The sequence below is a fragment of the Xiphophorus couchianus genome, chromosome 1 (genome assembly GCF_001444195.1).
Source record: "Xiphophorus couchianus chromosome 1, X_couchianus-1.0, whole genome shotgun sequence".
Taxonomy (NCBI): domain Eukaryota; kingdom Metazoa; phylum Chordata; class Actinopteri; order Cyprinodontiformes; family Poeciliidae; genus Xiphophorus; species Xiphophorus couchianus.
The window spans coordinates 18,223,046-18,360,607 of NC_040228.1; the positions used below are offsets into that span (position 1 = coordinate 18,223,046).

General features: G+C 36.5%; 1 protein-coding gene across 1 annotated transcript; it reads right to left on the bottom strand.

Moving 5' to 3' along the window:
• Positions 1 to 32,031: 32,031 nt before the first annotated feature.
• On the bottom strand, positions 32,032 to 93,043 carry opn7b (opsin 7, group member b). Its single transcript, XM_028024781.1, has 7 exons — positions 92,665 to 93,043; positions 60,210 to 60,381; positions 48,996 to 49,083; positions 48,739 to 48,901; positions 46,440 to 46,567; positions 39,271 to 39,605; positions 32,032 to 39,168 (listed from the first exon to the last, which is right to left on the bottom strand). Exons 2-7 carry the CDS (start codon positions 60,234 to 60,236, stop codon positions 38,668 to 38,670), a joined length of 1,242 nt encoding a protein of 413 aa, XP_027880582.1. The 5' UTR covers positions 60,237 to 60,381; positions 92,665 to 93,043; the 3' UTR covers positions 32,032 to 38,667.
• Between the last annotated feature and the right edge of the window lie 44,519 nt (positions 93,044 to 137,562).

Sequence of the window (137,562 nt, forward strand, 5' to 3'; positions counted from 1 at the left end):
AATGATGAATAAATCATTATTTATTCATCATTTGTGATCAATATGTTACATTTTCTGTAACATATTCAGAAAATGTTACAATTATTGAACTGCAGTGTTAAGTTAAAGTTAAGTCTTCAGTCTGGAAAACTTAAAATGATCCAAAACATGCAAATAACTGCTTTCCTATCATAGCATAAAATATGGAAGATGAAGTCTGAAGCCTTTCAAATAGGGTATCACTGGAAAGCTCAGGATGCCATGTTCACTGTAAATTCATGGCTAGATAGTAAATTGGTTATTGATCTACCTTTTACCCCAGCACCTTTTGCTGCAAGGTGTTTGGGCTGTTCACTGCTCAATCATCCTTCACTGTTTAATTTTCCAAACTTGACCACCAGATGGCGATAGACAACAAACAAGACTTTTGTTTTGTGGAATATAAATATATTTTGTGGAGTAGATATAGCCTTTATTGTCCCACAGGGGAGAAATTCAGGTTTAACAGCAGCACTAAGACATACAGGTTCGCACAAAAGATCAAAAGTAATTTAAAAAAAAACAACATATGTATAGATGAAAGAATTACCAGAAATAGAAATATCCTTCTCATGATCCAAGAGATGTGAAACTAAGTATAATGCTTTTGTCTTAAATGTAAATAATGTGCATGTGTATTAAACATTAAAAAGACAGACTGTTTACAATACATATGAGTGCAGTACAGACCTGCAATAACAGTAATAATGTTATTTAAAAATGAGTAAAACAGACTGAATGATTGCCCAACTGCCAGTAATGGGTGTAGAATCTGACTGCTGCTGGAAGGAAGGATCTCCTGTAATTCTCCTTTGTGCATTTAGGATAATTTTATCTGCCACTGAGGGAGCTCTCCCGTTCAGCAGTAGCTTCAAGCATGGAGTTGAAGACATTGTTCATCATGGATGTGATTTTACCCAGAGTCCTTCTGTCTCCCACTACCTGCACTGGGTCGAGGGGGCAACCTAGCTGGCCTTCTTGAGTTGCTTATTTAACCACTTCCTCTCAGCTGTAGATAAGTTGTGGCTCCAACATACTGCACAATAGAGTTAATGAAGGACTTCAGGACTGCCCCCCTGTACTTCTGTGAAAATGCTGTATTTAGAAGATAATGCATCTTATTAATGCAGATAAGTGTTTGAATGTTAAAGAGGACTGATATTCATAATTTATTATCATATATACCCCAGATAACATTGTCAAACAAACAAACAAATGTTCATCAGAATCAACAGAGAACTTGTTGTCTACTACAGTTTGGGAACTTTTACTTTCCTGTTCTACAGTGCAGTGTTTTTTTTTTTTTTCTTATGGATTACTAAAGTTAAAAAAACGACATTATTTGCAACCTGGATCAGATAAAATCTTTTTCATATTTGCATTGCATAACATATCTTATTCTGTGCTTATGTGGGATATTTTTATTGACTTTAACAGAGACATTTTAGAATTTATTCATCCTTTGGATTGTCTTGCAGATGGCTCAGGGAGATTTAGCAAATAAAAACCGGAGTACGGAATGTGCCGCCAACCATAATAACACAACAAACAAATCATAATGCACCTGCTTCCAGCAACTGCTTTGAATAGCAGTAAGGGTTTTCACCAATAGGGTAACAGCAGCGATGGATGTTATTGAGATCTCTGTAGGAACTGAAATGCTGAAGTAGCATGAGGAGTGTCCTTGCATCATCCTTTCCTCTGGGACATGTCAGAAGTGTGCTGAGTAACAGCGTTTACATGCCTTGAGGGAGTCAGAGACATACTGAGAAGAGAACATTACAGAGCAGCAAGACAAAAAGATAGAGACTGAAGGCACACATTTTAGCTTTTAAAAGTATAAGGATAAATTGAGAACACAGTATAAGAACATGTTATTTTCAACAAAGATATACAATTTTATTGTATTTTGCCCTTAAGTAAAAGTGAAAAAGTGTTATTTTGCAATTCTCTAAGTTAATACACTGGCTTGTGAAGCCAGTATCATGATTTTACCCATAAGGACTTGGAAAAAGATTTTAGCCATTCTTATTTAAAAGTCATTTTAAGGAGTCTTATGACAGTTATCTTAAAATACACACATCTTTTCTTGTAGCCGGTTCACTACAGTTTCTTGCAAAAATACCAATACCATTTAAAAAATTTCACAGTTTGACATATTCCAGCTACAAACTTTAATATATTTTCTTGGAATTTTATCTGATCAGTCAACACAAAGCAGTACATAATTGTGAAGAAGAAAAAAATATGAAATTGAGAAATTATGTCAAAGAAGTGTGTCGTTAATTAATAATCAACCCCATTTTCTTGAAGATCCCTAAACACAATCTATTTTGCTGCTGTAGTTATCAGAGGATGACTTGTGGAATATTTTAGAGTGTGAATACTTTTGTACTTCATAGGTGATAATATCACTTGTCTGTCTGAGTAGAATGTATATAAACCAGATGTACCCACCTGTGGCATTTCCTTTCTTTCTTTCTGTTTCTCTTTCTTTTTTTCTTCCATCCATCCATCCATCCATCCACTAGTTAATTAATGAATTAATTAATTAATTCCATCCATCCATCCATTTTCCGTTCACCCTTGTCCCTAATGGGGTCGGGAGGGTTGCTGGTGCCTATCTCCGGCGGCCTACGAGCGAGAGGCAGGGTTACACCCTGGACAGGTTGTCAGTCTATTGCAACACAGAGACAAAGAGGACACACATTCATGCACACCCACACCTATGGAGAGATTAGAGAGAACCCACACATGCGCACATGCATGAAAATTCTGTGCAAAAAGAACCAAGGCCAGAACTTGAACCCAGGACTTTCTTGCTGCAAAAAGACACTACTATATTACTGTGGCACTTATTAGAATGAATCCAGTGAAACCAGTTCACTAACCATACCTGTAACAATTTATTTGACTTTTTTTTCCCTCCAAGCTATTGTCGTCGAAGCTGGAAAGCATAAAAAATATTAATCATAAAACTTAAATGCTTTCCAAATGTGTCCTTGCCTCTATTTCATGCATACTAAAGGCTAATATCTGCTCTTGTACTCGCTCATCAAGGCTTGAAAGGTATTTTTCTTTCTGTCCTTCAAGGTCTGTTTGTTATATTTTGTCAGATGAAAATATTTTTTCAAGTAAGTCATGCAATGTGTTGCTGAACATAAAGCTTTTTGATCCAAGGATGACCAATAATTTAATCTCAGCTCTGAAAAGTTGTTCTGGTTTGGATATTTAACATACACTGCTCAAAAAAATAAAGGGAACACTTAACAGGTGTTTAACACTTAAAGTGTTCCCTTTATTCTTTTGAGCAGTATATTTTCCATCAGGTTTCTGGGTGGAAAATATGATCTGATCCTAGCACCTGAAATCTCTACGTTGACTGCAGGTTTTAGGGTTCCACGCCAACAGCACTAAACAAACAACCCCTACAATTTATGGCCGTTCCCCTTCTCCCAGTGCAGCAAGGAACCCTTTTGTAATTGTTCTGTTTTTCAATCTTCTTCTACTCTGCAAGCTGTGGGCAAATAATCAGAAAATGCTGGGAAATGTGAATATAACAGTCTAGGAAATTGAAAAATGAGGCAGCTGAAAAATCAAATACCTCAATTAACCAAGAGACAAAATTATGATCTACAATGCGTTTTGGTTTACAAAAAATCACAAAGTGGTCCTCGACCATATGTCATAGGCTCCACCCACGTCCGCTTTGCCAAAATATTTGCTATGTAACCAAAAAGGCCAAGCCTGTTTTCTATACTCTATCATCTCCTACATTTAAAGCTTGATTACTATAAACCACATTCTATTCATATATACACGGAACAAAATTATTTAAGGAAAAAATTTGACATTTTTTAAAATTGTAGAAGCTACATGAGCACAATTTCTTTTAAAACTAGCACAAAAGTTTATTGATTATCGTACATCCCTACTTTATACCACGATTTCCTGAAGAAAATCCAGTCTCAGTAAGAAGTATGAACTCCTGTAGTATGTATTTAATTTACAAAATTACAGAAGTGGATCATAAATGTAGTGAAAAGAACTGAGATCTTCAGCTTCATCATATCTAATTTCCCACAGGCTAATTTAGAAATATTTTGCTCTTAACACCAACAAGATAAAATTCTCTTGCATCTGTAATTGTGATTTATTTTTTTGCATCTTATTACATTATAAAAATTTTGTAAGAGCATTTAGAATAAACTGGGAACTTACTGTAGCTGACAAGTCATCTAGTAGGTAGAATGGAGGGTTGTTTCATTTTCATCAAAAATGCTTTTCCAGCTTCTTAGTAGCAGGTATATTTTTCAAGGTTGGACTGGAGTCAGTTGAAAGCATTTCTGTTTACTGATATTCTTTCAAAATAAAGGAAAGGCAATTTGTAAAAAAGAAAAAATATAACATGAAAAATAAAAACTTGGAAGTGTTGAAAAATGTCACTACAATTTCCTTTGGTCCCAGTTTTGTGGATTTGGTCCTTTTTTTTTTTTTATCACCAAGGACTTCCTAAAGTTATATAAAAAAGAAAATTCAGTCAAAGCTTTTGACATTTCCACAAGTTCAGAGTATAGAGGTTTTTATTTTCAGGTGCTTAACTTAAGGTCCAATGTAAAAGTCACATTCTTTGTGAAATTGTTTTATAAGTATACCGTTATATAGTTATGATGTTTTTATATATTGGAACATAATTTGGAAAAAATCACCATCTTTTTTCTGATATAACGCAGAGGTTTGATCAATTAACTTTTGTGCTCAGGTTTAAAACAAATCAAAACAAAAAAAAAGTAAGAAATAACAATAAAAAGCAGACTTCTATTCAAGCTGATATTCCTAAAACCAAAATGCCAAAGCAGAAAGAATGATGGTGTTGTGCTCAGTCATGCTTCAGATTCAGACCTCATCTTGATTAAAATGCTGCTGCAGGACTTTGGGTGGGTTCTGCATAAACAGATGCCACACCTCAATGAATTACAGCAGTGGAAATATGGGCGAGGAAAAGTACCTCTGCAATGTGACAGAGTAATTTCAGGAGATGTGTACTTGAATTTATTCCATCAGTGTTATGGAAAGGACTTTTTCACAGTGTTTCTACATTTTTTGTATAATTGTTTGTCCTTTGTTCTCATCCTTTCTGCGTGGAAATTGAATGCTCTGCCTGTTTATGATGGTTTTTCTTTTGAATAATGTGTTTTTTCTCCTCCTGGCCAAACTCCTGAATGCTAAATTGGCTAGTGTGCAAGTGTGTACTATGAATAATCGTTTGTCCCGTATATATATATTTTTTATTTGGTCTGTGCTGGACTGGTGACCTGTCCAAGATGTTTCCAGCCTCGCTCATACTGACTGCCAGAGATTTAGCACCAGCTCTCCTGCAACCCTGAACAGGATGAAGTCGTTACAGGAAATGGATGGATGTAGGACTTGATAAGGACCAAGGATCTTATTAAGAAAAAAGTCTTTGAAATAAATAGTTAGGACTGACTTTTTTTTACCATGACTTTAAAAACTCAATTACCTTAAAGCCAAATCCACTATTAGAAAATGTAATTTTTTTTGTAATATATTGTTACAACTAAAATTGCAACAGATCATTATTTTTACAATCCCAGTTATAAGAAAACCTTTAAACAGGCACACAAAACAATTGCAAACATTTAAATATAGCTGAACATGTCAAATTTATATTCAGTGTTACTGTCCAGTTCTGCCCAAATTAATTTTAGTTCAAGCTCTTTAATTCCAATAAAATCCAGTTAATTCAAACCCAGTTAGATATAATCCAATTTATTCTACATTACGAAACAATATTCAAATTCAGTTTCTCACTTAATGCCAGTTGATAAAAAAGTTATCTGTCTTAGAAAGTCTAATCAGTTGAATACAGTTGTTGACTTTGCAGCAATCCTTCATCCAAAGCAAACACATGGTGACTGTGGAGGGGAATGACCCCCTTTAACCTGGAAGAAACCGCTTGTTGAACCTGACTGAGTATTAGCAGCCATCTATTTACCTTGACTGGAGACTGGAGGGACAGAAAGGAGAGACCACAGAAGCACTAGTCTAGGAAAACGTTTTATTTGAAATAACCGAAAGACATGAGCAAAATTAATTGTAGTCTGATTATGTCATGTAGAGAAACACAGTTAAGCAACAGCCCAGACCAGGATAACTCTCTATGGCAGAGAGAGAGAAAAAAAACATTAACTAAGAGTAAATTGTGGTAATAGTTTTCTCAGTGGCATTGGTACAGAAAGCAATACAACTAACCACAGAAATATTAAGCTAAGACTATTTTATACAGAAAAGAAAAAAGTATTTTTAATATAGATTATATATATACATAAAAACATTTTATCAAAGATATAAAAAGAACCTATATATTTTATCATATATTTTGATATTTTATCAAAGATATAAAAATAACCTATATATGCCTATATATATATATATATATATATATATATATATATATATATATATATATAGAGGTTCTTTTTATATCTTTTTATATCTTTGATAAAATGTTTTTATATCAACAAAAGTTATAGATCTGTATAGAAACCACAACTAGATATTGCAGCTTGTGAGGATGAACAAGTTCTGCAACACTGACAAAAGTGTATAAATTAGTTACCCAGGGAACAGTGAAGAAACATGGGATGCAGGAAGGAAAGAAAGCAACAACTATTGCACTGCCGATAACATCCTGCCAAGCTGCTTCACATGTTGCTACAGTAACCGCTGCTTAAATAACTCACAGGAAAACTCTGTTTTCTGACTCGAGACTTAGCGAGTCATTGAAGAAGGAGTCATTGGGGTCTCACTTCCCCACTTTTGAAGAAATGTTTTTAGAAGAAAGCCCTTTGTGTTGCGAGACATCATTCTCCTGCTTCCATATGGACTTCTTAATCTCCTGCCAGCTTTAAGATGATGTTGCTCCAGTGAATCAAGAACAGCCAGAATGTGCTGTTCTCATTCAGCTGGCAGTAAGTTAACCTCTTAGTAACATGTATGCATTTGTTCTCTTTTGTGTCCTCATTTGGAAAAGTAACTGTTTAATTTGAATATGTGAAACCAAATACAGAGCTGTAATATGAAGTATTTTCAAGGAAACATAAATTTTGAAAACATACATTTTTTATGTAAAGTGCTATCCAGTTTTTTAAAATGCATCTGGTTTATAGAAGCAAAACGTAATTGTGCAAAATATACAGAAAAAGTAGAAAAGTTGAAACGTTTCTATGATTTAATAGAAGAAAAGAAAGACGTGTTCTTTTTAAGGTGAACATCTGTGCAGTTTGTCGATGCTTCATTTTCTGGAATAAGGATTGTACTTCTCTGACCCTGAAAGATGTTTGTCACGTCTTGTTACAGATATTGTGATTCTTAACCCACCAAAAAGAGACTTTGTCATTGGACTGTTGTGAAGTTAATAAAGTGCAATACTTAAATTTGAAGGTTCTTTAATTTGCTTACAAAGAAAGTTTTCACTTAATGGACTACAGTTGGATAACTGCATCATTACTGGACTCTTAGTAAACAGATTGAATTATTTAGGTGTTCTTTCTGTGCTTCTTTAAAGGAATGATTCAGTAAGTTGCTCAATAAAAACACATTACAATAAAAACTTCTTTACTCTTACCCAAAAATCTGCAATTCATATCCATAATTTAAAGGGACAGTATTATATTTTCCAGGCAGATAGTGCCATTTTGTAGCACAATTAAGTAACTACGTTACCTTCAGCTGTTACAAAAATGCTCTCTATGTAAAATATCACATAAAAGACATTTAACTTTGTAATTTAAAGCCTTGAAATGGGGCCTCTGTCTTTTTAAAATCTCCTGTTCTTTCTGAAACTCCGCTTACGGGAAGTAATCTCAACAGTGCTCCACTATTAACCCTTTAAAAACTTTTTTTTTTTCTGTCTTACCAGCATTGCAGATATTTGCTAATTGCTGCTGGCTAGTCTGAAGGAGCTGAGTGAGGGAGTGGCGTGGGAGGGGCGGTCTGTGAGGTGAAAGCGCTGTAATTGTATCACCAATGATTTAATGAAAAAATACGTCACCTCCCTAATTGGTTATTAATTTTACCATCTGCCTATTTTCCTTCGTGGCTCCCCCACTGGTTATTTCTTCTTGGACTGCTTTCACAAGTCTGCCAATGCAAACGGCAGCATTTCCCCCTCGCACATGGCCTGCCAAGGTCAACTGAATCATCACTTCATGCAGCCTCGACATTCCCTTTTCTCTTCCCTCCCTGATAAATCAAATGAGTCAACTCACTCTCAGCAGCAATCATGGACAGGATTTAGTAAATATGTTCCAATAATTCAGTGCATTAATTAATATTTATTGTGCATATTTTTTTCTTAGCATTTCATAGGTCAACAAAATCAGTGGGGTCAGTAAACTAATAAGAGTAAAAAAAAGAACTATATTTTTATGCAGTGAATCATATTCTAGATTTGAGAAGCATTGTTTTGGTGTTCTTGCAAGAAGAGACATTATGGAAATCTATTGCAAGTCAGCAATTTAGAAACATTGCTAAAATCAACCACAGTAGCCAAATTGTTACATCGAAACAATCACTGTGTTAATTTTTTGACAGGTGTTATTTTATACACACTTCATGAAGTGAGAAACAGTACGCTTGTAGTTTTTGACATGGATTTTCTTTATTTTCAGCGTCGCTGGCAGCTGTTCAAAATGTAGGGTTGCAATTTTTATTTATTTTGATTAACTATTTTTTTTTAAATAACTTTTTTTCAGATATGCATCATCGGGTTATTTAAAAATGTTTTATCTAAAATGACTAAAAGTGTGTGACATACAGTACATGGAATATGAATCCTGACATTTGTATCTGGGATCCCGTAGGTCACTGGTGCTCATCTGGCCAGACACATGGAAGATTAATAAGCCAAGTGTGGGAGATTTAATCAAACAATCTATTTGAAGCTGCCATTACATTTTCTCTTATCTTGCCATGGATGTCAACTCATCTAAAAACGTGGGTACAAAATCCTCGGCGGCCTGGTATGGATGGGCATGACAGTTCTTACGCCACAGTATCAGATATATAAAAAGGTGATGGCGGAATATGGTTTTCTTAGAGCTGTGTACCTTTATTTCCAATTGGCAAGGAAGGCAGGTACACAATCATGTGATATGTGATTTGAGGTGAAAAGAATACTATGTGCTTCTGTAGTGATGAGATACAGTGCCTATAAAATGTATTCACCTCATTGGATGTTTTACACTTTTTATTGCTGTTGCAAATCAATCATGATCAGCAAAATCATCATGAAAACTGATCTAAACAAATTAATGACGATCAAATAAAAATATTTAGCTGAAATAAGTGACTTTAAGGCATTAATAAGCTGACTCTAGGTTCTCATTTTTTGGGACAGGCCAAACTTAACACTTCTTTTTCTCTATGACTAAATAAAGAAAAATTCAACCTGAAAACCATGACTGATCTGCACTCAAGATGAGCTCTGTAGTGGTGTTAAAATCTCTACAACTCATTAAAGCCTGTGGAGTTTTAAGACTAGGAGATTTAGTGTAAAGACACTCGTTAGATCTCTGTAGTTCCAATACTCTTGGCTTCACCAATTTAGTCTTACCCTCCGCTGTGCTCTCGGGTTTGACTGTCTGGTTCATTTTCATATTTTACACACTGCCAACTTCTCTTTTACCACAGGAGGCTTGTGATTACATTCCATTTCATCCTGAGCAGTTCCACCAATCTGTAACCCAGCAGGTGTAGACGGGTTACTTGGATGATGAACATTGGTTGGATCTGAACTACTCAATGGGTTTATAGTGTTGGCACATTCTCAAAACACCCGCACCACTGCAAGTTCTTATTCCAAGCTTCCGAGCATACACAGGAGTAAATGCTGCATCTTCTTTGTTTGGTCAGTCCATTTGATCTCATATAGTCACTTACATCTATACAGTTTGGTTCTCCAGCAGTGATGTAACCCAATATCTGCTTGGCTCAATGTGTCCTTTCCATGCGTCAGTATCAGGGCGGCTCTGAAACACAACACCTTGTTTTCTTAAAGAAATATTATAACTTGCTGATTGTGACCTTGTCCTTTAAATTTTACTCACTTGACCCAAATGACTTAGATGTTGTTCATCACAGGCAGACATAATAAGTATTGAAGACGCATCTGTATGACTGTGCATGAAGGTAAGTGAGCTTCAGAAAACAGTGGGTGTATTACCTTGAACACACTGATATGTATAGTGTTATTCAATGTTTATACAATGTGTAGTACATCAACATTAAGGTTGACCCTTTTATGAAATCTGTGTAGTGGTTCATTCTCTGACTTAAGTTGCACTTGACTGTGACATGTTTAATTTTATAAGCATGTCACATGTCTAAATATTTAGGCCAAATGTTTAGGCCTAAAACTCTAAAACATTTGGACTCTTTTTATATTTTCTGCCATTTATTTTTATTTTTTTTTATTACAATTTTCTTTGGCACTAGTGGCCTTCATGTGACAGTAGTCTGAAAGGAAAAAAGCAAAGAAAGCAAGGATAGGAGTTGAACTCGGGCCTACCGCGTCTGGGTCTAAAACCATGATTTAATATTTCCTTTTTTTTGACAAGTTTGAGTTTATAGTTAATTCTTGCAATCTGCCTGGTTTGTTTTTCTCAGTGGATTCCTTGTTTTTTCCATGTCCCATATTTACAATGATTTTCAGTGTCATCTTGTGAAATCTTGATCAGTTAGCTTGGTACTAGGTTGCACACGCTAACATGGGATCAAAATTTGTCAAATTAGTGACAGGCAGCCACATATTGGATCACTGCATAACTCATAAATAAAGTCCAGCTTGAGGACTTCTCTGCATATGTTCCCCTTCAATATTTTCCTTTTGCTGTCAAATAAGAAACACTTGTGCATTAAAATCATTTGAAAAAATGCATTGCACTGCAAATATGTGTGTTTTTCTCATGCATCCAGATTTATATCACACATTGTAACCTATATTTGCAATATGAAGACCATTGAAGAATAGTAATTTAGCTACACAATTGCATTTAATGAGGTTAGCTGTCTCGAATGTGTAAAGTTCATAACTATTATTATTATTTTGAGGGGTTTGAAAATACTTATTTTATGTGTCCTAATAACTGCCGCAGGAAAGAAAGTTAAGTTAAAATTCCTCTTATCCGCTGCTAATCCTTGGCATCAGAACTTAGCTGCAGTGCACAGTTTTGTGGATGATGACACAATTACTTCTCTTCATCTCATTTCAAGAAGTGAGCTTCGTTCAAGACATTCCATTGCTTGCTCAAGTCCTCAGATGAACCTCTGTAGGCCATAACAACCATAATGTAAATAATTTGGCTGTTTTACCTTGAAATCCTGTTTATAAATGGTTTTACAATCTCTTTCTTTGACTAATTTTCAAATACACACTTATTCAAGACGAGAAAAAGAGAGAAACAAAATCCTCATAAGCTCTCAGAGCTAGTTGACCTAGTTTTTTATGTATTTTTTGGACTCCCTGCTACCTCCCCACCCCATGGAGGAAAATAAAAAGAGACAAAGTGTTGTTGACAGGAGGATTTAAAGAGGAGAAATCATCCAGGGTGTGATTTTATGTGCTAAATATTAGAGAAGCCACAGCCGGCTGTGTAACTGTGACTGCTTATTTAGAAAGAATGCTGGGCCTTAAAACTAAAGCATGCTTGCTATCATCCTGTCCTGAGACTCCACATTAAACCAGTCAGTGCACTGGACATGAGCACCTTATGCGAAGCTGCTAGTACTGTAATGTACAGAAAAAATACCTAAAGAAATGCACCTATCCAGCATGATAATAAAAATAGAATAGTCAAACATTCATTTATACATAAAATTACAGAAGTGAAGAAAGCATTTAATTTTAACTCAGATTTAAAGTTTTGTTCCTGACATATGTCCTTTTTTGACTTATTTACAGCAGAGTTTTCCAGTCAGGTTTTAAGCAATCGTATTTGCCAAAATGTCAAATGACGCCTGAAATGTCAACTTTTTTATAGACTAAAACCTGGATTCAAGAAAACAGGAGATAATCCTTGTTATATAAATGATATTTGACTGAAGCTTTGTTGTTTTCAGCCAAGGTAACACAGGGTGAGTCTGTTTGTCTCACATTCTTCAAATATGGGCATTCTGACAAGCCTCTGTTTCCCTGTGCTTCTTTTTTGGCAATAAAAAGAAGGTAGTTTTATGGTTGAATATATTTCTTTTTTTTTTTTTTTTGAGTATAATATTCTGACTGGATGCTGCACACCAGCTCCCAGTCGAAGGCTGACGACCTGGACTCTCTACTGGAGAAACTGCGTGTGTATGAGAAGAACATTGATGAATAAATCTCTTTCCCACTTGTAAGCATTTTTACCCCTCATTTAATACACTTTAAATGGGAATTCATATTTTAGAGCCACAAAACCTAAAAATCTTGAAATTGTGAAGCTTCCATAAATTACAATACATACTTTAGAACATACTTTTCTGATACAAAATGGGCCTTTGGAGTCAAGCTCTATAAAACAGGAAAGCATTATCATACAGTATGTAAAAAATGAAGTAGCATGTATTAAGGCTTAGTCTTAAAGAACGTTGCTCACTAAACTGTAAAAATAATACATTTTCTTAAAAAAATAAGACCATTTAAAAATCTGTTTGACAGATATATGGTGGCTTACCGAAGACACTAAAAATGGGCATAATGAGTACCTGCTTGGAAAACCTTTTGCCTAAGTTTATTTAACAAATGGATTATTGAATTTAATGGAAGGACAACCCAGAGTTGACAACACAGTTTATGATTTCTTTGACAGATAGCAGTCAACAGCATTGGTGAACATATGGAAAAATGTAAAAGCAAATATTTATATTATGCGGAGACTCTCTGAATCTGGCCACATACCGTTGGCATTTCCTTTTTCTTTTGTTCTCAATCCAGCGTGGACTTTGTTCCCATACGTTATGATCTACTTATAAATGTTTATGAAAATGCTATAAATACAACAAGAAAAAATTTGTAAGTGAACCAAGTAGAGCCTATCATGCATGTGTTCTCTACCTCACCACAAAAGGTCAAGCCAATTACTTTCAGCTAAATTTAAAAATGGAAATAATGAAACACGAATTTTATTTAACATAAAAAGCGACGTTGCATAAAAATGTACTTAATAACAACATTTACAATGCAAAAGTCCTGTTCTTTTTGCTTACTTCAGAGGACTGTTGAATAACAAGCAGCTCCCACTCCGCTATTTTGCCTTTGGTTTGCATTCAGCAGGTTTCTTTGTTCACTGCTAATTGCTTTCCACAGTGTCATTTTCCAGGAGAAATCTATAAACAACATAACATTTCAACACTTTTCAAAAACTAATTTATTTTGTCATCATCAATCTACAGTACTTGTCTGTTTAATAAGGGAATTCGATTCATCATCCTTTACACATGCAGCACCAAAAAGATTCCTGTTCACCTTCTGATGCTTACCGAAGGATGGAATAGATCTTTTGTAGCTACTGATTACATTCAGTGGATACAGTAAAGGGAAAATTAAATCAATTAGAGTAACTTTACTGGTACAATGGAAACATTAATTTTAGTTCGTCAAAGTGTGTGGTAATGTAGGTTCTAGGAGTTGGTTGTGCAAACTCTTTAAAATGTTTATCAGGACTTTTCAAATCAGCACAGGGTCATGGCACTTCTCTTTCATACTTTCATGAAGTGATCAATAGAAGAGATCAGTTTTTGATCAATTAATGTCCCAACTATGTGAGTGAATGTAAAGGGTAATTTATTTTATATTTAGACGTTCATTATGTAAGTTTTTCTGAGATGGTGATGTGTGTCAGATTGAGCCTTTGTGAATACACAAGTGTGAAGAAAAATCCTGATTAGTTAAAGAAGAGTCAAGTGTGTAAAGAATAAACACTGGAGTGACTTTTATGAAATTTTGTGTATATATTTATATCCAACACCGACACAGAGTAGGGTTTTAGATTTACTGATAGGTAAAGAGCTAAAGAGAGACATTTGCAGATGAGAATGAAGTGATGGGAAATAAAAAGATTGATGAAATTCAGCGGTGCAGTGGAGAGAAAATGGAACTTGAGGAGTACTCAGGGAAATGAGGCAGATGAGAGAGAAGGCGAGCTGGAAGGAGATGACGATCAGTGAGAGCAGTCAGCAGAAGAGCTTAAAGGAATGAGGAATCTGCTGATATGAAATGATGACGGACAGATGTGTTGACAGAGAGAGAGAGAGAGAGAGAGAGAAAGAGAGAGACACGAGATAACAGTGGAAATGCCTGAAGTAAGAAGAGCAAGAGATTGAGGGGCAGGAAGAGAAGCGTGGTGGAAAGATGGAGGTTCAAAACTGGTGGCTAATTCTTGGTGCATGAAACTATTATTCTGTATAACAAATGATAGCCCAGATCTATTCTCTAGACAAAACAGAGATGGTAATTCCTGTTGTGCTCCCTATTTATGCAAGCTATAATTTAGGCAATCCTGCTTAAGGGAATATACAGCAAACATGACTGAGTGTTAATAGCTTCACCGCACACGCACAAAAAAACCTTTCTGACAATTATCTTTCAGCAGCTATAGCTTTACCAAAAAAGTTAATAAAAGACATAATTTTTTTGGGTGATTTTTTATTTTTTTTACTTTTTTAAAAATGTGATATTAGTTCAAAATGAAAGGTTTAAACTGCAAGTATTTTTGCTAATGTTTACACTTATTATAGTGGAAAGAATATCATGAAAAACATGCAGTAGATTTTATATAGATTCTAGATAATGATATATTGAATTTGCACATTTTTTCAATACTTTAGCAATTGGATTATTTAAGACCTGAGTGGCATTTGATTGAGAGACAGGATAATTATTTAGGATTTATTTCTTCATTATTGCAGTGACTTTTCCTTCAGGTTATTAGAGAAAAAACTCATCACCTATTAAAGGCTGACAGCAATTCTGTTTGTTTATTTTCTGTCTCGAGTTTAACCAGTTTAACCTGAAAGCAATGTGTTTCAGTTGACTGCTCTAACAAGCTATTTTAACTCTGTGGTCATTACTTCCTTGGTTTGACAGATTTTTAATTTTTTTTAAATATGTATTTCTAGACTTTATTTTGATACAAACTTACATCAGAAATCCCTAAATTTGCACATTTAGGGATTTCTAACTGAGTAGTGTATTCACTACAATACTGAGTAGTGTAGTGAATACACTACTCAGTATTCATACATCTGTATAACGAAGGCCTCTTTGGGTTTGTAAGAGGATATTAGTAAACAAAGTGCCTCATGAATACAAAGCAACACAGCAGACAGGTCAGGGATGAAGTTTTGGAGCAGGGTTAGATTATTTCCTTATGTGCTGTCACAAATGTATAATGAACTGATTAGCAATTTATATTGCATGAGTTTACCACACCGATAAATGCTATAAAATGTCCTAGACAGAAAGAACTCTGTTCAAGTTCTTCCAGCCTTGAGTAAAAGAACACATTTCTCTGTTCTTGTGGGGATATGAATGCAGACTGTATGTTGCTGTTGCTACACATGTTGTCTTCAAAACAACTTTTTCTAAGACCTGCAAAGTTTTGACCTCTGATTTTAGTTGACACATAATTTTTTCAATTTTCTTTTACTTTTATATTTTCTCCAACAAAAAAAGTTCAGGGAAGGTTACGTGAAGTGCATGATAATAAGAGCTAATTAAACAGATCAGTAACCATTCTTTCGCCTTGTTATTGTGGGCAAAATGAAGATGCAGGAGTTTCATTAATTCAGCTTTAAACAATTGCTAACTTCTATACAAAGTCACATTGGTGCTGGAACACAACTGCTTAATCCCTTAAAATTGCTGCTATCCTTTATATGTGTGAATACATTATAGCAGGGGCGTCAAACTCATTTTCATTTTGGGCTTTATCAAAAATTTGAATGTTCTTAAAGGGCCAGTTGTGCCAGAATATATTGATAAAATCAGTAAATAGCTGTTTCCTCTGGATTATGAGATTGTTTTAGTGTTCTTTTTGCAATCAAAATTGCAGATTTTGTGACACCACTCTAGAAATGTTTGTAAGGAATTTTAAGATATTCACGCTAATGTACGATGTTAAATGTGACTTTTTATTCTATCAATTACGGACTATAAAATCAAGTAAGGCTGAGGCAGCAGTCACTTATACTCAATGTTTTTGACCAATTTGCAGTAAAATCAGAAGAAAATATTGAGATTTTTTGATTTTGTATGAATTTTGCATATTTGTGAAAAACTGGAAGGGTTTATTGATGTAATTTGGAGTCCAGAGGGCCACATAAAAAGCTGTGGTGGGCCAGATTTAGTCCCCTGGTCTTGAGTTTGACACCTGTGCATTATAGGAATGTGTTAAAATGGTCAGCAACAATGACTGAAGTGAAAATAAATGGGTAAAGGAGCAAAGAAAAACTTTGAAAGACTTTCAGAAAACCTTAAGAACTGCAATGGAATAAAAGGCAGAACTGAAATTGCAAAGTCACTTTATAGGAAAGAAAGGGAAGTAAAATGTGTGTTAAGACCTTCCCTATATGGTGGGTAAGAAATAGATGAAAGGCAAAAAGTGAACTATTTTCTTGAATTATTAAGCTATTCTTTGAAATATCTTTTACTGTGTCATTAAACGAATTTCACTTAATCATAAACCTTTTTTAAAAATCAAATTATCTAGACATCATGCTGAGAGAAGGCTCTGCAATGCATTGCAAAGAGGCATGTACTGAATTCTAAGCTTAGTAATTGCAATACATTTTTTGTTTCAAATCAGAACCTTTTTTTATTTCCAGTCTTCATCTAATACCTTAGATCTGTTCACAGTAAAATATATTTCTTCCCTCTATCTATATATTCTTAATAGTTTTCAAAAACTGTTTAGGAGAGAGGGGAAGAATAATATTAAATAGTTTATGGGTGTTTTGATGCCATCCAATTTTGCAACACTGAACACAAACTAATGCCCTAGCTGTTGAACAGCCCGACAACTGCCTGAGAAAACAAAAAGAGCAAATATATCTTCTCAGCATGTATTCATAGAAGAATATAGTTTTTATTCAGCCCAATCTGTCATCATGCCATCTTTTTTCTCTCCAGCAGATTTTGTGAAGTGAATGGATGAACCTAAGAGTAACAGTCTGAGAGGAGCTGCTTTAAGTTAATACCCTTACTGACACCTTGTGACTACTAATGAACGTCATGATGTAACACTCAGAGTGACAGACAAGTATTTCCTCGCTGGAATGGTGGAAGCTCTACTTGGTGTCATTATCGTCTCTTCAGTAGCTGCTGTTGCATGACTGCTGTTAGTTCCCAGCAGGACAATTCAGGTCAGTCAGGTTTACAGATAATTTAAAGGCATTACTCAGTGTAAATGTCTGCATTCACTACTTTGCAAAGGACAGAGAATTACTTTACTTTGGAAGTTTCTATTTTTATTCTCTGTGAAAGTTCGGGGTGTGATTTTGCATGCCAATTGGCTTGGATGCTTGTTTGTTTCTTTGATATTTTACTAATCAAAAAAACATCAAGTCATACTGCTACCATTGTCTATAAAATAAATATTAATTTTATCAATAAATACTCTTCCGGAAGGATTGCAGAAAATGAAAAAATAAACTTAGTAAGCACAGAAATAAAAACAATGTCAACACATTAATAATTTATTGACCTTCTTGCTTTGTCATGCATACATTATGTTTGGGCTGACACAAATTCACTCACCTCGACATGCTGGATGCTAGGAGGAGCTACAGTTTCCACAGTTCAACCCACTGTCTGATATACAGAGGACCCTAACTATTCACGGTTCAGAATTCTCTCATTCATCTTTTTGCTGATTTTCCTTTGGAACATGATTCCAAATTATTTGTGGAAAATTAACCTGTTCATATATATATATATTTTGTAAAGTACATATACAAATTTGAAAGAAAATGCAACTCAGCAAGCTAAAATACCTAGCCGCAAAGCTACTTGACAGGTGTTTGGCATGAATTAACCTTACCCACAAGACTGGAAATAAGAAAGACTGTAAATAATAGCTGTAAATAATAGCCACAACCCCTGAGTTAGGTGATAACTATAAAACAACCCTGCAATGTGAATCACAGCATAGAAGTGATGCAAAATTTTGTCTAAATTTCCTTGCATTAAACAAATAAGTTTGATATGTTTAACTTTCCTCTGTTTTCCCTACTTTCAATCATAGAGGTCCTGTTTTCCCCTTAACATGTCAGTCATGTCTTGTGTCTGCCTGAGTAGCTCAGTCAGATGTAATGATGGATGTTGGCATCTGGAAGTTAGGCAATACTAAGATAAGCTTTATCTTGATAAGTGAGTAAAGAGATTAGGGGCAGGAATCCCTTCACCGTGAAGCTGTAGATCTGAGTCTGGGAGATTAGCTACAGTCTGTCTGACAGACAGATGGAAATCCTATCATATCAATGTTGCATAATAATGACAGGAGAGTTTTCCAAGTCTACATGAAGGCTGAAAATGCTTTTCCTTTGATAATTTTCAGTCTAATTTTAGTATAAATAACAGTTTCTCCTTATTGTGCTCCTACACCTAATTTGTTGTCAGGAAAAGTGCTTGGACAGCATCTCTGGAAAGAGGCCTGTGCTGAATACTAAAGTTCACTAATTGGGTATTTCTTGCTGGATTGCACAATATTATTTGAGCTTGAGTCTAAATGTTCAGGTTTATAGACAGGTAATGACTTTTTAAAAATCTATTTTGCAGTTCAAACTGAAAGTAAAAAAAAAAAAAAAAGAAAAAAAAAAAAATATATATATATATATATACACAGTATATATATATATATTTAAAAAGAATAAGCAATAAGCACCTAAAGGTCTGAGGCACCCCACTTCTCTCTCTTCAGCCTCATCTGAATTTCTTTGCTACACATCTCACAAAATGAGATGTAATAGATTTCATTGCACTGATTATGATCTTTTTTAAACTTTTAACATTGTGAAATACCCCAGTTTGTAAAGGTTTCAAACCACTCCTAATGGTCAAATGCATTAGATTTGTTTTTAAGTTGTCTTGATCAATCGTTCTCCTGGCTTCTTGTAGGATTGTCTAAAATTTCTGTTTAGTTGCTCTTTCACTTTTCTTCAGTGTATAGATTTATCATTTTAAGATAAATGATTTATTGTTTGTAATTTTATTAAGCTAATTCGCTCTGTGTGAATTGTTGAGGCAGAAATAGTGTTGGCCATAATGTTGTGGTGGTGCACCATAAACAAAAATTAAGAATAAGTTAAGTTGGTTTTATACTTTCCCCTTCATAAATAGATGCAGGGACACATTTTCAGACATAATTCTGATGGAAAAGCTCCATGCTAGTCACTGGCCTGACCTTCAAAAATGAATTCAATGTTTTTATCAAGGACATTTTGATGCCTGGATCAGAAGAGGGATTAATTAAACTGTCAATAAATAGAAAATGATTAATGTTGTGGTGCACTTAAACTTAAATCAGTTTAAGTGCAGTGATTTAGCTGTATATAGGAAACCTTCAACCACTTCATTCTTGAAGAGTGTGTCCAGCTTTTCTTTTGTCTAGGTTTTCCACTGAACCTAAGGCAGGATAGGCAAGTCAAATTATCTGTATAAAATAAATAAGGCTTGATCATAATAGAAAAATCAAGAAATTTAAAGCAAGGATTTGCAATGTAACTAATAGTGTTTTATATAAATCCTATGGCAATTTACACATGCGAGCAAAAGTAGATCAAAACTAGCTAGCATCCTAAAATTGATTTAAGATCATTGCACTGTTTGAAGTTGTAGATATAGAATGGAGGGTGGATAAAAATGATCAAAAAGAGTCAAATGATGCTGTGCAAATAACAGAAGGGAAAGAGGGCTCTATGTTAATACGGGGACATTCACAAAATTCATGCTCAGCAGCTGACACCAAAAATATAGTGAAAGAGAAAATACCCTTCTTGCTTACAAACTCTAGAAGACAAACTCCTATTGATTTCATAAGCTTGCATTAATTTGAAAGAATCATTGTCATTTTGCTGTGAGATACTAGCCAAATGAATGTGCAACTATTTTAATTTTTCAATCTGTAGTCAGGGCTCTTCTTATAAAAATCCTCTTTCAGCTGTGACGTAAGTAAGGAAAAGTGGTGATAAAGAGATTAGCAGGCAGCTCATCTATCTTCATGTCTTTAATGAAGAGGACTCTCCCACCCTCACCAGAACAAATCTTCTACACTGATATGTTAACCTATTGTGGTCATATTTATACTCTTATTAACTATGAAATGTCATTTATTTTAGTAATTAAATGCACAAAGAGAAACTCACATTTTAAAGGCTGTCTACATAAAGCATGATACCATTAAAAACAGAAACATAGTTGATCCTCACAGTATTCTACTGAGATTGTTTTGATCATTCTCTGAGCTTCAATACATTGAAAGTTTTGAAATACACCAAATATATCTGCCCTCAAATTCACAAGTCATGTTATTCACAAGAAATATTTTATATTCATTGTAAAGTATTTAGTATCTGCATATATATTTATTCTGTATGCAATATTTAAACTTTCAGACTCTTGTTTTACAAAACTTGCTTATAATATTTTTGGATTGTATTTTTATTTCTGTTTGGCCAATATTTGTCTTCATGTTAAGTATATTTTTATGATCTCAGACAGTTGCTATTCAGTTGCCCTGTTTGAGTCTCATTCACTAATTGTACAACTTCACTCTTCAGCTCCCTCCGCACATTTAATCCGGGATTTTCAGTTGCCCTTTGTCAGATACTCGTCTGTGTTTTTGTCTGCACCCCCCATGTTGGTGCTTTATAGTCCTCCATTGTTCTCGTGTTTGTTCAAGTTCCATTTACTTCTAAAAATAGTTTCATCTTCCTCATTGTTCACCTGCTCATGTGTCTCTGGACTCTGTCTGAAATTTAATAGCTATATAGCAATACTGACTCCTAATGTCCTAAGGAAGCGTACATGTAAAAAAAAAGACACTGCAATTACCAATTACTTCTGTTGTATCAGGCAAGTTATATATGTGTAAGATAATTTTTTATTTTAGCCATTAACCTTCTGTCCATAGTGAAGTTGGTATGCCTAGAAAACCAAAATCAAACCAAACTGCAGATCTGTACTGCAAATGGAAATGAGGCATTTTTTTGTCCAGTAGAGGAGAGATGATCTGTCCAACATGTAATGACTGCTGGAGATAGGCATCAGCCACATTTGTTCCCAGTTTTTGGGCCATATTTTCCATTGTAAAACAAGGTGCAAATAAATGCAATCCTTTTGATTGCTTAGCTTAATTTTTAAGTGAAAACCTGCAGGATGGGCAACTTTATGGAATTAATGTCTTGGGAAACATACGTGCACCCTCTGTGAAAATTTTGTATGCAATGCAGGACAGCTAAAAGGCATTACATAAACTACATAAACTGTTCCTTTGAAAACATAACCTTTGAATTCCCATAATCTAACAGTACATAGCACTTTTCATCAAACATGTGGTTTTATGAAAAATATTCTAAAGTTGGTTTGACTGTGAAATTGCTGTTCCAAAGGAAGACTTAGCTGTTTTCTGAAAAAGAAAGAAGAAATGTCGGATGAAGTTAGCTGCCGCCTTTCCAGCCCTGCTGCTCTCACACAGGAAGAACTAATGGAGAGATGGATGCTGCTGACATTGCCTGATATATAAGCATGTCAGTGTCACATCACAGGAGACACCACAGTCTCCCCAAGCTCGCTTCAGGCATGTCTCCAGCAACAGCTGCCAAACATGTACATCAGTTTAAAAAATATTTGTTGTTTTTGTCCACACTTTGTTAGCCAGTGTAGAGTGGGCGACCCTTGTTTCCCTTGTGATTACAATCTCTATCACAATATTATTTTCTCTGAGATACATCCAAATAAGGGCATCAAGAAAGACTTTTGGCTTCCTATGGTCATTAAGAGCTGTAAATACTACCCAAGATGAAGAAAATAAACTTCAATAAGTGTTTTTTTTTTCTTGGAGAGCCCCAAGTGCTGATTAAAACATATAAAATCTTTCAAGTAGTTCCTGTCCCTGAAAGACAGCAATTTCAGCAGAGTGAGGCATAAACCCTCTGTACACTTTGTTTTCATGCATTTATCTTCACTAGGCTCAGATAAATGCTAACTGCTCATTTGGAAAACACCACTATGGCAACAGTAAATTACATTTGAGCAGTATAAAACAGTTTCTTGTTTCATATCCTGGCACGCACAAAAGTTTTGTTCTGTCAGTTTAGCTCAACTGCATTTACTCAAGTACTTAAAGCAGCTGCTGATGGAAAACTGATAGCTGGGAGTCATCTGATTTCTGTGAGTGTCTGGCAACTAAAGTGGACACATTCCCTATCCATGAGTTGGCTTTTCGGCTATCCACTGGCACTTGTTTGATCTGTACGTTAAAACTGACCAACTTCTATTTAAGGAATAACAAACCTAACCCTAACCCAAATAACAAGCAGGTCTTTTTTCCATTGTGTGGTTATAAGTGGTGCAAACACTTGGCAGCTAAGCTTAGCCTAAGTAAACGTAAGAAACTCATAAAAATATTTATAAGAACTTTGGGGATTTTGTTTACTAAAGTTAATTATCAGATGGAAAACTAACATTTAAAAGCTGTGTTCAAGTGAAGCTTAAGAGAAAGGGGGATTACTCGTGATAGCTTAGTCATGAATGTGAGATTTTAAAACCTGTTAAGAGATCAACCATCTAAAGCATTGGTGATTAAAAGGATTATCATTTTGCAATAACAAATTATACTAATTAGAAATATACATAACAAAAGCCATTTAGGAGGATTTTCAGCAGCAGAGGATAAACAAAAGATTATTGCACTAAAAGCAATAACCTTGAATCAATTCTTGAAAGAAATAAACAAAAAACACGAGGTTAATGAAAAAACGTAATTTATGAGAACAACTATTTACAAGTGTGTGTGTGTGTGTGTTTATGCAGGCATGTGGAAGGTGTTGTTTATTTTTGAGACAAAGAAGAAAAACAGAAGGCATCAGGTGCTGACCTGTGGAGGTGGTGATGAGGCTGTGTAGGTGTAAAAGCGAGGAGACAGGTTTTCTGTTTGTTTTGTTTTTTTGACTAGGTGGCAACTTTCAAGTCATTTTGTTTGAGTTTGTTTCAGATTTAGTTTAACACCACAGCTGAATTGCCTGAGTACAAATAAATGGTGTACTTTAGAAAAATAAGGAGTTGATGCAGAGAAATGAAAAGTTAGTTTTAGGTGAAAATAAACCTTTTTTATTATTATTTTATTTGGAAAAGTCAATTATCGTCTTGTTGATCCTCTCAAACACATCAAGAAGATCAACAAAATCATCAGAAAGGCCAGGTGTGTCATAGGAGAGGAACTGGACTCTCTAGTTGGAGAAGAGATTCAATTAATTTCAATCTTTATTAAAGATGCAGTAACCTGGTCAATAGTAGAGATAAAAGAATTACCAAAATGAGGACAATGTTAAAGAATATTCTTCACTACCTTGCCATTATATGATGGACAGGTGTGGGAGCTCATTGAGCAGCAGACTGACTGCCACAACGTTGGAAATCATTCCTGTTAATCACTGTAAAACAACTTTCCACGCTAATGAATTACTTTAACTTGAAAATCCATTTTTAAAGAAATCTTCAATCTTTTTCTGGTTGTCAGGTGTTTTGATTTTGTAATTTTGAGAATTTCCCCATAAGGATTTATGTAATGTCACTGAATAAGAATCTAACATTGCAGAATACCAACCCTCAAGCATTGACCTTTGACACCTCTGTAGAGCCTTGAATTTTCCAAAGTGAATATTTCAGACATGCTTTTATATGTAAAGTGCAACAAAAACAGTTTATGTTTTTGTTAAAATGTATGGCATATTGGCGTATCATGCTTTGACATACATTTCTGTCCTTTCCAGTCAGAAGAGACATGTTGGTAAATTTAAATGGCTGAGTGAAGATAGATTTCAGATAGATTCTGAGCAGAGGATGAAATCAAGAGAAATGTTTGGATCAAAAGCAATTTGTTCTACCTCTACAGAATATGTAAGAAAAGAAGTTCATCTCTGGCAATTTGATCAAGCTATATGCAATGCACATTTAATAATTCAAACACATGAACTACATTGTGCCTATAATAGGTTAAGATTGTGAATTAGTTGGCTTAAAATAAAGCCAGATTTATATGAAAATTTAGCTTTGTTGATATGCTTTAGACAATAGTATTACAATTTAATTTTATTTAAAACTTTATATGAAATGACAAATCACCTACAGTGACACTGAACCAGGGTAGAACTTAGTACATTTGGTTAGAGTAAATTTAGATTTTCTTATGGTGACTTCCATTTACTTAATTTCGGTAGCTCAGTTAATGATCACCTTGTTAGGTTTGTTTGGTCAAATCCTTATTTTCTATATTTTTTAATCATAATTTCTAATGCTCTTCTGTGTGACAAACTTAAACTTCCCCATAACTTGAGTGCAGATTGTCATGTCTTCACAGTATGCCTTTTCTTTCTCATTTATCTCCCTTCACCTACTTGCTTAATTGTTCCACCCTGCCTCCATGCTCTTTTGGTTTCTATTGATCAATGTCAGATACCCAATTGCAGTGAGGTGTGACAATGCTCTCAATTTTCATTATCTACCTGTCTTCAGCATGCTTGTTCTTGTATGTGTGCCCTCCATTCACCAGAGAGTGTGACAGTCTTGTGTACATATTCAGGAAACCTAAAAAGATACAATAAAGGTACTGAAACAAAACCAAATGTGTAATAGTCTCAGTGGACCAAACAACAGCATGAAAAACTGTTTTCCACTGCCCTTTTCAGCAGCTCACACCATCTGAGAGGGCAAACTCAATTATTCAAAAAAATATATAAAGTCATGTCATTCTGTATGAACTGCATAATTTTCTTTGCAGCTGCAAAGTAGTTTGTCACTTGAAACAAAATGTTCTCATTTCAGTTGACTCCAGGAACAGAGTGTAGCCATTTTTATTTCTAACAGCCCTCAGGGAGACATCCACTGCAATTAATTTCTACAGTGCATAGAATATTTTACATTTATGTAAAGCTTCCATCAGTTTATACAACTTTTCACACCAGGACATCAAATTCTAAAGTATTTCAGGAATGTCTTATTTTGTTGCGCCTACAGAAATCTTTGATATTGTTCAACATCAGCATTGTCACAGTGTTCTCATAAAAATATCTTCAGCCAATATTTCTTGTCATTGCAGTCAGGTCCATGTATTCTTTGTAGATGTTGATTTTGCAGTGTCATTACGTAAACTATGTTTGACCTTTGCCGGTTATTACCTTATTTTAACCGCTAAGCTCCTACAGGAAAAATTACATTCACAATTTATTTTCTCTCTGTACAACATATTTAACTCTTGATTAAAATATGCTTAACAGTTCTTTTTCTAAACTTGTGTCATGTTTTCCTGAAATGGCATTTGCTGATAATTTGACTAATTAATCTTAACCTCTGTGCTGAGCTCATTTCACTCATTTATTAATACACAACTCTGGTCTGAGTGAATTCTCAGTTCTGATTGGCTGCCGGGTGCTCTATTAATTCCTAGTAAAGTGCACCAACCGACTAGCTTAAATTAAAATGTCTGTTCACCATTTAAATGAATATGTTGGCTCAGTCTACATATAAAAGCCTGGGATGGTAATTTGGATGGAGGAAAAGCATTGATCTATGTTTTCCAGTGCTATTCCATTTTAACACTTAAATATTTAGATTTATTTCTATTGCTTCAAAGAGCAATGGTCCTATGTATTTAGATTATTGCATCTAAATAAACCTCATTCTCATTGCATTTAGGTAGTTTCAGCAGAAAAGTTCATGAATAAATAACTAACTTTAAATGTCACCTGAAGGCCTTTTCAATAGCTTTGGTCAAGAAAGTTAAGTGGTTGGTTCAGTAGATCAAAGATAGTTTTTTTTCCTTGTGCATTTCACACATAAGAATAGGTATGTTAGGATTATTTACAAATAATTTAATTATGTGATATGCATGTGAGGTTTCATTTGAACTACTGAAGTGTACAGGTTTAGGGAGAAGAGTAAGGAGAAATACATGGATGTAAAGAAACTGAGTAATTGCTGGATTCAGTAGAAAAAACCCCTCAACATTATAAAGTGAAGTGACAAGATAAAAACAAAAAATATTTCATCAATGACATAGCCATACATAGTTCCCAGCAAAGAAGTCTGTACCTTCATCAGTCATTTTTCCAAGCTCTCTCTTTCAGTCCTCTGGTGATTTACGTCACAGATTTATGTCCACTCAAAAAGAGTTACACAAGTAAACATTCAGACATTTGTTTGAGTTCATGAGTCTCTGTTTTGAGATGCCTCAAGGGTTTAATCCAGTTAAATGTGCACTTCTTAGATTATTAAATCCACCATGAGGAATGTCAGCTGAGAGTACAAGGTCAGCAAAATGTAAAAACCAGTCACAGAAGAGCTACATTTCTGCCCAAAGGAATGGATCACTTTCTAAATTTAGGATTTTTCAGTGTCCCAGTATAGCTCTTACAAAAAGCCGTGTGTCAGTAGGAAATGAAAACCTGCAGAGGCAGAAGGTTAATCATTTGATTAAAAACATGAAGTGGTTTGTATGCAAAGTATTTTATTTTAAAAAATCTGCCAAGTAATTTCTTACTTGGCCACACGAAAACAAGCTTCCTTTCCCCTGGCATTTATGTATTCTTCACTTTACAGAAAAAATAATGTCAACATACAGTATATGATAGTATTACAATTTGAAAAATGTATTAAACTTAACTTCTTTTTAAACCAAGTGCTGAAAAAAATGCTCATTATATGATAACAATGTCATTGCACCATTTCATTTAATAAACAAACCAATTATCAATGAAATTGTATTAATAATTTTAGTGTTTATAGCAGAACTATACAAGTGAATGCATTTGCTAAATGCATTTATTTCACTCAGTAGCTATCTCAACAGGACTTGGAAAATAACCTAAACCAACAAAACCAGTGGCAGGTAGAAGTCTTTTACTGACTTGTTTTTATAAGAAAGTAATATTTTGTTGACTTGGTTTTATAAGAAAGTAATATTTTGTTAGGTGTTTGTGGCAAAACCTGCTAGATCCTTCCTGATTATTTTCTCACAACAAGTTGAATCCACCAGGCCCCTGAGCTTCAACCAGGAGATGAAGCAGGGTATTTGTTTCTGACAGAAATACCCCTGGACAGACTGTGCTGGTAACCCATTCATTCATTTACTTTTTTTTTCTTTTTTCTTTTTTGGAGAAAGTAACCAGAAAATGCAAAATTAAAAGGGTTGTTCCACTATATAAAAAATTGACAAAAACAACAACTAAGAGAACAAAAGATAATTCACGTAAGGACTTAAGAAAACAACAATAAGAAAGTTTGTATTACACAAATACACTGCAGTTGTGTGACACTAGAAATAATACCTCAGAGGTGAAGGTTGAATAATAAATCCACAGTGAACAGGAAAACCTTCAGTAATTGCTTTGTTTGATGATTAACCAGTGAGTTACAAGGTGCTGAGCGAGTAATGATGGAAAAATATGTTCCCGACTAACAGTGCCAGCTCTCCCAGCAGCTGATTTTCATAAACTCATAATACAATACAGGTGTAGTGAAGATACACATATCTCAGAGTGAACTTCAGGCTACTAATCTCTCTGTAGATCACTCTTTTGTTTTTTTATTTAGGTAATTGACAATAGATACAATTCTGTTTTTAGTGCTTCTTATCTCTTGTCAGGTTTTACACTTTTATTCAAAGTTTTTGATTCTTAGATTCTTGCGGCAGGTTATAATAAACTTGATCTGCAATGCACCAACTGATAATTTGACGACAGCCAGATTATGACACTGTGCTGCAGTCAGTTCACTTACACACATTACCATCCATCCCACCCAGGTGCAGACCTGGCAGAGTGAAAATATTTTGGCAGATGGTGTTCAGCAGGGACATCTTGTTAAGGTGAAGCAGGCAGATCTCACCCATCTGTCTGCATATGGTGCAACTTGCCCAGTTACATCCAAATCTGGAGGATTAATGCAGTAGGCCAGGTATGCAAGGACAAAATAGGAAGAGGAAGTACAGTACATAGAGCAGTATCCAATCACTAAAAAAAAACTTTGCTAAAAAGTGTGCGAATGAGTTTACTGTTGTGGGAAGGTCAGAGATGTTACTAAACTGAAGATTAAAGATTAACTTTAAAACAGAATATCTTTTTTTCATGCATATTGAATTAAAGCCTGTTACGTAATGTTGGTGGTTTCAGTTGATTTCTCAGTCAGTCTTTGACTCGTATACGTTCAAAGCATGACTAAGTTCTGGGAAATTTTGATTCAGATGTCTGTGCTGTCCAGAACACCTTGCTGAGGCTCGAGGTTCTGACAACTGTTCAAGCCTGTGAAGCTCAGGAAAAAAGGGAGTAAGCTAAATAAAATTTTCAGCAAGAAAAAAATAAACAATCTGAAGGCTGCAGGAGGCTTGCCAACTTGCAGGATTTAGTGTGAGACACTTGCTTTCAAGCTTGCTTCCTTGCATTCGCATTGTTCAAACTAATCTCGCAGCAGTTGAAGAAAACTTCAAAGACCCTCTGTTGAGAAATAAAAAGCGAGGAAAAAGGTTATCTCAAGGGTGCACAATGAGACACTAAATTAAGATTTTGTTTTCCTTTGAGATGGGCGTCCTGAAAAATAGATAAAATGTGTCACACCTACAACGAAAGTTGTTTTAATACAGAGAATTTGTCCTACTGAAATTACAGCATCTGCAGTCCCTATAACAGGAGTCTTCAAATCTACGTAGTTATTGAGGTTTTTCGTTTTTTTTTTTTATTTTAACATGTTTTACATAATTTCTAGTTAATTGTGTTCAAACGTTTTTGGGAGGTAAAGTACAAATTAGAACTTCTTGTGGGATTAGTAAAATAATGTTCACATTATACAATTCTTTGGGACATAAAAACGGGCAGTGATTTAAAAAATAAATCACCTTGCAAAATTGAGACCACACAGATCTCTGTCACTCTATGGATTCAGCTGACAAAGGCAATCAGAAAAACAACAAATATTGGGCATTGAGTTTAGTCAGGTACTCCAATACCGATAATTTAAAAATGTCTCTGTTGGGATCATGATCAGTTGAACTATTTAATCTAGCAGGTTAACAGCTAACCTTTATGGAAGATGCCCCCCTCCTACCTTACCCACACCAAAATTCTGATTAATATTTTTCAAGTCAAGCAGAGAACATAATTATAAAATCAGCTTCTAATCTGCATACTGTTAAAATGATGATGTTCAGCTTTTAGTGCACATCCAGTGAAACACAAATGAGTGGAAAACAATTTTTCAGGTGATATTGATATAAACCTCCCACTGAATTATGCTGATTATCAAATCAAATTTAAGCAACAAAGGTGTGCAGCTGCCCATAATTATTATAGTCAAACATAAAATATCTGATCACCCAAGATCTTCTCTTCAGCATCATTACTTACAACTGAGGCCTTTTCTTAGTAAAAGAAGGAATTTGCATAAATTAATTTCCCAATTGTCTTTATTTAACATTTTTATTCTAATCAAGAACAAACGATTTGCCCTTGGATGGATATATTTTACACTTTTCATACAATCGTTTATATTTATTTCAACAAAAAATAGGTGTAAACATTTTCACAGTGCATTTGTAACTCCACTGACAACAATCATAATAATTTATTAAATGCAAAGTGATCATTTTAAACTCTATATAGATAAATATTGTTTTTATATAAACAGACATAAATGCACAACGTGTCACATTCACCCTTGATTGTGTCTTTGAAATTGGGGAAGAAGGTCTGCATAACATCTGATGTGTTATTTTGTCGTAATACATGTGCAAAGCTAAAATCTCCCAACAGCAAATTGTTTCTCATCCAATTGTTCTGTTTTCCCAAATGTGACTTTCTATTTTCATGTTTCTGCTTTCGTTCGGTAGTTATTCTTTTTCAAAAACAGCAATCATCTCGGATTTGTCACAAGTCTAAAGAGGTGCTTAGAGTACATACACATTGAAAAATAGACAACTCTTTAGTTTTTCAAAATATGCTGATTCAGAATCTCACAGTCAGAAAGGAACTAGGGGAATCGGGTTTATCACGATCTCATACTCGCATCTTTCCAGACAAGACTCAACGTTAAGAAAAACATGCTTAACAAAAGTATTGATTTGATGCCTTGAGGGGAACTGCTGAAAACAGCTGAATTCATAATGCAGGGAGTAATGACTGCTGCACAGAGCCTGAGGCTCTCCATGAACACTGCTATATCAGCACTCTGATTTTGCTGTAATTAGGCTTCTGTGCAGTAAACAGCTCATCCATGCAAGTGTAAAGAAATGTTTGCACTTTTGCTACCTGGATTTCCTAACAATGAAAGCTCTTTGAATTCAAATTCAGCTACAGATAATGTATGTTTCAAACTACGTACCTACAGTCAAGAAAAATCTCCCATTGTTATTCAGTGGCACAGAGACATACAGTATTTCTCATATAAATATTGTCACTCTAATGGACTTAGTGCAAAGAATATTGTGGAACACTGCTTTCCAAATGTCTTCAAACATCCCTTTCAGATTTTGTCATGCTACAACTAAAACCTTAATGTATTTTTGCAGAGGATTTTAGGTCTTTGACCCGCACAAAATAAAAATTTCCAAATAAAAACGGTAAAAGTTGTGGCATGCATTAATGTTCAGCACTCTGCATTCTGATACCTCTACAAATATGCAATGCAATCAAAATGCTTTCAAAAGCTATGTCATTAATAAAACAAATATTTTTCTTAAATGCTTTATTAAATATTTATGGCTTTTCTGTGAAGGCTTCGCAGTAAAGGTGTGCGAAGCTGCATATTTTGGTGTCAAGCTGATACCAAGTAAATACAGGGCCTGTATCACAGACAGCACTACTGATACCAATATATTTTATCGTTTAATTTTGTTACATCATCAAGCATCTCATCATTAGATGTTTTTGTGGTTTTTCCTTTGAATTATTTTGTTAAAACCTAGGCACTAATTTTAACAAAGTTGATTAAAAATATGTTTAAAACATATCAACACAATAAGCAGAAATAGAAAAACAGCGCGGAACAGGTGTTTTTTTTTCTAAATAAAGTGCAAAAAAATTATAATTTGAGAACAAATCAAATGTTTTTTTGGGGAAATTTTTTCTTGGTAAAGCTTAGAAACTAAAATACAAAAATAAAATACATTTCAAGGGGGAATCTGAAACTAAAGTATCAATTTTACCTCACAAGTATTGATCTGAAGCTGATACCAACTTTTTTATCGATATTATGGATTGATCCGCCCACCTCTACCTCACAGTTTTATTTATCAACAAAGGTGAACAAACAACATTATGAAGACCAGTGAACACACCCTATAGTTAACTAAGGAATGAATATCAAACCAATCGAGAACCGGCCCCTTTAAGGGTTTTTAGAGAAGCTGCCAAGAGACCCAATATAAGCAGGGTAGAGGAAGCAGGAAGTATTAGCAATGCATTGCTCCACCATGGCCTTCATGGAAGAGTAGCAAAAAGAAAGATGCTGTTAAAAGAAAGCTCTAAACGTTGTGTGTAAATTGTTTCTCCAAGCCATGTAAAATACAAGCAATTGTGAAGGAGGTACTTTGGTTAGCAGCTTAGTGAGGATGCTTTTCTACAACTGGTACAGGGGAGCTGGTCAAAGTTGGTGTGAAGATGGATGGAGCTAAATACAAGATGGCCCTGGAAAAGAAGATGCTGAAAAGATGGAAAATAACAGCCAGAGCTACAAAGGAAATAATTACACCCAAGCACATTTATGTATATGTTTTAAGGGTTCAAACAAAGTCCAAATCAATTCAGAATCTGTGACAAAACTAAAAACACTCATGGTAGCAAATGATCATCTTTAGATGAGAAAGCTGACAGAGACATTTCTTAAAAGCACAGAGTTGTAATTGATAACATTTTCTAAATACTGTATATTGTGGCACTAGTGGCATTCATTTACAGAGTTACAGGCAAATAATGGGCAGAGAGAGAATGGCAAAGACATGAAGGAAAGCTTCTTTTGTTTTTAATCAAGCCACAGATGGACTGACAGCCTCAGTATTCGAGGGAACTGCTGTACCACAGTGAGGCCCTGTAATGGATATAATTCTAGTAAAAACTCAGTGAGGCGAAATTAAAATGCAAGCCACACATCATCATGTTCCTTTTAATTCAGAATCAGACACTGTTTAGTGTTTGTATGTCACTTAAAATCCCAATAAAAGACAATGACATCTGTAGCATTGCTTGTGTTATTTAGAAGTGTTTCTATCTCAATATAGTACATTTACACTACAACATGTGGGCACCTGATGTGTAACAATGGGTTGGGCATACCAAAAGCTTTGGAACTGACCAATTACGGCATATTTATGTAAGACTTGTCCGACAGAGAGTCTTATACAAATATGCCATTTGGCTCCATTTATGGAGGCATCGTCTTAGCAGTCTCATGGAAATTTTAGACAAGCTTAAGTAAAATAGACCCAGCTGCAGAGAACAAACCTACTAATCCGACAGCTTACACGCACCACAATCTCTTAATGACAGACATTTATGGAAACACTTTGAATGTGACTCTGCTAAAGCTCAAACTACATAAAAATAAATAAAAAACCTTCATCCCCATTTCAAGACACTGGAAGAGACATTTTTCTTCTTATTTATACAATTTGGCTGATATTCATGAATGGTATTTTATCTATAGATGGCATCTTTACAAACACATACTGTATATACACACTTATATTCACACATGCAGCCCTATACAGTATGTACACTATATTATCTTTATGAGTAAAGCCAGTGTACATGACCCAGGAGGGAATGGCTCATGATGCAGAATAAACACAAAGGGAGTTGTAGCATTTAATATTGAAGAAGAAAACAGTAGAAAAGAGACATCAGAAGCAGATTTTCACAGTTGCATTTCCTGGTTTCAGTGTCCATCTTTGCCCACAAAATGTAGGGCCAAACAAACCATCTCAGCTCATGGCTTGAAGCCGAGTCTCTGATATGTATATTCTTCTCATGTTCATCTGCATATTGGTAGAAAAATATGAGCGTTGAAAACAGCATTTTGTCTTTGACGGAGAGTCTGAAAGTGACTGTAACCTTTGGTTGCTGCAGACTTACCTTTAAATGTCTTCATTGATCCTCAAGTCTTAACAATCGTTTCCTTCTTTTGTAATGTCCTAGCAACAAACAAACCACCATCGGTGTGAAAACATCACAGAAGTACAATCATTAAGTTTTTTTTTTTTTTTTTTTCTGGAAATGAATACCATACCAAGCCACGCTTTAATTATTCTTTTTTTATCCACTTTATTCTGAAGGTTACAGAACAAGATAAAGTAATGAGATGCCACCCTGCACATGTAGGAGTTGATCAATATGCAATGTAGTAAAAGTAAAAGCTGTAGATGAATGGACTTTCAGCAGCATCTTTATAAAAGCTTTAGAAAAACTTCACTTTGCAAATGGTGTTTCTTTTTTCTTCTTTTTTAAAAACGTTTTTACGAATACAAGATTTTCACATGAAGCTACACGTGTCAGGTGAAATAAACTCAGGCTACAGACAGCCTGAGGCATCGTTCACTTTATCTCACAGCTCAGTGTTAAAGGATTCACACTCAAGCCCCACAAGTCTCTGCTGTCAGTAGAAAACTCATAGAATAAACTCGTTTGGTTTAAAGACCACAGATGCTCGTTGGCCTTTATTCTTCTGTCACAGTTTCTTTTAACATAGCATTCACAAACTTATGACTAAGTATATTGACTTTAGTTAAGGGGTTAGGAAGCAAAAGCCTGCCTGGGGATATGCCACATTGAGGGTTTGAAGTAGGCATTCATACAAAACACAGTTGTTTCTAATGTAAAGAGTTGCAGAGTGTTGCTCCAAGTCTACTTTTGGATGCAGCAATAATTTATGTTAGGGTAGGTCCATGTTATGCTACTAAAGGTTATGTTTGTGGACATGTTTTACTAAAACCACTACAATCATCAACCGTATTTACTGATAGAAAAAAATCATAGGCTTTACTGTGAATTAGATTCACTGAAAAGTTGTTAAAAATATATAGTCATAAAATATAACAAAAACACTTTCAGCACATCTGTTTATTTTGTTTTAAGACACACTATAACAACTTTTAAAAGTTGTCATAGCAGCATTAGTCTATGTCCTCCACTTTGAAAGTAAAGAGGTAGAAATGAACATTTTGAGTTACCAGAAATTTGTACTTATAGTTACATTTCAGTGTCCAAATAAATGGACAAACACCTACAGAAAGATGAATTTCATGCATTGTTTTTCCCAGTCTCTAATGTTCCTATTGACCATATATCAGTCACAACCCAAGTTACTCAGAAACAAACAAATCAAAAAGTCAAAAAAGTAAGTGGAGTTATATAAAGAATTGGGATTAAACACCTTACTTATTTTGTTATAATTAGAAAAGTGCATCATGATGAGATCTGTTTTTTTATGGTGAAACCAGTAACATGCATTATTGTGATGCAACCGATTTTTCAAAACCAACTGTCTCCAAATCTTTCAGGTTCAGAGAAACGTGTCTAAACTGCTTGATTCAGTTCTTTCACAAGATTTTCAAATTTAATTTAAATGGGGGGTATTATATATTTTTCAGACACGTAGAGCCACTTTATGGCACAATCAGTTACATTCAATTGTTATAAAAATTCTGAATATATTAAAAATAATTTGAGAACAACTTCAGAAATTTGACTTCATGTCAAAGCCGATTCTGACACCTTGAAATTTGCCTCTGTTCCTTTAAGAACCCCCCTTTCAGTACGTCATCCAAAGAAAGCTTCCCCATGCCGTCCATTGATGCTGTTTACAGCCATACTTAAGAACATTGTAGTTTGTGTGATTAGTTCAGCAGACTCACAGTTCCACCAGGTGCTCGCTGTTCACTGCCATCGCTAGTCTGGTGGAGCCGTGGAGCTCAGCTGTGGACTGAAACTCCAGGGTGGAGCTTTGGGGGAAGAACTAAAAGAACAAGCGCATTGCATGAGCAGGCGTTAAGGCTCCGCCAATTGGCTGCCACTCGAGATTCAAGGTTTTCTTAGACATGCATAAATGAGCAACAGTCTGGTTATGTGTTTGATGAGGGAATGACATTGTAACATCATATAAAGCTCTAAACAGTTGATTTTGCATAATACACTCCCTTTAAGCAAGAGATTAACTGGGACATTTTAACAACCTTGATTTTGTTCTCTTAACCCAATTATTGTGTCTTTATGTTTTTGGAATCATTGTCTTATATACATATGTACTTTTTAAAGCCAGATCATTCAATCACATCAAGTGGTAAAATTGAAATAATCCAAGGAAATGATGCTCCCGTCAAGTTTCACCTTTTGTATGGTGTTTTTGGCGTGAGGTGTTATGCGTTTTCTCCTTCCAACATGGTGACAAAAACAATTACATTCAAAGACTTTAATTTTTTTCTCAACCAACAAGGCTAGATTAACCCACTGTTTCACGGGTTGTATAAAAGGTTTAGAGCAAACCCTTAACAGCTTTAAAAAAAAACTTTTTCTTGAGGGGGAGTCTTGTGCAGTAGCTGTGCAAAGAAATCTTTGTGATTTAGTGAATTACTTAAAGAGAAAAACTGTACTTGCTAATTCCAGATCTCTCTGAAGCTCTTCATGATTGCCCTTCAGCACCTGATTATTTTGAACTCTTCTGATTAGTTTGTTGACTTCTTTGTCAGAAATCTAGTGAGGAACACTTGGTTAAGATTGGTTTATGTTGAAGTTTTATTGTTTCCTCTTCAGTGTCATGGACTGTGGTCACTGGCAAATTTCTAAGTTTAATAATACCTCTGTAAGCAATCTTATAGAGCCTTTTGCATGGGTCTTTACCTCGGTAATGAAAATCCTTCTTATACACCATCAACTTGCACTAAACCAGCTGAGTTAATTTGGACTAATAGGAAACGGGATGGCAAATACAAACAGAGCAGTTTTCTTGGATTCTTAGGATTTTTTTCCCACTACCATTTTTCTGTGGGTTGAACATGCTCTCCACTTTATTTCTCAAAAAGTAACTTAGGGATAGGTTTGTTGTATTTTCTATGTATGTGTTGAGTATGTACCCCAGGCTATGTGTAGTCATAGCCTTAGCTAGACAGTAGCCCTTCAATAACAGGCCTCTCGCAAACCCATGGCTAAATGTAAAAACTATAAAAATAAAAATATAAAGCAGCCAGAGGGCGGTGTATTTTTACTGCTGATTTTTTCTTTTTCTTTTTAATTTTATTTTATTGTTGAATTTGTTAGATTTCACCTCTTACTGAGTCATTAGGGAGTTGAGATCATTTCACGAGATTACCTGCAACATGTCACTTGATTGTTATGTCACCTCAAGCAGAATATAAGGTGATCATGTGAAACAGCAAACATCAAATATGAGCTGCTTCTGTTGTCAGGTAATTTGTGAAAACTAGAAAGAGCCGGAGCCTTCCCTGCATAATGAGTAAAGATATCACAGAAGCTACGCCAGTCAACAAAAACACACACTCAAGCAGATCTAATTCATCTTGTACATTGCATGTCTTTTTTGACTTCCGTTGATGACCTTTGCTGCCAGGAGAAAAGAACAAAACTGCCTGTTAGGCAGACAGTGCTCAGCCATGCTCAGTGAGCACTTTTATTCGGATAATGTTGGTATCTGCTGAGTCAGCCTTTTATGTCTCATGTTACCAACTTTTTTTTTAATAGTTGGCAAGAGAAGCAGTGAAGACAATATATCCATATTCATGCACAAGCATAGACGTTTTCTCCTGTTTTGTATTAATTAAATCAACCAGCACCCTCTTGAATGTAATTTTTTTTTTCTCAAGGGGAAAATAACAGAAATATTTTTTTTCTCAAAGTAATTACACATTATGAATGTGGATTTATTATTTTTTTGCTGATCTTGTGAGTGATGAAGACTAAACAGCAAAACCCGTTCTAGCTCAGTTAGAATGGATAAAATTATTTTCATTTGCTAACTGACTAATGGCAGAGTTAATTGGAGGGTTCAATTGTAATTTTATTTTGAGGTAGCATCTCAAACAAACAACTTCATTCACTTCATGAATAAGGACGAATTCAAAAGAAATAACGCAAGTACAATATCAAGAAGAGAATTGTGGATTTTCACAAGCCTGGTTCATCTTAAGTGCAATGTTCAGATGCTTGAATGTGCCTTCTGTTTAGATGTTTAACACACAAGCAGCATGAGGATGTCCAGTCATCTTACGGATTATGAAGAAAACTAGTTTGGATTCCCAGAGTTGAATGAGTCTTATTGTGAAGTGTGCCTCTCAGTTGTAAATTGCTAAATTGTAAATTGTAGTGCTTGTAATCACCATTCTAAAAATATTTTAGGTGTGCTTTTGTTTCTCCTGAACTTGTCTCTATCATGGACCCAGTCTGACCAACAGTTAACCCTATTTTAGTACAAAACTTCTTTTGTCATTTGAATCTCTCTTCTGTCAGTTGGAAAGGTGCTAATATGTAAGAAAAACAAAAAAAACATTTATAAAATCTGCACAAGCCTGTTAGTTTAATTACTTTTGTGATTTTCTTTTTTTTTTTTTTTTTAGAATGAGACAACTAATTGGGTAATCCATTCATTATGCATTTTTCCTGGCTTTGGTGCCAGAAGATCTAATTTTATTTCACAAATTATAATATTTATTTAACTGATGAACCTATTTTTAAAAGGTGAACCTCAAGTTCGGCAAATTGTAGGCAAATTAATTGAGGCCTCTAAAACGTTGTTCTCCCACAGCAATCGGGACACAATATTTACTTACTTTTAGATATGAGCAGCAACCCTGTTGTCCTTCAGTTTGAGGCATGCATTAATAAATACAAATATCTCATAATGTACAGTACTTGTAAAAACACATAAAGGGTTGATTAGGGAGTAGTCAGTTTCAGTATCAGTTCCTCCCTCTAAATCCAGCGTAAATTGATTTTGCATTTTTACTCTTCAGTCTTGTTTCCTAGATGTTGATTGTTCAGAGCAATAAAATAGTTGATGCTTGTAACTTTGACCTGACAAATCATCTGAACTGGTTGGCTTGCTTATTTTACTGTATTTGCATCTAACTGCATGATCAAATCTTGATTTATTTATTTTTTTTATATAATTTATTTGTATTGGCAGTATTAAATATTTGAGGCATAGAACAAGCTTCAAACTCAAGAATAATACTGAATAATAGTCTTTTTCATCAGTAAGTACGTCTTGAGCCTGTGACTATTCCTGAAATTGCAACTAGCCTTTTTCTTTTTAATCCAACGTCTTGCAGTTTTTTGTTGCTGGTTTCTTGTGGCAGCTTTTGTCTTTGAGGCGGCGTTTTTCTCTCTTTAAAGAAAGTCACTCTGCAGCTCATTGGAGAGCTGACTGACAGCGACCTCGGTTTGCACAGATCCTTTCAGTATTCTGGCAGTCTGTTGAGGACTGTAATCTGTGAAATTTTCCTTGGCACCGGAGACTGTTTCAGTGCAAGGACAATGTCTGCAGGTCCGGTGGTTCTCTGGCAGTCCGTTAGACAACCTTGTAGAGTTGCACTCGTCAATGTGATGAGATTGCCTGCAAGTTCCCTTCTGTGCAGAGCTGTGTTGACAAAAACATCTGCAGAATGTGCTTCTGCAGTGAGCTACATCCCGACACAGAGACTTGCGGAAATTGGGCTTGAAGACCAGATAGACAATGGGATTGTAAAGGGTGGAGGACTTGGCAAAAATGGCTGCCAAAGCAAAAGCCATTGGTGGTACATCTGTTGCTTTCCCAAAGGCTGCCCACATGGAAACAACCGCATATGGACTCCAAGCTGTGAGGAAACCAATGCAAACTGCCACGGAAAGCTGAAAAGTAAACATGATGATACTTAAAAGACATTCCTCATGGGAAAAAAAGCTAATTAAGACAAAATAAGTGTTTCTAAAAAAGTAAGCTTATGGAGTTACCTTAACTATAAGTGCGTGTGCATTGGTGATCTTGTTCTGAGGAGACATGTGCTGCTGCACGGCCTGCCGAGAGCCTCGCACTGTCACCAAGATGAAGATGTAGGACAGAAATATAACAGTACAGGGAACAATGTAGCAGAAGAAGAAGAGACAGATGATGTAGCTCATCGCTGCAGAACTGTGGTTGGGAGCGTGCCAGTTGATGCAGCACGCAGTCCCATAAGGTTCAGCCCCATATTCTCCCCAACCTGACAGTGGACCCACGGCAAACACTCCGGCGTAGCACCAGATGCCCGCGACGAGTAGGGAGGCATGGCAGTATGAGAATTTGTTACCTGTAACGGGAGATGGCGGATAAATCAATGGCTATTAAAGACACAAAATGTGGTAAAAGTGTGAAACAGCATTTATTCAAGTGGTAGTTTGATACGGCGAATACATTTTTATTCCAACTAAAGTATATTTTTTTCAATTTTGAAAGGTTTTTCAGCCCACATATGGCATCATATGTGTGGTGAATAATGGTATATACAAATGTGAGTTTACCTAATGTGGGTAGATGTGATTTGAAAATCACTTGAAGGTAAAAAGAACAAGTTTAAAGTACTCTTTAAAATACTCTAGACGTACAAACAATTCACAATAATTACAGCTACATCCAACTGATTGTCTAATATTTGTTTTAGCTGTTCAAAGACCTTAAACTGGGGCTACAAAATGTGGTTTTTGAAGTGATGAAGTTATAAACTTTAAGTGGGTGATTAAAACCAACAATAATCACGGAGTAGTCAAGTTCTTTCAGTGCTTTTCTGATGTAGTTTGTTTGTAATGGTACTGTTTATTCAGCTTGCAAAGCATTCAGTAAAATAGAGAAATTCTAAGTCTGGCAGAACACGAGCCAAACAAAGCAAGATATTTTCAACACAGTTTTTATGAAGGTCTATTTTTTGGTAACATGAAACCACATGCTCAGATTCTGCAGTGTCCACTTTAAGCGTTTGCACCTAATTTTCCTTAATGTTATATGAGAAGTTGTGCAGAATTTTTGCTGCAGCGCTCGTGCCCGAGTTTGAGTAAGAGGCTCTGTAAGAAATACTGCAACAGCCCTCACCGCATTCTGCTATAATTGATTTAGGCAAGGGCTTTTTCAGAGCACATTCAATGAAAAGGAGAACACGGACAGTCTTATCTGGCACCACACAGCCTCTTCAGCAGGAAGTCAACCCCTCTTACTCTTCAAGCTGAGGGTGGGGGAGGCGATTACACCCAGTGGCCCTCGCTGAGCTGTGTGGACTTGTGGAAAGGGTATAGCCTTTACAGATGGATAGCTTTTTATCTGTGGTGGAGCATTACTCCAGAGAACAAAACTCCAACTATCCAAGTGACACATCAAGGCTTAATCTCTTTTCAAACTGAACTGAATACCAGTTCAGAGAAAAATCCACACATTTTTGCTCCAACATTTTCAGCGATGATGTCTCAATCTTTTTTATTCTTCTAATTGCAATATTGAAATGCTAGCAAGTAAAAATTATTAGATAGTGCCAGTAGTCTTTGTTTTCTCAGATTAACATTGCAATAAACATTTAGATATATATTTGGCGAAACATTATATTAGAGAGATGAAAGAAGCTCTTATGACAAACTCAGATAATTATTGGTTTGAAGTTAGAATCATCTGGATTGTCATAGGATGAAAACATATTTGGACTGCATTTGTAACAGTGATGTTTTATTTAGTCCTTTTATTAATTTAGCCATTTTGACAGCCTATGCTGAAAAATGTGAAATGGACACATAAAAATTAGTGGAAGGTTGTAGTTTTTCTTTGTTTTTTTCTGTCTAAAGATCCAGCAGTGCTGTCCTCTTATCTACACATATCAACATATCGACTCCAATATCGGCAAGATGACAAATCAAAATTACTACTACAAAAAAGATAGCAACAAATAAGTACATATAAGTAAAAGAAATTAAAATAATGAAGGAAATCAAATAATAATAGTATCAAAGGAAGAGCAAAATAAAGAAGAAAATGCCCTGTTATGTTCATTCTATTTAAAAGACATCTTCCATGTTTGCGTTAATTAAATAAATACTTGATTTTTTTTTTTTTACATTGAAATGCGCTTAAGAGAAGATATATTTGTTTACTATTATTTTGTGTTAAAGCGTGTGTTTTTGTGGTTTTGTCATGAAGGTCATTTATTTCAATATTACCCTAAATAAGATGTGTTATAAATTTTTAACTAAACATAACTTAGAGGCAGCAGGATGGCACAGGGTTCTTTGGCCTGAAGTCTCATAAAAGTGGAATAATTGGAGCTCATTTGCACTTCAGACACTATTTATAAGGCTCGATGTCTTTTGTGTTTTACACACTTCGTTATAGACCGTGTTTACCTGCAACTAAGCAAGAGGAGCTCTTTGAAAACACAGACTTCAATTATAGTGAGCAAAAGTTAAACCTGATTGAGGGCAGAAAGCATATTTCACTCTATTGTAATTATGTCGAGTTGCAGAAAGACGAGGTGAAATTGAATCTGTTTTGACAACAACAAATTGTTCACAATATGAGATCTAAAAACTTACATTCTGTTGCATCATTGCAGTTAGGTCTGTGTCTCTAGATTTTTGTATCTTCTCAAACCAATGCAGGTTTTTGCTGCAGTAATTATATTTTGTCAAGCGATATCCAGTGTCTGTCAAGCACTGATAATGCAAACTAATAAATTATGTTCAAAATTTCCCTCTTCAGCGAACCCCTGTGGTGCAAACAGACTGGCATAAATGTGTGAGGAATATGAACAGAAACATCTCTATCTCAGTTAGTTATAATGTTTTGGGTGGAGGGCCAGTATCATAAAACCACTGAAATACAGACATGTGCTTAGATTGCTTTGATCCAATTTAGCTTTCTGGGATATCAAAAATATTAGCCTAATCAAAAGCTAATCAAAAGACCACATAGCAATCAAATTATTCCCCAGGAAGATAGACCACATTGCCCCAGTTTTAAAGTCCCTACACTGGCTCCCTGTAGCTCAGAGAATAAACTTTAAAATTCTGTTGTTAGTTTATAAATCACTGAAGGCTTAGCACCACAATACATAAAAGATCTGCTGCTGCTGTATCAACCTTCCAGACCCCACATGTCTTTTGGTTCTGGTCTGCTCTGCATCCACAGAAACAAACATGGAGAAGCAGAATTCAGGTTCTATGCACCACAAATCTGGATCAAACTTCCAGGAAACTGCAAAACAGCTGAAACACTGAGTTCCTTTAAAACTAGACTAAAAACCCACTTGTTTAGAGTTCCTTTTGAGACATAATAAATGAAACATTGACCACCATATCTGATGATGGCACTTGACAAAATGTAAAATGTTTACTGGCTTTCTCAATTGTTGATTGTTGGTGTCTTTTATGACTTTGTATTTTTGTGTTTTTGTGATGTAAAGCACTTTAAACTGCCTTGTTGCAGTTTAAAGTATAAGTATCAATCAATCAGTTGATTGATTGATTGATTGATTGATTGATTGATATGAATAACCCATCCTTAGTAAACAGATAGGGATTCAGGGTTGCTGTATTAAAACCTTTAACTGAGAAACCTACTCTAAGTCAAGAATCCTTAATAAATTGCAGATTTATAACTAATCTACTTTTATTATTTATAAATGGTTGCTCATCAATAATGTGAACTTTAAACAGGCTGAGTTTTGGTGCAGGTTAACCAATCAGATGTTTGTGTTTTAGTTTTTTGAGACAGCAGCAACAAATTAAAAAAAAAGTCATATATACGTACAATTGAAATTTTAATTAGATTCCCCAATTTAACAAATATATTGAATAATAACTTAGGAACTTCTATTTAATTGTGTCCATCTAAGATTTCTCTGCCCTGGTTCCAAGCATAGCTGGCCTATTGAAATGCGATGATATAATTTATCATGAAGTACAGCATGTCCCAAAAAAGCTCTGCCCTGCTGCAAAAAGTGCAAGGTGTTATTATGTCCCCCTGGATATATAGGTGAGTTGCTTAAGTAGCATGGAGTCAGCTACTAAAGACTGCATGTCAGACTCAACACCAGGACTCGGTTACATAAACAGCGAAAGAGCTGCTGCCACTCAATTTGCCTGGTAGATTTTTGGGACCCCAGCAGGAATATAAAAAAGGGACAGAATAACAGACAAGCTGTGACAATTTTTAAGCATCAAAGTCTAACAACTTATAAGCATCACCAGAATAACACAACATCTGGTGTGATAAGCAGAAACTAAAACTGGAACATTTAGTGGTTAAAACTGGACCTGTTCATTTACAGAACAGAGATTTGAAATAGCACAGCCTGAGATTAATGATTTTTTTGTGTGTGGGTGTGTGTGTGTGTCTGAAAAGATAACAATTTAGCATTTTCTATGCTTTATAGCATTAAGACAGGAATTGACAATCATGATCTCATTTACTATTATTAGGATATGTAAATATTGTGATATTAATAATTTATTAGTTGATACCTAATAAACTTTAATTGAATGTGGGCTTCAAGCAATAACAATAGTATATTTGGAAATATTAATGAACATTATTATGTACTATTTAGTGGTGCAATCACACAACTTAATATATTTGGTGTATTTAAGTATTCTGTTTAGTAAAGGATAAGTTGTTTTTATTTAGCAATAACTTTTATTGTGCGGCTTATACTGTTGGCTCTGACAGATGTATTTGCACAAATATTAAGGATTTTTTATAAACAGGTTTTATAGTCATTTTATTACTACTACAACAAAATATTATGATGCCTTAGAATTTAATACTAACCAAAGAAACAATACATGGACTAGTCAAACCTGGAATTAGTTATTCGACACTGATTAATTAATTGTGTAAAACACAAGTTTAAAAAAAAAAAAAAAAAAAGTTGGATTCTCAGTTTTTACCAAATGTTACTTTAATCCAGGATGGCTATATTGTTAGACCTTTCATGTTAAATGGATCCTAATAAATGGACCATATAGTGCTTACTTACATACTGACTGACTTATACTAAAGCCACATTCACATTTATACACCAATGCACAAAGCAGTTGGCAATTTGGGGCTAAGTGCCTTGCCCAGGGACACATTGATGTGATGGGAGGAAGTTGGGATCAAACAACCTTCCAGTTGCGAGACAACTATTCTCCTGACAGAGTGACTCCAAGCACAATAAAAATATCCTCCAAGTTTAGATGGAGTTTTGGATTCTTGTGCATGAACTCTTCTTTATTATTAACAGACCAGGCCCATAAAAATCTACTCTGAGTTATCACAGCTATTTTACAGAATGTTAGAAACTCTTTCTGTTCTCTACTCTTTGACAGAAAGGAAAAACAGACCTTTTAGCTATATTAGATTAGAGAGATGGGAATTATAAAGCAGCATTATAGAGAGTTGGACAATACAATGACAAGAGCCTGAGACAGAGAAGTGGTTTTATTCAATTACTTTTAAACTAAGTTATGGCTGGAGACAATCTAGCTGGATCTTATTCAGGATTAAATATTCCTGCCAAATTCCTGTCATTCACAAAAGTATGAATGACAGTGTTTAAATATATGCAATTTGTTTACATACTTCATATACTTTAGTAAGTGAAATTAGATTATACACAGTTTAGGTTAAATGATTATCCATGTTTCAAGTGTCCATCATGATTAGTGAATAAAGGCTTGCAATAACAAACCATCGCAGCTCCTCAAATAAACCTGAAATGCTGGTGGAAAGGTATAATGAGCAATTTGGAAAAAAGCTGATGAGTCATAAAAAATGACTCTGAGTTAGTCTCTTGGAAAATCTGACATAGAAACATGGATAGCCTTTGGAAGTGTGCTTGGAAGTCCCTACAGAGTTTTACAAAAATATGTCAACTGTTTGTGCTGCTGAAAGATTAGACTCAGAAAGATGTAATCATGCAAATAAAAGCTGAATAATTAAAGGGGCAAACGAATGAATTGTGCATTTGGAAAATCCACTACTTAGATAATTTACCATCACAGCATGTCTATGCGAACTAAAAAATCCAAGTTTTATTCCAACAAACAGTGAAAGCGTTGTTATAGGAATTTTATATTCTGGATCTTTTTTTGCATAAAAGATAAACCCAAAGAAACAACACTGAAGGTCTGAAAGCAAAGTATTTCAGGTCACACTATTATAAGTATATTTTATGCAAACTATTAACACTGTGCCCTTTGTTGTCTAGAAAACAATATTAATTTATGCAACAAATTTTTTATATGTATTTTTTTACATATAAAAACAGAGGTTGTGAGCCTCTGTTGGTTCACAGCAAAAATGTCATGGGTTCATATCCCAGTCAGGTCAGAGTCTTCCATTATGAATTTTGCATGCTGTTCCATGTAATAGTATCTGTCAATACATATTGTCAATAAGTTAACCTATTTTATTCAAAATATTTTAGTTAAAATGAAACTCACATAGACTTGTAATGCACATATTAATGTGTATCTCTTGTGAAATAAACAAATATATGCAACTAATTAAAGGGATGTGTAATATTGAAATGCTATGGGGAACACAATAGGGGAAACTTCTGATTTGGCAGCTATGTTGCAGTCATTGACACCCTCCAACAGGAGGAAAAGCCACAAAGAACATTGAAAACAAAACTGTTCACAGAGTGCTCCATCTTACCAAATTAATGGAAAGCTAACTGGAAATAAAATCATGGTGTTACTGTGCTCGAAACACGCCTCACCTAAACCCCAAACAGAGATTGTAAAGTACTGTCAAGAGGAAGATTAAAGACAGAAAACCCAAGAAAGCAAATGAGCTGAGCTGTCCCTGGACTTCTTGGCACTTCAGACTGAAAACAGAAGACCTTGTCCTCTTGCAGCAACATTCACCATATGATAAGGATAAGCGAAGTTTCGCTCAAAGTGCAAAGCAATAATAATAATTTTACATGACATATTTTTTGCCCAAAATTATAATAAAAACTTCTAATGTCTGTCAATTTTATGTGTTCTATTCTATCATTTCCATCTTTAAAACAAACTGATGATCACACTTTATATTGTGTTAAACCAACCATAATCTGTGATTATGGTTGGTTTTTGCATGGAATAATAATAAACAATATAAAAAATGCTTTGATTACCATAGTTTGGACAGCAGACCTTGAGCCAACAAACACAAGAGAGCACCGTGAGATTGGACAGACTGCACAGGCCAAACAAAACACCACAAAAGGCATAGACAGTGCAGGTTGTCAGGTTAAATAACCACCTGAAAAGAAAGAAAAGCAGAAAAGAGAATATGTCACTGAATAACATCTTGGTTAAACAAATATTTATGTGCAAACTCTCTCTGGAAACATTTTTAGACAACAAGAGAGAGGCAATAAATGTAATGCCATTCTACTGGTCACAAGTGACGGCAGGCAGAAAGCGACACACTTTGACTCAACACTGGTTGCTTTGACACCTTACATCCAAAGATCCTCAGAGGATCAGATGAAGATATTGGAGAAGGTCACCAGCTGAAGTGGGAAACATATGGATAATAAAAATTGCAATTCTTGTGACGGTTTTAGTTTTTTTTATGCTAAACACAACTGTGTTGTGAATCTATAAGTTGGTGCCATTCTATCAAACAGGTCTTGTGGCTAGCAGTTTAAACCACTTAAAAGGCTCTTGGAGTACCTTGGCAGCTGGTTTTGGTCTTACTGTTGAATTGCAACTGCAATTCAAAATAAATTAATTATGGCAAATTAATTTAATTTGATCAATTTGCAAAACACTGTCTTTCACTGACCATTGAGGCAAACTGCACTTCTTGTTTTAAATGTCTTCTTCTTCAGTGCATTTAATCCTGGAAAACTTCAGTTGTTTCAATTATGGTTTGTTGGAGAAAAACATGCTGGACAGTGTTTTTTAAAGAATAGGGATGATAGTCACCTTAAAAGATGGAGATACACTGTTGCTCTACTTGAATGCCAACTAGTTTTTTTGTATTATTTTGATCCTTGTGTCTCTTTGGCAAAAACAGTTATGTTAAGTAAAATGCTTAATTCAATAGGTTTAGACTTTGTAACTGAGTGTAATTTTATTTTACACCGACTGGACAGTGACTATAAAGCATAAACTCTTATCAAGAAATGAGTAAAAATTTAAGTACTTTCCAGTACTGGATAATATCAATGAAGATTTTCATTTACTGAATTTTTTTCTGCAGTTTATGAAATTAAGCTCATTCTATTGATGCCTATGGATGCAAGAGAAAGCATCGACCTCTGAACTGTGGGAATCAGGCTGTTTGAATTGTGATAATCACACATGGAAAATGTCTGTTTTAGCTCCAAAACCACCAACTCTGACAATGGATTAATAGGTACATGAATAGATGGAAAAATGGAGAGATACTAAGGGTCAAATAATTATGACTCATTGGTGTTAGAGTTGTTTTTTCATTTGGATTCTGTTTTGATCAGTTGTTTAACTTTTTAAAATCCTGTCTTATTAGTTAATTTCTTTGTATTAGTTTATTTATTTTCACGTATTGCTTTGAGTTTTGTTCTCTGACAAAAGTTTGATTTTTACTTCTGTGGTCCCAGTTGAAGTTCTCTGTTATATAATAACCTTACTTCAGCTGGCCTTTTTTCTCCCCTTCAAAACTGGTCCTTGTCACCTGGCTCTCATCACCTGCACTGTCCTTCAGCTTTTTCCCCTTCTGCCTCTACAGTAATTTGTTATTCTGGTGTGTGGCAACCTGTCCAGGGTTTGCCTGCCCAATGACCGATGGAGATAGGCTCCAGGCCCCCCGAGACCCAGCAAGGATAAGCGCGTAAAGATAATGGATGGAGAGTTCTTCTGTGTGGTTATTCACGTTCACCACTTCCTCTGTATTTTAGCTCGTCAGTTTACATTGTTCTTCACTGTTTCCTTCCATTTTCTAACCCTGTTCTTTCATGCTTTTTTTCCGTTCCTTCTTTTTGTGTTTCAGTAGAACAACGATCCCAAATACACATAATCACTGGTTTTGAAATGAATGAAACAAAATGGGGTTCCCAAATCCCAGAGCTCAGGGTTAGAGTTAGGGTTATGTTTAAGTGGTTGAAATTTGTATACTTTTTTAAAGAGCTTGGTCGGCTGATCTATTTAAACAAATACTGTTTCTGATCTGAAAATGGTTGATTATTAAAAAATAATTAATCCAGAAGACTAATTATATCTACATAAAAAATATTGTTAGTGATAAATGATGTTGGTAATTTTAAATTGGTGCACTCAATTACATTTGATCAAATCACCCCAAAAAAGACGGTTTCAAAATGCATCATTATAAATCTAAAATAATATGACATCCATTTTTATGATAAGTACATGCAAATTTCTTAACTCCAGCCTGATTTAACGTACTGAAAAAGATCCCTGGTTAGCACCTCAAAAGTCACTCACATGTGAGCGTAGGCTGAGGGAATGGCCAGTGGAAACAGAGTTATAGTCATGCTCAGGTCACTGATGGCCAGATTGACGACAAAGAACTCTGCTGGCTTCAGAGAGGATTTCTTTCTATAGGCCACAAACAGCAGGATCCCATTCCCCAGTACGGACAACACACCTGGAAGACAGAGAGGTAAAATAATAGGGAAAGGTTTGTTAATAAACAAATCTTCATTATGGTTTTTAAAAGGTGAGGAGTCTAATCAAGTTACCAAATATGGTGTAGAGTGTTCCCATGACGAAGTCATTATCTTTTGATATTCTGGACACGAACTGAAATATTTCGGAGGCATTTCCCATCTTCAGCGAAAAAATGAGAAACAGAATAGGAGAAATTACAGTAAATAAAAATTTACAACAGTATTAAGTTCAAGGATTTCTGAAAACTAAGCCGATTTGTTTGTCACAACTAACATACGGCCGTTAAAAGAGGTTTGAATGCATCAAAATGTTTCTAAGTAAATATATTTCCAATATTTAGATCAATATGAAAATAACAAGATGTGAATGACAATCCATGTAATCTAAAAATACAAATAAATCCAAACATGACTAAAATACTAAATTCTCTCATTCGTGCTGCTACGTGCAAAACAATATAAGCTAATTTAGTATTAACTTCTCCATACCCAAGTAGAGTGCATGATAAATAAAGGAAAAATACCTTCATAAAACATCACACTATTGCAAAACATAGTAATGACATTGATTGTAGATACATTTCTAAACTTCTGAAAGATCATCATTTGACCATAAATCAACCCAACAAGAAACTTTTTGTGAGATTTTTTAGAAAGGTCAAAAGAATCATCAAAGTAATTTGTTCAAAAGCCAAGAAACATAATTTTAGGCAGCTCCAGAATAACCTGGACACAGCAGCTATACCTTTCCCCATGAAAATCGTAAGCAATGCACTCAACCATAATGGCCTCCATGCACACTTAAAAGTAAATGTTGTAGAAAAAGTCTGTTGAAGCTTGTTCAAAGTTTTCTGCATGGTAGTTGGATAACCCAGTGAAAGACTGTGAGAATAATGTCTTGTCAGGTGAGTCCAAAGATAAACTTATTGCAATCACCATGTTTGGAGGAAGAATTGTTCTGCACATCATCCCTAAAGCACCATGGCACAAGCAAAGTTTACAGGTTGGAATATGGTATGGGTTGTCCTACATACAGGATGTGGAACTGGCAGACTTCATACTTAAAGTGAGGATGACAATCTTTAAAGTGTTTACATAGTATATAGTCACACCAATAGATAGATCTTGTCGTGACATATCTCACTTGGTTATACTTAACATTGGACACTTATCAGATCTATTCTGTTTTTATCATCTTGACAAGTCATTGTTCCACCGAACTAAAAAAGAAGAGGGGGACAAAATTAAATGCCATCCTTCACTTCAACATCAGTGTCAGCTCAGAAACCTGTGAGGGATTTGCATACCCAGCATGACCTGCTACATGACCCACTGCTAATACAGAATTCATTGTGAACAAGACAAGGTGCTGAGGCAATCTTCCTGAAATTATTTTTGGAGAAAATGTATTCATAGCCTTTCTATTTATCCAATGATTTTACCTGTATTTACATATTGAAGGAAAAGAGACAATCACCTGGGGGTTAAACAGGAGCAGCTTTTGGATAAATCAGAAACTCCACACAGAGTGGGTCTAATCTTCAAACACGACAAGAGATAATGTGAATCTTCAATTATGACTTTATGTGGCTTTTATGTAGCTCTGAAACAGACACAAATGGGTTTATGTAAAAGAAAACCAATATGGCGTGTATCTTGTTTTTGGCCTTATCGTCATGACTGCATATGTTTTCCTCTGAACTACAGCTGACTGTGAGACTCTAAGACTCTGGGCCATCCTGGCACCACTCTTCAAATATCTCACAAAAAGCATCTTGTGATATTATCGTACATCTGCCTTTTAGGTTTTTAAATGTGTTTCCTCTGATGTTTGGGGAGGTCTGGTGACTATAAAGAAAACAAATGGGACGTGATGGAACTTTACAAAGTCAAGAAAGAAGTTCACCAACACATGAGTACAGAGAGATAAGTTTCAGATGTGAACATTGACGTCACTTATTTTGTAATAAAATGAACAGCATCCAAAAGTATTAATAATGTGGGAACATGATGAGCATGTAGAAAATTAACCTCATGAATTTTACTGTGGACTATTTTGACAGCAGGTAAAATTACATGCAAAATGTTGGCACTTAAGTAAATACTTACAAGTTTATATACAGGAATACCAGCATGCAAATTACTTTAAAATGATTCATAAACAATTATACTTCCAGTCAAACTGAGTTTTGGCAAAGGTACTAACAAATCCACAATATTTTTGTGAGTCATCAAGATATCTAGTAAAAGCTGCAACACAGGTAATACCCATATAATATAAATTAGAATCTTGTTGAAAATTTCAATTATTTGAATAACTTATTTCACTAAGTAAAACACATAGAGCTGTCTAAACTCTTATCTACACTCAAATCATTGTATCCACATGGACTCCTGTGACCCATGGTTACTGATGTCTAAGTTAGCACATAACAAAGTGCCAAGATTAAGGAGGCCATTCTTTAAAATTTACTCAAACAATAACAATAATAACTATGCACATGCATTTCTGTAAAATATGGCAAATATTGTGATTATAATTCGCCATGCCTTCTTTATATTCTTTGAAGTGCTGTTCAGAATTTGTAATACTGTTTTTTCTGCTTCCACTTAATGGGGCTGATCAATATTTAAATACTGACATGCACCACTTGAGAAAGATGCATTATTACCGTTGAAAAAAGCAAAGCAGTCAGCTAGCTAGTAAAATACAGTTAGATAGCATTTTCAGTTTGAAACAAATGCGTTGTGTTTTGCATATTTATAATATTAGTTATAAATATGCAAAACAAAGTGAAAAGAATAGTTTGCATTTCCACTCTGCTGTCATGAAGCCTTGATTCCACCCTACTTAAAAATCCTTAGCAGAAAATCCATATAAAAAGCAATTATATCATGACATTACCGTTCAGTGGAACATCCTCAGTCTTCAGCATGTTTTTTGCAGCTGCTGTCAATCACATGTGACATATTTTCATGATATCATCTTCGTAGGTGATGCTTGTAATTTAAGCCAATCCATCAGCTTAATCAAAGGGGACTAATGTTTACCACAAACAGGAAAAGAAACCAACAAAAGAAAAACTGATTTGTGCAAAATAGTATTCTAAGATGATCTGTATCTACAGATTCAAAACTCAGTAAGTCATCAATTGGAGTCAGTCTGCCTATTTAAGTGGTTCCTAAAAAGGTTGTTCCCGGCTTTACCTGAGCAGAACAGACTAGATTGAGTTCTGTGAAAATTCAGCAAATCATCTGTGAAAGAATAAGCGAACCTTGCAATGAACACTGACCTGTAAGCATTTGCTTTTACACTGATGCTTATAAAAAAATAAGACTTTTTTTTTCCTCTATTCCATTTAACTTTTGCTTTTGAAAGTAGAGGTCATTAACACAATTCACACTTATATGCCGAAGAAGAAATATTGTTCCTTTTATCTCATGACAGAAGCAGTGGCGGCGCTAGACGTGTTTATTGTTCAGCGGCCAGAGTGAGGCAAAGCACAATAATGACATTTAACATACATACACACATACATGCATACATACGTACAAGAAGATATTCTTTACTACTTCATCACTGTTAGACTGAAAAATATATTGATATACTGTCATCTACAGCACTTGTTTCATTACCGACACCATAATGAGAAACTTTATGACCATAACAGATTTTCAGGGTCCCAAACCAAGAAACTAATATTTACAGCCCTGTCTTGGTTTTTATATTCAACTAGGGCTGTCAACTGATTAAAAACAAATAATCAGATTAGTCACATTTAGGCTGGGGGGCTTTTCTGCATGGCTGCACAGTGGCGCAGTTGGTAGCACTGTTGCCTTGCAGCAAGAAGGTCCTGGGTTCGATTCCCGGCCGGGGTCTTTCTGCATGGAGTTTGCATGTTCTCCCTGTGCATGCGTGGGTTCTCTCCGGGTACTCCGGCTTCCTCCCACAGTCCAAAAACATGACTGTCAGGTCAATTGGTTTCTCTAAATTCTCCCTAGGTGTGAGTGTGTGTGTGCATGGTTGTTTGTCCTGTATGTCTCTGTGTTGCCCTGCGACAGACTGGCGACCTGTCCAGGGTGTACCCCGCCTCTCGCCCGGAACGTAGCTGGAGATAGGCACCAGCAACCCTCCCGACCCCATTAGGGACAAAGGGTGAACGGAAAATGGATGGATGGATGGATGGCTTTTCTGCATTGAGCTTGCATGCATGGATTCTCTTTGGGTACTCTGGCTTCCTCCCACTGTCCAATAACATGAATGTTAGGGTAATTGCTCTCTCTACATTGCCCTAGGAGTGAGTTTGTGTGCATAGTTGCTCAAATAAGTTTTCTCCTGCCATAACTATCCACTGACATCCATCAAAGGTCTTTACCTCCATGCCGGAGATAGAGACCAGCCTGCCCATGACCCTGTAAGGATTTTGTCAGAGTGGAAAAGGGATGGATTACTAACAACATCATATAAGCAGAGATGTGTTTGTTCTTTTATTTACTCCTTAACCGACAGTAATGCATATACTCTTCTGCTCTCACTTTGCTAGTTTGATACAGAAAACATTTGGAAACTACAACTTTAAATACTTTATTTTCCATCTTGTGTGATTGTTGACCACATCCCCTCATGCACCCTCTTCCTCCCTCTGCAGTGTCAGGAGTGCAAAGGGCATGGCTGGATTAACAGTTTGAGAGGATGAAGTCTAGAGAGAGACACTTTGAATAAGTGTGAGGTGGAGCAGTGAGGCAGGGCTCAAGAGAAGAGAAGAACCCATGCTCATGCTGATTTGTTCAAGAGGAGAAAAGTGGCACAAAGAGAGGCTGAAAGTCATAAAGTGCCTGTCAACCCGGTGCTGAATTGTGGAATTGAGGGTAATCATCGGAGAGGACACCAGTGACAACTTAAGCCTTGCTGTCATATGAATGGAACCTAGGGCAATGGGGCAATATTGCAGAGAGGAGTTGAGGGAGATATGGATGTTGTAAAAATCATTTGAGGCTGTAACAAGTAGGAGAAGACTAGTGAGGGATGAGACAAATCCCATAACTGAAACTGTCAGAAGCATAGAATTGAAGGCAGAATGATGGCGATTACCCGCAAGGAAAATGGGACAGAGAAACAATAAAGTGGAACTGAAAGCATCCAACCAGTGCACACAGATGAGTGAACACCCTAAAGACAGCAAAGCCATTGTGAAAATCAAAAACAAGGGTGATTTTTCCACTGAATATATTTGGAAAGCGGAAATATATCAAGACCCCCTGGGTATGAGTTTACACCCACATTTCAATTTACAGATCCCCAGTTGAAACATAGCAGTTGGCAAGTTGGCAAAAACAGTTGGGGGAGTAAAACAATGTCTGAGCTGTATCCTGTTTCTTCACAAGAATTATCTTCACAGCACTGTTTGTTCATTAAATTGTGTCATAATTAGATGATGTACTTTATGCTCAAAGCACTCAAAGAAAAATCTCAACTCAAGTTCTTTACAAAATGTAGCTAATGAGCGAAACGGTCTCCTTGACATCATGGTCATGACAGAAAAGTCGCTCTGCAAACAGATTCACATAAAATTCAATGTTATGTGAATTTTAGAAAGTGAGTTTATTTTCCCTGTTAAGAGTTATCATTTCAGCTACAAATTTAAACATCCAGATCTTTTTTCACAAGTACAGGGTTTTTATCAAATATATAAATATCTTTAAGGTTGTCAAGATCTTCATAGATATATTGAAAAAGTAAAAGTATGGATAAGTGAAGGAATTGTTTTAATAATCGAAGGAGCACCTGGTTTTATTTCTGCAAAACTCAGTTATAATTGCTGTCAACTTCCATTTGGCTGCTCAAATCTGTTAATAGTTAAAGATTAAGTTTGTTTAAACTACATGCTGACACAAACAGGGGTGATTATCAACTAAAGAACTGGGATCTGAGCTTCAAAACAGAAGTAGTGGTTGATAGAAGTAACTTCAGGTTCAGTTTGGGATTCTTAGTATTACCATGCTGGTTTAACTTACACCTGGATCTTCAGCATGGTAGAAAATGCTGACAGATCTTAACTGATCAATTATCTGAGAAAGATGTTAAGAACAACAGTGCATGAACGGGGTGCACTTTTGTTCCCCACTAGATCTTTGTGAAAGATGCCTCGGCACAATTGATGGTTGTGTATCTAAAACAAAAATTGATTCTCTGAAGTTTCTCACTCCTAGATTTTAAAGATTAAAATCTCTGAAACCTTCTTTGTTCCTTGTCTCTGATATTGAGTCTCTAAATCTAACACTCTGTGTTTAGCATGACTATGCACACTCCTTGATTCACTTCCAATACACTTTAGATTTTCATCGTTAAGTCTCGTTAAGTGTGATCTCTCAAAGGAAGTTTTGAAATGTCAAACCTAGGCAAGGACTGGATAAGTGTATTAAATTTTTGCTTAGGTAGTTCATAAATCATTGTTCATTATATTTTTTTTTCATCTGACTTCAACAAATTCCTATCAGTTGCTTAGGTGATCAATAACTGACCAAGCCAAGAGGAGTGAAAAATGACATGAAATGAAAGCCTTTGTTGACTGAAGCAGCCCAGCAAAATTCAGGATGCAACTCCAAATTACATTGTTCTGCTTCAGTTCAATGACAATGAATGAAAGTTTTTTTCAATTTACACACTTTTTTATTAAGATGAAACTTCTCTTGAGTTATTGATTTAAATATCACTATGCTTGCTATCCACTACTGCTGTTCAGAAGTTCTATTCAAATACTAATGCCTCTTTGACTAAATGCAGATCATTCATTGCAGTCATTTTTCATTCAGCTGTCATATGTCGTCTTCAATTTAAAATCCTAATTTATCATTGTGTGCCTGCTTTTATGTGATTTTCATCATCATTATTCTTCAGAAGCAATCTCTCAACTTGCAGTCAGCACATTACAGGAGCTGTTAACACATGCATATTTGAAGAGTGTGTGTTAACTGGAGGAACGATATGTGAGTTGTAATTTTCATTTAAATTACAAAGCATTTAGACCTTTAACCACTTCTTAACTACTGAGCTATTAAAACATATTTATTCATACCTTTTGTCTTCCCAGTATGATTAGAGAAGAGTAAAGCAGGTTATCTGCAACTAAGGCAAACATAGAACTGAATCTGTCTTCTGGCAAAAGGTGCAACAGTTCCTGTTCAAAAGTTCACAAAGGCAGAATTTGCAAATATGAAGTTATCAAAAAGACCGACCTAGTGAGGTAGAATCATAGCTTAATGATAGCTTTAAAGATAATTTTGTGTGAACCTTAAAGAATTAAATGTAATCACCTAAATTTGGCCTGTAATCATCATAAACCATGACTGGTGTGACCCCCCTGTGATTTTTGATTTTATGACGCTGAGCGGCTACATATATTACCAGCTAAAAGAAGAAAAATGAACAAGCTATGAGCAATTATTAATCTATCTGTAGCAGATAACTTTCTACCAATCTTCATTTTGTATGAATCCAGGTTAGTTATTCCTGAAAGCTAAAGCTAATACCTAGTCCATAAGGGGCAAGGACCATTGCATCTTTCTACCATCTTCAAAAGCTATTTTATGAGCCGTTAAAGTGTTGTCAGGTTTACATTGGGAGACATATTTACCCAGAATTGATTATTATTTTCATGGGAAATGGAGACAGGAGAATCAACATTGATTTTTTTGTGTGAAACACTTCCTTAGAACACACAACCATTTGCAACCACAAAAGTTTAAAAGTATAAAATCTGTCAAACTATCCTATAATAGTTTTGTTTTTTACACCACTCCCCTTTAATATCAAACACTTATTTAATGCTGAGTAGATGATTGTTATATTCCGATTAACTCGGTTGCAGAAAATAGTTTAGTGATTTATTTTAATGTTATCTGACAAGTCTTGGCTTCCAGTAATTGCGATCGGCAGTTTGCTGTAGAAGAGAGTCATGGGGGTTAATTTGGCTCAGATTTTGCAGGTAAGTGTATGGATACAAGTCTTATTTGTTTCCTGAAGTGTTGTGACTCTGGAGTGTTGCATGCTCTGGGTAAAAACACTGGCACTGGAATCCTGTTGGCAGCATTTGTTCAGGTGGGTCAATAATGATGTAGACCAGGGAAGAAAAGATCTGTTTTGGGAGTTGAGCATTTTATTCACTTGTTCTTTTTCTTGCATGAAAGTTGCTTGAAAACCAGATAAGTTACAGCAGCTCCTCTGCCAAAGGTAACTTTCCAGGTAGATATTCTGGAGATGACTGGATTCCATAAAGCAGGCGTTGAGCACTGAGGTACCTCAATGTGAGTCCCAAAACATCTAGCTTTACACAGGAGTTTATTCATTAGTTAAATTTAAACGGGGACATAACATGAAAAATGCTTGAGAGCTCTAACCAATAAAACAATAAGACACTGGGTGAAGAGGTCTGAATCCAACAGGTAATAAATCAATCACTTAAGGGTGTGACTGCTGACAGCAGGCTAACCCGATCCAAAGAGGTGATTTATTCCTCAGGAGAAGAAAGAAGAAATAACAAAAACAAAATCACACAGAGTCAAGGATCATGGTCGTGTTTTGTATAATAAAATTAGTGGTGGTGCATCAACTCCTTCCTCCATTCCTTGTGTAATCATTGCCAGTGTAACTCTGATCAGGGTTTTAAAATGGTGTTTCTATAAACAGCTCAGGTTTTTTGAGATGGGTTATTTTGCTACAAAGGACACCACTTTGTCCCGTCTACACTAACCATTAGCTTCAGCCTCCAAGGCCAAATAATATGGCTTTATGCTAAATGAAGACAGCAAGAGAATCACCCACTGAAGGCAAGCTATTACCTGCTGTCAAAATTTCAGCAGAAATGCAGTTAAAAAGCTATTCCTGTACGCTCAAGTGATTCTTGACATAATTTTAAATATAAATGTACCTAATTAAATTATTCAATGAACTAATCACTACAGTTACAGACACATTTATGATCAATTTTCTTTATATTTTTAGAGAACATGACATAATATTAATTTTAAGGCAAAGGAGAATAAAATTATGCTATCATAATGTCGCATTCGCTTCAGTAAAAAATGGATTTGTATTCTTTGTAGTGATCGATTTTTGCAGTTTTAATTTGGGCTGTGAGTCATGAAAAGATTGTAGGTCATGTCCTATCTAAAGGTCATTGAGTACTTCCATTCTGAGCCTCTTCTTTCCAATAAAAATAGGATTTGTCAATAAGTAGGACAGGATTATACCATATTCTAGAGGTCGTGTTCAGGGGTCAAAACTGCGAAGTTTTGAAGTCATCCTTCAACCTAGTCTGGGGAACACAGACAGTGACTAGCGGGAAGACAGAGAGGGGGAAAACCGGGCACAAATGAATTTTACAGTGAACTACAGGGGAACCGGTCTGTGTGTCGTAACCACAGTGTGAAGAGTCATGGGTGTCATTCACCTATCTCTGCTAATGCATGTCATGAATAACTAAGAAATAATTTGCATGAAAATCCCTCTAAAGGCCATTGTATCGTAAAAAATGAAATATTCAAGTAAAGAGCAACTTATTATAGAGTACAACTCCCAATACCTGTAAGGAATTTATTCTAGATGACGCAGCAGTGCAGCATGAAAACTGAACTTTAAAATCTCTGTTAGCACATAAGTTCTCCGGTTATTTTTGCTTGCAATACTGATACTGCATGTCAATGTATCAGCACAGCTGTTGCCATGGTACAGACACGCAAATCAAGCAACAGTGTTAATCTGTGGAGGTTACACACACCTCTGTTCTCTTCTGACTTTGTATTTGCCCACTCTTCTTTACCAATTAAAACATAAGTTCAAATTTTCCCTCAGAGATTATAAGTATGTCATGCTACTAAAAAAATTTGAATGGTGCTAATTTTATGTTTGTTATAAATAGTTAGCAAACATTGTGGCTTTGAAAATTTCCTTCATTCTTTCTGTCTTTCTCAAAGTAAAAGGGCTCTGGTGCCCTTTCTGTGTATCTACACAACTTTAACAGAATTAAACATTCTGACTGAGAGCTGAGTTCAGTAATCTGTTGTTGTACTTCTTAATAATTTCCCTGAACATTGTAGATCTGCAGATACCAGCAACAAAGTCTCACCCACACTGTGATTACATCTGAAGTGTTTTGATTTAAGGCCAGAAAACAAGCATTTCAAGTCTCAAAACAGGAAACAATTAAAAAGACAAATCAGAAAAAAAAATTATATATATATATACATATATAAATATAAACATCCTTGTAAAATGACTACAAAACTTCTCACATTTAATACACCTTGTTTAGAATCATCACACCGCAACACGGGTAGCAGGAAGAAGCACCTATTTGCAGAGTGGGCAGAAACTAAACACATTCCATCTACAACATCAGTACTCATGTGTAAAAATACAAAGAAAAAAAAAAATATATATATTCTTTTCAAAGACAAAGCAAATACTAATCTGTAGAATCATTGTTTGACTGTTACATACCACAGTAAACTCACACACAAAACAAGATTTCAATTTTAAAGCTCTAAGCAAAATCTCAGAATAGTTTGTTTTGTCCTCATGGAGCTTTTAGCTCATCAACTGATCTGTGTATTTGAGATCCAGTTTGAAGAGTCATCACATGGCAGCTTAGCCATAATTTAAAGAAATAAACTTTCCTCTTCGTTATTTAGACATTCCTGTGCCACAGCTAATTTCTGAATGTAACTTAAGTGATGAAACAGAGCCGCACCGTCTATTGAATTGGTAATCGCATAGTAAATGCAAAATTGCAGTGACAAAAGACTTTTTATTTGGATTATTTGGTAAGTCATATTATTTCAAGAGCTATGCATTAACATAGACTCATCACTCTTGATGCTCACACCTCATATACACTAAATTGCCATTTTTTTATTAGATTCACCTGCTCAATTCTCAATACTAATAGCAAATCAGCCAGTCACATTGAAGCAACTACATGCACATATGCAATGTCACATAACCAAGATGACTTAAAGTTCAAACTGAGCTTCAGAAGTTACATGGATGATGGTATCAGGTGGGCTGCTACTCCAAATAAGCTAATGTGCAAAATAGGGCAGATTGGTTTGAGATGTTAGAAGGTCAACAGCTCCTCAAATATCCACTAATTACAAACAGATCATGCAGATTGCCATCTCTGAAGGATCTTACAGCAGGTGGACTACAAATAGTAACAGACTACAATGGTGCCACCACTGTCAGTCAGCTTTATAAACAACAAGTATAATTTAAACACTTCTACCTACCTGAGTGTTGTTGTTGACCATGTCCATTCCTTTATGACCACAGTAAACCCATTTTCAGATGGCTGCTTACAGCAGGATAACGTGCCATTTCTCAACGTTCATATAATTTCAAGCTGGTTTCCTGAACAGATAAATGAATTCACTGTTCGGCCTCCAGAGTCCAACTGGGCACCTTTAGAAAGTGGTGAAACAGGGGATTCACATCATGAATGTAGAATCAAAAGTTTGATGCAACTGCAGGATTCTATCATGTCAACATGAAACAAAACATTTTAAGCATATTTTCAACAATTTCATGAATCTATGCTGCAAAGAATTATGTCAGTTCTGAGGACAAAAGGTTACAACACCTTACTAATAGGGTTTTGTAGTAATAGTTCTGCCACTGCTTGGAAAAGCAATGGCAGAACTTAACCCTTCCTTGTTTTGCCTGATTACAGTCTTTGCTGTCTTGTTTGCAAGACCACCTATGTGTCTTTAGTCGTCTTCATTGTCTTTATAAATGCCACGTTTCAGCCTCTACACTCTGCCAGATTCTTAAACTGCTTTCACAGTTAATTAATTATTCAAGAAAGTCTAGCTTTGTTCAGCTCTGACATAAAGATCTAATATGCTGTCTTGTGTCCCTAGATATTGGATGACTAGATATCACTCAATTGTTGGTGCTATAAGCCAGTGTGTCTCTTGGCCAGGTGTCTTTCGAAAAAGACATATTATCCCAAGGGACTTCCTGGTAAAATAATGGTTATATAAGTATATTCAAAATAACTGTTGCACCAAGATTTAAAAGAAATAGCTGTAAAGTGTTGATGTTGGTGGCTGAGATATTAAATCTTACGTAGAATGGTGGGAAAATTTTAATTAAAAAAAGGAATTATGAATTAATTGCAAAACATATAAGCATGATCATGTCAATAGGACATTGCTAATTTTTTAAGTTTTTTTACTTAAGACATCACAAATGTGAATAAAGATTTGGAATAAAGAATTTTATCTTCAGTCATGAAGTGTAGTTCATTGATGAGGATTTAAGCACTGAGACTCAGAGTTAGGTGAAGGAATTAGTTTAATGATGTGCACAAGGTTCACAACACTGTGAAATGCAGGTCAGGAATCAAACTAAATCACCAAACTCAGGAAGACGTACAATGACGACCAACGACAGAACTATGACACGAATTACGACATTCATCCATTCATCCATCCATCCATCCATCCATTTTCTTACACCTTTGACCCTAGTGGGGCTGGGAGGGGTGCTGGTACCTCTCTCCAGCGAGACATTTTGGGCAAGAGGTGGGGTACACCCTGGACAAGTCTCCAGTCCGTCACAGGAACTATAACATGAAATAGGCTAACTATGACAAGCTGGGAGCAGGAGACACAGGTGAGGTTAACGCACAGGATAATCAGGGGAACAAGAGACAGCTGGGGCCAATCAGGAGCTAGACAAGACAGCACAGGGACTAAATGAACTAATAAACACAAAAACCCACATCCTCACAGTGTTGTTTTACCAACAAAAATATATCTCATGTAATTAAAAGGCATTCATCTTTTTGCCCCAAATATCGAGTTGAAACCACAGATGCACATACACAGAATAATAAGACAATTTGTTTTCTTACTTACTGAAATTAAACCAGGCCAAGTTTCTCTTGTTTAAGCCAGTTAGAGTAACAAAGATTCTATAAAAAATGTCGCCACAATGAGTAAAAGAATATGTCAGAGATTTATGGACTAATGTCTTCAAAATCAGATGTTGCCACACATAAAGAATAGCACAAGTTAAACAATAACAGAAATCTGTTTTGGTCCAAAATGGGCAAATTAACCCCAGAGTAAAACCCAAAGACCTTGTGAAGATGCTGTCTAAAGCTAATAAAACAGTTTCACTATTCACAGTGAAGCATGTCCAATACTGACATGGGCTGAAAGCCACTCAGCGATGAGGGACTCAAAAAGCAACCAGAACTTTGGCAAACTATTGTGAGAAGCTTAGCCAATTATTACAATTGAAAGGCAATGCTATCAAATACTGGAGAAATGTATATCATGTGATTTTCAAGACATTGATTAAGTAAATCACGGACACTTACAGTATGTCATTGTAGCATTTAGTAAATAAAAATATTTGTGGTAAATTTAAATGACCTAACACAAGAGAAGTTTGGACTTATTTATCTTCAAATTGTGAGAAAATATGCGTCTTTTTATTTAGTGTATATAAACTTCTGGTTTCAACTGTAAATGCTGATACATACATTCCTCCACTGTTCTTGAGAGCTGTGCCTCAGATGTTATGAAGAAAGTCAGATAGGCACAGAGTTCAGAAAGCAATTTAAAATCTGAAAGGTGCCCTATGCTGCAACAACTTGGAAAAACCCAGCAGGGGAGTTAGACTCTCAAAATGTGAGTATGAAAGATGTCATTACTTGCAGTGACAGTCACAGTCAGTGGTGGTTTTTTTCACTCACCACAGAGCCAGAAAATTTCAGCACTTGTGTTTTCAGTGTCTGTTGTATGTCACATTTCACACTTGTTACAAATCACCTGTTAGAAGGTCACTTCATCAACAACGTTTGCACAACAATGCAGGGGTTTCTCAGAACCGTTTTTTTTTTTTTTTCTTCCAGTCTTGGTGTCAGAGTTACTGCTTTTTGGATTTTTAGTGAACAAGTTGATGTAACAAAGTAAAATTGACAATGTTTTTAAGAGTCATCTCATCTCTCCATTGCTCTCATCACCATTTAATGTCTTCAGTTTTCATTTTCTTGTTTTCTCCTTAGGGCTTTCATCCAGCTAGCCCCAGTTTCAGTCTACTTTCTTTTATATTGTTTTTAAATATTTACTTCTGTAGCTAAATAATGGACTTTTTGCACATACCTATGATCATCCAACTTTATTAGATTTGAACAAATGGAATTTACACAACAAAGGCAAAGCTAACAAAAATCAGTTTATGAAGAGTTTTTTTAGCAATGGACTGACTACGGTATATTAATAAGAACTGTATATTTATTCTAATAAAGATCAGTATCGGTATGATGATGCTCCTAATGTTGTGTGTAACTTTTTAACCTTCATACAAATTTTAATTAGACACTGTAAAATGTACGGTAAAAATGGTAAAATACCAACAGTTACTGACTGTAATATCCAAAGCATTATATTACTGTAGAACATACATGGAATTGCCATAACTCAACATTGCTATGCCTCGCACAGTCTCTCGTGAGAATTGTGCGAGGCATCAGGACCAGAGGCCAGCAAGGCGAGCCGTGAGGGTGGTGTGGAGCTCGATGTGGAGACAGAAGCAGACTCGCAGATCCTAGCTGTGGGCATGGAGATGGAGTGAGGTGCACCTGATGCAGTGTGAATCGGGTGATTGTGGCATCAGATTCAGAGCCCAAACCATGCTAGAATGATGAAGACTTCGGGAGTCTGCTGAGCTGGCAATCCAGTAGTTGGTGAAGAATGACTTGGAGCAGTTAATGTCATCATTTGACTCTGAGCCAAAGTTACCTGACCCATGCTGGACTGGTGCAAGGCATCTGTAGCCGGCTGAGTAGAAGGCCCAGCAAGTGTTGCTGTGTGTGACTGCGGCACTCGGGCCATGGGATGCCGTTGACCACGTGATGCAGGAGGATCATGCAGCGTCAGAGCAGCTTGTTTCTCTAGGCATCTTGGACCTACCCCTGGAGGGCAGATTGCCAGCCTGGTTCCCCCGAGGATACATTTATGATCCTTCATCTCATAGAGACGACTATGAGCTGGGGACACAGAGGGCATAGGAACCAAGACAGGCATCGATCGGGCAGGAGAATATCTTCCCTTCTGGTGATTAGGAACGATCCAGGCAAAGAGATCATCATGGTCCTCATAAAAAAAAGTCCTTCAAGTCCTCCTCTTTCAAACGAGGAGGAGACTTGAACCTGAGTCCAGGTTCCCAACTGCCTCTCCATGTCAAAGGTCATACCCACCACCTCAGTGAGATGCCTGGACTTTGACCCTGGTCCAAAGGAACCGTTTACTTGGCTCGGGTCCTGGCAGGATTCTTTTGCCAGGTTTGGTGATGAAGGAAATAAAGGTGTGCTAAAATGTGAACAGCGGCATGGCATAAACCTAGAGACTCGACTTGACTTAACTTGACAAGACATGAGCGTTCACCAAATAACAGACGCAAGGCGCACAAGAATCCCGCACCAGACAATGGCAATACTTGAACTTAAATATTACGCGAGACAGGTCAGGGAATTAAATGATCAGCTATCACAGGTGAAAAACATGAGCTAAACTAAAAGGAAAAACATTGAGCGGGAGAACTAACTACTGTGCAAACAAGAAATCAAACCTAATATCTGAAAGATAACAGAACCTATAAAACACAAAACCCCATGACAAAGGCAAAAACATTGACATCATGACAGCAATTCCCGAATGAAACAAATTTGCCATCCCATCGTGATTGATGGAGATTAAGGCAAAATTAATACAGAAAAAACATTATAACCACAAAATATTGCCTACACATTTAAAAGTCTGAAATGACCAAACCTTTTGTATTTTCTCTGTCAGAACGTTCCCCGGTGTTTCAGCCTCTCATTTTCTCCCACAACTAGTCAAATTCTCAAGACTTCTCCAGTCTGTCCCATGCTATATATATATAAATGTAGCTAGCATTTTTTGACAAAAATGTGTTCCATTTTCATTTGAGGCCTTTGAAAATGTCCAAAGCACATTTTTGGCTTCCCCGTTGTGTATCCACCCCATCACTCCAGCAGTTTGGCTTGAGACATTTAAAATTCTTTGGAACAGGTTTCCAGAAAACTTGATACAGTGTTTTGTGATGGAAAAGGCCAAAACCCCACTTATGAAGAGAAATGATCTGTATTGTCATTTGTGCAATGATGGCAGTCTGTGCTTCTCCTGGTAAGTAAGCCTCCATGGAAGTGGCCAAAACGTGGCTGCCAAATATTCACAATCACTGCAAGATGTAAGAGAAGGTGATGTGGTGGGGCCAGGATATTACTCACTAGTCAATCAGTTACAAACTCGAAGTGAAAATGTGAAACGGTCACCAGCATCAAAAAGAAGGCAGCAGAAAAAGGTGTCTGATGAAGATGACACAGTACCACTTGAACAAAATGTAGCTGTTCAGGCTGTTTAAAGTGGGACATAAAATTCATGGCAGTAACTGAGACAACAGAAACGCAAGAGGAGAATAAACTCCAAACAAAGATGCTCAGTGAAGAGACTAACTTCAGCTCAGACAAGGTAAAAAAACTCTTAAGAAGTGTACATACTACTCCCAAAGAAAAGACATAAACCAAGGAACAGATCTGCAAACCATGGCAAAGGAGTGGTCATTCCTCTTCAAGGAGCTTGGTATGACAGCCCACTTCAAAGAGCTTACCGGAGTAACTCTAATAGAGACCTTTCTTACCAGCGCCAAAAACAAGGGAAAACGACTTATTTACTTTTTCAGAGCCATCTGTGCACAAAAGTCCAAATGGTTCTTCAAACCGTTATAAAACTGAACATTCTGAGAGGACAGGTCCAGGGCTGCTCAGAAAATTTGAAAGATATGGTTCTTCTTTCTCACTTGAACGAAATAGAGGGGACACTCTTGCAACATTGTATAAGTAAATATTAATTTTCAGTGAATGAATTTAAGAAAAACATTTGACATAAAATGCACTGTCTAAAGTTTGTATAAGACTTTAAATAGTAAGGACTATTATTTGTTCTCTACATTATTCATTTTTTGCAGGAACCTCCTGTTATGCCTCTAACAGGTTCATTCTTAGCATAGACTGCAAGGTTGTCAGTGACTGATTCCCAACCACCACCTCCACTGTATGTATGATGTTAGGAAGCTATTACTGTTTCAATATCCATTATCCCATGCAGCATCCACACTTGAATTACTTCAGAGGTAAAGACTTTTTGTTTTTATTGTCTCATTTAGATGAAGTCTTATTCTTATACAGTGGTTACTTTTCATGTATTGTGTTCACATAGGTGCTTTCACAACATTAATCCAGATAGGGGCAAACGTTGAAACCAAGAAAAACAAGAAGCAACTCTCAGGGAACCCAAAGGTCCTTACCCTCACCACTGAGCTCTTTGATCATGAGTGGAGAGAAGCATGTTAAAGATGGACCAAGTTCAAATGTTAAATGTTATAACAATACGTTTCTCAATCTTGATGGTTACAATTTACAATATTTCTTAGTTTTTAGGGTCCTTAGAATTTATTTGAACAGGCTTATACATTTTGCTGGAATTACAAAGGCATGTGTAGATAATAAATTAAAGGCAACAGCTACTTTTTTGTCATCTTTGTGAGAGGCTGTTCTTTTAGTTAACTCAAATAAGAGGGGAAAACTGACCTGGATTCTATATTCTAAAATTATGCAGTTATTTGATTTAGATGCTTATAGCTCATGTCTGCACATAGACATAGTTTAGGGCAGGGGTGGGCAACTCCAGGCCTCGAGGGCCGGACTCCTGCAACTTTTAGATGCATCTCCACTTCAACACACCTGAGTCAAATAATGAGGTCATTAGCAGGACTCTGGAGAACCTGACTGCACTTGGGAGGTGATTCAGCTGCTGGATTCAAGTGTGTTGGACCAGGGAGACTTGCAAGAGTTGCAGGACACCGGCCCTCGAGGACCAGGATTGCCCACCCCTGGTTTAGGGTCTCTCAAGGTACTTAAGCCAAAATGTATTTTATAGCTATAAATCCTATAATTATTTAAAGTGTAAAACATATATAAATCATGATCACCCTTTAATTGTTTTTCAAAGCCTTTCTAGCTCTGCCACTTTTAGAAACTGAGGAAGTATTCTATTTGAATGATGACGTGTAATGTTGATATTCTGTGCCTGATTAGGGTCAGGCTTTTGTTATAATTAGGAAAGGGTGTTTTTTTATTAAGCCTCTCACTGCATTTAGAGATTGAGTCAATAGAATATGTCTAACAGTTGTGTGGCATCAAGACAGCGAAGGATGAAGTTAACATCCACATTTTCCCAAAGAACTTTATGATGAAAACAGGTGAGATTTAAATAAATTATAAAGAGTGGATGTCTTATTAACCAAAAAAATCTGTGTAATCTGTTAAAACAAGACAAGAAATAAAGAAAAGACATGCACTGTCTGTAAAGAATCGACAGTCAGAATAAATATGGCGGAACATTTACTGAATACTACACGAAGCATAAAGAGGGACGGACAATGACGAAAGAATCAGAAGAGGCAAACAAGGTACCAAAAAGACAAAAAAATAAAAATAAATGGGAATTTGATGTCACTTTAGATTAGTGATTTGCTCATGTGGCCGAGCAGCGCAGAGCTGGATGCGTCTCCAAACAAGCAGAAAGGCAGCCGGTGAAGCAAAGACTGTATTATTGACATTGGGCTGCTGGATTGCCTATTCTGGAGTAGCTTTAGCCTAGCCACCTGTTCATTAGTACCTGCATTATCGGTTATCTGAACTTGAACGTTATATTGTAGTTGTGAAATCTAGCATATTAATTGGTGATTTTGATGGTTGAATGATTGTTGTATTGTGAATATTTTAATTGACAGATTTATTGAAGTTAGCAGTTATTTATTAATTCAACATTTAATAATTTAAAATGGGTCATAAAATGTTAACTTGAAAGTTTATATATTTGTAAAATAAATATTCATGATTAATATCAAAAAGTTAATAAAAGTAATATTTACATTTAAAAGGTAAATATTAATTTGAAATGTTGCATTTTAAAGTTTAAGAACTTAAGCTCAGTCATTTTGTTCATTTAACTTTAATCACTTTGTGGCTTGATTCACAGTGGTTTGTTTAGTATCATTTTCATGGTTTGCTTAGTATATTCTTTGCCATCTGAGTGAAATTAATTTATGTAAACTTAAATAATACAGGTTAGTAATATTTATTTGTTCTTCTTTTGGGTTTGTTTAGGTTTTTTTTTACCTGCTTCTGCATCCAACTCTAAAATAAACATTCTGACACACTGATAAATAAATGGAGGATAAGTGAAGAAAACTGCTTGGTGTTTTGAGTGGAATCCAGTTAATAAAAAAAAATCTGTCTCAATGTATCCATCCCGTTTCAAGTGGGAAAGCTCCACAAATTAAAGGAGAACTTAACATTATGCTCAGACTGTCATCCAGTGTCAATTAAAATAAGCTCTGTCCGAATGCATTGTTAGTATTGGACTGGGACACCCATACCTACACGGAACCTAAAAGCAAACAACCCTCCCCACCCCAGAAAACTCAGGCTATGTTTGCTTGCAAAAGGATTTGGACCTAAACTAAGCTTCTACAATGTTTCCTGTCTATTGGTTGGTAAATGAATAAAAAGCTACAGAAGTAGAAGGTTCAAAGTAAGAATAATAGGTTGCTTATAGATCTTAGGACATCCTTGACTGACTGATTCGGTCAAAGATGTGATACTGTAGTAATAAACTTTAACAAAAGCCTACTTGGAGTAACTTTTAACAAATGTGGGTATTTTCAGTATTGAAATGAATTGATGATTCATTAATCATCCACAGAAGTGATTTAAAATATATTTGAATCAGTTGTGTTGGAACAGAAACACATCTACAGCATGTGGGACACCAGATGCCCCAGGCTAATGATTGTTCAGCTCTGTTTAATAGGCTCTTTTTGAAGCTGAGGGTTTCAGGGTTGACAGCAGGGGCAAAATCTTTAGCTGTGGTTGAGTCAACTGACTTCACTGGTGTAGCTACACTGTGCTTTTGTTTAAGAGTCTTTGATGTTGAATGCTTTAAGGGTGGTCTATTTGTACTTTGCCAGCGGAACATTGTACAATTAAAAATTCCCCATTTATTTTGATAAAACAAGTAAAATATAGAAGTAATATAACTTTCTGCTGATGGATATTGGATATTGAAATGCTTAGAAAATGGAGGGCATTATCCATGGCTTTTCTACAGGGTTGTTGTTTCAAGGTGGGATCTCTGTAGTTAATTGCCTGATGTTCTTTGGATTTTAAAACATTACAACCACAAACTAAAATGTTTTTATTGGCACCCTCTCCACCACATAGTGGACAGACAGCGGAGCACCTTCTCACATAGACTGCTCCAGCTCCGCTGTCGTAGGGACAGATACAGGAAATCCTTCCGGCCACATGCCATCTCACTGTACAATAAAAGCTAAATCATTGTTCTGCACTGATCAGTCCGATTTTGCACAACTGCACTGTGGCACACTTGCTGTACATATATTTAAATATACATATCTGCATTTTTTGAATCTTTGCAAGGACTGCTCTAAGTTGCTTTTTATATTAACAGCATTTTATATTTTTACAATTTATAGCATTTTATATTTTATTTTTATTTTTTATTTTATCTACAACTACTACTCAGTGGTAGTTGTTATTGTGTCTTGTCTCTATGCTGTAACTCTGAAGTAATTTCCCTTCGGGGATGAATAAAGTACTTCTATTCTATTCTATTCTATTCTATAAAATCATAGATTTTTTTTCCAGATAGGGAGTCACTCACTTCTGCATTAATTTAGAAGTAAATAGGGATACATTTATTTTTTTTCTTACAAAATACTGAATATAATTACAGAACATGGCAATAAAGATCACACGCAGCTGCAGCACTGAAAGAATATATTTTTCTACGTTATTGTCTTCTTAGATCCAACATTGCACATCTAAAATCCATCATGACACACTTCATCAAACCTTGAATACCTCTTACTGCCATATAATACTAACATAACACTTCACTCTTAGTGAGCAGAGGTATTTTTGACTCTTCATAGTTTCCAGTGCTCATTAGTGAGGATTTTATTCCACAGTTTGGGTCATTATAGCATACATTCTTTTCCTCTTCTTGGTAGCCTGATGACCCAGCATTAAAAATAAAGTGGATGTCTTTTCAATAAAGCTTAGAGCTGGCTCTGACAATGAATCATCCTTTAATTACGTTGTTATAGGTCCAGGCTGTTCGGGGAGTTTCTATGATGCACCAAGCTCCACATATATACTCTAATCTTTTTCTATCATTTCATATTTATGTCATCATTGAATAATGCTTTAAAAATAAGTTAGAAAAATATGCACTATATAGACTCTGTACTTTCACGTAATGATACATGCAAAATATTACCTGGGTTTTTCGACTTTTCTGTCTTGCTGCTTTACCTCAAGCAGTCTGGCTTAGTGACTGCTAAGGAAAATTTCTCCTCTCCTCAGTTAATCACAACATATTAAATGTTCCACTAAATGTTAAAAAGGCTTTGGTTCTTCTATAAAAAAAAAGTCCTAGGATAGCAATTTGGTGAACTGACCCTTAAAAAATTAAATGTACTGATTAGACATTAGCAGCATATTTTATCCTATTTCTTGTCACTAATATAAACTGAGTTATTCATAATTAAATCAGATAACTTAGTAAAGGAGCAAATTAAGTAGATTATCTGAAGAACAGAAGAGTCTCTTTAGACTGATTGAAGCCTAAATGATATTTACTGTTAAATCAACCAGTCCGATTTGTTGCACCAGGGGAAAAATAAACCAGCTGTACAACTTGTGGAAAGAATAAACACATTTTTCTAAATAAAGTCGCAGTTTTTTCAAATGACCTTTGGACATCTCTCTATAATGTGGAAATCTTATAACCTGCTGAAGACCAGATCTCTTTTGACAAACACACACACATGCTGCATACAGGGACGTTGCATTGACTTCCATTCATTTCTAAAGCCTAACCATGGACCTTACCCTAACCCTTAGCATTACCATTATATGCCTATCCTTAAACCTAAACCTAAGCTAAATTCAATTCACATTTTAGTCATAACCTCTATCCCAAAAATAACACCTGTTCTTATGGGGTCTGGGCTTTGAGCCGCAGAAAGAACAGTAGGTCCTCACAACATAATATTTGTTGGAAAAATGGTCCTTACAATACATCAAATACAAGGTCTCACACACTCTCACACGCACATGCCCCCAAGCCTCGACACATAATCATATAAACCTTTTATGCACTGTGAATAAGATGTGCTATTACCAAAAAGCATGAAGTTTTGACTGGTTTACAAGTCTAAGTCTGACAATAGGTTATTACGAAGACTCAGTAATTTAGGTGTAAAAACCCTCTTTTGGCTGAATGCCCTGCAGTTCTTATCTCCTAGTCTGAGAGAACAAAAACAATACGCTTGGCGTCCCTGTTGTTCATCCACAACTGTTTGTTTCCATGAAAGTCTTTTGGGCAAACTTCTTTAATGGGTGAAAAACAATTATGCAGTCAATTGTATTCAAAAATGGAAAAAATATATCATCCAAGCATCTTCAAAGAATCATTGTGTATGGTGATGCTGAGGGCAAAAATGATCCAGTTAATTTTGCAACAAATCTGAAGAGAAATGTAGACTCCTGCTGTATGAAAGTCTCATGACTGTCATGACATGCTACCCGCTCAATTCTCAGGTAACATGGGCAATATCCCACTTTAACATGTCCTAAATGGTACCATTAGTTGTCAGCAAACAGTGCTAAATTAATTTTGTTTACATATGGCTCTCTTTCTGACCACAGGTTCAACTCCCCTGGGATTTCGGGTTCATAGTTCAGGAGTCATTTGAGGTTTTGAGATGCAGCTGCTCCCAGTTGCAAGAAAAACCTGGGAGCAACTCCCCAAAAGTTAAAAAATGACAGCAAAAATCCTTCCAGCTGCACAGCATCTAAAACCAAAGGGAAAAAGTGAACATGAAATGCCTCAACCAAAAAAATTATGAACCAATGTCTACAAAAAGAACAAATCAGAATCAGAGAAACCACCATGAGTGATGTAAGTCAAGAATCAAGGGAAAGTTAAACTGAGGAATTTTTCAGACAAGTCAAGTTATCACAGAAAGAAAGCATAATTTCACAAAAGTACAGAGCTGGTATCACTCAACACCCATGGTTTTTGTTTGCCCTGATCTGGATATCCTTTCTTCTCATCTTAGAGACTCCCCAAAGATATCAGCTTGTAGTACAACTGAAGACGTTTCCTAGTTACAGTGTGTGCACAGGGGCATAATTTACTTAATATTGTTACCCCATTTTGTTACATTTTCATTTCATTTCCTTTTTTTGCTAAATTTGTTTTGCATTGGATTTTACAAACATATATATTGGGTTGTTATGTCAGCTTAAACTCGGGACCTTAAAAAAAATATTTATTCTACTACTAGACACTTACTGTAATGCCATCATAGAGTAGAAATAATTAGTGTTTAGTTATTTAAAAAAATAATCAGATGTTCCTACAATAAAGGTAACTCATCATGCATGCTTTAAGCAAAGGCTTCAGATACTGAAACATCTTACATTGGTTTTTGGTTGCTGGGTTTTTTTTTCTTTGATCAAGATAAGTTCAGCTTTCAAAACTCCCCCATTTTAAAAGCTATCAAGAAAAAGAATCAACTTCAACTCCATGGATGTAATTATTGTGTTCACAGTAATTACACTTACCCTTTAAACAATTTCAGTAATTATACTTGCCCTTTAAATAATTTCAGACTCTCACAATCTAACACATAATTTATCTAATTAAATAACTTTTTGTTTGGCCCCATGAACAAAAAATACATCCAATAGGATATTTTATTAATTTTTTTATAGCATTAATCTGATCTGCTGACTACAAATACATATATCAACCTCCAAAGGGGGAGATCACATCTATAATAGTAATAGAATAAAACGCTTTTAGACATTGCTGAGTCAGGTGAGTTCAAGGTTGTTGTTTGATGTAGAGATGTTATCTCTAGCTTTGACGTATGAGAGCATTGAAGTAACAGTCAGTGCATTCATTGAGTTCCTTCCAGTTAAGAAACTCGTCTCCGCGAGTCTGCATAAAGAAAGTGGATATATTGTCAATATAAAAAACCCATTTTATATAGTGATTGTCATCTATCATGATAAGTTAAAGCTACTAGAACTGCTGAAATCCAGGCTTTCTAGACACCATCCATGTTTTGCTCAAATATTTGACACTGCCAGTCAAATCTCACACAAAACAGTTTTTTAACTTTTTGAGTAGAGTGTTTTCTATTTTGCTGGTCTAGATATAATGAATGGATGTCCTCAAGACCATTTTAGAACAAAAAGTTTGGTCATTGTTGCCCCTGCTACTATAATATTAAAAATTCAACTAATAAAAGTAAAATAGGTTGTGCTGTGTCTTTACATTTTCCATTTACGAAGATACACATTTGGCATTAAAAATCTCATCCTAAGAATTTACAAATGGTGGCCATCTGCATCAACACTCTTTGCTGGGGGTCAGAGTTGAACCAGTTATGACATTGTGTTGGGTTCCACAAAAAAATGTATCCAAAGGCAGTAAATAGCCCCTGGGCAGCATTTCTCTCCTGACGGAACTGGTAAAGAAACAAGGGTTTTCTTTTTTATGTCAGTTTCTGAAGCAAACAACAAAAAAAACATTTTCAGGAGTGGATTTATGTATTTTTTAGTCAAGATTGTGGGAAACAAATTACTTCCAGCAGGGCTGTTCGCTTCCAGGCATCATGAGCCTCGTATGTAATAACATCCTAATTCCTTCTCCACCACTAACACTTGAGGAAAGAGTGGCTGCTGCAGGACTGTTTCTCAATAGAAGGAAAAAAATTCAAAGAAAGGAACTGCAACTTTTTGGATTTTTGTATCATTAAGAGGTGTGGTTGTCTGTAACATTTAGACTTTTTTGTCTCAGACTAAATGCATCAATTTCAATGCCCAATTGCTGAGACTCAGGAACTACCTTAAGCTTCGCCACACCTCCCAGTTCAGGAAAGAAAATAGATTGAGAACTAGGTTTGAGAAGAAACAAACTTTCACTCATTTTATGTCAATGTCTCATCTTTTGCCCTCCTCTCCTCAGCAGCCACTGGACTCCTTCAAAGCCTCCCATTGTCCGCTATAATATCTAAGCCACAAAATGATTGGAAGCAAATTTCCCTTATAAGACGACGATAAAGGCAAAATTGTTTTATCTGTAAACCTATGAAAACAGCTGGCAGAAAAGATAACTCGATGCAAAGTCTTTGGAGCAACAATGACAGAATTAAAAAACAATTCAGGTTTTACACGTCTTCAGTGTTCAATATGCTGGAGTTTAAAATCAATCATTTGTTTACTTAAAATATTTATTTAAAGATGTATTTAAATAAATGTACAAAAAGAAATAACAACCAGTTAAGTTAAAAACAAATTCAGAATAGACCATTTCAGCAAAGTGTTGCAACCAAATAACTATTTTGTATTATATCTCTCTAAAAAGTCACAAGACTGCAGCAGACAGACAGAGAATGTATGACAGCTTAAACAAAGGTGGTATTTTTCAACTCTGAGAGCCATTAGACTTGTTTAAGGTCATCTGGTGAATGTAACAGCCAGCATTTTAGCATGGCATTAAATATGCTGTGCCCATTCAGCTGTGGAGATGCATTTAACACACTGTTAATGCAGCAAAGGCCAGATTCTAGAATCCTCATATCTATCTGTCCATCCTTTCATTCATATTTTAAGAAAAATAACAATGCAAAAATAAGCCCCTGATCAAATTAACAATATTATGGTTAGACTCTATTTCATGTAACAGTATTTATTCCCTCATAAATGTCAAAGGATAAAACAATTTAGAAATATAATAAGATGACTCTGGTTAAAACATTAGCTCCAACTCTGGAAAAAAAAGCTTCATTAAATTACTTAATCTCAAATAATTAGTTTTGGTTAAAAATATCATTATGGAAACTTCTTAATACCTTCAGGATATAACCTCACATCCTGCTGGAATCCCATTTAATCTGATCCATGACAATCAGTTTAAATACATCAGCAAAAGAGAAAGATGCAGAAATACATAGTGACATCTGTCAATCCATAAAGCCTGTGCAGCACTGTTTATCACCAGCGACACATTTTTCTGCCCCATTATAAAACCACTTCGTATCACCAAAAAGAGTCACAACACTTAAGAAAATGCTGCTTCAGAAAACTATGGTTGGTATCCACACAAGAAACCAAGATATTGAGCAATTCTCGCAAATACACTACAGTCAAGGATTTCCAGTAAAATAACCGTGGTCTAGTCAATAATCTGTTCTGAGATGTCTGCAGTATTAGAAGAAGAAGCTGTCACTCAGATTTGTCTGAAGGCAGACTGAAAAGTAATTTCTCTCCTCTGAATGCATTTTGAACAGGAAAAGGCTACATATACAAACTAATTCATTTGTGCAGATTTTTTCATTGTCTCTTTTTTCTTTGTCTTTTGTTTGACTTTTTTTTAAAATAGTTGTTAATTTTTTTTTGATCCATGAGAAACTCTTTCAGTTTGCTCCTATATAACTACAGTACATGCACAACAAATTGACATTAGAGTTTGATTTGATTTGATTTGATTTGACATTATAGGCATGTCAAAAATGTCAAATAGGAACACAGGAAGATGAGATGGAACCCTGGATTTTGTGTCACCTTGCTCCTGAACAAATTTATCCAAAGAAAATTGCCTCACCTCCACACGTATAATTATAGACAGCTCTAATGATCGCGGATCTGAAGGAATTAAATCCAAGAACTTAACATAAGAGAGCACATTCTTCATCTTTAAACATGTGAATTAAAATACAACATAAATTATCATCTAAATAAAGTTATTCAGCACATTAAACCTAGTCTACAACTTGTGGTAAACCTCTTACCCGTCACTACACTTTTACTGTTCTCCTGAAAACATAAATAGTGTATTTGTCACTTTGAATTATGAGATGAAGGACAATTTATTCAAAATAAAACTAAAACTTCAGATTTGTTTTTATGAAACAGCTCTAAAATGGAGAGTGGCATTTGCAGAATTAAAATGAATGAACACAAGTCCTAGAAGAAACACAAACAAGTTAACTCACTGAGTGGATACAGAAAGAGCATATAACTCCAGGCAGGGCCGGGGGTCCTGTCATCTGGTTAAATGGCAAAAAGTGAACAATTCTGATCAGGGCTTTGTTCTAATCTCACAGAGCACACAACAAATTAACCATTTGGCCAGCCGCTCTGCACGAGGATGTCATCAAAAGGGAATAAACACAAAGCAAACAATGGTGGTGTTGTTCCTCTTCTCATTGTGAACTGCTGAACTGACCATTGCTACAGAAAACAAAACACACAGATCACATAAAGGTTGTCTAGCAAGACAGTATTGTGTAAGACTGACTATAATGAGCCAATTGTTTCTCTAAACCAGTCAGTAAGTAAAGCTTTTATATGTTAAACTAGGAAAATTAATTTGTTCGTATCGCTGTACCTATACTTGAGATGATGAGTAGCAGCTGGCTGTCCGGACCAGAAATCACTATGAACCAGTTCCAGTCTGGATCACTGGAAGATGATTTCTCTGCTGTCTCTCATGAGATGATTTAGGCTACCCAACAAATCCTTCCACGTTTGTATGTTATTTGTATAAAATATTGTAATTTGTTATATGGAGAACGTTTTAAAGTAAGATAAAGATTAGATCTGCTTATTCCATTTTTTTATTAATCTTTGGAAACATTTTTAACATCTAAATATTTTCCTTTTTCATCATTCAGTGAACATGCAAGAACAAAGAGAAAATGAGCGTCTTTCTCATGCCTTAGATTTAACTGTTTTTATCTTTTTATGCATGCATTTTGTAGTTTCACTCTATAATTTCTCTTTAACAATGTTCTTCTTTTGCCAAATTATTCTTTTGTTCTGTAAAGCTCTTTGAGTTACTTGTAATTTTGGTCACACATAATAGGTCTCTTGTGTTTTATAGCAATGAAGCGTACATAAAATATATATTCTTAATTACTTCATTCTTCCTCCATAAAACAAGTATTTTGTAAATTTTCTATACCACTGTTGCTATTAAAACAAGGTTTGATTTCCCTCTCTAATTTTTCTCTTGAAACTCATTTCAGAACATGCAAGCCACACTTTGTTTTTCTGTTCTTATTTGTACTTAAATTCAAATCCTTATATTAACATTTTTGACCTGCATGTATCTGGGAAAGTTCTGGATTCTAACAACAAAAAACTAAGGAGCAACAGAGTTGCTGCAGCATGGCTTTTCCCCCAGTTCATTTAACACATACATTTTGTTTTACGAAGAACAATTAGCTCTGGTAAGAATTTAATAAACAATCTTATTCACATTCATATCACAGAGAAAAATAATCAAAACGTATGTGTTAGTTAAATGGTTTAATGAAGATCACCGCTGAAGGTGTGAGTATGTACTGAATAAAGGTGTTGATGTAGAGCTGCAAATTATGAAGCATCGACCTCTTTCACCATTTCTAATGTAGTCATTTTCAGATGTAAGGAATTGTGATGCTATAATATAAATAATAAGAACCATTTATATATAAATATAAAAAACAGAAATGGCGCAGCATGAAACAACAAGCCGTCCAACATCATGTTATATTTTCACAGTAATGAGATATATTGTATTATTCCAAAAAAAAAAAAAGAGAAAGGATCTCACAATTTAAGTTTTACATAAATAAATAGTGTGTAGATGATCTTATCGTTGAATTGTTGACATGGGAAAGCTTTGGCAGGACTGTGAAAAGATCAAAGGAACCATAAATATAGAGGGCAAAATTCACCTGGGGTGTGGATCAGCAACCCAGTGCAAGCTGGGGGTGAATTCCCTGTTCAACAGCTTTCTGATCTTTTGGCAGAGCTCTTTCTCCACACTGTCAGACAAGATTTCTACATCACTGAAGATGTTTTTGGTGTCCTAACTAAGATGTTTATAGAGATTCAGTAGTCCTATTATGAAGGAAATCCTAAGATACTTAGTCTCTCTGAACAATAAATTCAAGCCAAAGCTTAATCAACTTTAACCATAACTAATGAAGCCCGCCAGTTAATATGAACAACCCAGACCAACTGAGGGTCATTTTTTAATTGCAAAGATGTCATCCTTTGCCCTGTGTCAACAAAAACCTTTCAGATTTGTAACAAAATAAAACTATGCAAAAAAGGGAAAAATGTTAATTGTTTTTAATAATTGTTTTTATAACAAAATCACTGTTGGCACAACTGTTAGTATGTTAGTATCACTGCTATTAACATTTTGCACAACCCTCTTGTCCCAGTAGAACTGCACATATGCTTCTTGTAAAACATCTCAGAAAGTTGGAGTATACAGAGACAGGGCTCTTTGGCAATTACTTTTTGCACAATTTGTCTTGGGTTTTTTTCATTATGTTCTCGTGTCTTCAGCTTTCCCCGAATTTATTTTATCAGATTTGTGTGAAGGAACTGAGATGGCCATTAAAGAAGGTTGATTTTGTGACCATTTCTGTGGTGATGCGGTTCGATGTTTAGGAATGTTATCCTGCTGAAAAACAAACAAACAAACAACAACAAAAAAACCCCTAAAAAGACAGAAGCCAATTTCAGGACATCAAATTGCAAAGCTAAATTTATTTAAGTTATGTTTGACATAATTTCATAACAAGTGATGGTAACATAGTTACTTGATTGTGCTATAAAATAGCATCCAACTAAATCTCCAATTAGTTATTGCATTCTAAAACTCTTTTAAGTCTCAGAACACAATAAAATCAAATAAATTTCTGAAACTGAAAAATACTCTGTTTACTGCTGACCAAAGTAAAGAAAGCAATGTTTTTATTTATTTTTCTTCATCAAAATGCACTGACAACACACCAGATTTTTAAACCCTGAAGATGTACCGAACTATTATTATTATTATTACTATTATTATTATTGGATAGAGTTTCATCCCTAATATTTATTAACTGCTCAACTCTTCCAAATTTCTAACGTTTTCTCCCACAGAACCATACACTGATTACGATTAAAAGAAACATCAGAAAATTGTCATGGATTTGAAGTAAAATCTCGCATTCTTTAATTGATTCACATCAACTTTTACTCTGACTACATTTACCAAAACTGTTGCATTTTAGAGTAGTGAAAACATGAAACACAGTAAAGTGTGGACATGTCAAACAAAACCCACAGATTTTTCCAGAGTCTGTCCTGTTCGTGACACAGGAGTATTTTTGATCCTGAGCAGATTGCCATTATGTCTCTGTTTTCATTCACTGAACTAAGAAAGAGTTTAGACTGAACAATCTAATCCTAATGTTGGTTAATCACATTGCTACAGGGAGCGAGATAAAAGACAAATGATTATATCCCCACCCCCACTGCACCCTGATTGTTTTTGCCATTTCACATGGGGTTTCCCCTTTTCTTATTAGTGGCTCCTGCTAGATGATCTGACTGCAGTGTTGTAGGAAGGGATTATTTTTTTTATGTCTGCCTCCATGAAAGCATTTTATTCTGGTCCTTTACGTGGAATTCTAGGCAAAAAAAAAAACATACAGTAATGGCTAGAATGTTTGCAAAATGCAGGTGAGTGAAATTAACCAGCCAGTTAACTATGTTCTTTTTTCTTTGTTTATTCAGACACACAGGATCGAAGCATGGTTGGATTAAAGAAAGACGGAACGAGGGAAAGGGATTAGTTGACCTCTGTGTCAGTGTTATGAGCTCACAAGTTGAAATGAAAAAGCCTAAAATTGACTCTTTTTCCACAAGAAAGGTTTTTTGTCCTTTGGGTTCGAAGTCTTTTGTCTTTGTTCACTTAAGGATGTAAATTTAAGGGTCAGTAATAACATGACAAGAACACTGGACACTTTATTATGTATTTTTTGCTAGTACTGAGTGGGATATCATTTTGCATTAATAAGTGCATTAATATCGGGTACAAGTTAAAAAAAATACACTGGAAGACATCTGCAAAGACAAACCCCTCTGTAAGTTGACTGCAGGCATTCATAACACATTTTCTTGACATTTACTAGTTTATTTTCATGTCTGGATGCACCTCAGACTAATTTATTATACCGATACAAGTAGAAGGACAAAATGATGAAAAGTTGTGGTAGTTCATTTTAATTTAAAAAAAAAGACAGAAAATGTTTATAAATATGTAATTGTTCAACATTGTTGATTTCAATCTTTTGTTAAACTACTACTGAACTTCACTCTGTTTTGACTCTTATGGATTTTGTTCTGTTTTAAACATGAGTGCAACATAATAAATAATGCCTGACTGAATCCTATTACCTTGGTGCACTTTAGTGTGGGTTGTCTACTTTGCAACCAGCTTAATTAGCAGGATATGCAAAGAGGTTTGAGTGCTTACCTCAAGCTTGTGGTTATTCTTACCATTTTTTGTATTTCCACTGCATTAAGCTCTAGCTCTAGGCCCATGAAAACTGGTACTAACTGAGTCAAAGCAAATTTCTCAGGAGTTTCTACCATATAATTTGCTGTTTCACTATGTGTGCTAACAAGCAATTGAATACCAAATGAAGTGGCTGATTAGTGTATCTGGGTATGATGGTGGCTCAGTTGGTAGAGCAAGTGGGTGCGAATCTGGAGGTTTCTGGTTTGTGGATAATTAGAGATGTGCCAGGAACTGCATGCAGTGTAAAATGCAAGAATAAACAAGTTGGAAACATAGCATTCAAAGGAAGGCAGCATCAAAATTTATCAAAGTAGACAATTTTATTGGCTGCATTTTAAAATTTACATAAGACTGCCTCTTTAAACAAACCCTTTAGGTTTGGCTGAACTGAACAATAAACCTTTATTTTTGTTTCTCAGATTATCATCTAAAGCCGTTTAGATTGTGCATGAAAGGAACTGTTTATCTGTCAATTTACTTCTGCAACATCTAATCATTCAGGTCATGTATTTGTGGGTAAATAGTGAGACAGAAGCCATTCCTGACTGAAAGTCATTTGGGAACCTACTGGGAATTTGCCAAAAGACATTTGGAAAATTCTCTGCCCTTGAGAGGTACTTTATTTTGATTAGTTTATGGCTAAACTGGCTTTAATGTCAAACACCATTTGTAAAAAAAAAAAAAAAAAAAAAAAAAAAAAATCAGTAATTGAAAGTTATCTTGGGTATTTTAAGCTTGCAGAGAAACATGAATGTGGCATGATCCTAATGTGGGAATATATTTTCTGGGAATTTGGCTATAAAACTGACTAGGAAAGATGTAAAACTGAATGTTAAAAGAAAAGGAAAAAAAAAGCAAGATGCAAAGATTAAAAACAGTAAAAAACATAAGAATGTCTATAGCAGTTCTTAATGTTACCATATTTACCAAGAATTTCAAAGTGAATTTTCATGGGAATATAGAATAATTGAAGAAAACAAAAACATAGACCAATATTTCATAGTTTTATATATTAAGTGAGCCAAATAGCTCACTTATTGAGCTGCAGTGCTTAAGAGCCCTTAACTAAAGATGTGCTCTTATCTCAAAATGGTTGAAGCCAGAAACACCTTAATTTTTAATTAGCTGTTAAAATAAAACCATGAAGGGAAAAAAATTATCTGATCTACGGGGCAATTTTTATGCCAACACATATCCTCATAAATTGATGTAGTGCAATCTCTTCAGTACCAGAGGTACTGAAGAGATTCAGTACCTCTGGTACTGAATCTCTTCAGTACTTCAGTACCTCTTCAGTACCTCTTCAGAGGTACTGAAGAGTTGAATAAGACTGAAATTTGTTTCTTGAACCATCAAGTAAATTACTGTGTGTGCAACAAACCAAAAATATCTTATTGAGACCACAAAACAATGTCCACGGTAGGCCTATTTAAAAAAAATGAGAGTTATAAAAATGATATTTAGTTGCAGGACCAAAGAATTGGCAATGGTTGAAATGCAGGCAGAATAGTAAAAATTAATTTTAGCGTAAGACTGGAAATACTCTTTTAGGTTGACAACAAATAATATTTTAAAGGCAATAATCAAATGATCAAAGGACGACCTTAAAAATATCAGACTTCAATCTAATTAAAATTTTGTGCACGAGTAAAAGATGCTGTAAAAATGCTGTGTGAAGTCATAATCTTGGCAATTAAATACCAGAGCAGTATTAAATAATTTGTATTTTATTGCCCAGATATTTTCCAAATAACATGTTGAACCTTTAAAGTGGCACTAAACTATATTGCTCAGACAAAAACAACAACAAAAATATATTATTACGTTTAATTCCAAGTTGTGGAAAAAAATATTAAGCGGATTGAAACCTTCAGGCATTGTTTAGAGAACTGGGCAAATAATTAAATTAGAAAAAAATAAAGCTGGGACAGCTATGTCGGGTAATAAAATGATGATGTTGCAGGGCAACAAGTTAAAGAAGATGTACATATTACTTTACACGCAGCCTTTTATATAGAAACTCACATGAAACTTAGGTTTTAGGCCAATCTTGTTTTCCTTTGCTTTGTTGAAAATGTAACTAAAGAATACCAAAGTTGCAAATAATCTTTACAATTTTACATGATATGACTTGTATACTGTTTCTTTGTGACACTTTCTTTAGACTATTTTTGTTTCCAGTCGTTTTAACTTGAATTTCAATGTTCAACACCGGAAATAAAATAAGCCCAGGGTGATTTAAGTCTTTCAGACTTCTCAAGCAAACAGCTATTCCAAGAAACAAAGTAGCATTGACTGGATGTTCCAGCAACAGGAAACTTCCCAAATAATCACGAGTGGGGTCAGAGGTGAGAAGACTGCACAAACAGCTTCCTTGAACCAAATATATTGTGTTTATTTGGCATAGCCATCCTGTCGGTCTGTTACTTAATGCTTGTAAAACTAAGACAACATAGACTGATTTTGTCACCCTGAGAATGTAACATCTGTGTAAAAGAGAGTTTCAAGACTTGTTTCTATAAACCTATGGCTAATTGGGTCTAGCTGGCTTTTACTGTATTTCTTAGCGATCATCTTTACTTATTTTTGCCTTTATTAATAAAACTAATTATAGTATATTTTATTTATAATGCGCAACTCTGCAAAACTGGAACCTACGTAAAATGAAGCTGAAGTTTTAAACTATCCTCATCTTCCTTTGTTGACAAGGACTAAATTTATGTTTCTTTGTAACACTTTCTTTAGACTTTTTTTGATTTCAGATTGTTTTTATGATATTTTAATATGAACTTAATGTTCAAGAGAGGAAATAAAATAATCTCAGTGTGAACGATTTATTGAGACAAACACTCTAGCCTATTGTAAATAAATGAATTACAAACAGAATAGACTTTGGTTGTTGATTTAGTTCAAAATTTCAACATTACACTGCCCACAAAAATACCTTGTCTCATCCACCTTCTCATAAAACTCTTGGGACATATTTTCTAGTCAGCACACCAGTCAGTGAAAGCAGCATCGACAGTAGAGATTTCCACACCTTGACATTATTTTTTACTCTTTAGAGCAGGACGTGCTGCAGAGTTGTAAACACATAGCAGTGGTCAAGGCGGGAACACAGCATGAGTTGTTGTTGTAGAACAACATAAATCTGATCCCAGTCTGAAGGTTTTATCAACAACAGTGATCCGAATACCTGATGCACTCGTCTCGCTTTCCACCCTCCGCCCTGCTTTTGTTACCCATTTTAAATTTCATCTTGAAGTGCTGGGCATCCATTTTCCTTCACCCCTTAAACAACTTCTTGCTGTGCCATCCGCAGACCTCACACAGCGACGTAATTACACATGTTGAGAAAGGAAAGGTGGCAGTGAATCAAGCTCTGCATCAGACAGACAGAAGAGGCTCAGTTTCAGAGGGAATGCAACACAGACCCGATGTAATCTTTCAAACCTCAAAGTCATGAGATGAGAAGCTGAGACACCAAGGGATCAAACATGTTCTGCTAACTTCAAAGCCAAAGTCAGGAGGATAAATAAGTGTTATTTTTAAATGAATAAGTACAAAGTTTATACAAATGCACAAAGAAGAGTAAAATACACAAGGCACTTTACAGTTTTATTTTGTAAATTTTGAATATTAAGTTGAGCATTGTTATGGAGCGAGGGATAAAAACAACCATTTGGGGAGTTTTAAAATATAAATAAGAATAAGAGAAAAATGTGTACAGTGAATTTGTTGCCATGGACTCCGCTTATGAACACATACTTTTTTTAAGTCCCAGATAGATTTTCAGAGATTAAAATCTTTTCCTCCATCGTGATTGCAAAGCATCAGGTCTACCAGAAAGCTGTTACAAAATTACTTTTGGACACAGTCACAGGTTTCTCTTTTTGTAAACTGGATGCTGTTAATGAGTACTTTATAAAGATGAAACAAAAAAAAAGATGTTTTAGTTTTGCTGCAAGTCAGTGGCTTGATCTGTTTGATTTCCTTAGAAAACATTGTTAAATAATTTGAACTGAACCAGATTGTTTGATAGCTAGAATCAAGTTGAATGTATGTGTGATGGAATTCACGACTTGTTTGTAAAAGTACGGTAAAAAGACATTTGTTGTGAATTGGAACTATGCAAATAAATTGAGTTGAATTGAAGCAAGTCTCTTTTAATGCTTAAACTTGAAGAAGTGTATTCAGTACTTGATCCTGATGCAACTACAAATGAAAGGCCAAACAACCACAAACTATAATCAAAATCTTAGACAAGATTAAGACAATCAAAAGTGTAAAAGTCCATCAAGCATTTTTTAAACATCATTGCATATTTTCTTGGATGATTAAAATAAAGGAATAAATAAAATAGAGAACCAGTCCCTTTACCATTTAGGAAACCAAAGCCATAAATACACACAACTCTGGTTACAACAAAGTTGTGGAGAAGGCAGCTGCTCAGTCTGGATCGCAGCATACTGTTGCAGTCACACTTTTATTTTTAAACTGGCAGTTTGTGTCACTTCAAAGAGAGCAGACCAAATGACAAGAGTGACATGAACCTGTCACAACGAAGCTTCTTTAAAGAAATTGTTTATCTTTTAGATCTGTTTCTCAATCCTCATTTTTCCTTTAATAACGCCACTCAACATTATTTGTTTGACAATCATGATAATTCAAGGAGAACCAGGGTATGTTTTTGTTTTGATAAGTCTTTCATAACCTGATTATCTAAACCATCATTCATCTCATATTAGTGCCACATGTCAGTGGACATTTTATCCAGTTTGTCTAATTATATTCACTGCTGTCACACTGCAGCATTAACTTGAACTGGAGATTTGAATGGGGGTTTTTACACAAAACAATACTTTAAAAAAAATCAACCGTTTGGAGTCAGTGACATATGTAGATTAAGAGCAAGTTAAGATGAAACCTTAACCTGGTTCACGGAAACTAGTAAGTCATTAAAATGATTCCTATTCAGCCCCACGTTCCTTTGATCCTAAATTTAACCTGAACCATCTCCATTCGACAAAACTGTGAATATTTAAGTCAATGTGCAAATTAATGCGTATGCCCTTTAATACATTTCAAAACAGAGACGAGATCCATGTTAAAAAGTGTTTCATTCAATATGCATTAAGCCAGAAAGTGAAAGTTGAAAAGTTGGCTGTGAGTATAATTAATGTAGCAATCTTCTCTGCACTTGCAGGAAACTATTTTATGCCAGCTGTGGCAACAAAGTGATGCTTGGCCCTCTGCCAGCTGGATAGATTTAGCTTTAGCTCTTCAGTGGGTCTCTTTTAGAAAGAATATAACCAGAACAATGTCTCTGATAAAGTTTAACAATAGATTGTATTTTATAAAGAACTCAAATTTATTTTAAACACATGGAGTAAACGTTAAGCCCTAGCTTAACCAGCATGTTAAACGCCTTGAATAAATCATGAACAAAAATGAATCACCACATAATGACAGTAAAATTTGACGTATGTTGGATATGCTCTTATTTCTAAACAAATCTGTAGATTTTGTTCAAATTGTCTACATGCTTTAATTCCACTACTGCTGCACAGCTGCAGCTGGGAAATAAAGTATGTTGAGCTAAACAGTTCTCTTGCTCCAGACTGAAACTGTTAGCTATTAATCTTGCTACACATTTTTCATTCATAAATGGTTTCCCCATAAATATTAAGATGCAATGATGCAGCCAGTTTTCAATGTGAGATAAGAGCAACAAGTGATTCAAGCAAAAACATTTCCATAGATCACAAACAGCGGCCCTAAAGATATTTTCTTTTGAAAAGTATATTTTAAATCAATTTTCATTTTCACTCAGTGAAGCAATCCGTGACATTTTATGCTTTGGTTTTACACTTTTGACTTTTCATTTGAGCAGTTCCTGTTTTATTTTAATATTCTACTTTCTCTGTGTGTTGTTGGTTTATGTTTTCCTTTATCTATTTTCTCACTTTTAGTAAATATTTATTTCTGACCTTTGGCTTTGGTCATGTTTTGTTTAGTCCAACAATCCTATTTAATAAATTTGGAATGTTTTATTTTAGTAACTCAATTCACTGAGTCCAGCTCATTATACAGATTAATTACACACAGAAGGTTTTTTTTTGTTGTTGTTGTTGTTGTTTTTGAGTCAGTATTTTACATAATCATTAATGACTAGTGGTCCCCCGCTGATGACCACATATGCCTAGTGAGGTGTTCAAGGGGGCACACTTCATCGTATTTGTGTCTCCTAATAAAATCTCTTGCTTATTACTCTACACATGCTGTAGGCATGTGGTAAAAGCGCCTCAACTGCTCTTCCCACATTGAGGCGTTTTAACGTTATGAGATCTCTGAATGAGATGTTACACCAATATTTGTTACTAAATGAATGTTCACTTGGTTATAAACAGTAGTGTCAGATTTCTGATAACATAGTGAAAACATGCATATTATGTTGGTGTTATTTAACTGTACAATTACTGAGCAGGATTTTGCATTTTAAGTTTCTATCACAGCAAATATTGCAGCTTTAATTTCAGATTGTTTTGGTACAATAAGCTGTCCAAAGTACAACAACTCCCCTCCCGGCTGTACGCTGGGCTCTTCCAGCCAACACAGATAATGTGCATCTTCTTTAATTGTTTTTACAAGATACGTCCTGCAGCGAAGCACTTCTTTTAACAACATGGTAATTTCAATTACTTGAGAAAAGGAAATCGCTGGATCCCACTGAGCTGCAGCAGCGCGGCACTCGCTGTTCAGTGAGCAGTGCTTTCACTTTGATTATGTAATGTTAACTAAAGAACCAAATTAATTTGTATTTTCACTGTATTGTTCTAGCACCCTGTGTGGAAGCAGACAGGATTTTCCCTCATGCTGATATCGTTACAGGGTTAATGAATGTTACACAGCTGAGACAAATGATATGGTGAAAGCGTCGCACACAGCAGTTCACTGGTTAAAAACTGGATCCAGTTCGGATAAACTGCACATAGACCGAGAATGCATCACCCGTTATTAAAATGCTGCTGATGTTGAGTCCCACTGTCTACTCCAGACTCCAGTTTGAATATTATTTATAAATTAAACATTTATGGTTGATGCATTTTACTAAATATTTTTGACAAGGTATTTAATCAAAATACCTTGTTTAATCCCAACATGTTTCCTACTTGTAAAAAAAGAAAAGGAAATATGTAAGCAAATTTCTGAATTCATCCATAGTAATGAATTTATTGTGCTTCTACAGCAGTAAATGTGAATTTAAAAATGTATATATATGGGGCTATAAGAAATTTCCATAACCTATATGGAAAAAATGGCAAAAAAATGTTTAATTCTGGTTGAAGCTGCCTCTGCAAGATATATTTACACAGTTATATGTTTGTACAAAACTGCAGCACACTCCTTACATACACAGTGGTGAACAGAATATAACCAGTATACTGACAGGAGAACAAAAGCACAAACATCTCTTGCCAAACCCTGAGGTCTCAGTAGAAGATGATAAATTACAGCATCATCAAAGTTAAGGGGAAAAACACTGATAATGTTTCAATGGCAGCTTTGTGCTTGACCTCATATTCAACCACACCGTGTGGGAAAAAGAGATCATGGAAGAATGAAATGAAATCATAATGATTTGGTACAATCAGGTTTGTGAATAGACTGTACAATTTCTTCTCCCCGTGGAGGTTAAGTGGTTTTAAAATGCAAGGCTCCTTTGTTAAACACTAGTCTTGCTTTGCGGAGGGTCCTCAGAGCAGAAGTACTGTTCCCTATTATGAAGCCACAACCGAAGACTTTGGTTGCAAAGATGGCATCCAAGTGAGACGGCTTGTCAACACAAACCTTCATAGGAATATTTGAAAAATTATCAATCATTATGTTTTCCAGTGTGTTTGATTTTAAAATAACTTTTTCACTATTATTTAATATTTTTAGTAAATTATTTTAAATTGAGAGAGTTTCATTACTAATATTATTTATATGGTTTGCAAATTTGACCGTTTTGCAAAATGGGCAGACTGGAGCAAGATGGACAAACAATAAACTATCTGCATTTGATGTGTGTTTTAAGAATTACAAAAAGCTGTTACATTTAGTTTTATGCTTGACATGTAATAAATATAGTGAACCAAACTAAATTTTAGAATATTTTTTGGCTACCAATGACCTTTGTTCATTGGTAGCTCAACAGGAAGCGGGGAAGAAAGAAATAAAGAAGACATGCAGCTAATGGCACGGGACTGGGGATTGAACCAGGAACCTCTGCATTGAGTTCTGTAGCCTCTGTAAAAGATGCCCTTTCTACAACACTGAGATACCTGGTATCCCACAATCAAACTCTTTATTTTCAGTTTACAGAAAAAAAATATTTAACTCCAGAGGAATCGGTTTTATTTTCACAAACGATGTGAGTTCTCTGATTATCTCATCTACATGCTTTGTGTAAAAAGGTAATTTAAACACCCAATGGCTGCCATAAGTGTAGAGAAACACAGTAAGTAAAGTGATCAAATATCCAAATGCAAAACCTTTAATCACACCTGTCTAGTATTTACTTTAGTAACATGTCACATTGAATAGTTCATTCCTAACAATTTTTCTGAGACTTGATGCTTATTAAAATGTCTTTGCTTAGGTTTACTTTATAGCCCTTGCTGCTATTTTTTATGAAGTAGTGCAAATCTGTGACTATTGGGAATAAAAAACAATACATGCAATGCAGCTACTGGGATAAAAAGATATCCACGACAACCCCAGGTTTGGAGGGTTTTACTATGTAACTGTGGCATTGATTCTAATTTTAGACCTCTTCTCTCAACTTTAAAACCATTTCCTCAATAAAAGGCGACACTTAGAGAGTATGTATTGTGCTGGTTAATATGAATGAATCTGTGAAAGTGCGAGGTACAGCTGGTTTAAACGTAGGCTGACTGCTGCTGCTCTGTGTAAAGTTGAGTATGTATTTAACAGGTAGATGCATGAGTAAGTGCCCACAAGGGAACAATGATAAACCTCCATTCATTATGCACTCCCACACTAAGTCAGTGACCTCTTCCTCTGAAATCTGCGTACAACCATGTTTTTCCATATTCTACTACAAAATAAATCAGAGCTTTATTCTTTCCTACAACGCTTTAATTTTTTCAACAAAAATAAGAACACAAGCCTTTTCCAGAATGAAAGTAAAAAGGATTTTAAAAAATAAAGGAGCATTATCTGAAGAGATAACAGCACAGATGCGATGCATCTACCAGGCAGCAAAAACAGGATCAGCCTGTGGACTGTGTCCAACAAAACATCACCTTTCCAATTCAAAAGGGACTTCTCCTTGAGCTGCTCCATAAACCTGATTAATTGTGGGTTCAGACCTTTCAACATACTTTCAAGGCACTGGCTGTATGGTGTTAGAGTGGGTCTTTATGGGTTATGTCATGGGTTATTTATAAGTAAAATGCCTGTACCTACTTTATAAAAAAAGACAGAGGCAACCACTGGGACACTTACACCGAGCCCCGCCACACACAGATACATACAGCCGGCTGCCAAAAAACAAGTAAGAAAAGCAAAATCACAATTTGCCAGATGAAAAGGATGCTTTCAGTTGTCCAATACTGTATTTCTTCTTCCTATCTTGGTAAGAAATCATTTATTTAAGAAAATATACATCTCTGTTTCCCAGGTGACAATCATGTGAATAGTTCTCGGTGAACACTGTAATATTTCACAATAAAAGGCATTGAATAATGCTATCTTCTGTAACTGCTTTGTTTAAAACAGTAATAAAACATGTATACTGCTGCAAAATCGGTCTAACGTCTTAATTGGTTATAATAATGTTATATGCATCATTAATACACTGCTTTTTTTTAAGACAGTGGGGTGAAAAAGACTGAACAAACACCAGCTAAGTTTATTCTTTTTTAAACTAAATGTAAAGATTATGCAGAATATTATCCTTTTTTCATAATTCAGTGTCCCGCCTTACCTTAATAAGACAGATGTAGGGCTCCCTTAGTTTCTACACAATGACTGTGGGAGTTCTCTTGAACAGAAATGCTTCCAATTAATCAAATTCCTTTTCTTTTCACCGAGGGAGAAGTGGAAGAATCTTCTTTTAGCAAACTGATTGAATGAACTTCTCAGATAAAAGGAAAGACGAAAGATGGATCATATTGATGATGTACTTGCAATATATAATGAGGCTGTTATTCAAAGTTACAGGGGACGTGTAAAACAATACGTGCAATGCAGCTACTGGGATAAAACGATGTCCACGACTACCCAGGGTTTGGAGGGTTATACTATGTAACTGTGGTGTTGAATGAATCGGTGAAAGTGCGAGGTATTTTTCTGTCCAGTTATTTTAACTCCCAATGAACATTTTCCTCCATACATGTCCAGAGGAGCATTGGGTAAAAATATAGCAAATTCAAAGCCACTGCAGGAACATTAACTGTTGGTATTGTGACATTTTCCTACTTTCTCTCAAGTTTTCATTAAAAGAAAAAAATATCTGGATGTTACAAAGGCATCTTTGACTGTGGCTTTGACGTGCAGTTTCTCAGCTGTGCTCCCACTCTGGTCCTGACCGCCACATGACTCTAAAATAAATTTGCCGTGGAGAAATGGGTATTACAGATTTCCCCGCAGTAATAATGACAGCAGGCAACAGCTAAGCTTGGTGTCCTAATGTTGGATTTTAGACATGGCCTGTCTAATTATTATTACAGCTGGCAACGTAATGCAGAATATCAAACAGCAGAATATTTTGGACGTCTGCTCTGAAAAACTTCACTTGACGTGTGTTGCTCATCCTCTTAAAATGATCACACCTCAGTCAAAATACAAAGTGTATCTGCTCCAACTATACATGCTGTTTCTTTGATAACCCCAACACAAGTAGTTGAATTGCTCATCCTTAAAGTTAAAGAGTTTAAAGCACATCAGCACTCCATGTAATAAAGATTTCATTTAACTCTTATTAAATATGAGTGCAAAAAAGCTTGAAGGTTATTATTTTTGATTTACTGACATCTTTGCAGTTGTGTTGTGCAGTACTTTAAGAAAGTTGCCTCAAAACTGTGTAGAATATTTTGAGCTCAGACAGTCTTTTTATACAGCCAGTCTTTTATGTTGTATTTATAAAATGTGATCATGTCATTCTGAACAAAAATGGTTGCAAAAGTACTCAATGTACTCCATCAATTCTAGACTTTTCATGTAAAAATTATCATTAGGCTCTGTAGATCAAACATCAGTCATTCAAAACTAGATTATTACACCATGACTTTATGTGTTTGATTTAAAAAAAGAACTAAAATCCTAGAATTTAGACCGGGTGTACTCTTTCTTTCAAAGACTCTAACTTGTTAAGGGTGACTTAGAAAGACATCCATTCAAAAGATACAAACTGAGCATAAACATAAGACAATGATGCAGCAACAGTGTTAGTTTCTGGTAGTTAAAGCTCACGTTACAGAGACATGTATATTTAGGCAGCTGCTTTAGGAGGTTGGGGGGCGTCTGTTTGTGCTGCAGAGATTTCAGTTGTGAACATGTTCATTGCAAAATCTAACAAACTAGAGTGACAAAAAGGGATTCAGCACGTGCATTAATTTGTTTTCCTTAAACTTTCTATAGATTTTTAAAGCAAGTCTCTCAGAGCAATAAAACTCCAAGGGACAGGGCTTTGACTCAATCAATTTCTCCTGCACAACGGATTTAAGATCTGGCTCAGTCGACCTATACTGAGTGCGTGTGCAATAGACAGTAGGGCCAACACATTCATTACGGCTCATCTAAACATCACAATTTATTGAAGTCCTGCAGGAGACAGACATGATGTGGAGCTAATAATATCATTTGCATTAAATGTGAAAGCACAAGAACCAGCAATATATAGAGTAACTCTGAGGTCAGTGATTAATATTCATTACAAAACGCTGAAAACAGTGACAGCTTGACCTAACTACTGCCCTGTTTCTTGTTGACAAAGAATGCATACAGAGTAAACTTCTCACTAGTTTTAGAGCAGTTTCCTGAATTAATATGTAAATGTATGACTGACTAGGTCAAATGCTGTTTGAACACCAGTTAGAGTCAGACAAAGTCTTCATTCCCTTACCTTAATGAGAGGGTATGCCAGAGTTGGCAGGGGTTCATGGGTGTTGAGTCAGGTCCAAGCTGGTCAAACCTTCGCTCATGTGTGCCAGTGACAGAGCCAGCAGAGGTTAATACAAGCTGAACGCATAGCCACAGGGAAACTCTGGTGTGTGTGCTGCAAAAGGATCCAGTCTCCAGTCAGCAGCAGCAGCAGCCCGTCAGCTCAGGGAGATCCGACAGGCGGTGGTTAGAAGCAGACTCGACTCTGATGCTCCCTTACTCCTCTTTCCCCCTTGCCTGTTTCTCTCTCAGTCTTCAGCTCCCACTCTCACCCCAGTCCCTTCTCTGCCGCTCTGCCTTCGCTCTCCACTTAAATCTCCTTCCAGCACATGAATTCTCCACACTGCATCTCCTCCCTCTCTCACAGGAACAGACCTAGGTACACAGCACTGTCAGTCTCAGCACTTCATGCTCCGCATTTTTTTGCTTCACACCTCATGCCCTCTTTGTTGCCCACTGCTGTGGTTTCAAAAACTGTTGTTTTTTTTATTTCTCTCATTTATAATAAGATTTAATTTCTATTATGAGGTTTCAGTGAGTATTGTGCTGCATATGGGGCACTACAAAACACTGAGGAGGCAAAGATTCAGAATGAAAGATGCAAGGAGAGAACGTTGGGATAGAAAGACGCCCGGGCGGGTTCTCTGCATAGAGGGATTGAGACTTTGAAGTGCAAAACGTCATTGTTAATCTTTGCCAACAAGCACAGTTTATTGCCACCAGCAAAGGCAGCGTTGCATGTGCCGTTGCTCTGCAGATTATCTGAATCTACCGGTAAATTCACTACCGGTAAATAATATCAATTGAATCTGTGTCGGAAGACCTAGTGCAAGCAACAATAATAACAATAAAAAAAGAAACAGAAAGGCAGATAATGGAATGAAGACGTGTGCTACATCAAAGAATTAATACACCCCATATATTCTGTTCTGTTTTGTCCAGCCGAGGACACAACTGTAAAATATGAAACCTTTCACTACAAAGCTGTTTGGAATGAACACAGCATGTTCCCATCTGGTTATCTGCAGTCTGTCTATGTTGTCTTTGCATCTAACTCCTGTTCACCTGTTCAGTCTTGGCAGCAATATTTTGATTCTCCCAGAATCATCAGTAAACATAGAGAGCAGCATCAGAGTTGTACCTGGTGAACGGCCAAACAGCATCCTGACATCTGGTGTCTGCATTTTACACAAAAGAACAAAGAAAATAAGATGCAACAAGTTTGAAATTCATAAAAATAAGAAGACCGCTGCATTTGGTGGGAAATACATAAAACTCCTAACTTAAAGTACCCCAGACATCCCTGCCTATAATTACTCCATCTTAACTTTGGCTTTTATTTCATGAAACTCTAATGAAAAGCTCTAGTTTTTGAGATTGTAACCCAATTAAAGGATTTCAAACAACATGGTTTGATGTCCTTGGGCAGAGTACTGTCCCAATTTGGCCCTGATGTTCTGATCTCTGGGAGACTCTTGACTATTGACATACTAGGATTTTATTGTATCTCTTTTTATTAACATGCATTTTACTTTCAAAATGATGAGGGGAAAGACATTACAAAAAACTGGGCGCATTCCTTTCACTTCTTTGTGTTTGTTTAATCAGAAACTTGGAAGAACTGTCAAAATACATTCACTTGGAAAAAAACTTAAACGTGGAACTGTGTTTTATTGTCTTTTATGCGCGTTGTGTTTATCCTTTGCTACATTTTAATTAATTTATAATATTGGGACAAAATATAATTCCAACACAGAGACTGGTTTAATGGATAAAAAAGGATTTGTCCTTTTTACCTGTTTATTGATACATTTCCTGCATAAGTCCTTCTTAAACTGATCCTGTCTTATGCCATTAATTTATCATACTATTTATATACTACATATATTTAACATACTCCTATTATGTTCTTGTTTTATTTTTGTAAAGAAAAAAATCTGTTCTCTTCATAAATACAGACTGTGAAACAGTTCAATATTGTGCTCTTCCGATTTTAAGAGAGCAACTAAATTACTCTTCTTTTGTGTCAGAAAAAAGGATTTAAAGTGCTTTTAGAAAACATTTTTGAAAGCCTCATTGAGAATTAAATGAAATATTTGAAGTTTTCTGGTTTCAAAATATGATGATTTTTCTTCTTTTTTGTAGACCTGCATAAGTTGCAGGGAACTGTAACTAAATTTATTTAAACTGCATGAATCATAGATCACCGCAATATTTTTTTTAAAATATTTTTTAAATAATAAATGCCAGAAAACCTTCTAATCATCACAAATATCAAGAATTGGTCATTCTCACCAGTCCGTTATCATAATGAATAGCACTGATAACATGTTTGATGGTGGGGGTGTTTTTGGTTGTTTTTTTTTAATTGGGCGCTCCCACTCCTGCATGAGACCAGCACGGAGTTTAAGTGGCGAAAGCACTGGAAATAAATCATTTTAAAATTCCATCATGGAGATGATTGAGAGAGATTGTAGGTACTCATCCAACCTAGCAGACTGTGATGTGTTCTGACTTTGACATTATAGGAACCTACACAAACTTTGTGTAAATGAATTTAATGGTTCAGTTGTTGAAAAAGCCATTCCAGCCTACTTTTTGATCAAATTAATCAGTTCCTGAGTTTCATCCAGACATTTAAAAATTAAACACAAAACAAATTAATGACAATGTTAGGAGCTTCATAACATATTCATAGACTATGATTAACAATGCATTGTCTTTGTAAGTGACCATGCAGGTTGTACAAGTTCAATCTGATCTTTCCTGATGCTTATTCGAAGACATGCATTCTTTATCGCATGTCAGTACAACATCAGGTATTTTGTGTTAATATTACATTGTTTGTGCTTCATGAATTTCATCTTTAAATCAGCTTTATGTCGGCACTTCGGTTGCTATAAGGACATAAAATTGTTAGTTGAGCTCTGGATATGCTCATTCCTGGAAATTCTCTCTCACTGAGTCCCTCTTGCTTCATCCTTTCTTTGTCTTATTCATGAGTTGAGGAAAAGCAACCCTTCCAATATGTGGGTCACTATACTCTGTGCTTTGCTGTATTAAAGCCAGGGAAATTAAGAGTTTTAGGAATAAAGAAACTCAATGAGGCAATAGAGACTCATAGTGGCTGATATGAGCCACTTACTGTATATGTTACTGTTCTGATTCTGAACAACAGCATATGCCCTGTTTACTGCTTCAAAAAGGTGTCATAACGGAGTGGGATTTCAGAGCTAAGAAAAAAATATTGTATGTTGACAGCATTGCTTTACGGAGCTATTATGATAAATTAACTATTTGAGGTGATGGATTGTCAGCTCCCTATTTGAGAGAGAAAGAGAATATGGGTGTAATCAGCATAGTGGTTAAATTAGTTAAAACATTTATATTCACCTGTTCAACTGTTCAATCTGAGTCCGGTTCTGCTGTTGAAAGGAAGGTTGAACGATTTCCATGTTCAGCTTGTTGACAGATGAAATACTTTCCAAATAAATATCTGGAACAAAATACAGAAACATATCATCATCATTGTTGTTGCACAAATTTAGAGTGTCCAAAATTTCTACCACAAACAGGTGTTGACATTTAATATTCACATGTTGGAGTCAAGCCATTAAGAACTGATTTGCAGAGAACAAAGAGACCTCTATAAAAAGAAACACATTTTCCCAAATGCACTGTGACATCATTGGTTACTATATATTTTTTCTAATTTATTCATTTTTACTGTTATACCTTTGGTGGTTTATTGGTTTTCATTCTTCTTTAATTTTTCTCTAGTAGTGTAGCTGATTGTTACAAGCTTAGCGAGTTTGTCAATTAACATATTTTAACTGATGGCAGGGATCTGGGTTCGTTGTGTGTGTGTGTGGTGTGTTTACACTGGAGGCCAGGACTCAGCAGTTTGCTCCTGCACACCCCCTCTTAACTAGTCCATCAGCAGGATGGACTAGGTTGAACGATTTCCATGTTCAGCTTGTTGACAGATGAAATACTTTCCAAATAAATATCTGGAAAAAAATACAGAAACATATCATCTTCATGGCAGTTGCCATACATTTGGCTTTAACTAGTCCATCAGCATGATGGACTAGTTAAGTCATCATTTTTGCCAATCATTTTTGATGCCTCAGTGTCAACCTTAGTGGCATCTCTAGCCCTCTGTGTCTCTGGTTAATTCTCCTAATGTTGTTTCAAGCCTCTTGTTAACTCTGTTTCTGCTCCAGATGTAACCTCTGGAGCTACTTCCTAGATTTCTGTCTTTGAGACGCCTCCTAAGCACCCTCTCCACTGTCAGCTCTCCCTCTAGTCAGATAATATCTGGCTTGGTTCAAGCCAAGCTGGATGTGTCTCTATTGGCAGTGTGTTCCTCACTTTTGCGTGTGTGAATCTGTGAACAGGCCATGATCATGCGAGAGGTGTGGTCAATGCACACACAATGCACACTCAGAACACATGAGCTTTTTTTGAAAAGGAAAAAAACTCCAAAGAAGCATATGTATATCACTGCAAACTAATGTAGCGTCAGTGTTTCACAGTGGGCGACGCAAAATCGTAACTCGCTTTGACAGACTGTTGAGACAGAGCTGCACTGTTCCTTGCGTCTTCATTGTGTGACCATGTGCTGCTTCCAGGGCTGTGAAATCATTCTGCTCCAAAAGTTGCATGTGCTCCCAGCGCTCCATGATTACATCCTCCACACTGAGCAGCTCTGTGATTGCAGACGCCATGTCTGCTGGTTCACAGTGTTTGACATGTTGTTGTTTAAGGAGCTTGTAAGGACCGGCCTTCCATCAGGCAGTGATGTAAATTTTCTGATAATCAGGTGGTTCCCTTTCTTTGTAATTTTAATAACCATGTTCTCTGCTATGCTACAGCTCCAGAGAATACCGTGAATACTCAGACTGGTAAGCATGGCCACCGATAATGGCAGTGATAAGGAGATTTATTAATAAATCTTATTTTGATATGACACACTGTTCCAATTTAGAACAAATCAAAAAACACAGAATGCATTATGTCACTATTTTGTTCAAGGGTCAAAGAAAAGGAAATGAACGTTGAGACTCTCGGCAAATCCAAGAGTAAGCAAACAAATAGACATATCGTTTTTTAATATCCACCAGTTATGTAAACACAGGCCTTCCCATCAGCTTAAGAAAGAAGACAGTCTTTTCACATCTCCGGCACAGCAGCTGTGACCTTGGACAATGATTCATGAGTTCAAAAAGACGACAACTTGTCAGAAAACCTCTGTTACCAGGTTCCCATTTCCCTTAGTAAATAAGCCAATGTTTTTTGTCACCACAGCAGAAAAAAAGATTTTCTGTAATGTTAGGATGTTTCTCTGCCATTAGCACAGCTGCAGCATACATGAGCATGATTGACAGTGCTGAGACAGTCCTGGCTCTGATTGGTGATTTCTGACCTGGGAGCGGTGCATTTTTGCAGATGGCGGTAGGACCACAGGCAGGAGACAGAGGAGCTAGAATTTTTTTCTCACAGAGTATCTGTTTCATATTATAACACCATGGCATACTTTTAAAAAAATCACCTACTGTAGCAGCTTTAAAGCATGACAATGATAAGCAAGGTGAAAACGTGGGAAAAAAAATATTTTCATCCTCAATCTATTTGCATAAAGCAGAGGAAGAAATGACTAACTTCAATAAACAGAGACTTGAGAGCCTCTCTGTGCTCTGAAGAGATGAGCTTTTCTTTTTGATTTAAAGATGAAACTCAATCCACATGCTTCAGTTATGGCAGTGATGAATTTGCATGTCCATTCCAGTCAAATCCCTCAGAAGCAGCTTATCTACTCAGCCAACAGAAACGAAGTGATTAATGACTAATTGAGTTTTACAACTTGACAAAGCAAAGACAGTGACCTTGGGCAGGAGTAAACAAACTGCGTACATTTGCTCCAGGTTTGTTCAAAAAGCCACTAATTGCTCCAAAATTATTTCTGCAAATACAAGAACTCATTTACATGAAAGACACAGCAAATCTTTGTCTTTGCAATTTATTTTTATTTTTTTTAAAACACTTACGTGGTGCATTGTGTGACTTGGCAGTACACAGCAGTGTGTCAGTTTAACAGTCAGATAGAAAATGTGTTCTCATCCATCTTTGTTAAAAGTCAAGGTGTTTCTCATACTTCAAAAATAGGATGAATGAGTATTGTGTTCAACAGTTATTCCAAACTTCTGTGTAATCTTTTATTTAAGATATTTTATTACTTATTTTATAAACTGTGCAAGACATGGAAAGACCCATTCATAATGTTGCTAATTTGAATTCTGTAATAATTTTTCTTCTGTGCATTCTTTATTTTGTTATATGTGCTTCTCTTACCTACTTGTTCAGAAACTGCATTACATGCATGGCTGCTTACTCTCTTTATGCTACCTGTTTCACTATTCTTTCATGGTGGAATGGCTTTACTGGCATCACTCTATCACATAAATTGCTAATTTTGCACCTGTATCGTCAACCGGTGGTGCAAACACCATTTTATCTTCTAGAGTTGTAAAGCAACCTTAAAATCTCCAGGCAAAGCACCTGACAAATATTCAAAAAGCAAAGAGAAAATTCCCATTTCAGTTTTTTAGATTGATTTAATCTATTCTTTGACTCAGATTCATTTTCTGTCTATCTTTTCACGGAGTATGACGGTGAAAAGATAGACAGAAAAGGAACGCTGGCAAGGCACTTTAAACAAACTCTGTGGTAGCTGGCCAAAAACAATACCTCATCGATGATCTCAAGATTTTTATTACAGCTGGACGAAAAGGTCAAAAATTTAATCAATTCTTACAAACAATTTGCAGTTTACGGCTTAAAAAAAAAACCCCATTCTGTTTCAAAATGTATTAGAATGACTGTAAAAACTGCAGCTTGTTTGACTCGTGCCCAGACAGCATATTTTACACGTAGGTGAATGTGTGCCTCGGCACTGGAAAGGTGCTGCAAAAATAAAGATGATTAATGACAAAGACAAATGTGCAGAACTGGTAATTTAATCTAATTGGTGATTTAATTAATTACTACATTTTACTGAATATAAAAATTGTCTTCTATATTAGATAATTAAGCAATAATCCATATAGGAATCTGTTAAGGGTTTCCAAGTTTAATCCCTTTCATCATATGGTTTAGCCTGAGTTCAAACTTTACGATTCTGAGAATGAAATGTGGAAAGAGCAACGGCGGCACACCTGCCAGGTAATTCAAAGCTATTGAGTTATGCTGTTATGCTTCCAGTGACTGATGTACTGCCCAGCTATCAAGCCAAGAGCCAACTAAATAAGTATGTCTGGTTTGCTGAGCAATTATCTGGATATATCAGTTTTCCACCTACACTCTGTTGAAACCTTTCTGTTTGCCGTCCTCTGCTGATTTTCATTTAATATGTGGATGTATTAAGACTAAACAGAACCAGAAATCTGTACAAGAAATTTCTGTCTCTCTCTCTCTGTCTCTCTCAAAAAGAGAGACATCTCTAAGTATCAAATGCAAAGACAATCTGACATTGTGGTTGTAGCAACTGTCTAATGCAGTGTTTTAGCATTATTATTTTTTTCTAAGACATTCAGTGATTTAATTTAATAAGATATGTCCTCATTCAAAGTTTTAACAATTCAGCAATCAATGTATGAAGTCAATAGATTTAAATTATTTCAAAGGTTTTTGACTTTCTAAATGAGCAATATACGATTATCTAAGAACTATTTTATAATTTACTGGCAGGCTACATATTCAGATGAACCACATGAAAGAATGAGAGTCTCTTTCTACGAGGTCCATGACTAAAATGTCAGTTTCTCTCTTTACCTCTGTTCAATGACATCCTTTTTATCCTTTTTGCTAATTATGACTTTAGCTAAAGAAAGCAAAAAATAAAAATAATATATGTATATGGTTATTTAATTACATTCACTATGATTGATTTGAGTTGTGTAAACAAGAAGCTTTAGATATAAAATTGTGTCAAAGGGTAGATTTAGAAAAAGACTTTTGATCATTTAATATAACTGCATATTCATAATTGTAGCATACAAACTGCCAATTTCACTTTTAAAGAACAAGTCAAAATGCCTCCAAAGTCAAAAGACAAGCTTAGACCATCCTTTATAAGTCCTTGAGATCTACTGATTCAGACTGCTTTAAAAGAAAGTCAGGCATTAAGGTGATGTTTTAAAATCTTTTCAGCTTCAGTGATAGTAAGTGTGCAAATCAATACAAAGTAAACACAGTGACACAGTTTGCTAAATTAAACACATTTAAAGGGACCAGTGGTAATGTGTGCAGGATGAAGGATAGACATAATAACTACTGTATAGCTCCAGCCTATAGAGGCCCTGATTATAACGCAACTTTTTTGTTGTTTATCTTGAATATCCACATGGATTTGGCATCTCGGGAGGTCAGAAAAAATTTGCGAGACTGGGTTCTGGAGAGGAAAACTTTCAGAACACCAGTTTCATGTTTCCGTGTGGCCATGTAAGCTGCGTCTTTTTTTAAACTATGACATTGAAGCTCCATCTCTCTATATTCCCTCTCACAAATAACAAACATGGCGCCCTTTGGTGTTTTTTATGTCATTCTCTGGGAGTGTTACGGTGCTGCCGATTGACGTGGCAAACCTTTCTGTAGCGCTTCATCTTGTTGTTGGACGCACATTTTTTTCTTGTTTACAAAAACATACAGTTCTCATCTTTGTGTGTGCAGGACCTAAGTGATCCCGGCTTTACTCATCTTAGCTTAACATGCAACGATGCTGAGAACCTTTCTTTATGGTTCTTGACTCTTGAATCCTAATGTGGAGATTCTCTTCTTCATCTCAGCCATCTCTCATCCCTGCAGGTACCATTCAGCAGCAAGGTCACATTCCAGCAGGAAAGATAGAGATACGAGTCTTGGCATGCAAACAGGTAACAGAAGTTGGCATGGAACGGCCTAGGGACAGAACCTTTCAGATGATCTGTAGATATTGCTGTAGTTAATGATGTGAGTGAGTAATGAGCTACTATTGCTCCAAGTTACCTCTCACACCACTGAAGTACAACCTCTATAATTAAACATGGGATTAGATCAGATGATGAGTCATTTAATGCAGAGCGGGGGGGTCAAAATACATTTTGCAAATTAATAATGTTTCCAGTGTTGCTTTAGCAGTGGATGTTGCTATAAAGTCTCAATAAGCTTTTAGGGATTAAAGTATTCATGACATGATATGTGGTTGTTTCCAAGGACTTTTTTTGGAGGGACTAACTGACTGGTGCTATCTACAAGGACTGCTTCGCTTGGATCTGGAACTTCATTAGTGCCTGTGGGTGGCTTGCAGGTCAGGGCATCGATGGGTGGATGTTCACTGTTCAAGGAAGGCGGTTATTAATTTTGTAATACTTTTATTCTGCCTTCTGTTGTTTTGCCTTTTTTTTTTTTTTAGCTCTTTGCCATCCCAAGATGAACTCACAAGTTGGCATTTTAGGGAAAACTGATAAGTAAACACAGCTGACATCCTAAAGAACCTAAGGGGTCAATAGTCAGCAAACATTCAAAGACAGTTCAACTGAGGGGAAACCAAAAATCCAAGTGGTATCACTTTTTTTTTTCTTTAAAACATTCCATGCATTTATATTGCACTAAATAAGTTTTATTGATTACTTTTGTAAAGTAGTAATATAATGAATGAGGATAAGTAAATATAATTGTTTGTTTTCACAAGTCATTGTGTGTTTCCCTTGGTTTGCAGGTTTTACTTACTCTATCACAGCGTACGTTCAGAGAAGAGACTGAACTTCTAGGTTCAGTCTCTACTGTACCTAGAAATTATTAAGCTTGAATCTGAGGAAATCTGCTATGATTCTGAACTGTGAGCTCCTACGTCTAAGACATTAACACAACCTGGATTTAGTTGTTGTAGACAGACCCAGGAACATCAGCATAGATTTGTTTTATAGTGAGGAAAGCATATTTTAGTCCATGTTGGTACATTTCCCTGTGTGGATAATAACATTGTTATACCAGCCAGGTCTTTGGCTTTTCCTCTGGGATTGATTGTCACAATTTTAGACCAAAACGCATTGATCTTACTGATGATTGAACATTTCTATCATGTCTATACTTTATCTGAACAGATAAACACAACACCCTACAGCATCTGGAAATTGTCCTCCAGGATGATTTCTATTGACTATCCAATTCTGGCAAGAAAGCAGCGTGTTTAAAGTGTGGCCTTAAAAAACATCCACAGGAATGCCAACCGATTACTCGAATGTATCTGAAAACCTGTCAGAAGTTTCCAAATTAATCCAGGACATCATCATATGGGCTTTCCCTTACTGTTTCAAGAAACTTGAATCATTCTTTGAATTTCAGATTTTGAAGACATGAATAAATAAATCTCTGATATATTCTTTATCTCATTATTGTGTCAGTTAACAATTATAAATGTTGGTCATTCTAACTAACCTAAAGATTTAATATCAAACAGTGAGAAAAAAAAATTCTCTTTACTTTGTGTAGCTAAAACTTCTGGTTCCATACACCCACTTTATTCATACATGTGAACTTCAAGCCACAGAGAAGCTACAATTGAAGTTGTGTAATTGTGTTTTTCTTTCAGCCTTTCACAAATACAAAACAGCAGTTACACCCTTTCAGATTCTTAAGCACAACTTCAGAAATTGTGTTCTATGAGTCAGGAGTTTCATATTTTGTGACGTTCAGAACATTTGCTTCGGCTCAATAGGAGCAAAACTATGAATGTAAGAGGTTTTGATGTGTGACTCAGAAAACAATTTCTGGATTTGTACATAAGAATCTGCAGAACTGTTGTAGTTGTTTTGTGCTTGAGAAAAAGAAGAAAATTTATAATTACGCAACTAATACAATACAGCATAGGTGTCAAACTTTGGCCCGCGGGCCAAATTTGGCCCGCAGTGTAATTATATTTGGCCCGCGAGGCAATTTCAAATTAATATTAGAGCCGGCCCGCCGGTATTATACGGTGGCAACACTGTGACGCCGCATTCACCGCGTATACTACAAATCCCATAATGCTCTGCTGTTTTTTGGCAGGTCAGTCAGGACAGAGGCAGACACGCCTCCTCCTCTGTGTCAGTAGCACTTATGGTAGCGGACATGGATGTATTAGGAAGGTGGTGATCCGTCTTCTTGCGCACTCCTTCGGTTGAAAGCCCCGGCGCACCCCACATCCCCATGCCTCTCCCCGAAACCACACTGCGACCTCAAACTACAGCTGTCACTGTGTTACCCTACCAAAAAATGGCGAAAAGAAAGACAGAAAATAGAACTTTTCTGGACAGGTGGGAGACAGAATATCTGTTTACATATGTATGTGAGCAACTTTTCTCCTCAGTGAAGATGACAAAAACGTCTCACAGGAGACGTCTGACTGACAAACACCTTTGTTCGATAATGACGGTTTCCTCAGCTCAAACCCTGAGCCCCGACACTGATGAACTGGCATCCAAGAAAAGATGCCAGGTATCTGGCTTTGGCTGCATCAGAGTAGATCAGTGTGTCGCAAAATGAGCAATAAATAAGTTTTCTATGCACCTTTTCTTGTTACTCCAAGGCCTGAAGGGTTTATTCATAGTTTATTTAATGATTTATTCATAGTTGTTATGTTATTTTATTTTCAAATTTATTAGCCTGTGTACGAAGCTAATTTTGACATTTACCTCAGAAAGGAGGCATTAAATTTGTATATAAATTTTATTTAATATGCCATTCATATGTTTTATTATTATTTTTAGCAATTCAATTTTGCACACCTGCACTTTTAAGTTATATAAGCCTTGCTTGTTCAATATTTATTGTTAAATCAAAACTTGTTTGGGTCCATATTAAAAGATTCATTTGTTCAACCTTGGCCCGCGGCTTTGTTCAATTTAAAATTTTGGCCCACTGTGTATTTGAGTTTGACACCCCTGCAATACAGCATTCTCTGTGACTTCAGAGTCACAATTACAATGCACAAAGTTTTGCACCAGAAACACCTCCACAGGCTGCAGTCATTGAGGATGGACTTTTGGCCTCTCCTCCTTGCCGGCAAGCTTATTTACATAGCACCACTCAGACACAAAGCAATCCAAAGTGCATCAAAAGGCAGACCAAAAGTGAATCATAAAAGCATTGCATAAAATAATAAGATGTTAGAATGCGCATATTAATAGCAGAACAGAGCCTAATGTTTCAAGCAGACTGTTTGATCAAATGCTGCAATAAACAAAAAATATTTTCAGCACTGATTTAAAGGAACCAGCATTTTCTGTACATTTCAGAAATGTCCAGTAGGTGTTGGATCTGGAGTTTCTTCTTTACTCTATCACCATGGACTGAGAAGACACTCAGCCATCACCCTCTCAGTATCTGGACTGAGAGGGCACAGTTTTCTGTATATGATAGAGTTGGGCTTTGGCTCGTGGTCCTTCAAAACCATATCTGTGCCAGAAAAGCATTCAGTTTTGATGAATTCTACCAACTCTGCCAAGAAAAGCATTTAAATCTTCAACCAGAACCACTAAAGCTTGAGGATGGCTATTTAAGGCCTGCTTGCTAACCAAACATCAGTGGAGGAGCATTTAAATCCGATAATGTATAATTGTGAACCTGCTTTGATCATGGAAAATTGAAACCGAGCCAAACTGACGTAGCAAAGTCTTCTTTTAAAAAAAAAATTCTTAAAATACTTTGTTTCATGGTCATTGAGCCTGGTTAGGTTTCTAACCCTCTTGAGCCCATGGACAGTATACACGTCTTTTTTTACATGTATGATTTGCAGCGACGTAGCGGCAAGACTCCGCCTCCCCTAGTCTCACTTTCATCTTGTGCTTAAACTGCACATTTTAAACTACACACCAGTTTTTAAATTGTGTTAATAGGCCAAGTAAAACCGGAGTTATGCTAAAATAAGTAAACCATATTTTTCCGAATGTCAGAGATAGTTAAAAACGGGCTTTTCTGGGAATGTGACAGGAAATGAGCAACAAACGCAAAAAAACGAAACGCAACATTAGATTCCTTTGTTATTGGAAATCTCATATCTTCAACAAATAATTATGGGCTGTATTTTATTGCTAAGAAACGAAGTAAAGTTGCTCAAGATACGGTGAAAGAGAAGCGGAAACGGAGTAGCGGCGCGAACGTAGTAGCGGCAAAGGCAGTGAGATCGCGAAATTGCGAATTGCGAATAAAGCCTGACTTAGGATGATTATCTGGTGATAGAAAGAAAGGAAAAAAATGAAAAGAATAAGTGACATTTAAAAGTATTGCACCAATTGGGTGATACTTTGCATATCACCCCGATATGCAAAGTTTGGATATCGGGGTGATCGGTGGCATCCACTTCGTAATTTGTTTTTAGCTTAGTGGTTTCTGTTCTGTATATAAAGGATTATGTGAAGAATGAACGCAGCCGCAGTCTGGGCGTAATGAGGATTGCCACGATGACGATGGCTGATCATTCTTATTAGCAACTGACAAAGAGTATCAGAGAGTGAGAGTACGATGAGATCCAAGCAGGTGAATGGCGGCGCTGCGCAGCTGCAAGGAGTCGATCACTACGGGGTGAGGCAGAGCCACTCCCCCAGCAGCTAGTAGTAAACAGCTTACAGCCACGGCTAACTTTGGGAGCCAATGTTTTTCCTATAGTCCAAAAGACCTTCTTTAACCTTGTTCCCCCAAACAATTACACATTTTTTGTCATCTTGTTTTGACCTATGATGTTTTTTCAAAAATTGCATACAAAGGAATGAGGAATTGCCTTCATTTTCATGCTAATAATGTTGTAAAACTGTGTTGTTTGCAATATTTTTACATCAGTTTAAGAAATTTACAGTATATATTGTAATTCTAAATTATAAAAAACATTTGTTGTGAATATTTGACATTTTCACAGTGAAAAAATTACAATTTTTTCCAATCGGATTTAGTTTTTCTGTGACTCAAGGTCCACAATGCAGCCACAGTATGTCCAAAAGGAAAAACTAAGTGTAAATTCATAAAGTTCATATTGTTTTGAAAAAAATTATACCACATAAGGCAATATTATATATAATATAATGGTTTCTATTAAGGTAAAATCAAAATTGGTCAAAAATGACCATATGTACCTGGGCTCCAGAGGGCTAATAATCATAGCATTTTTAGAAGCCTAAAATTAATGACACTCATGCTTATGAGTGTATAAAAACATGTGAGCTGTAATTTATGGGATAAGATGGTAGGTCCAAAACATTAAACAGGAACTGAATGGGAATATCTAAAAAACAAAAAGCTTTACGGAGTAAATCTAAATGATCATTTTTGCAACAAGGAGAAACTGAGCCAATTCATAGCACTTAACCACACAATTGCCTTTAACAGAGTCTGACTAATTAGATACTGATGCTTGCTCTGCTACAAGATGCTACTGTATTTCACTCTCCACAGGTATTCAGCCTCATTTAATCCCATTTTAAAACTAAAGCACTCAAAATGGAACCAAAGGGCTAAAAAGTGTTATATTGTAATTCTTATTGTTCGGTGGGGATTTGGGGAAATACTGTGTTGTGTAGCTGTTTGATCACCTTGGTCTAAGCGATGGTGAAAATCAAATAGTAATATAGTTAAAACATGAATGTTGAGTCATTTGCCCTGATTGAACAGAATGTTCCTCCCTGAAAAGAGCTTTTTCGCCTTGTTTAGCACAAACATTGTTGCTGAATCTTTGAGCCAAAATGATTGAGAGTGGTTCAGAGAAACATTGAGCCAACATCTCTTCTGCAGCCAGACAATTTTCTATGACAGCACTGGTATAGTTATGCAACACTGCTGTAATTATACAAGCTTTGTTGCCATGGCACATGTGAATATTTGCAGTGTTTACGAGAGCACTCTTTCTGTTTCTTTTTGTGTGAAAATGTTTTGTTTTTTTTCAGCTCTCTCTGGTTTTACAAAAACCTTCACTTTTTAGTGTTTAGCAACAAAAACCTTATGATTGAGCCAACAATCTGTAACAAGGCCTGCAAGATTCACTTTACTAGCATTCTCTTGATAAGGTAATAAGTTCCTTTCATTCAAATGCTCACACAAGTGCGAGCGACAGCCTGATATTTAGTTTACATTCGTATCCATGAAGTAAAGGGTCACACGAGATGAAATCATCAGTTGAAGTTGTCTATTGTGATATCTTGTTTCTGTTTCTTTTGCTCATGTGTTTTTATTTTCTCTGGCTGTGCAGTTGTAGCGAGTGCTGTTTCCCAAGCACTTTGTCTGCACCTTTGAGTTATTTACTATCGGAAAATGAGCGAGAACAATGACAAATTTAGCATGTCCCTTACTAAATAAAGAGTATTAGTACTGGTTAAGCTCAAGACAGAGTAAGTGAAAGAATACACAAAGAAAAAACATGAGCAAGAATAACCATATTTTGGCATTTTTGAATCGATTAATTTTTTTCCCACTCTGCTCCAGTTAGACTCTGTACATTACAGGTGGAAGTGCTGAATGGCTGAAAACCAAAGAGCAAGGATTTACAAAACAGGACAAAAACGCATTTTTTTCAAACAGTCCTTCATTCAGTCTAAAATCATCATAAACAAGCACACAGAGTCATTGTTACACTGCATATTTCTCTCATGTTTTGAAAAGACACCAGGTTGTTTTGTTGTGGGAATTCATTAAAAATAGGAAAATCATGGTTTTTGATTCAGAGTTGATTAATGTTAACATGTTAAATTTAGGCAGTCCCGAAATATCACTAAGACCAACGAGCACTGTATATTTTTAAGTGACAATGTTTTTTCAGCCTAAAACATGTCAGCAATTTTGTTCACATTACTTACGTATATCACATTGTATGGGAGAAATGGAGTGATGCAGGGAGATATGGAAAGGCAGCATCATGATCTGCAGAGTAGCTTTTTAGGTGATTCCACAGCATGAACGTATTAACTGAATACGCAAGCAGATTACACACAATCCAATAAAATATACAGTACACTGTTCCAAATTATTATGCAACTGATATTTTCTCAGATTTTCTTAAAAGGTCAATGCAAATGATGGTCAGTATAATTTTCAAGTCATGAACTATTACAGTATAAATCAAATTGTACTGAACAAAGTTCCCCATGAGAACAGTATTTTTTTTCAAAAATAAAAAACTCAAAATGCTCTGTTCCAAATTATTATGCACAGCAGATTTTCTAAACATTTTATGGATTATAAAGAACGGTCATTCTTTGAATGTGCAGCATTAAGTAGTCACTTGTACTAAAATCAAAAGCTATTTCAATCCAAAACATCTTAACAGACCGAGTTACATGTTAACATAGGAGCCCTTCTTTAATATCACCTGCACAATTCTTGCATCCATTGAACTTGTGAGTTTGTGGAAAGTTTCTGCTGGAATTTCTTTGCAGGATGTCAGAATACCTTCCCAGAGCTGCTGTTTTGATATGAACTGCATTCCACACTCAGATATTCTGCTTGAGGAAACTCCAAAGGTTCTCAATAGGGTTGATGTCAGAGGAGGATGGTGACCACACCATGAGTTTCTCCCCTGTTTTGCCCATAGCAGCCAATGACACAGTGGTATTCCTTGCAGCATGAGATGATGCACTGTCATGCATGAAGATGATTTTGCTACGGAAGGTACGGCTCTTCTTTTTGAACCATGAAAGAAAGTGATCAGTCAGAAAGTCCTTTGCTGAGGTCATTTTCACACCTTCAGGGACTCTGAAGGGGCCGACCAATGATTCTCTCCCGATGATTTCGGGCCAAAAAATGACTCCACCACCTCTTTGCTGATGTCACAGCTGTGTTGGGATGTGGAGCCATCCACCACCAGTCCATTATTGCGTCCATCTGGACCATCCAGGGTTGCACAGCAGTCATCAGTGAACATTTTATTTTTCCATTCCCAGCTTTGTCGCTTGTACGCTTGAGAAACAAGTCAACATTTTTTTAAACCTCAAACTACAATGCCAATGAGGAAAAAAAATTCCTCAAATGTTGTTTTTTTTCTGTTAGAGTGCTTAAAGTGTGCACAAAGTGAAACATGTTTCATATTCAGTTTTCTTATGTATGCATAAATGCATCATGAGAAAGTGAGTAATATAAAATTGAATCATCTTGTCGATGTTCATTTCTTTTGAAAAGTCCATCTTCAAACTGATTTTTAATAACTCCCGAAACCAAATCTCTTTCTCTTTCTCCTCCTCCGTCACGCATTGTGGGCATAAAATTAAAAGACATTCTCAAGTGTTAATTTGTGCAGGGCAGATCGCTGAGATTGTGCTTTGTTAGCAAAACGTGGCAGTGAGAGCTGTGCTCCGACCATCCAATTAGAAAGAGGGAAACTTATGGTGCCACTGTGGGCCTTCAAGCTGGAAAGGCAAATTTGAAAGCTGACTGGTAGAAAAAACATTTTAATTTATGCAGAGCAGTTTTCAAGACCATGAATGAAATCTGTTTGGACAAAACAAGGATAATCCACAAACATGTACGGGGAAGTGGCGCAGGCAAGATAAATGTTACAAAAAAAAAAAGATAGTGGACTATTGATGCAATTTAATTGAACAAACATTATAATTTAGGTTGTAGATATATGTTAGGGACTCTGACAGAAAGCAGCCCACCATCAGTAAAATCCTTTGTCTTGATTAAGTCTTAAGCTATCTGTGTGTGTTCTGATAAGAAGTCCTTGCAAATCTGCATTCGTCAGTTTGATTCACATCTGTGTCTCTGCTCCTGTGAGCAAAGTTACATAATCATAAACCGAGCAGAGAGAAACATAACAGGGGGAAAATAGTAGACAGTAGGAGATGAGATCTTTTTCCCTGTGGCTCAGACCCGAGACAAGATCCTTAAATAGCCCCCTTGTGTTGCTCAGAGAGTCAACAACAATCCGCTGTATGTTAAAGTCAAAGATAAGAAGAAATAAATCAGCTGCCTAATGTTTGCCTAACGGGGGTTTGATAAATTGTCGACAGCATGGCTGGCTGGACAGCTGTACGTGACTACCTGGATGTGCTAGTCTGGAGTCTTACATCTGAATAGCTTTGAATTCCTGCTGAACGTGTATGATAGACACGAGCGTTTCATCTGCAAATGGCTGTTGAATATTTACAAGTGGATATCGTGTACAGTCTGATAACTGTAAAGACAAACTCTTGAAATTTTCAGTTCTACATCTGGCCACTGTGGCTCCTTTTTTTCATCTCGCCAGCCTGTTGTGGAGTGACTTCTCATTGTGCATCCTGGTTTTTAATGTGCATATCAGCAATAATCCTTAACAAGGTCAGCCTCCTGTCAGGCACTGCCAGCTTTCTGTGTTAGTTAGCTTCTTTCACAAAGTCTCTCATTAAAACTGCAGTGGAGATGATTACACTGACCATCAACACTAAAATTAATGGGTCTTGACCTTGATAGAGAGATCAGTCAGCTCTACCACTTCAGGAAAAATGAATGTTCTAGAAAACCTCAAGATCTTTTAAGCTATTCAGCTAGAATCTGCTCTTTTTGTGTCAATCAGTGATGTATATTTATGACACCTGCCATAGCAGTAGTGAGAGTATTTCTGAAGGTGCCTTGAAAACAAAGGGAAGTCAACGCAATTTTTTCAAGAGATCTTGAGTTGAAAAGAATGATGATACCTGAATCAGACGCATCTAAAAAATAAATCTGGCAAAATGTGCAAACTCAGAACGCAAAATAGTGAAATTTATTTCTGTGCCAAAATATTCACTCCTTGAACATGATAGTGGCTGCAAAAGACTGGTGACTGTGGTAGAGATTCTCCTTCAAGCAGTATAACAACTGTGAACTTAGAGCTATAATATATATATATATATTATAGTGTGTGTGTGTGTGTGTCAGATTTTTAGAATTTAATTTGTAAGAAAAGTCTTGAAACAATTTAATATTTTCCTTTTCCTTCACTAATATTGACTCTGTTGTGTTGGTTATCACATAAGGTTTTTGGCTGCAATGTGGCTAAATGTGGAATATGGAAAAGTTCAAGTGTTATGAATACTTCAAGACACTATTTCACTCTTTGAATACTTTGATTGAAATAGGTATCAGATTTAAAAGGAATAGAAATGTCCTTTTAAGTGTAGTATATTCTTGTATTTGTCTCTCAGGTTGTATTTTTCACGCAAAATATGAAACTACATTTTTTGGCCTCCCGTCTTTTTCAAGCTATTTCCTGGGAGTGAGAAATTTCAAACCATATCCAGGCATAAGTTAGCATGGAATACCCATGTATTTCTTTAAAAATACATCATATTCATTGGAATAATGGTAAGAAATGAATTGAGAAAGTGGGCTGTAGGTGAAGCCTCACAACAGGTTTAAGAACCAGGGAGCAGAGAGGTTCAGTGTTGGCCTGATATCCTCCTCAGTGACACCTTCTTCCTCCGGGTATTGTGAAATCCAAAGGACATGTCGAAGCAACTCTTATCAGGTTTTGCAACACATGTACACGTGCACACACACTCAGTAAGACCCCAGTTCAGGTCCCAGCTAAAGAAGAGTGTGCACCAGACAGGTGTGTGATGACAAAACTGCTGTGGAGGATTAAGTTGATGCCTATACCCTTTCAGCACTGATCCAGTATGGTTGTGTTTTTCCAACAGAACAGAAAACCCAAATTAAAAAAATCTGATATCAAGAGTTTAATAAGTATTTTAATCTAACAACCTGCATATATGAGCGGTTTCATACGATGTCAACTCTTATATGAAGATTTATCTTCATACTATGGAGCCGGGCTTTGTTCATGGTTCATTTGAAGGGAGGTTATTTCTGTCCAGCACATCACGTGGGAGGTCCTTCAGCATCACACATGAACAAACACTTTGCATGTGTGCCTATTGAGGACATGACATCTGACACTTGCAGCGCATGACACTATTGGGACTACAGCTAATGGTGAGACATGGATTAATGTCAAAGGAGTTTTTGTGAGAAGAAAAGCTGAGGTGTTTAAAAAGTAGTTATTATTCTTCTCCTTAGAGACCATAGAGGAGAGATCATTATTATAGACCATTAATGCTGAATTTAAGTAATAATTTTTGTTGTACTTTGTTGTAAGTAGTTTAGGTATTTTTTTCAAAAGAATCTAAAAATAATAACAATTTTGAACTTCGCTGTACATGTTCACTGTAATGAGACTGTTTTGTTTTCCCACTATTTTCCATTCATGCATAAGCAGAAACCGCTTTTTTGTAGCCGGTGCTCCAGCTCCCCAGTGGGCGACAGGTAGTAACACGAAGAAGGGAGAGATAATGCTGTCACATAGAAAGTGCAAAAATTCATGTAGATTTGAGTTGTTTCTAAACAACATTCTCATGGGCCTTCATAAAAAAACATATAAACCATACAATTTCAGACACAGAGATATACAGTTCAATTAATTCAGCATTTACTGCCTTTAGGCAATTATATTCAGCTGGCAACACACATTTCTTTGATGCCAAGACAAGTTTGTTTTATCCATACAATCCAGGTGGGAGTACTGATCTAGAAAAAAATGTACATCCCTTTACAAAGCACTCCCCTAATGCCCTGATGTGGAAAGGAGGTTTGGCCCAATTGTTTTAATGACTTCACTTTATTTTGGTTCTTTGGTTTCGTCTTATATCCAGGTTTCTGTCATAATAATGGCTAAACATGGTTTATTGAGCAAAGAAATAATTGAAAAGGTTCCAGTTTGGCACATAGGAAGCAGGCAAGTAGATCATGTCTTGGAATTTGAAAAAGGATTACATTCTAAGGATGCAGTCTTATGGTTTTGATGAGAGGAGGAGACAGGTAGATGGATGTAGGTGTGCAGTTGAAGTGACTGGCAGGGAGTTGGCACAATTGGCAATTGTTTCTTTTCCGGGGTAAGCAGCGATAGAAAGTGGGTTGAAAGGTGGACAGGTAGCTGGGCGAAGGAGCAGATTGCATGTAAGTTCAGTGCAGCCAGATGATCGGCGAAGGTAAACCAGCAGACTTTAAGAGAGGAAGGAGAATAGTCACTGGAATATTAAAAGTGCTAAGGTGGGACGTTTTTTTTTTTTTTTTTTTACCACACTAGGCGAGAAAACCATCTGCTTTATGGAACTGCTCCTCTTAGTTGTTTCTGATTGGAAGTAAATTGGAACCAGCTGGAGCCAATCCAGCCCTGTGGAAGGTAGGAGGAAACACATAAACAACCCCACCCTCCTGCACAAAAACTCTGCAGTCCAAACAGTCTCCTGAAGAGATCAAATTGATCTCCTGACTGCACTTTTTACAGGGCCATTGCAGCACCTTGATTACTTTTTTCAGCTTTTCTTTTTTGCTGCAGTCTAGGAATAGCAATCATGTGCTAAAGATGCCTTTAAATTTGACTCCATAATAATATAGAATAAGCAGGAATTAACTGTCGACTCAGATATTACAAGGTGTACCAGCATTGTGGAGTAAGAACGTGCCCAGATTATTTCTGCCCCTCACACAGGTTTTATAGTCTGTATTCAGTTAAGTACAGAAAACTGACTTCTTTGGTTCCTTTCAAGTAAACAAACAAACCTGACATGTTGATTTTTACACACTTGGAAATACTGGATACATAAAATTTTTTGTTAAAACTGTTCATACTTTTAATTTGCATAAACTGTCATCTAGAATTTGTGTTCCTGTGTCTTATTTCCTTTTTTTATTTTTAGTCATGGGAATATTTATAAAAAGTTTTTGTATTGTTTATATATCTACATGTTATTTCCTCTGCTCCTCCTTGTCACAATCCCTATTCAGCTGCAAAAATTCAGGTTAACTGGATTTACCTAATTCAGTTCCCAGTAATTATCTCCCCAGGATTTTAGACTCCAGTTTTCTCTTTGTCAGATAATCTTTAATTTTTTTTTTCTCCAAGTCAGTTGTTTCCCCTTGTGTTCTTTGTTGGTCTTATGGTACCTTTTTCTTTTCTCTTCCCATAGTCTTATGATTTATTTTCCATTTCCTCAAGAAATAGTAATCTGGTGAACTGATGTCTTCTCACACTTGCTCTTTAAATAGTGGCTTAATGCCATAGACACTTAGTTGCATACTTTCCTGTCCCCCTATACTTTCTCTCTGCTACTTAAGTCAGACATGGCCTGTTGTGTCATTAATTAAAGTCAATTGTGCAGCAGAGAGAATTTCTCTTTTTTTCAGCCTGGTGTAGAAAATCTGCCTCTTACACTATAAGGCAATCAGACCCACCATTCATTGTCTTTATCTGCCAGGAAAAAAAAAGCATATTTAATTTCAAATTGTCCCTTATTTTAGATCCAGAAAATCACATGGCTTTCCCTCTGTAAGCTTTTCAAAGTTTCTTTCCACATTTCCCAGGGTGGAGAAAATTAATAGATAACTTTGTGACACAATACTGTTCAGAATTGGGCTTAATGGGATTGAACTGATTTTCCATCAGACTTGCCACCGTCTGCTTTTTTATCATATAATTGGAATTTAGGTTTCTTGGCAAAGTCTCCCAAAAAATATAACCTGCAAAGCGATCCCTATCTTTACAGAAGAATATTTACCTTCTCTGATTAATTTTATTTCCATTCTTTTGTATTCTGCTCACATGCATGCACACCGCAGCATTTAGATCTCCAACAATGCAATACTCGCCCCTGAATGTATTTTCTGAGAAACATCTGGAGGGAGCCGATGTTTCAGTGTCCAGGGGAGAGCCGAGCGTCACGGGCCATTTTGTGTCTTCCGGGTGTTTTAGATGCCTATTAGCCTAAGCTGAGAACCAGAGAGAATTGATTTACTCCAGAGCAGAGAAATATAATTAGCAGTGATGACAATTGAATGTTTTTTTGCTCAACATTTTTTTGTTTTTACCACAACACACACCAACTGAAATGAACATGAACAAATAAAATGAACGCATAAAAAATTCTGATGATTGTGGACTAAGTCAAAAACACATTTGTTATTTTCATTTTGAGCCAAATGAGAAAAAAGCTCATTACTGCCCGATAACTGTTGCTGTATCTTATTTTTTTTATTTTAATTTTTTTGTTTAAACTCATCATCTTATTAAAAGTAGAGTATTTATGAGCTTAAAATTAAGGTTGCATTATTGTTAGAACTCCTCAGAATAGACCATTTCAAATTATATTAATTTTTATTAATATTAAATGTTTCAACTGACTTTCTCTTCTACATTTCTGTAAACATTTTATAACTTTTGCAACTAGAGTTTTATTTTGTTGTTTTTTTTCACCTAATTATACAAAGTTGTTTGTTTTTGGATAATTTATTTATGTAATATGCTTTAAGTCTTGCAAATTTAATATCTGTGCTCTTAAAATACCACAATATTTGTGTTGGTGATTTCTATTGTTTTGTTTGTTTATTGTTTGTACTCTTTCTAACTGATACACCTCCTAAGACATTATTCTTTTCACATTTTTCTGCAGTTTTGGTTTAATCTTATTTTATAGTTTTACAGGTTCAGTTTTTTATGATGCAAGTTTGCATTGACAATGGAGCATTGTCAATAGAGTTTCCTTGAAATTCAGTTCAATTCAAAGTTAATGAAAATGAACGTAATCACACAAAAACATCTTACATTGCAATGACTTTTAGCCTTGCTAATGTAATTTCAATTATGTTAGATGAAAGAAAGTGTTACTGAGGACAGTACAGCTGATACTCTGTTATTCTGCCTGAATTAGAAGAGCAGTAGTCTGCTTTAAAATTGAGTGAAGAAAATGTGTTTCGCAAGACCTGGAAGAGTTCAGCCAAATAAACCGGTTGCTGTGCAGAAATTATTGGACACTGGCCCTGTGTCTATGAGGGCATGAAGGGAAGGACCAGAGTAAAGTTTTTATTTATTTATTTTCATTAAAACCCCCTTCTTGCTGCTTAGGGCATATAGAAAAAGACTGGCCAGAGAGTAGAGATTGTTCACCGTGACTCCTTTGTCAAGCCAGTGGAAATGCATTCTGAGATCATTCATGTCTCTCACCCACTCAATGAGTCGATAAATTAATCAATCAGTTTTATTGTTCTTGATGGGAAATGGTTTGCAATCAGGCCTTCAGAAAAAATACAACAATATAACAAGAAAAAGGAGTGTTTAACAGATTTCTAATCACTCGAGTGCCTCTGTATGTATGGTCTGAGGGAAGCAGTTCAAAATCTTCATGCAGACAGTGTTTTTCGCTTCTTTTACCACCTGCTATTCATACAGCCGTTAATGAGGTCTGTAGGATGCCCATCATTTAACTAGCCATCTTTGCCAGCTTGGTTAGGTTTATGGAGTCCTTAATTTTAAAGTTTATATGCCACACAAAAGTGAAAAATTTTGAAATTAATGTGAAAGTTTTTGATTCCAAATTAAGCTTTTTACAAAAAAGTGGAGCATAAGGTTGAAAAGCATAGGTGGTAAAAACTCAAACTAAATGTAAAAAAAAAAAAAAAAAGATATAAAAAAAACTTTAATGGCAATAATGAATCATCCAAACATAAAAACAAGTAAAAACCAAAAACACAAACACCATCTACTGTATCATGACCTCACTAATCTTTGACACATAATGTAACACTCTGTGATGCTGCTGCTGTCAAATATCCTGGTGTTTGGGTTCTCAGAGCTAGATTGGAAGTCTATACTGCAGTCACCGTCTATCGTTTCTATCGTTTTCTATCGTAAAGTTTCTCTCATCCTTTATCTGGTGTAGAATGGCTTGTATTTCAAAGCACATCACATTAATCACAACTGTCCTATTTCAAGTAGCTCAAAGCTCAAAGTTAATTCTTACATTGTGTGTGAATTATGAGACAGTTATTTTTTGTTTTTAAGCATATGCACTGACTGATGGCACCTTTTAAATTTCGTTGTCCTTGTGACAATGACAATAAAGATTTATCTTATCTTATCTTATCTTGTCTTATCTTATCTCTATCTTAAAGCACTCTCTGTTTGTTGCATTGTGTGGGTATTATTAGTGTCCTGCCCACACATCTGTCCACGATGATGATGGGAAAGTTGACCAAAGGAGAATTCGGTGGGAGCATTTTCAGCCAATAATTGAAGTTTTTTCCGTGATGCACATCATGTGTGCAGGAGGACAAAAGCTGCTAGTGCCTCATAACATCATACAATCTAATCCATTGCTTGCAAAGACATACAAAAATAAAAAAACAGATAATCCCCTTAAATCCATCAGGTAAACACCACACATCTATTCTACAGCTTAAGCAGCTTTAGTTAAATTTGTTATAAATTACAACATTGAATTTCAAAAGCCCTCTCTTTAATCTACAGTGCCTTTGAGTTCCTTTGAATGCAGGAATCTACAGGGTATGATGTAGATTTGTAAGACCCTGAGTCAGTATTGTGTAGTGCTCCCTTTTGCTCTAGTATGACTAGCAGGGTTGCACAGCTGCAGACTAAAATTATTGCTCATTCTGGATCGATTATCAAGTCTTGTCACAGGTTCTTAATCAGATTTAGGGTCTGACTTTGACTGGGCCATTCAAGCAGATGACAATGCTTTGAGCTAAACCATGACTTTGTTGCTTTACCTCAACTGATGCTCTAACTGAATACAAACTCATAGTTTGCACTTAAAAAAATAAAAATAAATAAATCATGTATTATTTTGCTTCTACATCATTATCATGTGCTACCTGAAGTTTGTCATGTCAAAAATGTGGAAAGGTTCAAGAGGTACCTCTGCTAGACACTGTAGTTTGGGTGGGAGACTAATGTAGATGATTATAAACTGTCAAGCCCCTCCAACCCTGTAATGTGGGACTAAAGGCTCATTTCCCTCATTCATTTTCTCTGAGTGTTTGTTTTAACTTATATGGTCAAATGGGCTGTAGGTGAAGTTAAGTTTCAACCTTGAGGATGTGCTATGTTAACTTATAACCCTAACAACTGACTTCTGCAGCTCATTGCGAGTCATGTCACCCTCTCCAGTAACATAGATGCCAGCACCCACTACTTATGGTCAATTACAATATATTTTCATACTTTATAGGGGGTTGTTTGGTGGGATGTTTATGTTCAAGGACATGCTACTGTTGAGTCAATGATAGCAGAACACTCTCTTTATCTTCACAAATACATTTATCCACACCAAAGTCTGTGAAAACCTCCACTGATTTCCTTACACAGCGTTGAAGAACAAATCCCATAAAAGAAAATTCAACTTCCTCTGAGCATAAAATCAGAGGCATTTTATTGGCTTATTGCTGAAAATATGACCATAAGCAGCTGCACAGTCACCTGTTGGGTAAATTGACATTTCTACATTAAAAAAATTTATGACTTACATGCTTTATAAAGGGCAGAGTCTGACCAAAGTCTTTGAGATTTAGGCCCTGTACACATGGATGTGAGCACAGTATATTTTAATAAATGATTAAGACATTTGTAGGTTGTAGAAAGGACCCGAGTGCAGAGATGGATGGAGGGAAACTGGAAATATTTCATAATTAACAACAAAAACCCCTCTGGAGCATAAGCAGCTTGTGGAGGAGGAAAACTGGTAGACTGAGGAAAAATGATTAACACTTGAAGTTGAAGTGAGACTGAGAGAAATATCCAAATAAGGAAAAAGAGCAAAACTGATCAAAGTAAACAGAACAAAACATTGTATAAATACAAAAACTGAACCCAAAGGAAGGAACTGATATGGCAAGACTTTTCTGGCAATTATATCAAGCATAATATAGCTAAGCCAAATTGGATATAAACACTGAGGAAGTGGAAAGGAGACAAACACAACTGAAACCAAAGCCAAATGAATTATAACAAATATTTATACTACAATAAGTAGTTACTGTTGCTGCTTGAGAAACATGACTGCACTCAAACTTCCTTTGTGCCGTCTTCAGCCCAGTCTCAGTTTAGCAAAAAATCTGTCATCATTTGAAATTAGAGATGTCTTGGTCTAGTTATGATTGCTCACTCTCAGAATTTCACTGTACATCCATGTTATTCATGTTCTGTGTGTTTATCTCAGATGGGAGTGTCAACCTGCAAGATCTGTGACCTCACTGTACTTGCTGTATTGTATTATAGGCTTTATACCAGATGTAGGAACAAGTCATAGTATTGTAAGTCACAAGCTAGTCTCTATTTTTTCCACTTAAGTTTCAAGTCGAGTCCCAAGCAACTGCATGAAAGTCCAAAGTCAAAGCATGCAGGTTTTGAGTCAAATCCAAGTCCTAATTTTTTAATTTCAAATCTTACACACATCATTTGACCTAATAAAAAATTTATTTATAGTGATAATCATTTTGATGTTGTGCTGCAGTGCATTGAATTCAGACTGTGGAGAATGTTGCAGCAAGAATTTTAACATGAACAAGCAGAGGAGCTCATATTACTCCTGCCTTAGCTTCTCTTCACTGGTTCACTGTTAATTTTTGGTTAAATTTATTGGTAACACTTTGACGGGTTGTGAATAAATCTGTCATGACACCATCATAAACATGACATAACACCTGTCATAAACATGAATAAGTCTTCATGAATATTTATGACTGTTGTCAAAGTGTCATTCGGTAAATCAAGACACTTAATACAAAGTTGACATTATTCAAAATGTCTTCGCTATGACAATTGACATTAACCAAGAAATCATGATCTGACATAAATTTGTTATAAAGTATTACTGATTAAACTTTAGAAATTATGTAGCTTTATGTCATTAAAACTAAAGTTTAATTAGTAATACTTTTATAACAAATTTATGTCAGACCATGATTTCTTGGTTAATGACAAGTTGTCATAATGAAGACATCTTGAATAATGTCAACTTTGTATTAAAAGTGTCATGATTTACCGAATGACACTCATAAATATTCATGAAGACTTATTCATGTTTATGACAGGTGTTGTGTCATGTTTATGATGGTGTCTTGACAGTCTGATTCACAACCCTTCAAATAAAGTGTTACCACATTTATTCCTCAATCAGGAAGCTTTTCCATCCATCTTTTTTCACATGACAACACTCAGTACAGTGCTAAGGTGAATGATAAACTGCCGGAGCAATGACCTCATTTCAGCCTCAAAATGTCATTTTATTTAGCATCAAGATGACGGGGCTGTGATTTATTACTCCAGCGTCTTCCACGTGAGTGAAACAATACAGCAGCTGCAAAGTTAAAGTCCTGCTCATAAAAAAAAGAACAACTTCATCTTGGTGATGTCAACTGGGGAATGTGACCATGAGGCTATGCTATGGCTGTGCAACGCCACGGCCTTGAGAGAGGGAACATATCGCTGGTGATCTTCCTCTTTTCTGTCCCTCACTCTCTTTGTGTTTTTCTCCGTTACTCGTTCTGTCAGCCTTCATATTCCTCCCGTTAACACCTCAGCCTCCCACTGACTCGCATGGCTCTGCTGCTGTGCTCTCTGTAGCACTTTGTCATCACTTCAGGTCAGAGAAATTTGTCGATGATGCGAAGTCCAAGGTCACCTCACCTCTGTGGATCCTTGTCAGAAGATATTTAAATACATGCAGCTGAATAGCATCAGCTGCATGACCAACAAAGCTATGGCATGCATTTTCCTTTTAATTTATTTACATTTGTATAGTGCAGCAGAGTCTTTCTTCGTGGTATTAAGTTAGATTAAACCATTTTTCAGTGGTACATAAATTTTACATCTATTTGGTGTTTCAAGGTAGTCTTACTGGTACCTATAACTGCAATTACTGACTATTTGTGTTTGTTTTTAACCTCTTTAATGGCTCTATGTGTGGTTCACAGGATTCCCAAAACTTTAGATATGACCTTGTAACCCTTTCCAGACTGATAGAGCTCAATTACTTTCATTCTTTTCTTCTTTCTTTTTAATGCCCCGTGTTGGAGGATCTTTTAGTGAACGTCATTTTGTCAGGCAGGTCCTATTTAAGTGATAACTTGATTGAGATCAGGTGTGACAGTAATCAGGCCTGGGTGCAGCTAGAGACAGTAAACTCAGGTGTGATAAACAGTAGTTACGTTATATTTTAACAGAGGTGGGCAATTTTTCACACAGTGCCATTTAGGTTCTTTTCTCCCTTAGCAATAAACAGCATGTAAAAACTGCATTTTAGTTAGCAAAATACATTGAGGTTTGTGGTTAAAACATGACAAAATGTGAAAGTTTTAAGGGTCTGAATACTTTTACCTGGCTTTTTAATAATAAAAAGAAAAACAGTGACAGTTTCTGAGAATGCTACTACATGTTATTCACGGAGAAAAAAAGAAAGAAATCTACAGCATCTGTAGGTCTTTGTGCTAAAGGATAAACACAAAAGACAAAACAGTTCAATAATTTTGCTTGCCAAAACTGTGAATAGATTTTCAGACTCTTCCCCACATTGCTCGACCCCCTATGATAACTAAAAATGGTTGAAGCTTCCAAAATATTCCCCAATCTGCATGCTTTGTTTATTAAAACAATGGTCCACCCATAGGATTGTTGTGTACGCTCTGGCTGACAGTGCAAGTTAGATCCATTCGAAACCAAAAAGGCACACTGAAAGTGACACATTTCCGACTTTATTTGCATTTTGATGCATCAAAAGCTGGAAATTTATAAACAAGAAAATTTCAAGTCCAGGGTTGAGAGAACATGAGGGAGTTCACCTGATTTGGAGTGACAGCAATTCAAAACAGCAATGGATAATCACCTCAGTTAGAGAAATCTCACCATGTTTTTCTAACTCTGACTCTCAGCACGATTATGCAAAGAACCAATCAAAGTGATTTTTATTAAACATGCGGTGCTTCTTGTGGCATGAGCTGAGCTTGGTGTTGTCTTAGTGTAGTTTTACTTTTGTATCATGTATGTTATGTTTATTCCAAATAATAGCCCTCAGCTATTTTACTTTAATGCAATAGTGGCAGGTTGTGTTTCTTTGAACGTACATAATGTAGTGACCTATTGTTTATAAATAACTCACTTAATTCAGATTTAGGACCAAAGTCAAAATGAGAGAGCATGCTGACATATTATAGATAAAATATACTTTCAACTTTTTATATCAAGAAAAAAATGAAACTGATCTGCTCTTTATTTGGTTCTAGAACGGTGTTTCTCAATTCTGGTCCTCAGGGATGCCTGCTGTTCCGGAAACACCTGATTCAAATGATTGCATGATTTCCTTTGGATGCCAACAAGATTTGCAGAATCCTGTTAGAAGGAAAGCAACTAAAACATGCAGGTCTATGGTCCCTGAAGACTGGAATTGAGAAACGTTGTCTATGATCCACTAACCTCAAGTGTCCAAGCACACACAACACATTTCGAGCTGCCAAAATTTATTAAACAATGAAGCTCAAATGAGAAATATATGTGAACAGTCATTTTTGCTACCTTAATATTTGCCTGATGAAATAGGATCCAGGTACTGCTAATCAGACTCTGCTTCAGTTCTTCAGTGTAATAACATTCTGGACTAAAGTCTTCACCTCAAGGTTCCTCAATACCATCAATCTCCAAACACCCCTGTTCACCCTCACTATATAGTATATAGTATATTTTGCTGCACCATAAACCTCCTTCAATTTGTTCAGCAGTATGTGGTTATGAGGAAAAAGCATCACTACGTAGGCTAAAACCAAACGACAAAATCAGCTCTCTAACCATCTTGTTGTAACAAATCTGTTGTGTAATGCAGATATTAAGGATGATGTTCTGTCAAACTTTTTGCTTCATACTTAGATGTCTTTGGAAATTTAAATGACTTAAAAAAGAGGTTCCACCGTGCATCTGGTGTATCTTAATTGTGTATCCTCCTACTGAGAAAGCAGGTATATTCTTAATCCCTTTATCCATGAAGATATTGCCACCAGTTTCTTCTCCGTATCACGACTGATCATTTTTCTGCCAGAACTCCTGCAGAGTACTAGAAGACATGCTGTGTAATATGACAGCGTAACATATGAGATAATGAAACTGAACGGTAGTCCCCCGGAGATCATTTGAGGCAGGAAACAGGGCATAAATTCGGTGGAAGGAGAGAATGCTCAATGGCATAATGGCAGAGAACAAAACTCAGAAGGCATCTTATTTAAATCACCTGCCCTGAATGTGTTCAATTAAAGGGCCAGTTAAAGTTCACATTCAGTATAAATCAGACATTTGAACAAAGGTAACTTGAGTTAGCACTCCCTTAAAGCCATTTTAACTTTTATAAGAGGTTATTGGTGAATTTTGTTTCCTTCTATAGCAAGTTTCTGTTTCTGTCAGTGAAATAAATAGAAAAGTATAAAATCTAATAACTTAGGCAATTTTGTCCCTCATTGCAAAGAAATTGGTCTTACAAATGCACATTAGCTAATGTTACCAGCAGGATTTAATGCACTTGATATTTTGTCTAATTATGTTACTTGTGATGACGTTACTAATAGACTATAAATTATCTCTTTTTTCTCCACAGTTCAGTTTGTTTATAGTAGATGAGTAGATGATCCAGAAAGGATCCAGAAAGGATGATGTACTCACTTATTTATACAAGTATCGCAGAATACCTCAAAGTTTTTATTTTGTAGCCCTAACTTCTGTGTTTATTCAGACTGCATAAATCTGACCAAAGTTTCATCTTTTTTTTTATGGAGATGCAAGCCTCTCATTCCGTCAGGCAGTTTGGAAACGATTTTGTGAACACAAAGACCAAGGGCAGCTCCACTTTATAGTCTTTTTAATGTCAAAAGTCTTCGACCTTTGTTGCCTTACAAACTTTCGATTTTATTTTTTGACTGGCAAAAGATTGAGAGAATAAAAAGAATCAACACAAATAAATACATATATAACTGGACAAAGAACAAAATTAAGCAGTTTTGCTGGCAAGATTTTGCATTGCTAAAGTACAGCATCTCTTTAAGCCAGGCATGTCCAAAGTCCGGCCCGGGGGCCAATCACGGCCCGCGGTCAGATTTCATACGGCCCGCAGCTTCGGTTTTTTAATGTATTATTTATGGCCCGCCTGCACTGTGAAACAGAATAAATAAATCATAAAACTTGAAACTGTAATTCCTCCTTTCACCAAATGGTGGCAGCACCACTTTAATACTATCAGTCTCTGCCTCTGTGCAGCGAACCCCTCTCCACTCATTTCTGCCATGGCCACTGCAAAGAAAACAAGTTGACAGTGAGGGCCGCCGCTTTCAAGAGAGATGGGAATTATAATACTTCTTCACTGAAAATCAAGGCAATTGTGCTTGTCTAATTTGTGAGACGGTTGCCTTGTTTAAGGATTTCAACGTAAAGAGACACTACCAGACTAAACATGCTAACACATACAACAAGCTAACAGGAAGTGACTGTGCTGAAAAAGTGAAGCAGCTCCAAGCTGCACTGGCATCACAACAGCGATTCTTCACGCGGGCCTGTGAGTCAAAAGTAAATACCAGCAAAGCAGCTACGAAGTGGCCATGTTAATAGCTAAACATGGCAAACCTTCTACTGAAGGTACATTTATCAAAGACTGTGTTATGAAAATGGTGGAGAACATTTTGCCCTGAGAAGAAGCAAGAATTTGAGAAAAATGTTTGCCTGGCAGTAACAGTGTGGCACTGAGAGTTGAGGACATGAAACTGAGTATTTTGAACGGCAACGTCTGTCACTATCAGCAGTGAAGAGCGAAACGAACATTTATGGCACTTATTTTTATTAAACTCTTGAGTAAGATTTGGTTATGAACCTGTAGATATAGTAAATGACGAGCAAAATTCACTTGTTTTAAGATTTAATAACAGACAACTTTGCATTACTTATAACTCCTGTTTAAAATGTTCTTGAGGCAAAGATATTTTTAAACTCATGTAAATTTAAGGTATTTCATACAGTTTGTTCAATGTTATCTGACTCTCCAGATATGAATGAAAGGCAGAATTTGGGTTTTTAGAGTTGTTCTCATTTGCCTGAGTGGCTTATATTTGTTGTTTTTTTGTCATTTGAAAAATAAAGATAATTGTGACAATGAAAATTGTTTTATAACAGTGTGTATTTGCATGAAACTTTTGTAGTTAAAAAATGTCCGAACAAACTATTGGCCCCCGGGCATCTTCACTTGATCAAATCTGGCCCTCTTTGCAAAAAGTTTGGACACCCCTGCTTTAAGCAGTCCAGATGTAGTGTTTGACAATGGTATTCAGAAAGCATAAAAGTGTTTTAAAAAATAATTACATTACTCCTATATGGCTGTTTTATCTGAAGACTTTGAATAGAGTGGAGTTACAACATCAGTCTAAAAGCCAGCCTTCAAGTTTCTGTGCTTCTTTTAAATCATGTAAATAGACCACCGAGTCTGGTCATCTGGTCCTCATCAGCTTTCTAAAACTAAAATCGCTCAAATAGGGCAAACTTTAAAGAACTGTTAATCTACATCACTGGGTGAATAAATCTAACTAAAGACAAGCAAAGTGCCATTTAACAAAAAATTGATTTGTATACTTCATGGATTAGCTGATCTCAAGAGATAAATGTTTGTTTGATTTTTGATAATTAGCCATCGGTCTTTAGTAGGTGGGAGGCATAATGACGTGTGGTCACTTTGCCTTCCAAAGGTATTTATCTTATTCGTTAATGTTTTTTGGCTGCTGCACTTTTACTGCAAGGGACGGAAATGGCAGAGCCCTTCAGAGAGAACCATCAGTTTATTGTAGAAACAATAATTCTGGAGAGAGATGAAGCATCAACAGAGGAGGAAAAAAGAACATATTGAGGCAAGAAACAAGAAGGAGAAGCCAAAGGATTAATGAAGCAACCCAGAGAGTTGTGGAAAGAGGCAACACATTATAGCAATGCAAAGAGTTTAGCTCATCTCTGAGGCCAGCTTTGCAAAGTCAAAGGTCATGTGAGAAAATTAACTACATCAGATTTTCATCAACAAAGTTGTTGGTATGTAGAGAGATGCAGCTGAGAAAAATGGGAACAGGAAAAGGAGTAGATCATGGGACCAAAAAATAGAGCCGCAGATGCTACTTGTGAGATCTACATTTAATCTCACAAGTAGCATCATTTCCTCCTGAATAGTTTGCTATCCTTACAACTATGTTTTTCCTCTCAGCTCTGAGTTATTTGGTGGAAGAGGAAGAGATTAAGGGAAGGAAACCAAAATGACTAAATAGACAAGATGAGTCTCTAAAAGATTAAAAATGACAACTAGAAAGGTTGAAATACAACCAATTAGAGCATTCAGCAGTAATGTTCATAAGTGCAACAATGATTTACAATAGAAAGAGACTTACAGAAACCACATACACTGTAAAACATTGAGATTTAAGAATTTGTTGAGATTACTGGGACAGATTCAATTTTATATTTTTGGTTTTGAAAAGAAAGTTCGACAGTTTTAATTTCTATTTTTGAATAAGAAGCCGTTAATGTAGCAGCCTACTTCCTCGTTAAATTAGCAAAGTGAAGGTGCTGATTGATTGTTCTTTCATTTGATAAAGTACAGGTAGAAAAAAACTAAATGTAAAAAAAATGAGTTCACCTCCCACATTGACGCTACAGGTAAGCTAAATCTGAACATTTAAAAGATTTCCAATTGTCTAAATTAAAAAAAAGAATTATATATAAACAAATTTAGCAAATAGTTTTGATCCTTCTTCCTGTGAGTTCAAATTAAAATTCAAAAATACTTTATTTCCAAAGAAAAATTAAATAAAGTGGCCAAAGCCTGAACAGTTTGAGAACCATTGCTCTAGAGATAACAGTGCCAGTCTGTTTACATTTTTGTCCTCATTTTACACCACGGCATGACAGTTATGTGTCCTTGGGAAAATTGGCACATTATGTAATAAAATGTGAAGACTGTGTGACTTTCAGGTTCCATATAAGTCAATTATTCTAAAGCAGCTGTCTGATTGGCTGACTTTATGAATGTTACTTTTTTTTTTCAACTAATTGAAGGACGTCATAATTAACTTGAATGATGTCGTATTTCACCTCTTTAAAACATGATTTGTTTATGTCCACATTATAATCAGTTGCTTTACATACAAACACAGAATTGGGTAAATGCTAAAAATTAAAAGGAATATATGTCTAAAACTACTTTTGAAAAGTTGTGTTGGACAGCCCTATGCTAACTCTTATTGATTTTGGGGGTCAGTTTCAGAGAGGGTTGTGACAAACTTGTTTGAGGACTGAAGACTGCAGGACAGCGTATTTAAATAAATAAAAAAATAAATAAAAATGTTTGTAGCCATGATTTTGATGTTTAAAAGACAGGAGTAGCAGGGCATCTTAAATGAGCTTAGAGATGGGAATCCCTTCATTCTGGTAACAATCTTTTGTGGCCTTTGGTTGAGGAGCAGGGGACAAACTTGAGCGGTTGCTAGTCAATCAAAAGCGATATGAAGGTAACTTAAAGAGACCAATAATCAGTCATTCTTCTTTTACTGAGGAAGGAAATCGTAGTACCAAGAGAGGACACAAAAGGAAATAATGTAATACATTTTAACAGTTCTTGCAAATTTGGAAACAAAAACACAATTACATGAAATTTTACTTGCTGTATAACTCTGTCTTCTGGCAGAGCTTTTCCCTATTGTGTTTGAAGAGTGCAAGTACATTATTTTTTCACGGTCAGCTTAACTGATATGACTTGGTCTCCTGATCAGATCCTAGTCATGAAGACTATCATTATAAAACAGCAAATGTAATCAGGAAGCCTGGATGTTCCTGCCTCCTACCCAGACAACCGGCCTAGGGCTCTGATACACAACTCCGTCTTGTCCTCCGCTGCATTTTCCCAGCAGCTTCCACAAGTTCACAGAAGAAGACAAAAAATGAGTCAGTTGCCTAGTATCTAGCATTCATTTTAGATTCAATGCAAGATATTAATGAGAAACAACCCAAAATGTATTATTAATGGTTTTGAGGAAAGCACTATGAATATGATAGAGATAAACAGCCTGAGCAATGAAGCAAAATATGCATGCATATTTATATGTAATCAGTCATGTGTTTTTATCTGTTCATTTATTTTGACTCTGCAAATTAACAACAATTAAGGGCATGTGAAATATGAAAAACTTCCAACACTGGACTATGCTGACATGCCGGAAATCTGCATTAGAATTAGAAAAAAGTCAGTTTTTGACACACATGCAACTAAATTGCAATAATCAATATAATTTTACATAATACCCCATCTTTATTAATTTGTTAGGGCTGTCATGTTGGACCTTACCTTACCATGGTTTGAATTCTAGTTATTGATATTCGTTCATCTTTGTAACCAGGAGGCCAGTTTGTGTTCACTCTAGACAGTTTGCCAGTCTTTAACAGAGGTAACACAAATGAAAAAAAACAAGTACACAGACACAAAAACATACCTAAAGTCAATTTGGAGTCCAGTTTTGCCTACCAAGCATGTTTTGGGATTCTGAAAGAAAACTGTGGTACCCAGAGGAAAACCTTTACCTCCTGATGGGGGAAGACCACAAAACTGTATTAATACCAGGGATACTGTTCCTCGAGTAACAGTTGCTTCATTTTTCTTGACTATTGCTTGGATTTACTCACAATTTCACTCAATGACCCAGTTTAACCTTTCTGGAGTGTAATCCAAAAAAAATTCAGGCAATTAATTAACATAATTATTATTCAAAGGAGATCCAAATAAGTCAGCTTCAAGGTCAAATGGGTTTTGCTTCCAGGCTGCAGCAAAACGATTCCAAAACAACAGCTTGGACTGCATACAAAAAGGTTTATTTTAATCTATTAACAACTTCTACCCCAGACAGCTTGTTTTCAGATTTCTCTGGATTTAAATTACTTTGACTTTAAGGCATTCAGTGAAACCCCATTTAGATCTTATCTGGCTAAGCCATCTGAAGTGTCCAAAACACATCGAACTATTCTGCTCTTCAGTGCATTCATGGCTCTTCTTCTATTCACGGCATTATTCTGTTATTAACCAAATTAAAACTGACTGAGAAATGACACTGCAGCCTCAACAGCATTTCACAATTATTGTCATGTAAATGAGATCAGTGTAAGTAATTCAATTATGCTGTGTGGAGTATGCATATCTTAGATGCATTATGACATCAGTCACAGGGAATATTAACTGGAAGAATTTTAGGAACACTTGTATAGTAATCTGCCACGTACGTTGTTGAGGATGCACAACAGTTTCTGTTTCTCTGTTGAACACTTTTCTGTAGCAAAATTTTTCTTTTGTTGCTGCTGCTACAATGGCTCCATTGGAACTGAGCCAAGGTGCTTCTTAGAAGATTACCTTTCTGTTAAGCAGTCAATTTCCAATCATCTTGGCTAAATTGAAGGAAGTACAATTCACAGAAAATTAAGGCATCATACTGGAGCTAAAGTTGGAAGTCTGATTTAAAACTGCAACTAATGATCCTCCATTTGAAATAAAAGGGAGACTGATTAAAAGCCAACAGTGTGTGCAACTAACGCAAACTTATTAGCCTGATCATGTGATTCAAATCACAGTGTTATTCATGAGTCCGTGCTGCACATCATTGATTGCTCTTATTGCCACCATTGACTTTATGTCTCCCTTTGCTGATTGGCCAATTCAACCTGAAAACATACTCTGCGTTCTCTCTCATTTACACCAGTATCAAGTCAGCACACACTCAACCGTCCGCAGAGCACACACTCATTGTTGTTCACATAAAAGACTGTGTTTTATGTGTCGGAAAGCTGTTAGAGATTATTACAAATCCCCACGTCACATATCACCTCGAGTGCCAGGACAACCACAAAGTATCTCAATTTGTGTAAAATTTCTCTTCCTCACTGATGACAGCCAAATGACGCTAGTCCAGTTGGCCCAGCTTCTGTATCCATCTGTAACTCTCTTTGTAACAGACATAAAAGGAGAAAAGAACTGCACTCAATATTTTTCCGCTGACATCTAAATACAAAGCTGAGAGAAAGAGACAATAAACAGTAGAGATTGTAAATTAAGGAATTTTTTATTTTATTTTATTTTACTAGATTATTCAAAACCTAAAAAAAACCCCAGCACAATTATTAGTTTAAAATAGGTGCAATTCTAACAAATATTATGTGCTGTTAATATTTAAAAAACAAACTTGAAACAATGAAACATATTTTTTGAGCGGTATAAATAATCATTTTTGCAACTTTACCCTTTTAGTTGTGTTAGGATTGTTGGCTAAAGATGCAGGAGGATTATGGTTTCTAAACATAATATTTCCCATTTAGTTTTGTCATGCTTTAATATATAAGGTCTCTTCACATGTTTAGGGTCACATTTTGCCAAATTCTCTCATACATTAGTGGTATGTAATATTCACTGCTTGATTCTGTCAAACATTCACATGAAGTGCATTTTAAATTCTAGCCCAGTTTGGCTGTTTTGGCTTTACTCCAAAAACGTGTTTTGTATGAACTATAAACTTTGTGAGCACCACTGCAGAGAAATTTTAACCTTCCTATTTTCTGCCAGTATATTGTTTCCCTTTTGTATTGTAAGAGGTGTGCCTTGTGTGCTTGTTTAAATCTGACCCAGGTTCAAAATCTCCTGAGCTCCACAGCGGGGTCCAGTTTCGGTCATCTCAGCTCCCTGGCTGTGCAGCTTATTCTGATCTTGTCCTCTTATTCCTGCACCTGTGACAAGTGCCCTTGTCTGACAACATTCCAATAAAATGTCGTCATAGTAACCCCTAAGAATTTAGTAAATAACGTATATATAAACTCTAAAACACTGTCAATATAAATGGATGTAAAACAGTTCCTGTTAAAATGTTTCATCACTACTGTATATTAATTAATTGTTCTTAATTAACTATGAATATATGCCGTGTTTAATAGATGGAATTCATTTTTCTCACAACTTGCTTGAGACATTCAATGTTTACTTTGAAAATGTGTCATTTGCTCTTATTTTTATTTTTTTTATTTTATTTTACAGGGGAAAAATAAAAGTTTGCATTAAGACACTATGAGGGAATCAATTCATACAAGGAATATTAAAGATGCCAATAAGTGAGTTTTAAAGACAAAGTGATTCAGCACTTTTTGTGATTCCATCCATCCATCCATCCATCCATCCATCTTCTTCCGCTTATCCGAGGTCGGGTCGCGGGGGTAGCAGCTTCAGAAGGGAGGCCCAGACTTCCCTCTCCCCAGCCACTTCTTCCAGCTCCTCCGGGGGAATCCCGAGGCGTTCCCAGGCCAGCCGAGAGACATAGTCCCTCCAGCGTGTCCTGGGTCTTCCCCGGGGCCTCCTCCCGGTGGGACGTGCCCGGAACACCTCACCAGGGAGGCGTCCAGGAGGCATCCTGACCAGATGCCCAAGCCACCTCAACTGGCTCCTCTCGATGTGAAGGAGCAGCGGCTCTACTCTGAGTCCCTCCCGGATGACTGAGCTTCTCACCCTATCTCTAAGGGAGAGCCCAGCCACCCTACGGAGAAAACCCATTTCGGCCGCTTGTATCCGCAATCTCGTTCTTTCGGTCATGACCCAAAGCTCATGACCATAGATGAGGGTGGGAACGTAGATCGACCGGTAAATCGAGAGCTTCGCTTTTTGGCTCAGCTCTCTCTTCACCACGACGGACCGGTACAGCGCCCGCTTGACAGCAGACGCTGCGCCAATCCGCCTGTCGATCTCCCGCTCCCTTCTTCCCCCATTCGTGAACAAGATCCCGAGATACTTAAACTCCTCCACTTGGGGCAGGACACCCCCCCTGACCCGGAGAAGGCACTCTACCCTTTTCCGGCTCAAGACCATGGCCTCGGATTTGGAGGCACTGATCCCCATCCCGGCCGCTTCACACTCGGCTGCGAACCGATCCAGCGAGAGCTGCAGATCACGATCTGATGAAGCCAAAAGGACCACATCGTCTGCGAAAAGCAGAGATGAGATCCTGAGGCCACCAAATCGGATCCCCTCAACACCTTGGCTGCGCCTAGAAATTCTGTCCATGAAAGTGATGAACAGAATCGGTGACAAAGGGCAGCCCTGGCGGAGTCCAACTCTCACCGGAAACGAGCCCGACTTACTGCCGGCAATGCGGACCAGACTCTGACACCGGTCATACAGGGACCTGACAGCCCGTATCAAAGGGCCCGGTACCCCATACTCCCGGAGAACCCCCCACAGGGCTCCCCGAGGGACACGGTCGAACGCCTTCTCCAAGTCCACAAAACACATGTAGACTGGTTGGGCGAACTCCCATGCACCCTCCAGGACCCTGCTGAGGGTGTAGAGCTGGTCCAGTGTTCCACGACCAGGACGAAAACCACACTGCTCTTCCTGAATCCGAGGTTCGACTATCCGACGGACCCTCCTCTCCAGGACCCCTGAATAGACCTTGCCAGGGAGGCTTAAGAGTGTGACCCCTCTATAATTGGAGCACACCCTCCGGTCCCCCTTTTTGAACAGGGGGACCACCACCCCAGTCTGCCAATCCAGGGGAACTGCCCCCGATGTCCATGCGATATTGCAGAGTCGCGTCAACCAACACAACCCTACAACATCCAGAGCCTTAAGGAACTCCGGGCGGATCTCATCCACCCCCGGGGCCTTGCCACCGAGGAGCTTTTTAACCACCTCGGCGACCTCGCCCCCAGAGATTGGAGAGCCCAACCCAGAGTCCCCAGGCTCCGCTTCCTCAGTGGAAGGCATGTTGGTGGGATTGAGGAGGTCTTCGAAGTACTCTGCCCACCGGCCCACAACGTCCCGAGTAGAGGTCAGCAGCACACCATCCCCACTATAAACAGTGTTGGTGCTGCACCGCTTCCCCCCCCTGAGACGCCGGATGGTGGACCAGAATCGCCTCGAAGCCGTGCGGAAGTCTTTCTCCATGGCCTCTCCAAACTCCTCCCACACCCGAGTTTTTGCCTCAGCAACCGCCCGAGCCGCATGCCGCTTCGCCCGCCGGTACCCATCAGCTGCTTCCGGAGTCCCACAGGCCAAAAAGGCTCGATAGGACTCCTTCTTCAGCCTGACGGCATCCCTCACCGAAGGTGTCCACCAACGGGTTCGAGGGTTGCCGCCGCGACAGGCACCGACAACCTTGCGGCCACAGCTCCGATCGGCCGCCTCGACAATGGAGGCACGGAACACGGTCCACTCAGACTCCATGTCCCCCACCTCCCCCGGGACGTGTTCGAAGTTTTGCCGGAGATGGGAGTTAAAGCTCCGTCTCACAGGGGATTCCGCCAGACGTTCCCAGCAGACCCTCACAACACGTTTGGGCCTGCCAGGTCTGACCGGCTTTCGCCCCCGCCACCGGAGCCAACTCACCACCAGGTAGTGGTCAGTGGACAGCTCCGCACCTCTCTTCACCCGAGTGTCCAAGACATACGGCCGCAGATCCGATGAAACGATGACAAAGTCGATCATCGAACTGCGGCCTAGGGTGTCCTGGTGCCAAGTGCACATATGGACACCCTTATGCTTGAACATGGTGTTCGTTATGGACAATCCATGGCGAGCACAGAAGTCCAGCAACAGAACACCGCTCGAGTTCAGGTCGGGTGGGCCGTTCCTCCCAACCACGCCCCTCCAGGTCTCACTGTCGTTGCCCACGTGAGCGTTGAAGTCCCCCAGCAGAACAAAGGAGTCCCCAGGAGGAGCACTCTCCAGTACCCCCTCTAAGGACTCCAAAAAGGGTGGGTAATCTGAACTGTCGTTCGGCCCGTAAGCACAAACGACAGTCAGAACCCGTCCCCCCACCCGTAGGCGGAGGGATCCTACCCTCTCGTTCACCGGGGTAAACCCCAACGTACAGGCGCCGAGATGGGGAGCAACAAGTATGCCCACTCCTGCCCGACGTCTCTCTCCTTGGGCAACTCCAGAGTGGAAGTATGTCCAGCCCCTCTCAAGGAGACTGGTTCCAGAACCAGAGCCATGCGTCGAGGTGAGACCGACTATTTCTAGCCGGAACCTCTCGACCTCACGCACTAGCTCCGGCTCCTTCCCCACCAGAGAGGTGACATTCCACGTCCCAAGAGCCAGTTTCTGCAACCGAGGATCGGACCGCCAGGGTCCCCTCCCTTGGCCGCCACCCATCACACAGTGCACCCGACCCCTTTGGCCCCTCCCACGGGTGGTGGGCCCATGGGAGGGGGGGCCCATGTTTCCTCTTCGGGCTGAGCCCGGCCGGGCTCCATGGGTAAAAGCCCGGCCACCAGACGCTCGCCATCGTGCCCCCCCTCCAGGCCTGGCTCCAGAGTGGGGCCCCGGTGACCCGCGTCCGGGCGAGGGAACACCAAGTCCAAGGTTTTCCTTCATCATTGGGGTCTTCGGGCTGCACTTTGTCTGGTCCCTCACCTAGGACCTGTCTGCCTTGGGTGACCCTACCAGGGGCATGAAGCCCCTGGTAGGGTCACCCAAGGCCCTACTTTTGTGATTCCAGTCGGTACCAATCACAACCTCAAGGAAGAGAACAGGAAAAAGCGCAGGAGAAAATAGGATTCCACACTTCCACGGTGAATAAATGCTGTCAGGAAATTTGGATTTCAGAAATCCCCACAAGAGACTTGGAGACAAATAAGAATTCGTCAGCATTCTCCTTTCCAAAGGGAAGCGGGGGGGGGCACATAAATAACATGCATAATCAGAAACCATCCATGTGTGACTGTGAATCATGCAGTGTGGAAACTGAAGTAAAGTATCACTGCTGCTGCTCCTCTCTGTGTTTTCCTAACTAACGTGGTGATATTTTGTATCTGGCTGAGGCTGTAGCTTAACATACTGACTAATTATTAATCTTTCATTGAATTTTTCATTTAAAAAAAAAAAAAGTTGTAGGATAACATGAGTCATGATCTGCTCTCCCTTCAGGCAGAACATTTGGCTCCAGCAAAGGATAGATGAATAAACCCCAGATCAGAAGAAACAGTGGAGTGGAAGAATCAAAGCAACATGATAGAATGTGGTTACTGATGCTCTCTGGTTTCTGTGTTAGACCGCTGAAGCAAACAGAACAAAACAGTTGCACATATGAGGGGAAGATCGAGTTTATGTGGTTTGTGAGAGTAAAACATTCTGATAAAGGGAATACAGCTGAAGGTCTGTGATCAGTCATGGTGTGGTCAGTCTGTTTTAATATGCTGTGAAAATTGATTTATTGTATTTTATTTTTTAAATCACATATTCAGTGAAAGTCATTTACTCCTCTCCCAATGGTTTATAATCACTGTAATTTATTGGAAATAACTGGCTAATGGACCGTCAGTTATAAAGCATTATCATCCACTCTTATCTGCCGTCATTATTTTTTACGGACCAATGTGGTGGCTTAAGACGCCCCCTGCTGGCTCTAAATTGTTATTGCAAATCTTCAATCGGCAAATTTCAGGGTTGTTGTTGTTTAATCCACTCAAGCACATTTAAAAAGTCTTTCAAACAGCGAAGTTTAATCTCCTCCTACTTTAAATAAACTATAAGCTCTTCCCTGAGATGCACTCAAACCTGCTGCTGCCAACATCAATTACACTGCAGACTTGAAGAATGCAATATGACTTTTTATTTATTTATTTATTTCTCTGCTGTCTACCATCAGCACCTTCTCATCAATATCCTAATGAGATCTCAGGAGAGGTTTTTCAGACCATGACAGTATGGTGTTGCACTTGGGTTGAACATAAAAGCTTTGACCGTCAATCAGGGTATTTTTCCTTCAGCAGGACTATGCATTAACCTTCTTTATGTCTTTTAATTACACAGAGTACTGCGCCAGTCCAGTCCAGACTCCTTGTAATCTCCCGCTTCATGTAATCTATCAGCTAATTAGCTTAGACATCATATGAAAAGAAAATGGAAAGTGAAATGGAAAACCATCAGAATAATGATCAATTAGTGGGTACAGCTGAAGGTTTTCAGTTTAAGTGCAACCTTAATTTATTCAAATCTCTTAAAAGGCATTTACACTTTCAACTAAAGTTTCAACTTATGGCTAATTTAGAGCCTAAAATTCTGTTTATCTATTTAAATAAGTAAAACTTTTATTTGATACACAAAGGTTATCTCATGAGGAAAGTTTTCAGACTTAGATACCAGCAGAGTCACTGACATCCTGCATCCTGGAGAGGATTGTAAAATAAAACCCATCTGAACTTTGGACGCAATCCACAAGGCACAGACACAACTCAATCACATGGCTGAATGAGTTCCACTCAAATCCTCCAGAGTGCTGCTTATAACCGGATCATTTGACTCAGGCGTAGTGAAGCGGAGTCACGTATAAAACCTGCAGGACGCCGGGCCTTGAGGCCTGGATTTGAGGATCTCTGCTCTAGAGTCTCTTATCAGACGTTACAAATTTCTGCCTTTCATTTGGAAGTCAAGCTCAACAACGGAAAAGCACATAATATGTAGTCCAATGTGAAGCTTCAACAGTCAATGATGATTTTGGCAGCCACGTCATCTGTTGGTGTCGGTCCATGGTGCTTCATCAAGTCCAAAGACAGCGCAGCGGCGTGCCAGGAAATGTCAGCGCTCCTTATGCTTCCCTCTGCAGCTTTGCTTTATGGGCATGCTGATTTAATTTTCCAGCAGGTCCTGCCACTTGCCAAAAGTAGCAATACCTGCTTTAATGACCATGGTTTGACTATGACTGATTGGTCAGTTAGCTCTGGTTACCTAAATCCCACAGAGAATCTACAGAGTATCGCTAAGAGGAAGATGAGAGACACCAGACTCATTAAGGGATAAGAGCTGTTAGTAGCTGCCATTGTTAAAGCAACCTGAGCTTCTCAGCAATCACAGGCTTACATTAACAGTATTGCAGTAATTCATTCAAAAGAAGAACAACAGTATTAAGGGAATACACTGAACTTCTACAAACGTCTGTAATTCTATAAATGTCCCAAGACATCTGTTAACTGAAACTAGCA

Excerpts from the sequence above, each read along its gene's own strand:
- opn7b (XM_028024781.1), bottom strand. The coding sequence starts at position 60,236 with ATGGACATGGTCAACAACAACACTCAG. Across the intron at positions 48,902-48,995 it reads AACACTCTACACCATATTTG|GTGTGTTGTCCGTACTGGGG; the intron begins GTAACTTGATTA and ends TCTGTCTTCCAG. Across the intron at positions 39,606-46,439 it reads GGTCTGCTGTCCAAACTATG|GTAACAAATTCTCATACTGC; the intron begins GTAATCAAAGCA and ends CTCCCGTTACAG.